This window comes from Hyla sarda, chromosome 5 (assembly GCF_029499605.1).
Source record: "Hyla sarda isolate aHylSar1 chromosome 5, aHylSar1.hap1, whole genome shotgun sequence".
NCBI classification, from domain to species: Eukaryota; Metazoa; Chordata; class Amphibia; order Anura; family Hylidae; genus Hyla; species Hyla sarda.
Window position 1 is genome coordinate 306,028,668 of NC_079193.1, and position 144,179 is coordinate 306,172,846.

At 39.4% G+C, this 144,179-nt stretch overlaps 1 protein-coding gene and 1 long non-coding RNA gene across 13 annotated transcripts; one reads left to right on the forward strand and one right to left on the reverse strand.

Moving 5' to 3' along the window:
• Positions 1 to 4,239: 4,239 nt before the first annotated feature.
• EYA1 (EYA transcriptional coactivator and phosphatase 1) lies at positions 4,240 to 99,737 on the reverse strand. 12 transcript variants are annotated; one of them, XM_056522129.1, is made up of 19 exons: positions 99,161 to 99,737; positions 94,191 to 94,248; positions 92,227 to 92,354; positions 86,559 to 86,624; positions 79,105 to 79,182; positions 73,645 to 73,711; positions 68,878 to 69,023; positions 67,163 to 67,300; positions 61,538 to 61,620; positions 60,869 to 61,055; positions 51,501 to 51,640; positions 51,044 to 51,127; positions 43,281 to 43,370; positions 18,278 to 18,336; positions 14,639 to 14,799; positions 12,493 to 12,607; positions 12,263 to 12,384; positions 9,564 to 9,664; positions 4,240 to 7,928 (listed from the first exon to the last, which is right to left on the reverse strand). In XM_056522129.1, exons 3-19 carry the CDS (start codon positions 92,348 to 92,350, stop codon positions 7,848 to 7,850), a joined length of 1,842 nt encoding a protein of 613 aa, XP_056378104.1. In that variant the 5' UTR covers positions 92,351 to 92,354; positions 94,191 to 94,248; positions 99,161 to 99,737; the 3' UTR covers positions 4,240 to 7,847. The 12 variants fall into 12 exon arrangements, with proteins under 12 accessions (XP_056378104.1, XP_056378105.1, XP_056378110.1 ...); XM_056522130.1 differs by lacking the exon at positions 99,161 to 99,737 and having other exon boundaries at positions 68,878 to 69,020; positions 94,191 to 95,474; XM_056522131.1 differs by lacking the exon at positions 99,161 to 99,737 and having other exon boundaries at positions 4,241 to 7,928; positions 67,163 to 67,285; positions 94,191 to 95,460.
• Positions 97,475 to 117,900, forward strand: LOC130274158 (uncharacterized). Its single transcript, XR_008844268.1, has 4 exons — positions 97,475 to 98,248; positions 98,362 to 98,397; positions 108,231 to 108,290; positions 117,680 to 117,900. It is a non-coding gene; the product is annotated as an uncharacterized LOC130274158 (long non-coding RNA).
• Positions 117,901 to 144,179: the final 26,279 nt, after the last annotated feature.

Below are 144,179 nucleotides of genomic sequence, written 5' to 3' on the forward strand. Positions count from 1 at the left end.
ATGGAGTTACAAATTTTGGGGGGTATTTTCTCCTATTACTCCTTGTGAAAATAAAAAGTTTGGGGTAACACCAGCATTTTAGTGTTAAAAATAACATTTTTCATTTTCACGTCCCACTTTAATGAAAGTTAGTCAATCACCTGTGAAGTGTTAAGGCTCACTGTACCCATTGTTATGTTCCATGAGGGGTGTAGTTTCCAAAATGGTATGCCATGTGTTTTTTTTTTTTTTTTTTTTTTACTGTCCTGGCATCATGGGGGCTTCCTAAATGGAACATGCCCCCCAAAAACCTTGTCAGCAAAATTTGCTCTCCAAAATGCCATTGTCGCTCCTTCCCTTCTGAGCCCTCTAATGCACCCACAGAGCACTTTACATCCACATATGAGGTATTTCCTTACTCGAAAGAAAATTTATTACAAGTTTTGTCTGGCCTTTTTACCTTTTACCCCTTGTAAAATTGAAAAAAAAAATGGGGCTACAATAACATTTTAGTGTAAAAAAAAAAATGGAGATTTTGATTTTTCTCCTCCATTTTGCTGCTATTTCTGTGAAACACCTAAAGGGTTTTTGAATGTCATTTTGAATACTTTGAGGGGTGCAGTTTTCATAATGGGGCCCATTATAGGGGATTTCCAACATAGACACCCTCAAATTCCCTTTTAAACTTAACTGGTCCTTGAAAAATTCAGATTTTGAAATTTTCATGAAAAATTTGAGAACTGCTGCTATACTCTGAAGCCCTCTGATGTCTTCAAAAAGTCAAACATGTCAACTTTATGATGCATTCATCACTTAAACATATTGTGTATGTGAATCAATATGTAATTTATTTGACATGTCCCTTTTCCTTACAAGCAGGGTGCCTCAAAGTTAAAAAAATGCAACATTTTTAAATTTTTCCCGAAATTTTGCAAGTATCGACATAAATTTACCACTAACATATTGTAGAATATGGCCGTAAGAAGCGCTATTGTGTGCGAATTGCCGGCAGTCGCCTCTGAGCACCCCACGCCAAGCTTACCTGCCAGTTGGATGTCGTCCTCCTGAGATGAGCTAAACTTTACAGTACCTGGGCGGTGAGTGCAGGATTGTCTGTGTTGTAGTATTTTGCCTTTTTCTGACATTGGTTTCATTGGTCCTAGCACAACCGCAGGACGAGGTTCCTAGGTCTGAATACCCGCCTATTGTTTCCTTTTCAGTTCCGATTGTTTATGAAGCATTCCTGTCCAGGAGTACTAGTGGTGCCACTCGGACCCTATTTCTTTCTCTATTTATAAAGTAGAATATGTCACGAAAAAACAACCTTGGAATCAAATTTATAAGTAAAAGCATCCCAGAGTTATTAATACATAAAGTGATAGTGGTCAGATTTGCAAAAAATGCTCCCGTCCTTAGCGTTATAATGGGCTCCGTTTCCAAGGGGTTAAAAGGGATGTTTTACCTCTTATTTGATTTATTACTATATATGATTCCTGTGTAAGCATCTTGTTTGGGTGTAGCCTTTTTGTACACGTATACTACTTTAAAAAAAAATACACTATCCCAAAAACCTTCGAAAAAAAAGGAAGCAATTGATGAAGTCCACTGAATCTGAAGTAGTCCACAGCATACATGTGGAATGTGAAGAAAAAAAAAGACAGAAAAATAGGTAAGTACATTTTGGCGCTCTTAAGTTATGGTGGCTGTGTTCACACACAGCTTTTTGTAACATGCCTTTAAATTAAATAAATAAATAAATAAATGAAAAAAACTATAAAAAAAAAAAAGCTGTATGTAAAGCATCAAATACTACATCTAGGCTCCTGTCTGCTGTAAAATTTTTAAGTGTGGCCTCTATTGATCATAATGTCACTAGAGGTGGGGCTTTAGAGGATTGAAGCACAGACAGGAGCCAGGCGGGTAAGTGGACGTCTCTTTGCTGTATACCGTATACAGCAATCTATACAGACAGGGTTAAATAGTAATTTTCAGCAGTAAGGTACTGTGTGCATTGCTGCTCACTGTATGTACAAAAGAACTGGGTGTAGAAATGGCACACTGCAGTACTATCATCACTGCCATGCTTATGATGGTAGGCACTACATGTGGGCATACAAATACACACATTTAACGTCAGTAGCACACTAGGGATTATTTATATATATATATATATATATATATACAGCAACAGGAGAATACAGCAGCACACTGCTAGCACAATGGTATATATAAAACATGAGTATACATGAGTACATAGATAGAACATGAAAAGCTATACAGCTGTAATGCAATAAATGAAAATATGAAATTATGAAATTATGAGGTACTTAGCTTGCAAATTTGGCGGCCAAATAGCTTCGACCGTCCCACCACGGTAAGGTGACCTCATTCTGGGACGGACCCTACACTATGAATATGCCTCTGTGTGAACAGCTCAGCAGGCATTGCAAGATCTGAAACATCCAAGGCACCTTATATACACCTAATAGAGGTGGGTGGAGTGCAAGAGCCAACATGAAGGTAGCCACTCCCCCGTATGTGTAATACAACCAAAGAAAAGCCAGGTCTCTATATAATAGTTTGGAATCAATAGTGCTGGCCAACTTATTCTTTGGTTGTATTACACATACGGGGGAGTGGCTACCTCCATGTTGTCTCTTGCACCCCACCCACCTCTATTAGGTGTATATAAGGTGCCTTGGATGTTTCAGATCTTGCAATGCCTGCTGAGCTGTTCATACAGAGGCATATTCATAGTGTAGGGTCCATCCCAGAATGAGGTCACCTTACCGTGGTGGGAAGGTCCAAGCTATTTGGCTGCCAAATTTGCAAACTAAGTACCTCATAATTTCATATTTTCATTTATTGCATTACAGCTGTATAGCTTTTCATGTTCTATCTATATACTCATGCAAACTCATGTTTTATCTATATATTTGTGCTAGCAGTGTGCTGCTGTATTCTCCTGTTGCTGTATATTTAGCCCAGCAGCCTCCACCTGTAAGCCAGGTCTCTATATAATAGTTTGGAATCAATAGTGCTGGCCAACTTATTCTTTGGTTGTATTACACATACGGGGGAGTGGCTACCACCATGTTGGCTCTTGCACCCCACCCACCTCTATTAGGTGTATATAAGGTGCCTTGGATGTTTCAGATCTTGCAATGCCTGCTGAGCTGTTCATACAGAGGCATATTCATAGTGTAGGGTCCGTCCCAGAATGAGGTCACCTTACCGTGGTGGGATGGTCCAAGCTATTTGGCTGCCAAATTTGCAAGCTAAGTACCTCATAATTTCATAATTTCATATTTTCATTTATTGCATAACAGCTGTATAGCTTTTCATGTTCTATCTATATCCTCATGTATACTCAAGTTTTATCTATATCTTTGTGCTAGCAGTGTGCTGCTGTATTCTCCTGTTGCTGTATATTTAGCCCAGCAGCCTTCACCTGTAAGCCAGGTCTCTATATAATAGTTTGGAATCAATAGTGCTGGCCAACTTATTCTTTGGTTTTATATATATATATATATATATATATATATATATATATATGCAAAGAGGAGGAGAAGCACTGTGTACAAGGATTCCAGATCCATCTGGGTGCTCAGCTTCAGGAGCAGACCAACTCCCAATAAAATATCCAAAGTAAGGTAGACGCGGCACTCCAGGATGAAAATAAACGTGGTATTTATTCACTCATCTGTGTAAAGCAAAGTTTCGGCTTGACAATGAAGCCTTTCTCAAGTATATGCTTATGAAGAAATATAAAATCTCATCCCTTCCCCAATATCGCGCCACACCCCTACCCCTTAATTCCCTGGTTGAACTTGATGGACATATGTCTTTTTTCGACCGTACTATGTAACTATACACACACACAAACACACACACACACACACACATATATATATATATATATATATATATATATATATATATATATAGCTAGATAGATATGCCAATAGTTAATAGCTTTGAATATAAATTATGTCTTTTTACCTCTTGCATAGAGGTTTTTTTATTTTTTTATTTTATTTTTTATTATAATACATTTCTTTGAATCATTTTTACATAGTGAGATGCTCACATTACAATCTCACCAAAATATGATACTTTCTTTATAGCACACATTTTGTTGATGTGGCTTTAAAGGGGTCATCTTCTTTCTTTCAAAAAGAGCCCCACACCTGTCCATAGGTTGTGTGTGGTATTACCACATGGCCCCATTCCCTTCAATGGAACTGAATTGCAATAACAAACTGAGTACAAGAGTAGCACTATTTCTGGAAGAAAGCAGCCACGTTTTTTTATTCCTGCATAACCCATTTAATTAGATAATACGTTTACATTTTAATTAAAAAAAAAAACATAGAAAGAGATTCCCCTCATTCATATTGGCACACATAGAAAACATACATAGAAGAATTCCTCAATTGTAGTCTTCTGATTTTATTTAAAATGATTCACTCTTTTCCAAAGTTTCTATTTTTTTTTTCTTTTTTGCTTTACAGAATCAAAAATAACAAAAGTAATACAATAATAATTACAATAGGTACATGTAAAAATAAAATTAAGCACAATTTAATTATTATTTCACAAATTAAATTTATTAATTTAACACAAAATTGAATGAGAAGAGAAACTGTACATATCTATGGGTACAACATGCTATTTTTTGTACAATACGGCTGAAATATTCACTGTTACTTGAACTGTTAAAAGAATAAAATAAAGAATCCCTGTGTATTTTCCTTAAGAAAAAGATGCAGAGTCCACCAGTTACTAATTCTAGCAGCAGTGTGAGTCCATAGTGTGCCGGGGGCGGGGGGGGGTTGTCATGTCTGTTAAAATTGTAAATTGAGAGGTAAATTAAAGTAGCACTCCAGATTTTTTTTTCTTTGATTAAGTCTACCCAATATGGTATTATTATTAATTAACAAATAACATATACTCCCGATTATCAGGATTAGTTACTGTAACCATGTTATCTGTATTTTCAGTTCAGTGGGCTATCCTTGGGGCGACTTTTCCAGATGTCCTGCTTTTGCATCTCTATGTGGTCACGTGATGTTGGGGTAATGTTAAGAATTAATTTACATCAACTTTGAGATATAGCTTTCGGGGGCCTGTTGAGTTTGATAGTAATAATGTAGTCTACTAGTGACAACATTCAGTCCATTTTCTGAGCATACATGGTTTCTGTGCAGGTATCACACAAAACAGAATGTGTTCAGGGAATTGACCAATCAAAGTCATTAGCAGACAACTTGGTCCATTAAACTCAATTGGCCCACCATGTGTATGCAGCAATATTTGATGGCATACTTTTTCCCAATATGCCAAAGTATATCCAGAATGTACAGCCCCACACTTGCAGGTGAGTCAGAAGTGGGTCTACCCAGTAAATGATTACTATACCTACTAAACAGACTCAAAGCATTTCCAGGGGGTCTCTGCTGGATCATCTTATACAATATAAAGGTTCTGGCTGAAAAGAAAATATACTAATATAGAATTTATCTGATATATTTTGGCACAATATATGTCTATTGATTAAAAAAAGTCAGAGTGCTTCTTTAATTTCAAGAAAATTGTACAAAAAGAAAATTCAACCCATACATTTAGAGTTAATACATTTATACAGCTTTCAGGAGAGCAAAGTCACATGTGCTTGTGTTTTTGTTTAAAGTGTGTAAAGAGTGCTTACTGTAGTCATTTCTAGGCAGCATCTGGGAATAACATGTAGTTGCCCTTCAAGTCTATCAACAAACCATAGACTGCCATGATGTAGTAGTCCATAGTCATAAAACAGTCTGTCAATATGGCAAATCTGAGGAATACTTGTCTGTCCCACAGTTTTTCAGTTCTAGGTATGAATCTTTGTCCCAAATTCTTGTATTTATTGTGAGTAGAGTTTTGCACACAATACTATTCCCAAATATGTAATCCTGGGTACCTCCAAACCAGAGGTGTACTTATGTTGGTTGCTTCCCTCTAAAGTGGATCTGCCACTAATTTTAGGCTGAATAGTGATGGGTACTGTCTTAGCCAGTGATTGTTAGCCATCACTGTTAAACACAAGATAGCTGTCTCATAAGGTTAAGGCTGGTGTTAAGGAGGACTTAGTGCCAAGAAAAAAATGTCCAGAGGTTGGAGATGGGGCTCAATTTGGGAAATCGTGGGGGTCCCAGAGGTCAAACCCCCTAACGAGATTGGACACTTATCCCCTGTCCTGTGTAGTACTCCTTTTTAACATACCTCAAATACTGGTCCCGGTGGCAGGGTAAGTGTTTACATTTTGTGGCAACTTTGATGCCTGAGACTTGCCCCGTGACTATTGTGATCATAAGACAAGTTTGACGGAATTTTCATAGACTTACCACTGAGACCATCATTGGAGGTACGCATTAAAGGGGTTATCCAAATAGAACTACTTTCATTTAAAAAAAACAGCACCACATTTGTCCTCAGGTTGTGTGTGGTACTGCAGCTCGGCTGCAATACCACACACAAACAGAGGACAAGAGTGGTGCTATTTTTAGAAAAAATTTGCTCTGATTTTCCAATCTTGAATAACCCTTGATGTTAAAGGGGTACTCTGCCCAAGACATCTTATCCCCTATTCAAAGGTTAGGGGATAAGATGCCTGATCGCAGGGGGCCCGCCGCTGGGGACCCCAGTGATCTCTGCAGTGCCACCCTGCCATCATCATTACAGAGCAAACTATCCTTTGGATAGGGGATAAGATGTCTGGGACGGAGTATCCATTTAATTTGCTGTATAGTTATGTAACTGATTTGTCTTTTTTATTTTAGATTATTTTTCTGAAACCATATTTGTGCCGGTCTGGAAAAATAAAAAGAATGAGCAATAGTGTCAAAGTTTAGAGAATGGGAAACCATTTTATTTAACTGGCAAAGAAAAAACTTTGTAAGATGTTATTGACACTTGACATCTGTGTTTGGTCTTAACAAATGTTACTATATATATATATATATATATATATATATATATATATATATATATAAAACACCTATCTACATATTTATAACTAACACTTTGATAAGGCACTGCACAAGAGTTTGTACACACGCCGTCCTGCACGTCTGATCTACCAAGGCTTTGCTAGCTCAATAAAATTTACCTAAACAATATGTAAACAAATCCATTATTACAAATTTACACACAAACAAATCTTTCTGTACATGATTGTCGCAGTGATGTACATATTTCTATTTTAAATTACAGTATACATACTTTAGATCAGAGGTAGGCAACCTATCGATTGCTTGATGTGGGCAAAAGCAATCCCAGAAACCTCGTTTGGAATCTGTAGGAAACCCTAGATTGCCTACATCTGCTTTCGACTCTATTGCCCAAAGTCATTTTTTAAATTACAAAGATGGGTCCTTGGTGCCATCTTTGTTCTACTATAGCTCTGTACGTCAAGCTGAAGTGTCCATCCATAAATAAGACATAAAAACTTTCTAGGGCACTATACTAAAGAGACTTTAGCATAGCTGTTTAATGTGCAGTAAAACCTGCCATTCCACAGTCAACTTTCCTTATGTGGAAATCATGAAGCCTATAAAGGAGTTGCAAGGTCTTAGTTTCCATTTTCTTCACAGGTACGAACCCTTTTGTTTTGCCTGTGGAGCTATAATGAAGACCAGTGTTCTTTATGTTAGGTATTTTTCCCTTTTAAGTCCTATTGCTTAAATTATCAGCAGTGTATCAAACAGAAGATAAGCGCTTCCGGTTGAAATTGCATTTCAGCAATGTTGCACAGGGACACCGGAACATCTGTTTCATGTAACCCATCAGCAGGGTTTATTTGTGTTCGGAAACAAAGTGCTGCTTTCCTGCTACAAGTATTCAAGTTCCAATGCGTGGTGCAGTGCCATTAAATCTGAATGGCTTGTTATTCTCCAGAATGGCATCGAATGCTGAAACAAATACAAAAAGAGAGCTGAAATTTTGACATAGGGTATAAATAGATAGAAAGATATCTTTGAGGGTGCGCAGATAGTGCTCCCTTAAATCTTGAATAGAGAATGCATTCAGATGTGCACTTTGAACAACCAACACTTTCAAACTAGGGGCAAGAATATATAATATAATATTTTTTATTTAATTTTTTACTTTATTTGACATGGTTTTCACAGTGGCGTCAGAATCGGGAGGGAAATTCCAGTGTGTGAACAGAGCACTAGAAATACATATTTCTGCTACTAAGCTGAGACTTTGATCAGTTATTCAAAAATATCGGTGAAAATAAATTACTAATCCAGTATATATTAATAGTATTAAACTTGCAGGTATTTTGAACTACCCTGCCTCATCTGTATGAAGTCTCTAGTTAATAATAATAATAATAATAATAACAATGTGCAATGACCGATTAATATATAGCAGACATCTTATATTTCTGTAATAAAGCCCCTCAGGATTCCATTGGGGTTTAGCTGTTTTTGATTACAAATAAATAGCCAAATCCCCAATGAGCACTTTTGGGTTCTCACATATGTCACCTGTCTTCTCTAAAAAGGTTTGTAAGATATAATAAATATAAATTTCAAATCTTTTGAGAAGAGACAAAAGGGCATATTTGAGAGCCAAAAACTGCTTAGGATTGTGACACACACATAATGAAATCCTACCCCCATGTTATAGCCTAGGTTATTCCTAACATATTTATAAATCACTTAATTTACAATAATTGGTAATTTCTCCTGAAAAATCCCTAAAGTGTTGGCCTCTAGGCATATCACTTCCCATTAATCTGCTGTATGCTACCTGTTGTTAGGCTCAGTCAATCTCTAGTAACAGAGAAAACAGGACAGAACATTGAAAGTTGGGGTGGGGCTTGGCTTGTGTTATGTGCAGGTGAGAGAGACAGAGCCAAGACTGTGTACCTGCAATCTGTGAGCCTTTGTACCCTGTCAGAGGATCCACACTATGCTTAAAAGGTATGTGAAGGTTTCCCTTAGATTAAAGGGTCTAGGTCTGGCAGGAGTTCCTTGTATAAATATCAGTGTCAGTACTACTGTATATAAACAGTACTGCCTACTGAATGTAATCTCCTGTTTCTCTCCGTTTAGTCTGCAGACCTATCATCATCAGCTGCAGCCGATCAGTGCTTAGTGTAACCCCTTCCTGGCTGTGCTACTGTAGTTTCTTTGCTTTCTGCCCATATAATACCTTGCAAACCCAATGTATCAGTAACCCTCTCTTACCCTCACATGCCATCAATAGCACTAAATATACTTAAATCTTCCCCTAGCACAGTGCCAGCCTATTCACCGGCACTATGTCATGGCATAGCAGAGAGGACTAGGTGCTTTCCTGTATTTGATCAGACAAGTAAAGAAAAGGATGCACCTGTGTTTCTACTGCTGGCGATCAACCTTTCTATGGTCCTTCCCCCCTTAAATTGTAGAGAATGGGGGAGCTCAATAACAGCAAAAATTACCTTGTTGCCACTCTAAAGGGTTATTGCACTAAAATAATTCTGATTTTTTTAAATATTTTGAACCACAGGTATTTCTTAACGAAAAAGTATCATCATATTAGTTTCTCACCTTTTTGGCTCCTTGCTCTTCCTCTGCACCATCTCCAACTACAACATAGACTACTTTTCTTCCAAACCTCTGAACTATCCTTTCAAAGCAGCTTTCTTTACCTATGCAAAATAAGGTGTTTAGAGTTTTATATAGAGGGAGAGAGATTTATATATACTTTTATGGCTCCAATTTATTATCTAAATAATTAAACCAAAACATATATTATCTATGGGAAATGTTTGGAAATGTCTCAGATATGAACCAGTAATTTCTAAAATAACTTTATAATATATGTTCTGTTTTGACTCCTAACCAGAGGCCATCATCTATGCAATTTTTAGTCCAAATTGTCATGAAGAACAACATATTCATTGTGCCATGGTACCTCCAGCCGTTGCAAAACTACAACTCCCAGCATGCCTAGACAGCCAAAGGTTGTCCGGGTATGCTGGGAGTTGTAGTTTTGCAACAGCTTGTGGTACCCTGTTTGGGAAACACTGTTGTAGTGATTTGAATTCTTGAGGAATAGTGTTTACATCAGAGATTATACAGTAATATACACAGTTTTACATTATATGATCTTTATAATGCTTTAATATCATAATTCCAATACCAAGGAATTTTCAGGACAGATCCACAACATACAATATGTTGAGCATCAAGATCTACAATGTATTTAAGTAAGTAATACATGGTATTTACAGAGCCATTTTTTTATAGATCATGTGGGAGATTTATCATTGAATTTAGAGCTTTTTCTTTTGCTTACTCTGCGCAACCCAAATGTTGAATGTGCGCCTAAGCACTATTTTTTGCGACTTTTGTCGGTACGCATAAAGTAGCAAACAACCTTAGGCTAAGTTCACACTGCTGTTCACATCCGTCCCGTTCAGGGTTTGTTTGGGACTTTTTTTCCTTGCATAGAATGGACCCTGAAATGGGACAAAACATACAACGAAAACTGCCGGATTCCGACGGACCCCATTTACTTGTATGGGGTCCTTCAGGGATTTGGTAGTTTACTAGGGGAAAAAAATGTGAACAGTTTTTTTCCTCTGCTTAACTTGTTGACGGAACTCCAACAACTCCAACGGCAATGTGAACCTAGTCTTACCTAAGCAACTTTCAGTTTTCAATCTGCAGTGTTCACAAATTTATGAAGTGCAAGTGTCGCACATAGGCTTAAAAAAAAGTTGCAAACCTGTTCAAAAAGTCGCAAACCTAAGCCAGGTCAGACTAGGCTTACAAAACTGCCTTTGGAAGCAGGGCCGGTACTACCTATAGGCAAAATAGGCAGCCGCCTAGATCTCCCTCTTGATGGGGTGTTGCTCTGTTCGCCACAAGAAAGTTACAGTAGACAACCACTATCTGAACCATTCACTCAACCATCTCAGCCAGCAGCACCACAATACCGCCCCCTCACATGTGTCACCCCAGTAGTAAGGTAATTACATAAGGAGGGGGGTTTGTTACAGTGTGTCACCCTAGTAGTAAGGAGGGTACATGAGGAGTAGGTTTGTTACAGTGTGTCACCCCAGTAGTATGGTGATTACATAAGGAGGGGGTTTGTTACAGTGTTTCACCCCAGTAGTAAGGACATTACATGAGGAGGAGGTTTGTTACAGTGTGTCACCCCAATAGTAAGGTGATTACATGGGGAGGAGGTTTGTAACAGTATGTCTCCCCTGTAGTAAGGTAGGGCATGTCAAAAGGGCAGGTCAATGGGCGGAGTCAAGGGGGCGGCAAAATTAGCTTTTGCCTAGGGTGGCAAAAATCCTTGCAACAGCCCTGGGCAGAGGGCACTTTTTGTTTTTTTTATATTATAACAATACAGAGACCACCAATCATTCCCCAAAAACATATGGTACAAGAGCATACAGAGTAGCAAATGATATGACAAAGACAAGCATAATAAGGTAAGGTAAGGTAAGTTATTCTTTAGTCAAGAGTTGTACCATTTGTTGGAGTGGAACTGGCTTGTTCTGGGAATGAAGGGTAGAAAAAGTCTCACAAAAAGTCGCAACTGCAGGAAACATACAAAATGGTGTTCTGGAGTGATTTATTGTTTTTTTTGCTTAAGTGCGCCAAATTTATCAACCCCGCTTGATAGTATGATATGATAATATGTTGCACATAAGCAAAAACAAAGCAAAAAAAAATCAAAACTCACTTAGACAACAATGGTAAATCTCTTTTAAAGGGGTATTCCGGGCAAAAACATTTTATCCCCTATACAAAGGATAGGGGATAAGTTGTCTTATCGTGGTGGGCCCACTGCTGAGACCCCCACGATCTCCCTGCAGCACACGCATTCTATGCGGAGACTGCATCTCTAGTTTTGGAAACCTCTGAGTTTCCGGGACTGGAGACGTGACATCACGCCATGCCCCCTCCATTCATGTCTATGGGAGGGGGCGTGATGGCTGTCATGCCCCCTCCCATAGATATGAATGGAGGGGGCGTGGCGGGACGTCACTTCCCCAGTCCCGGAAACTCAAAGGTTTCCGAAACTGGAGATTCAGCACCCGCATAGAATGTGGGTGCTGCAGGGAGATCGCGGGGGTCTCAACAGCGGGCCCCCTGTGATCAGACATTTTATCCCCTATCCTTTGGATAGGGGATAAAATATTTTTGCCCGGAATACCCCTTTAAGCAGTTCTTGACTGTTAAATTACAATGTAAATATATACATAATACTACATTATTACATTACTCACCTATTTTAGTTGCACTATAGATATTTTCAATAGGAAAGACTATGCCTAATCCATACAGCAAGACCTTCGCTAGTGCTGGTATAAGTTGAGTAGTTGTGACTAGTACATTTACACAGTTTGTCCTGTAAGACAACACGTACAATGTATGAGCGACTATGGTCAACAATAGCACATTATTTTGTGTATCAAAGTATATTGCTCAGTTGGTTCTATGTATTTAGAAAAATTACCTGGAGTGAATTAATGTAAGAGCTTTTAGTGCAAGAGTTAACCATGAATCTGTCAAAGCTTCGATCTCGGCTCTTAGCTGTAACCAGGCTTCCCTCTTTGCTGGGCCAAGCAAACCTGTAAAAACACAAAGAATTGGGTTAATGCAACATTACAGTTTTGCTTTGAAAGAATTATTCCGGGTGAGTGAGCGCCACCACACCTTTCTATTTTAGCCTATGACAAAGGCAATGCCAAATAACACAAAAACAGCTTATCCTTTAATTAAAGGTTGTGTCTCATCAGGACAAGCCCTCTCCATATGCAATATTAGGGCATATAGATGAGGAAAAAACAGCTGCTCTGGCTCCGGTGGACTTGAGCCATCCATCTATTATATAAGCAAACATGCAATTATATGTCCACCATGCAAGACTGCAGGGGAAATAAGCAGAAAGCTGGGCATTGGGGTGGGGGAACTCCCAGCATGCTTCTATGTATGTACAGGAATAAATATTATCAGGTGTTCTGTCAGGTCTCATATTCAGGACCAACTGTATATGAGGCAGAAACACTAACACAGGCTACACTGTTGTCTATGAAAGAATTTCTATATGCCAGTAAATTATAAGTAGAATAAAAATGGTAGAAATTTTTTTTTAAATGTCATATAGTTAGAAAGTTTTAAAATAAAAACATTGTTCAATGCACTTTATTAAATAAACATCACAAACGAGTATATTCCAAAGACATATTTAGTATACCTAGAACTGTGCCAAACCAGACGAATACAGAGAATGAATTATTTAATGGAAATTGGTAAATATCATAGATTAAAATGGTACCGTGTTTTTTTTTTTGCATTTAACTCTGAAAAGTTGTTACAAATAAAACATTTACTAAAACTTCAGCTAATCTTGCAAGATAAAAAAAATAATGCTGCTTTAGCCATAAATGTGTGAAGACAAAAACAAAAAACAAAAAATCTGTGCATCTTAAAAAGCAGATAGGAAAAAAAAAATGTATGCCTGGAATGATCATGAGAAACCTTATCTGTATATGGACCTCTCTTAGGCTAAGTTTCTACTCAGTTTTCTTGTGGCCGTAAAAAACATAAGTAAAAAAATGGCAGAAAAAAATGCCACAGCATTTTCCTGTTTGGAGTTTTTTTCTTGCATTTTTCTGCCATTTTTTTGCGTTTGAGTGGAAATTGCATTTTTGGCCCCTTTGACGCTTTTGACATTTTCTAAATTTGTTGGGTACCAAAAGAAAAAAGAAAAAAAAGGATGTAAACATTTTTTTAATGAAATTTGCATTTTTATAACTACATTTTAATAAATTTTTTACAAAGTGTGTGTGCTTGACTTTTTTTTCTCTATTTTTTTTTTTTTTATCTTTTTGGTGGTACTACTACCCCCAGTATGGAACAGACTGTTCCATGATGGGAGTAGTAGTACCTGTACTAATAGACATATCGCCCTGGGTGTCACTCCTGACACCTAATGCAATCGTCCATAATATAGCTGAGATGCGGAGAAGTTCTATACAGTACTCGCATCTCTGCACTATACTCCGGGCCAGCCAGTGATGTGAATAGAAATTCACATCACTCATTCACATTTTCCGCCCAGAGTGGGGATTGGCCGGATGGTGGCAGCCAATCCCCGCTCTCAGCGGGAAATATGAATATGAGTGATGTTCTATTCTTATCACAGGCCGGCCGGAGTATAGTGCAGAGATGCGAGCGCTAAAATAGAGTGAAATAATGCCAAAAGGATTTAAAAAATAAAAAACACCAAACTAAAAAACACAAAGTGGAAAAAGAATTTACAGATTTCTCATCATTTTACAGCTAACATCTGGCAGCAGTGTTTTTTCGGTGAAAAAACACCATGGGGGGGGCGTTTTGGCATTTCTTTGGGGAAAAACGCACACACAAAAAAATAAAAATAAACAAGAAACTTATCCTTAAGCTGCTGACAGGTCCTTTATAAATGACAAGGACAGTGACATACACATTAATGTGCACATGTGCTGAGTTTTTTGGTATAAATGGCAAAAAATGTCACTGGCATTTTTGGTATTGGCGTACAGGAACTACTGATGTTGACAGAGAAGTCATAAATGGCATAAAAATGAATAGGAAAAAAATCCTGTACATGTACTTACCTCCAACATTATTTTTATAGGTACTATAGATTTCTTTTACTCTTCTATAACGAAAAGCCAATTTTCTCATCCAGTCTACACCACCTCGAACCCCTGTTGCAAGGCAGAGGTTTGCACTTGTTGCTGCTGCTGGAAAACCATCTGTCCCAAAGTTATATGTGCTATGCAAGAAGAAAGATAAACATGTTTAAGATAAGGTAGAAATTCCCAGTACAGAATTTTGTACATTAATAAGTCATTTGGTCTCTTTGGAAAATGGGGAAAGCCATTCTAAGTTTAACTCAGAAGCAAAATGCCAATAGGGCTTTCCTACCATATATGCATTGTTATTATTATTATTATTATAAGTAGTTAATATAGATTTTTTTTTTTAGGACTCAAGGCCTCCTCCTGTTGAAATACTTACATTCTTCATTAAAGGGGTACTCTAGCCCTAGACATCTTATCTCCTATTCAAAGGATAGGGGATAAGATGTCTGACCGCGGGGGTCCCGCCGCTGGGGACCCCCGCAATCTCTCCTGCAACAACCCCTTGTCATCAGCCTCATGGAGCGAAAAAGGCTCTGTGTCTGATGACTCATGATACAGGGGCCGGAGTATTGTGATGTCACGGCTCCGCCCCCTCATGACTTCACGCCATACCCCCTGAATGCAAGTCTATGGGAGGGGGTGTGGCAGCCATCATGCCCCCTCCCATAGGCTTGCATTGAGGGGACGGGCTGTGTTGTCATGAGGGGGCGGAGCCGTGACGTCACAATACTCTGGCCCCTGTATCGTGAGTCATCTGACACGGATTGATCTTCGCTCCGTGAGGCTGATGACAAGTGGGTGCTGCAGGAGAGATTGCGAGGGTCCCCAGTGGCGGGATCCCTGCTGTCAGACATCTTATCCCCTATCCTTTGAATAGGGGATAAGATGTTTAGGGCCGGAGTACCCCTTTAAATAACTATTCTGGAGTATTTTTTCTTAGAACCCCATGTTATGCAATTCCTCTTTTATTACCCAAATAAATAAATTAATTGGCAGCTCAGTTTTACCAGATTGGCGGGGGGGGGGGGGTATACAATCTGCGCTGACTAAGCCAGGCTGTGTAGGGACACACCACTTAGGTAACATCTAGTTGTCAATTTATTTGGAAATATTTATGAAAAGGAATTTTACAACACAGATCAATGAGAAATAAAAATATTTTTAAAATAAACATATCAAGAGACCTTACAGGTCCTCTTTAAGACAACTTTGATACATTATACCTATTGACATCATAAGCAAAAGCAACTCTTTCTTTTAGCCCATTTATGAAAAGTAAAATATACAAGAAGTTGTGAAGTTGCCATTATCAACCAATCAGATCATATTTCATTTTTATTTTCTATCCTGTACTTGGAAATGAAGGCTGGACCAAATTATTCAACTTCTTGCTTTTCGGTATGTGGGAGTAGCTTTGGCACACAAAAATGTGCCAAATTGTGGAGAATATTTATCACATAAAATAGGTCAACTAGTTTATGGTGTAAATTCAGACTAGACAATCTTAGGCAATGTTCACATTGTATAAAAAATGTAGCCATATTTTCTTATGTGTATCTTTGTGACCTTTTGTCGGCCATAATAAAAAATAAAAAAAATAAGCAGTTTTCTGGGTAATTATAGAAAAAAAACTCTTTTAAAATGTGCAGGAAAAAAAAATATGTCCCACATTTTTTACCCAGTGTAAACATGGCATACACACAATATTTTGGTCAGCATTCTTAACCAAAACCAGGAGTGGAACCACCACAGAAAATGTTTCCACTGTAGAGAAATACTAACCAAAAAACTGAGCAAAATACTATGTGTGAACCTAGCCTTACGAAGTGCCAGATTTTCAGACAACCTAAGCCACTATTATAAATCTGGTGCATTTGAAGTTTAAAGGGTCTAAGAATTAAGCATATCTTAACACATCATAAAATTTCCTGACACATTTTATTTCACAATTTTTTACACATTTCCATCCATAGTCAATGGGCACTTTTTTGTGAATATATATATATATATATATACAGCACGGGAAAATTAGAGCAGCACGTCCCACAATGATGTGATAGCGGTGCAAGCAGCGAGTGGAGCCCCGGTCAAGGCAATTCAGACATCTAGGAAGGATGCCGCAGCACACGGAAGATTCAAAAGTGTAAACAGTGGTTTATTCCATGATAATACAAATTAGCAACGTTTCTGCTGACAAAGGCTGCATTGGCAGCAGAAACGTTGCTAATTTGTATTATCATGGAATAAACCACTGTTTACACTTTTGAATCTTCCGTGTGCTGCGGCATCCTTCCTATATATATATATATATATATATATATATATATATATATATATATAATTTTTTATTTTAAATTTTTTTTGGCAATTACAAACAAAAACGGGCACAAAAAAAATATGTGGAGAAATTTTATGCAGTATGAACTTAGACGTTTTTTATTTAATCTCCCTACCCCACCTCCAAAAAAATATGCATTATCAATGGCTTTATTTTCCAGTAGAAAATCACTTGCAGCACTTCATTTGGTGAAAAAAACGTGAATAGCTTTTATTCCATCATGCAAACAGGATGCAATGTTTCGGTTGCCCTTGCAACCATTATCAAGCATAATACAACAATGACCAGGTGGGGGTATATATATATATATATATATATATATATATATATATATGCAAGACAATAGGCGCTAAATAATTAATCAATTAACTGGATTAAAGTGCATAATATTGAAATACATACATATTTCACAAATATATTAGAACATAAGCATGTATAATGTGCATCATATGGAAGTCAATGTAAAATCATTGTAAAAAAGACAAGCATTATTACAGTATCAAGTGTACAGTGTTAATTACCATGCAGCTATGTTCAATAATGTGATCACAGAGGGAGGAGACTGGGGACCGGAACAAAGGTAAAAAAAATTACAGTTACAGGTACGGCCGCGCCATAGATCACTGTGGTCGGGCATTCTATGGACGATACCGGAAGTGTGTCAGAGTGTAGTGAGCAGAAGAGCTCCAAAGCATAGCGTGTTGCTATGGTTCCCCATAGCGCAAGCGCACTGGTGAATTATTACCGCATCGACCATTTTAGCAAAGGGCAGTCGCTGTATAAGTATCGCTATGGTCCTATCGAAAAAAGGACCACATGAACATTTCACAGTACAATCATGAAAGCATTCATAGGACATTATTGCTCATAACCTTCTCGTGGGGCCCCTTCATACAAACGAATGCGGGACCGCACTCATAGATGAGTATACCAGTACTCCAGATGTTGGCCACATTAGGGAGAAAACTGGAGGGGACCCCACTGTCATGGGAGGGGGTTCTTTCAAACCCAATGAGCTAGTCCACATTTGAAGCAAAAAATGAAAAAAAAAAACATGCATACCCAGCGCAAATGTCCAAGAATAAATATGTAGCAAAAATGTGACTATTAGAGATATGAATAATCAAAATAAAGCTGAGGATCTCTTCCTTTTTGATGAATCTTGTACAGTATAGAAAGGTTCGGTCCCAGTTTCGTCTCTGTGAAAATTATTTTATTTTCCAACAATAACCACAGCAGGGTCTGCTTTCATTCTATAAACGTACACGTACCTCAAATCTTGTCCATTGTCATCTGATGATACATCATCTATATGAACTTGGTCACATTCCTACAAGAAGACAGAAATCATAAGCTTCTAATGGGTCTGCCACTTAAGACAAATTAGTAGACAATTAATATCTTCATGAAATGTTATTCCACGTCTTAAAGCCGCTGGTGGTTGCCTTGTAAAATGACCATTTTACATTTTAAGTGCCTTCCAAAAAAGCTAGCTGTCATTACTTTTTACTGACCTCCAGCTCCTTCTCAATATTTACTAAGCTGCTAAGAACAATTAGTATGTGCACTTCACAACAGTCTCCTTACTTTTTAAGGTACTTTAAATATTGTACTGTTTAAAGCTGACACAGCCAGTACTTAGCTTAACTCAAACCAGACATCTTCAGTAATGTAACATGCTACAAAAATTAAACCCGATGGAAACCGCCAATGAAATTATGACCTCTGATTGCTGTCGAGCCACACACTAACACAGCCTGGGGCCAATGTTTCTGAACAGTGTACACCAAAAAATCTGTTACTAGTTTTCCATTTATTTGAGACTTGTGAGTTTTATTTATTTTGCCTTGGTTAAATAGAAAAAAAAAATAGAAAAATGTTCAGATTCTGAAAATATGAAATCTGACAGAGTAGATCAGATGGACTTATTATTTTTTTTTAGGTATCTGCTACTTGTGCTGCTTACACAAAAGAGCCTTGTTACTAAACATTTCGGAATACAAGGTAGTACGTGAATTACAATTAGAGCAATTTACTGGAAGAAATTATCATTAATTCGTACTAAGGTTCACAAGCTTCAATAGAAGCTCACAGTCGCCATTGTTAAGGTGTTTATTTACAAATCCTCAGCCAAGTGCTTGTATTACAGGGCTCCTTACAGTGCACCATGAATGTTACTTTGGGGTTTTGCGATCCAATGCTATTGTGGAATGATTGACAATAAAACCGTATGTTGACATTCCACATACAGGAAACCAAGGAATGCCTAGCATCCAGGCATACCAAGAGAGCCAACAATTGCAAATGACACACTCAATTCTCATATATCACAACGGCTTAGAGGAACTAAAAATCAAACATATTAAACAAAGTTTTGTATTAGTTGTCACGCTTGAATATTACTTTTGAATATTATAAATGTGAAAAAAACAAGGAAAGACTTGCTAAATAATACATTAAGTAAAATATTTTTAGAAATTCTAATATGCATGTTACAGCACAACATACAACTCCTTCCCTTCACTACAGTGTCTATGGAATTGAACTTACATACAATAAAAATATACAGGGAACAAAAGGCATCAAAAAAAATTAGGCAGAACATATCCGACAACAGATGCATTTTTTGCGTAACTGGACAGGAATATAAAGATTATTTAGTAAAGGTAAAATAAAAGTTACCAATTACATTCCTCGAAATGCAGCATTGTTAAGAATCTAGTCCAGGAAAAGTCCAAGACAAGCTACTCGAGCCAATGAGAAGAGATGAGGTCAGCTCTGCCAAGACCTGATTCCCTATTCTACAGTTTGTGTAAACCTGCCTAGAGCTCCCCAACTTAAAGGGAATGTGAACAGATAATAAAAAAAGAACATGTTTCAGTATCAGGAAAAAAATATAGGTGATTCATTACGAAAGCTAAAGACACGTTTGGAAAGCATTTTTTTTTTATTTATTCTTGCTTTGTACTGTACTTTCATCATTGAGCAAAAAAAAAAAAATCCCCATAGGTCTTTATTAGAGATGAGCAAATCGAATATGATGAAGCCGAATTATATTACGAATTCCTTAAAAAATTTGATTCAGAATGAATCTGAATATCATTTTAACGCTTCATAGACTCCATTATCTGTAGGCTGGGGAGCTTAAATGGCGGATCCACATGTGAGGACATGGGCAAGGAATCCTGGAAAGGTGGGACAGACGGATGACCCTTAATCACATGGTGGCATGCAGCCTATCAGCAGCCAGTCACAGCCCTATATAATTGGGAGCCATTGCTGCAGCCAGGCGTTTCAGTTGCAGAGAGAGAGAGAGAGCAGTGTGTGTGCCACAGAAAAAAAAGGTTTACAACAGCGATTAATAATCCTAAATCACTGCAGAAAAGCAGTGACAGGGGAGAGGAAGAGAGAGAGAAAGTACACTTTTGGATGTACTACACAGCAACTCTGTACTGGTGCACTGGGGTGTATTACAACTCTAAAGCTAATAGGGTCCAGTTAGGGTGAGCACTAAAAGCCATAGGGGGAGATTCATCAAAACCTTTGCAGAGGAAAAGTTGCTGAGTTGCCTTAGCAACCAATCAGATCACTTCTTAAATTTTGCAGAGGCCTTTTCAAAAATGAAAGAAGAAATGTGATTGGTTGCTATGGGCAACTGATCAGCTTTTTCTGGGCACTGGTTTTGATAAATCTCCCCCATAGTCACCAGATTTTAGTGCCTAATAATACTGGACTGGGCTGTACTACACAGCAACTCGGAACTGATGCACTGGGGTGTACTACAACTCTAAAGCTAATGGGGTCCAGTTAGGGTGAGCACTAAAAGCCATAGTCACCAGCTTTTAGTGCCTAATAATACTGTACTGGGCTGTACTACACAGCGACTCTGTACTGCTGCACTGGGTTGTACTACAACTTTAAAGCTAATAGGGGCCAGTTAGGTGAGCACTAAGCTTTTAGTGCCTAATACAGGTTGTAAGCGTAGTGGATAGTATTGTCCTCCATGGGAGATGGTGTTGCGAGCGTTCAGGCTCCTGAAACAGACACTGTTGAGGAACATGAGGAGGACATCAGTGACGTGCAGACACAACTCGATTATGATGAAGCAGATCGCACTTGGGAGCCGGGCACAGAAGGGGCTTCATCATCATCGGGAGAAGAGGGTTGCAGGTTGCCCGTGAGGTAGCAGCAGAGCCAGCAAGGTGGTAGCATGGTTAGGAGTCAGCATGGTGGCAGAAATGGGAAGTCTGGAGCCAAACATGCCCGGGTTAGACCCCCTGCTTTATTAAGGTAGTGGAACAGGGGTTCCTGGAGTCAGCGGCAGTAGCAGTCAGTCAATGCAGACTGTTGGGGTGAAAATCAGCTACTCAGCAGTTTTTCATCAAGCATCACACATGCAATATGTGTCAGCAGAAGGTGAAGTGTGGCCAGGGTCCCAATGTTGGCACCACGGCCCTGCATCAACATATGCAACGTCACCATAAAGCGGCCTGGGAGAACCGTGGCTCCGATGTGGTGGTCCAGCCTACTGCATCACCCAGTGGCACGCTGCTCCCTGTTTCAGCCATCCAAGGCTCAACCACCTCAGCTGAAGGGAACTGTCTGTCATACCCATCTTCAGTCGGTCCAGATGCTCCTGCTCCTCCTACTTCAAGTCAGTCATTTCGGCAGCAATCCATCAGTGAAGCGATGTCCAAGAGACAGCAGTATGCGCCCACTCATCCAACGGCGCAGAAGCTGAATGTGCTCCTGTCCAAGTTGCTGGTGCTGCGGTCCCTCCCTTTACAAGTGAGAGCGCTGAGAGCTAGGGGCTGGGACAGGCGGTAGCTGGCCTCGCGGCGGACCGCCAGCTTGATTTTGAGAGACAAGTACGAGCTTTTTCACTGCAGCAACTTATACACTGCAGCAATTATACACTAGTGGAGCTGGAATTACCGCAGCTGCTGACACCAGATGTGCCCTCCGATGGGTCCTCAAAAAAGGATTTAATGTTTGCTCATTCCATCTACCAGGCTCTATCATTGTGCCGCTCTGCGGCAGTGATTCTAATAGCGACGCCAGTAATCTGCATGTCATACTGAATAACAGTATTATTTCACTAACACAGCCCACTCCCAATGCATGTCACGAGAAGGCAAAGTGTTCTACACCCCATTGAGGCTCACTGTAGCCCGAAAAATAGCTGTTTTTAACAGCGGTTCGCCTTAAATAAATTTGTATCAAACCAATTTTTTTTAGGAAAATTCAGCTAATCGGCCGAATCGAATTTTTCAAAAATTTGCTCATCTCTAGTCTTTATTATAATGTTGCATACCTTTGTCCTTCAAGCCTCTACAGTGTGTTGTATATGCTGTATTTTCACTCTATATTTGTACATAACCTGTATGATTCTCCCCTGCTAACTGACCTTTGTGAGCTCTCCTCTCTTTCTCCAGACTCTGTGAGCTGTCCTCCAAGGTCTCCCTATTCTACTATTTGAACTGTTATCCCTAACACTTAGAAAGCAGAAGGTCTGACTCTGCCAAGCATATCTAGGCATATCTATAGTAGGAAAGTTTTCATGAAGACTATTTAGAAAGTTGCTCCATTTTGTATTCAGAAATTAATAATAATAAAAAAAAAAAAAAACAATCAGTGCAATGGTGTTCATTGCCTTTAAGGGAACCTGTTAACATGAAAATTCCCCTATCAGCATCATGATATAGATCATGATAACCTGAATAGATTGATATATATTTTTCTGTGAAATGATCCGGCAGAACTTAGAACTTGATTGAAATCTCTGCTCATTTTGGGCTTAGATTTTCAGTGGGTTGTCTTATTTTAGAGACATAGCTGTCAGTCACTGATTAGGACCACCTACTGGACTCCCAAGCCCTGAGCAAGCAGGGGTTTCAATAAATATAATACAAGTTATACTAAATATTCTTCCAAAACATTATATATAAATTTACTCTTCTCCTGCCCTATAACATGATATTGGCAGATCAGACTGCTTATACGATGTAACAGGATGCCTTTTAAGAAACATAGTAATGCTGACAATTCATTGGGGGTTATAGTGGTACAATCACTTTTTACTACTACAGAACAAGCATTAGTCTGTCCTGCTTCAGAATGATGGGATGTGAAAGTATGAACCAAACCAGCAGAGCAGCTCATTTTGGTTTCCGCTGTGGGGCACCCTCTGCTTTATGTACACCACTGTTATAGGAAATTATTCCCTTTTTCTAAGACAGACACCTTATTTATGTAACATTCATGACAACCCCCCTTACTTACATTTTACAAATGTTGAACCCAAAAACAAAAAGAAGTTAAGCATTAGCTTGGAGTTGAAAAACTTTCATTTCTACCTTTCAATCATGACAGCAACACTTAGCTCATGCTTAACACACTGTTATTCTCTTATCCATCAATGCAGAATAAATATTCAATGTGCAGTTGATTGTCCTTCTGTGTACAATAACTATCGTTCTTTAACCTGGGGTTTGACTTCTTTCCAAAAAACTGTTTAGTCCACAATTTAGTGTTTCCTAAAAGTAGCATAAAATGTGTACAAATATTGAATCAAAATGTGTATATAAAATACACTATTAAAATATTGCTTAGTAGATTTTACAAGCAGATATTTTGCATTTCCAAAGCCTTCTGAGTATCAGTTTTTTTTTTTGTAAATTTTTAGATAGGGGGAGGGAGGATGGAGTCGAAGAAAAACTCAAACCAGCTGTTCTGTAACAGAATTAAATGGTGACCCTCAGCCTCACTTTTAAAACATCTATTTTCCAGCCACCCTTCTCTCAGCGAGCAGCAAGACCCAAGGAGGAAAAGACTTTGACCCTCTAACCTTTTACTCCTCTCTTGAGGTCAACTGTTCTAGATAAGGGAGGAAAGGATTATGAGGCCTTGGATGAGAGCTAGGAAAGAAAAATGTAAATAAAATACTGGCAACAGTGTACAAGCGTTTCTAAATGTAGTTCAATTACATATTTTTTGCTAAGAAATGTAGCTCTGAGTCACACCCTGTTTCATATTTATTTTCATAATATGCCTATACAATAGCTGTATAAGTGCATGCTGTGTTCTGTGTGTGGTTACATAAAGTAGAAGAAAATATGGTCAAACAAGTCTATTAATGGCAGCCAGCCAGCCATCATCATAAATTTTTGACCTTGAATGTAGAATATTGCATGTGAAGGAGAGTATGATAACCTCAAACATTTTTTGTAATTTTAAATAGCCAAACAGGGGTTAGAACTCAAAGGTCGAGAACTCCTTTACTAACAATATTCTAGTGGGAGAACAATCATTGTTTGGGTGTTGGTGGTGTGTTTGTGTGCGTGTGGGTGTGGGTGTGGGTGTGTGTGTGTGTGTGGTGGTGGGGGAAATTTATCTGCAAACAACCTCTGACATGTCATAGAGAAATTTTTCACACACTTGTCAGTGGTTGCGATTGAAGAGTCCCCCATCGATCACTAGAATGAAGAGACAAAAGACTCTATGGTACATCAGTTGTGTGAAAGCATAGGTACACTTTAAAGGGGTACTCCGCTGCTCAGCGTTTGGAACAAAATGTTCTGAATGCTTAGACCTGGCGCTGGGAGCTTGTGACATCATAGCCCTGCCTCCTCATGACATCATGACCCGCCTCCTCAATGCAAGGCTATGGGAAGGGTCCTCAATTTGTGTCTCTGTGATCTAGATGGTTCCAAAAAACTTACATTATGCGATCATCCCATGTGACACAGAGCAGGGAGAAATTGCAATTAGCACACACTTTTGCCAATTCATTCTACTGATCAGTTGTGATCTGAACACTGAGACCAGACTGATCAATACTTCTGTTATGTCTCCACAACATATAAAAACATTTTTTTAATTTTTTTTTAAATAAACAAAGTGTCCAGTTAACATTTTATTTGTGTCCTTTGGTTTCCTCTCACAACATCCAAGGAAACATTCATAAGAACATCTCTAAATAAAAAAAAAGTAATAAAGTAACAATTCAGTTGAAATATTTATATTTACGGTATTAAACAAAGACTAATTGTCTTAGGACTAAGTCTCCTTCATGGAAAATGTGGGCATGTGCGCTTTAACTTTCTATTAGGTGGTAAAACAATGAGGAAATATCCACTGGGAAACAGTAAGCACCAGAATGTCTGATTTCAGTAAATATATAACTTGCCATTACATTACAATTAGGTGATGACATTCATTTTATGGGGCTTTCTAGACCTATCATTAACTCTGTGAAGGATTCTGAGATGTTAAGAAAGGTGTTACCAGATATCATTCATCAAGTTTACATGCTCGCATTGTCATTGAAGATAACACTGCACATATTTACCTTGATCTACTGCATGACCTCCTTATCTTTTAGCTGATAATGGGACTATTATGTAAATTTCCTTATTTGCTTCCTATTGTGAAGGAGGCCGCCACTTGTGTTTGCTCACAGCAAGACAGTAAAGAATCTTAAGGAGCTGTGATTGTTGACAACTTGGGATCTTCAATTAATGGTCACAGCTCATTGAGATCTGATTAAATGTTTAGGGAAATGACTGCAGGGGGATAATCTTCACTTAGTGATAGCGTGTCATTGCTGACACAATGTGTACAGATTAGGCTAAATTCACACCATGTCTGTGGCGCATTTTTGGTTTATACACCAGGAAAATTGTCTTCTGCATACAGGCTGCAAAGTCAGTTAGTCTGATCCAGTCAAGAGTTGGTTAGTCACATACTATAGTTATTTTACCAAAGGTCATGTCTATTTCCTGCATATACGGAAAATATCGGCATCAGGTTTTTGACAACTTCTGTCTTTAAAGGTTTGGTAATTGGCACAGCCTTACTAAAAGAAGTACTCCACTGGAATGTTGTATCATTCCATTGTGCCCAGGCTTCATAAAGTGTGACCTGGCTCCCAGAGTGTGCCGTTACTACTCTTCTGTCTTCTGGGCCTGGTCTTGTTCTGCATCTTGGAGCTTGATGCATCACACTGCGATCAGCTTATGGCCAGCCGCAGCGATGTCCCACCTTGGCAGGTGATATGCCGAGCACAGTGTCATGTAAAAGGCTGGGGAAGCAGGATAAAGAGGGCCCGAGCTTGTTACATGACACTGTGCTCAGCCTATCATCGGCCAAGACAGGACATCGCTGCAGCCGGCGATAAGCTGATCGCAATGTGACACGTCGGGCTCCAAGATACAGAAGAAGACCAGAAGACCATAACACAGAAGAGCAATATTGTCAGCGGAAGGTAAGTTAAAGTTTGCTATTTTGCTTTTTGCAGCCTTGCAGCCGGGGCACAATAGATTGATAAAACATTCCAGCAGAATATTTCTATAATCTCCCCTTCTTTTATATTTCTCCACTTTTACGCCAATGGATACTAAAGGATGATGAATACGACAAACTTGGGGTGCTCAATCTCCAATCAGGCATACAATAATTAGCAATGAAGGAAGCAATAGAAACAAGAGGCACGCACCATGCATTGTGCTCAGCTCATCCGCAACTTAGCACAATGCATGGTGAGTGCCTTTCTTCATTGCTTCCTTCATTACAAGTTTTTGACGATTTCAGCTTTGACAAATCTCATAGCTGGGGCTCCTTTTCTAAATAGTTACAGACATACAGTAGTTTTTTTATACATTGATGTCTTTGTTTTATGATGTGTTAAAGGTGGGATTGTAAATGTTGACCCTGAGAGGCACAAATTCCAAAAATGATTGTGTGTTAAGGTGAAAATACAACACCATTTATGATGTAAAAACAAGTTCTACGAGCGGGCTTAGCACTGTTACAGGCATTTAAGTACGATTATTACGACAAAAAAATAACACACTTCCACATTTAGTTAGTATTCCCAGTTTATCGTGAGAAAACTAACACCGTCCTGAAGCTTAATTGTTTCAATGCCTTATTCTGAAGGGTGAAGCAGAAAGAAAATTCCCTCTAGAAGCTGCAATTTGCGTTTTCTTTTTACATCAGCGAGCCCATTGAGACTGGCTGGAACTGAGCCAGCATACAGGAAATGATCAGTGCATTCTCTGTTCTCTTCATATCTGTCATTAGGCAATTACTTCAACTCCTTCCTTGTCCGTGTTGTATAATAAAGATCCCTGGCTGTATCTGTGAGAACCTGCATTACATTAAAATGCTCAGACTTCTGTTTTCAAAATGTTTGTCATATAAAAGTATAATAAGATGTACTGTTGACCCTAACTTCAGAATATTACTATACATATGTGCAATAAATAAGGTTATAGTTAGACTAATTATTAGGCACAGCTCAGGTAATTGTAGTACAGTAGTAGCATTGTTGCCTTATAGTAAAGAGGTCCAGGGATTTTACCTAAGCAGGGGAAACATCTTCCGGGTGTTTGCATTCTCTTGTACTTATGTTGGTTTTCTCTTAAAACCAGTTTCCTCCTTTATCTCATGTTCAGCCATATATTTCTTTCGCCCATACATTTAAACAAAGGGGGGAACTCTATGGGGGACATTTATCAAAGCATTTAGTAGGTTTTTTTTGCTTAAAATTGTCGCAAAAAAGTCTCACGTGCGACTACGCTCTTTTTTCTGCGACTTTTTGCATGTTCAGTGTCCTAAGCAAAAAATAAAAATCTTGCTTACCAAAGCAAAAAGTGATTTATGACTTACAGTGGTCAGAGATTTATCAAGTGCGAAAGTCGTAAAAAAGTCGCATCACATGAAAAAAGCTACTAAATTTACTCCAGCTCAGACATGGAGCAGAAAAAGCCACTACCAAAGCAAGAAAAGAAAAAGTGCTTACGTGAAAGAAATTTATCAACAGGCTGAAAGCAGTTGATAAATAAGTCACACATAAGCAAAAAAATAGTAAGAAAAAAAAATAACTAAAAAAGGAATACATAAGCAAACATTGATAAATGTCCCCCTATGTCGAATAAGTCTAGAGGAAAGAAGGTTTCTACATCCACCTTTAGGGAGATTCTTTACTGTAAGAGAAATAAGACTGTAAAATTATCTGGCAGAGAGTGTGGTAGTGAACTTACTAAACAAGTTCAAAAGAGGCTTAGGTGCGTTTAGTTTAATAATATTTCAAATTAAATTTCCAAGATTCTGGTAAAAGGTCATTGATCCAAGGATTAATTCTGATTGGCAAATCTGGAGTTGGGAAATCATTTTTCTGCTTAAAATGAGAAAACATTTTATTTTATTTTTTTTGCTGTTTTTTTTCTTTGTTTTGTTGTTGTTTTGTTTGTTTTTTCTTTTTTTGGATCATCACTGCTGGACAACAAGCTAAACTAGATGGACATGTGTATTTTTTAAGACTTGCAATATTACTATATATTTGCCATGCAGGGGTAATGTAATACTGCATGCAGCTCTACAAAGGATACACTAAACAGGAAATCCCCTATAAGTCACTCTGGTTGTCTTTATGAGACAACCCCTTTAAAGGGAGCCTGTTATCACTTTCATGCAGTCTAAACCATAATTTATTGGGGTGGTCCCTGGCAGCCTCTTCCAACCCAACAATTTTTGATTGATAAAAATCTAACTGTTGGATCAATGGGAGAAATCTATCAATCAAGGCTGTTGAGGAAAAAGAAAGTAATAAAGAGAAAATAGTTTAAAAATATATATTAAAAAGATCCCCTCATAATAAAAATACAAGTCAATCTGACCCTCACATAGCTCAATAGGCAGAAAAAGTTGTGGGGGTTTAAAATGGCGATGCAAATGAAGTAAAAACGAAGAAAAGATTTTTATTCTGTAAAGTATATAAGTTGTGACACATAACAAAAAGTATATAAATTTGGGATTTTTAAAATCATACAAAATCAGCTGTTACCTTTTCTTACCTAGAAAAGGTAATAATACACCCCGTCACTGGATGTAGCTGCACTGTAATCACTTATGTGGTCTGTAGAGCTGGTATATACTGCTTCATGGGCAGTGTATGAGGAAACATAGTAGTGTTTTGGTTATTTTTTTCAATCAGCATGGAGGTATTAGTCAGAGACTAGATGAAAATGTATGGTCACCACTACATTGTATATGTATATTTAGCAATATCCTTGCTTTTGGTAACAATATGACTATAATTTTGTGGTATACAATCATCATACATAGATTGGTGCTTTTGAAGAGGTAAATTATCTGTAGGGCTGATATTTCTTATACAGTATATCAGGGGACAATGCACTGTTGAGGTGCTATATCTAAGCCCCTACTGTTTTGAAGCCCAGTGTCCTGGTGCTAGTGGGATTTAGGGACAAGACAGACAACAAGACAGACAGGACAAAAATCACAGAAATCAGTATTTAAGATGAAATGTAAAATGCTTTAAAATTGGATAGCTAAACTGGATTATGGTTTTCAGTTCAAGTCAATTAACTCCTTTGATCAGGAATGAGCGTCTTTAGCCCATCGCTGCTTTGCCTACTATTCAGAATGAAGGCATGTGAAGAAGAGGTGTCCTGAGTTCACAGGATTTCAGCACTACAGTTGGCAGAGCCTGTCACACCTTGCCTTCTGTGTACTTTGTGACCCCTTCATTTTCTCTACTTTCCCACCACAATTACTGAGGAAAGAAAGGTACAGATTACCTGTGGATCCAACACAGGATAAAGAGAACAAAGACGTCTTCAGCCAATATTTTGTTTGACAGTCCAAGGAGGAATAGATAGGTTTATATTCTGTTTGAGTCACAAAAAAAGCATTAAAATATACTAATTTATTTTTGTTTTAAAACAACTCCTGTCAAATGTTTATGTAGAAAAACTATTTTGCATTTTTTATTATTAGATTATTATTATTATTATTATTATTAATATTATTAGTAGTAGTATTTTATAATAATTATTATTGTTGTTATTATTATTATCCTTTGACTCTTCAAGTAAATAAACTGCAATCTGAAATATTATTTTGTCCAAGCTATAATGTAAATAAAAATAAATCTGATGAAACCAAAATAATTACACCAAAAGCTGTTCTATAAAGTCATAAACATATTTTTAACTAGTGTTCCATGTGTTTAATGTTAAATACATTTTTTATCTAAATTAAGAATGCACACAAAGCACACTATACAGTTTGTCATGTCCTGAACAAAATACCATTGTAAAGACAAAGATCACTTTACCACTAAATCTTCATAATATTCAATTCAATTCTATGTGTTGATAAAAAATGTTGGAAACAAATAAATATTTCCCATTGCTAACATGGTACTAATAAATTTGGCTAAACACAAAAAGAGACGGAGACTATTATAATATCACAATTTCCATCAAATATATTGAGACAAACTAACATAAGGATGCAACAGACAAAATATAAACACAGTACCAAGTACAGTAACACTAGAGATGAATAAATCTGTGAAGAATTGCCTCAGTTACTTATTACAGGTCTATACTTCAAAATTGTAATACATTTTTGTCTGTAATGGTAAAATTCACATCTATATTTAAACCTCCATTGTAATTTCTTTGCCCATAACCAACAGAAAACTATGTCAGTAAAACCCTTTTTGCAATGTGGTTTTCAGTCATGCTGTTTCTACATTTAAAGCAAGTTGAAAATACTTGTGCCATCTGAACATGCAAAAGCTGTATAAAAAAAAGTGGGGCAATTTGCAGCAAAATACACATAATTGGCTGTGTGGAATTAAACTGATGTTGTTTGGCAGATAAGAATGGATTGTTTGTGTGGTTGTTTACATGTTAAGTTAACCCCTATCCAAGAGGTGAGCAATACTTTCTCAAATTTAACCCCCAAGTACAAGATGATGTGGGAAGTAACTTTCTAATCTCTGAGTGTTCTACTGCTGGGGCTCCAACAATCTCAAGAATGGGTGCCCAAGTCTCCCATTAGACCGGAGTGGCAGGTTGCACATGCAAAGCACTACTCCATTTATTCTATATGGAAGCCACAGGGACAGCTCCCTCCCAGCACCTTCCATAGTAAAAGAAAGGAGTTCCAGCACCTGCACCCACCTCCTCATTCGAACAGAAGACTCAGGCCCCCATTCTTGACAGTGAGTGAGGCCACAGCAGTTAGAACCTGTGATCAGATGGATAGGTCAGATATCCTGTAGATTGAAGGTAACATTTAGGTAGAAATATCCATAATGCAAGTAAAGATCATTTTGATTTTGAGAAGATGATTATTAGACTAGTATTTATGTTTTATCCCCAGACACAACAATACAAAATGCCTAATATCCACTGCTATGTTTAAATTTGGATTCACACAGTGTACAATGAAAACAAACTAATTCAGTAAAATCGGTATTAAAAGCAGCATTTTTTTAAATTTAATAATGTTTTCTACTAAATCTATGCAAACGGTCTGTCAATGTTGGAATTACTGCAGTTTTTTATATAATGTGTTCCTTTTAATTGAACATATTTTCGATTACATTGTGTGAAAACAGCCTAAGGGTTCATGCAGAATATAAATTTAAAATGAGAGAATCAGATCTATTTTTGCTTCCATTCTATAGTAAAATCCTGGATTATTACACTTATTTAAAAACTTTTTATAGGATTGTGTTGCTCCTCCAAAAGAAAACAAGGCAGACACATTTCAAAGGCTCTACACAAGTCTTTTCAAAGAGTAAACCTTCATTTCAACAAGTTGCATTGGATGGTGTAGAGTTTAATTGTTATGTCAGCACCTCGCCTTTGCTCTGCTGTTCTTATCTTATCTCTTCACTTAACCTTCTGCCAAGGGGTCATTAAAATACTTTGCTAGTTCACATAAATCTCTAAAAGAGACTCTGCGTACATGCAAAACCTTTTTTTATATATGCCCTTTCGCTTTGGTGTGTCATGAGAAAGGTTTATCAAAAAGCAAAATGTAAACAAATGCTGAGAGAAATCTTATGAAAGCCACCTGAATACAAAAACAGCCATAGGCAATGGCACAATTTGTAAGACATAAAAAAACACAAAAAAGAAAAATGTCATGGCAAGAAAATTGTAGTAAGAGCTAAAATGAATAATGTGGCTAAGCGAGGCTTGTATGCAAAACATTGGTTCAACCCTAAATTGTATGCTTGAGAACCACATTGATTTCCATATAATGTATACATTTATTTGCTAAATGGGAAAAAGGAATACCGTGTAAATACAACCCTTATCAAAAGCTATGGAATCACAAATGGAGGATGGTCTTCCAGTGTTATCACTTCACAACAATATGACACATATTTGTTTAATAGCTGAAAATTCTGGCTTCATGAATCGTCACTAAAACAAATTGTTTTTTTAAGACCTTATTGAGCTGTGGGATTTTGTTCATTGAATGAAAACATGGCCCCAACAAGAGAGTTGTTCATGTAAATATTGGTGAGGATCATAAAACTCTTTCAAGAGCCCTCAAGGGCAGGGCCCTCTCTTCTGCTATATCAGTCGTCAATTTACTCTGTGTCACGTTCACTGTACCTGTGTTTGTGTCATGTATTTTAAATCTAACACATGTAAAGTGCCATAAAATAAATAAATAATACATCCAATACAGAGTGCGGCAAAGGATGTTGGTTGTTCCCAGTCACCTGTTTTTTTTAAAAGCTGATGAAAGTATAAACATTATTGAAAGGTTATAAAACAAAAATATATGGGAAGACCAATGAATGATCAGTGATACAGAGTAAAACCAAATAGGCAGAAATAGGTACTGGAACTGTAAATGGCAATGAGAGTTACATATGAAGAAGTAAAATTAACACTAACAACTAAACAGTAGAAAACAAGGTTACAGTGGGCTACAGAGAAGTGAATATTGAGTGTAGATAGTTTAAGACAGTGATGCTCAGTGAATCATCAAAGTGCAAATATCAAAGAGATGATACTATATGATATTATTATTATGAATATGATTACACCTGAAGAAAGCAATCACATTTCCCCACTCATTTATATGTGGCATATCAAGTAAATGATTGGAGATCTCAAAAGTCAATGCAAAGGGGTACATATACATGTCAGACCCTTTTCTTATTGATAAAAAAATAAGTGTGCTAATGATCAAGTCATTTTTCACAAGGATAATGCATCTCTCCACAGAACAAAGAGTGTTAAAGCCTTTTTACTAGAATATCAAGAATACATGCATATCAAAGACATGGCCAGCAAAAAGTCTGGATCTCTCGGTATGACCACCAGTAAAAACTAGAATGAATAGCCCTTTGGAAAGCTCTGTGACACTTCAGTCCCTGAAAGTTTGGTCTAAATCTTTTACAGATCCCATTTTCTTTTCTTTAACAGATTTTTTTTTTAAATTTTTTGTCTTTTTTAACCAGAACAAGAATTTAGAGAAAAAGGAATCTTATAGAAAATCTGTACCTATTTATGGAACTATCTGGGACAGGACTGGCACTTGTTCACCACCTTCTTTCCCATTTCTTGTGAGATAGAAGAGTGTTAGTCCAACCTCCCTTAATGGAAGAGTGAGGGTGCCAGCACAGTCTCAATTTATATGGGCTCCACATTAACTATTGGTTATTTCTACATAACTATCGGTCAACCTGTCAATGAAAGTACCCTGATTGTACATCCTTATACAGTACATAGGTAGTACCAACAATGTCAATATATACCTTATTTTGCAATATCTTAATATCGGTTGCATATTAAGTAAGGTATATTTTATCTTTTAAATTATTATGAGCAAAGTTTTTGTAACACATTATCTACTTGGTAATTTGCAGTGTTACAAGAAAGCTGTAACAAAACATCAGTCAAAGGAGGAATGTGTGTGAAGAGCCAACAGAACGTGTGAAATGTGGCCCTGTGCACATGTGGTTTTGTGAGAACACTGATCTTGGTTCCAGTTATTGGGATTCTGGACCAGGTTTATGAGGAAATAAAAGGAACTTAGCTCTAACTTACATTAAGACACATCTGCATTATTGTACTTTGATGTAAAATAGCACCAAGGAGCAGCTTGAGCCATCAACAGCTACACTTCACTTCACTTTTAGTTTGCCAAAACAGCAGGTTTTTGAGACCTCATGCAGGGTTTTCTTGTAATTTATTGCAAATATCAGACTATTCCTGATTTTTACATTCATTACTACTGTCTGCACAGCTCTAAAATACAGACATGGGTATATTTCTTCTAATCCCCAGCCTTTCCTCCAGCAATATACATTATATCGTTGTCAGCCAACAGCTATCTTTCCCAACTGTCCTATAAACATGCAAACTTGGATTGGCAGAGTGCATGTTTATTTCATGCAGAAGAGGAGAGTTTTGAAGTGATATGAATGTTCCCCAAGGAGAAAAGTCAATGCCAAAGGATTCAGCATGTTGTAATCCAACATGACTGATCCATCAATGCCCAGGGCTTTGCTAATGTAGGGCAACTGGGCTGCATTGTTGGCCCAAAAGACACATTGCTGACTAACTTTGCTGAAATTGTCTGTTTTGAACAACTTATGACTAACTATTACCATAGTTTTAGTGCCTGGGGGCAGTTTTAGCATTTTAGAGCTAAGTCAAATGTTTATCTTGTCAAAGAAGTGTTGTAGTACATGTCCAAGGATTTGGACTCCACCATTCATCATCTATAAAGAAGCTTCCATGTGTAGCTCATCTTTGGCTTTTACCTTAGAGATTTAGTCATGAAAATGGTAATGGTCCTGCTGAAGATCTGAATGGGACAACTTGAATGTCTATGGGGAATCTTAGGAGTCCTATGATTTACCTTAACGATCTTCAACAGAATACCTGGTTCCATTTTTATCAGGCAGTACTCTAAATGTGTAGCCTGTGCCTATCATTGATTCTAAAACATGCTTTAAAGTACAACTAAACCTTAAAGGGGTACTCCGGTGGAATTTTTTTTTTTTTTAATCAACTGGTGCCAGAAAGTTAAACAGATTTGTAAATTACTTCTATTAAAAAATGTTAATCATTCCAATACTTATCAGCTGCTGTTATGATCCACAGGAAGTTCTTTTCATTTTGAATTTCCTTTCTTGCTGGCACCTCTGTCCATTTTAGGAACTTTCCATAGCAGGATAGACTTTCTGTGGGAATTTGCTCCTACTCCTAAATGGACAGAGGTGTTAGCAGGGAGTACTGTGATCAGGCAGAATGGAAATTAAAAAAGAAAAGAACTCTCTGTGGATCATAACAGCAGATGATAAGTACTGGAAGGATTAAGATTTTTTTAATAGAAGTAATTTACAAATCTGTTTAACTTTCTGGCACCAGTTGATTAAAAAATGAAAAAAAATAAAAAATAATTCCAATGGAGGACCCCTTTAACTCTAAGTTGTTGACCACATCCTAAATAAAAATAAGTAGGAAATTGTCAAGTAGAGCTCAAGTTTGGACCAACTGTTTAAAAAATGGTCCCGTAATATAATCGTATGAAACATACAAAATATCTGTAACAAACAAGATGTTCACGTGTTCAAGGAAAAGGAAGATAACAGGAAGATTTCCCCATCTGATAGAAATCAGAGGTAAAGCCTGGAACTGCGAAACCAGTAATGTTTCTGTGGTTTTCATCACTAGGTGATTTATTTTCAATACAATTTTTTACATTTGTTGAATGTTAAAGAATTCCTTTCACTGCTGTCATGGTTATGCAAATCATTAACAAGATGGCCTGCTGATGTATTTATTATATCGGTCATAACTGTGGAAAGAAGATACATCGGCAAGACACTTAACCAGTTAATTGGAAAAATGAAGTGTGAGAACTCAGCACTAGGAAATAATGCCACAATGTTAGGAAAAATGATCCATCATATAAATGGAGCAGAACTGAAATCACTTTGTATTGCCTCTTTTTACTGTTGGTGGGTTGTCTAGTAATTCTATTATATAATAAAACTCTATAGATCTTATACAAATACAGCATGTAAGGAGGGTAAACTATAACATTTATTTGCCCCCTTAAAAAATATTATGTTCATATATTTATAAGCAATGCTTATTATTGTATTAGTGTCCATGTAACATATTGTTTTATTCTACATTTTTGCTGTGCCTCATGTGTCCATGCACACTCCAAGCATATTGGGTAAGTGTAGATGAACTACTGCACTTGGCAGTTTGAATAGATAAAATCAGGAGCAAAGTTTTAGAATGACATGCTGAAGAAGAAAGAGCTGCCATTGCTTTGGCACATTATAACTGTTTTAATATATATTAGCTGAGTACCCGGCGTTGCCCGGTTTTTCCTTCCTTATCCTTGTTGGGGAGGAAAATAAACAAAGGAGGAAGCTTTTGACTTCATATACCGTCCTCACATATTGTTGTCATTTCCCGACCTCCTATCCCGTCATCATATCCCGACCTCCTATCCCATCCTCCTATCCCATCCTCCTATCACGTCCTCCTATCCCGTCCTCCTATCCCGTCCTCATATCTCGACTTCCTTTCCCGTCCTCCTTTCCCGTCCTCTTTTCCTGTCCTCCTATCTCGTCCTCCTATCCCATCCTCCTATCCCGTCCTCCTATCCCGTCCATCTATCCCATCCTCCTATCCCGTCCTCCTATCCCGTCCTCCTATCCTGTCCTCTTTTCCTGTCCTCCTTTCCCGTCCTCCTATCCCGTCCTCCTTTCCTGTCCTCCTTTCCCATCCTCCTTTCCCATCCTCATATCTCGACCTACTTTCCTGTCCTCCTTTCCCGTCCTCCTTTTCTGTCCTCCTATCCCGTCCTCCTATCCAGTCCATCTATCCCATCCTCCTATCCCATCATCCTATCCCGACCTCCTATCCCGTCCTCCTATCCCGTCCTCCTATCCCGTCCTCCTATCCTGTCCTCTTTTCCTGTCCTCCTTTCCCGTCCTCCTATCCCGTCCTCCTTTCCTGTCCTCCTTTCCCATCCTCCTTTCCCATCCTCATATCTCGACCTACTTTCCTGTCCTCCTTTCCCGTCCTCCTTTTCTGTCCTCCTATCCCGTCCTCCTATCCAGTCCATCTATCCCATCCTCCTATCCCATCATCCTATCCCGACCTCCTATCCCGTCCTCCTATCCCGTCCTCCTATCCCGTCCTCCTATCACGACCTCCTATCCAGTCCTCCTATTTCGACCTCCTATACCGTCCTCCTATCCCGACCTCCTATCCCTACCTCCTATCTCGTCCTCCTATCCCGTCCTCCTATCCAGTCCTCCTATCCAGTCCTCCTATCCTGTCCTCCTATCCCAACCTCCTAACCCGACCTCCTATCCCGTCCTCCTATCCCGTCCTCCTATCCTCTCCTCCTATCCCGTCCTCCTATCTCGTCCTCCTATCACGACCTCCTATCCCGACCTCCTATCTCGACCTCCTATCTCGACCTCCTATCCCAACCTCCTATCCCGACCTCCTATCTCGACCTTCTATCCCGACCTCCTATCCAGTCCTCCTATCGCGTCCTCCTATCCCGACCTCCTATCCCGGTCCTCCTATCCCGGTCCTCCTATCCCGTCCTCCTATCCCGACCTCCTATCCCGACCTCCTATGTCGACCTCCTATCCCGACCCGTAATATGTGTACCAGTTATTGAAATATATCCAGCCGTACGGAAGTTATGTGGGAACATACATTTCCCATTGATTTGCATGGGACTTTAAACAAAAACCCCGACCCTCACAAATGGGGGTAGTTAAGTGTTAAATTAACTATCCTATATTTTAAGTGGACATATAAGTAACATGTGACCATGTATTATCGAAATATCTCAAGCCGTTTGGAAGTTATGCAGTAACATAAATTTCCCATTGACTTGTATGGGACTTTAAACATAAACCCCACCCCTGGCAAATGGGGGTGAGTAAGGATTAAATCACCTATCCTATGTTTGTTGTTGACATATAAGTAACATGTGGCCAAGTTTCATGTTAATATCTTTAGCCGTTTGGACGTGATGCTGGAACATACACACATACATGCATACATCCATACATACATACACACACACACACACGTTGAGTTTTATATATATATATATATATATATATATATATATATCTTTGCTATTTTTTTTTTTTATTTCAAGGAAAAGAAAAACATCACTGTGGATAATGTGTTGTTGATATTTAAGTGAATGCAGAAACATCTTGGTATCCAAGTGGAACCCATCAGTAAGTACCACAATAATTTCTATTGGATCCACCAATTATCAGAATAACTTAGTTTTTCCTGATTTCAGTAAAATAGAGCAGAGAGTGGTCATACATATTCAGAATATGCTGGTACTTCTAGTGTTTTGCACCAGCTGTAGGAAAGAATACTGTACTGACTATTTTTTGGTAGGAACAGTTGACAAGGAACCAAAATATCTCTGGTGACATTAAAATATCCCTACCATATGTTAGAATAATATGGTAAATATTTTTGATTATGATTATATATGAATATCCAGATAGGTTCAATGGATCAAAGATAAGTTAATACAATGGAAAAGAGGAAAGCAGATTCTTCTACTATCTTAATCCCATAGTAGGGACATTTAAATAAGTATCAGACAGACGATTAGCAGTACTTATGCAGGTACGTGACGTATATTATGTACTGGCTTATTTCTATTTTAAAGCTTTCCTTTTCTGACATATATTCAGGCTATTGATGAGTCAAACTTCCTTTTGTCAAGTACTGTTTCCTTATGTTTTATTTTTTATTGTATCCTCTTGTTATAGCCAGAACAAGAATATCCAAGGAGTCGGTTTGACGCTGCCCCAAAAATTTATTGTTGGCACCTGCTGAGGACAATTTCTATAAATGCTGCCTGACTGTTCAGAGGATCAGCTGTCTCCTTGATGAAACCAGCCAACACTGAAGGAATCCCACATTGATTTGAGCCTAATGTAAATTCTTAAAGTCCTTTTTCTAAAGCATGTTCCCATCTCATATCCTCTAATATAATTGTTTTATATCACCAATTCTTAGCAATGATATAAAATAATCTCCCCACCTGATTCATTCAACAGAATCTTGCATTTATAAATGATGACTATGTACTAGTATACTTTAGGGTGGTGTTATGGTAGCATAGGAATTGTAACAGGGGCCATATTTTATATCTCCTTGCCTTTGCAAAAGTGTCATATAAAGATTTTACTTTGGCAGCATGTTTATTTTTTTTTCTCACAAATAAGTTCTATGCCACATCCATGAGGACTTATATTACTTTTATCTTATACTGATGATTTTAGATCAAGTGGTGGCCTAGACAGTTTTTTATGGAAACTCTGTATGACGCTGTCATGGTATTAGAGAATAGTAATGCGAACATATTTTCAGATCAAATTAGATTTGTACTGAGTTTTACAAAAACATGTTAAATTAAATCTGAATTTCTTGTCATTATTTTTGGGGAGATCTAGATGTATTCCTGTGTAGGGGGCACTTAGTAGTTACTAGAGTGCCACACTGGAAAACTCTTTTCTGGATTTGGCCATAGATAGGGGCAGGAAGTGGGTGAATAATTGTATTATAGACCACAAGTAGAGTAGCAGCTGCCACTTGTCATTTTGACAGGAGCCCCTGTTTCTGTACTGTAAGCAGCATTGTGCTATGCATCGCTGCTTACTGTCCTTACAAGAAGGAATGTGGTGGTGGTGTGTATCACCACTTAACTCCTTACCCTTTTGGGATGAGTGCTACGTGCCTGGCCCAGTGGATATTCAATGAACTGGAACTATTTAGTTTCTATGAAGGCAAACAACAGTATGTAGTTTCCATGCAGCCCTAGCATTGGGAACCACAGAAACTATTTGAGAGCAGGTACTCTTTTCAACGTTATAGGTGTCACTGCTCCTCTACTGTAAAGAATAATTCACTAAGCATCTTTGCTCCATATATGGTCCACCAAGGTTTGCAGAAAAGCTGTGCATCACTACTTAACTTCTCACTTGCCAGCCTTATTTGACATAAACCCTTTGAAACCATTTCATGGGAGGTTCACCCATCTTTATTGGAGAAAAAAATTCTAAAATAAGAATAGCTCAGTTAAAAAGTGTTTAGTGGAACATAGCACAATGTATACAACAGAAAAGCTTTAAAGGTACAATATGGTCTCATAGGTCTCATAGCTTTATATTTCTGTAAAACTCAGAGCGGTTACGAAGTACTAAAATGATGGTGCTTGTGCCATTAGGTCGATTTGGTTTTCAAGGAGCAATTTTGACTTCAGATGGATAATCAATTATCCCATCATCAGAAAGATCACCAAAAACCATGTTTGACAGCCAAAATGCCACAAAAGCATCTATATTCTTATTTTCTATACATCAGTCAGCAAAGATATCATCATCGTAATTCATTGCAGCCTTCCTTAAATCAATCCTGACAGGAGAATTTTTTTTTTTTTAAAGGATTAACTAATTCAAGACAACTCTTCAGCCGAACATTTTTTTCCTTTTTCCATAACTCATCCTGGCAGTCACATTACAGATTTAAGTGGAATAATTGCAAATTAAACAGAAGTTTCAAAAACACACGAATACTGTAATGCCAGACCTAAGGAACGACAGTTTATATTTCCCTAGATAAACATAGAAAAAAATATACCGGTATATAAAAATGGATGTGACATAAAATAATTCCTAATAATTTCAAACCCATAGTAGAAGGTATGCTTTATCCAGAAATGCACGAATAAAGCACATGTAAATTATTTGATTGCTATATAATTTGCCAGTTCATCTGCAAGGAGTTTCTTTTTTCAGATGAAAAGGAATAGAAATATAGGACAGATGTGGAAGAAACCACACTGACAGCCTATCACATACTGGCATTTTTAAATGATTTTGGCTCATCCATTAAATAAGGTGCATTTCTCCTGATTTTGAAGAAGGAAACATCAGGGAATATTTAAAGGCCAATTGCTGCCAATTAACTTTGATCAGGAGAAGATGTATTCAAAACCTTTCAGATTCCGTCTTCTGTCTGAAATAACATACATTTCCAAAATCCAGTGAAACAGCATCTTGATGATTAATGCCTGTTGGCAGCCGTGCCACAAGCTTGCTTAACGCTCCGGCTTTAAATAAATAGCTGTCTATATCCCGGTGAAAATGAATGTGGCTTGTATAATGCACTCCAGCTAAAGCATGGGAGAAAGCAGTTTTCTTAATTAAATGAGCTTGTTGGGGTAATATGCCCATCATTCTGTAGCTACAGGCATGGATAGAATCATTGGATGGGCAGGCCTAGTTATAAAAAGTGTGTATTTCTCTTTTTATAAACTGAATTATGTAAAATGTTATAATATGCCGCATTACAGAAAACAGCTACAGATGCAGTTATAATAAATATGTTTTTTAAAGGGCTTATCTGGAAGGATAAAAAAGCAGTCCTAGCCTCATGAATCCTTTGCCTCTAATATCATCTTGTGTTACAGGGCCAGTGATCCACTAAGGAATAAGGAAAAAATTATTTGTCAGGTGAGCTTCATTTTAGCTTGATAAAAAAAAAGCATAATTCGCCAGTCACACATCTCCCCTAATAAAGGAAGTGCAGCCAATAAATGATGGAAGATAAGGCCTGCTTGAACTATCCAGCAATCGCTCCACACATGATGTTTAAGCCTTGTAAAAGCTCAAATCGGTGCTCATTTATGGTAAGTGTCCAGCCATATGATAGGGACCTAGGACTTTATTTGTCCACAACATACCACTTAATGTCCTAGGGGACTGTTTGTACTAACAACAGCAAACAGATCAACTATTTTTATTTTTTTAACTACAGTGAGCATGTTTACAATGACAAAAAATAGGTAACATTTTGGCAATCATGCTCAATACAGATAGATCCTTTCAGTTGCAGTAGGCGGAAAAGTCAAGCATGGCTGATCACATTTTCAGCAGACAAAAGTCTGCCATCAGCCACTGTGAACAATGGTTCTTGCTTCATTTACAATGATGTGGAGGAAAAGCCAGCCATATAGGTTGGCCATTATCCTATGTGTATTGCCAACTTAAAGAGCTACTGAAAGAATGTTCACCCACCCAAAACCCAATATGCTGGGTTATAGTGTGGATAAACATAATTAAAATAAGGCAGTGAAGAAAGAAAAAAGTCGGCTACTGGATGCATTGATTCTATGAAACCTTGGTGGTGCTCTGACTCGACATGCAGCAATGGTCATATGGCAGTGAAGAAAGAAAAAAGTCGGCGACTCACCGGAGCTGGTGTTCAGGCAATTTCTTCTTTATTAATACTCACATGGGGAGAGAAAAGACGTACATGGGGTGCAGCTGTCCGGCAACTGGACCGTTTCACATGCTTAACATGCTTCGTCTGGAGGCCAGACGAAGCATGTTAAGCATGTGAAACGGTCCCGTTGCCGGACAGCTGCACCCCCTGTACGTCTTTTCTCTCCCCATGAAAGTGAGTGTTAATAAAGAAGAAATTGCCTGAAAACCAGCTCCGGTGAGTCGCCGACTTTTTTCTTTCTTCACTGCCGTATGACCATTGCTGCATGTCGAGTCAGAGCACCACCAAGGTTTCATAGAAGCAATGCATCCAGTTATCCCCTAATCCACTAGAGTCCTACACAGATTTTACAGACTGAACAGTGCCGATCTCACCTGTCTTTCTCTACTAGTTTTGATAATTAAAATAAGGGTTCACTTAGGGGAATTGATAAGGTATTGCCAGAGTTATACATCTTTATTCTTCTAGTTCTCTTGCACATCTCTGCACAATGCAGGTGGGGAGCTGGCTCATCATTCTCCCCTGCCTCCTCTATATTCCCAGCCCTGCCCCCCCTGTAATGAATATGCAAAAGTATTCACTCTTAGCGCCTACACATTGCTCTGAACATAGTGCAGGAAAGCAGAGTACAGACACCGGAGGATCTCACGTCCTAGTGGAATGACCTCTGCAAAGGGCACATAGCATGCCCAGTTAAATTTCCCATTCATGTTGATGGGACAGGTCCTGCCTATTGCCTATATCCATGGGGCTTGCTGTAAAGCATATATCTGACCATTATTAAAGCAGCTCAGAAGAAAAGATGGTGGTCCCCATAATACTAAAAATAAAATAAAAAATACAAATAAAATAAAAAATTACAATCAGAAATTAGAAAACACTTGTATCTGGCTCACTTTGCCACTATGTGCCTTTACATAGCTGTTCTTCATAATACGCAAAGATTTGGACAATTTCATATTGAACCAATATCAACATTTTTGTTTTTAAATCAACTAGATCCACAATTGCTTAAAACAAATCCCACTGCATTTCTAGGAGTGGCAAAAATAAAAGTTAAATCACATAAAATAATAAACAATAACAGCCCAATAAGTTTCCTTACTTCTAAATCATTGAAGAACAAATGTGTATCCGCCAAGTTGAAAATCATTTCTTCCATGCGAAGTCCAAGTGACACAGATGTTGGTGGATCCTTATGGGATAAAAGTAAAAGTCAGCTTGGTTTTAATGACATTATTCTGCAATAATTTATATAGATATGTAGGCCTATGCCAAAGCAGATACATGAAAAATAAAACAAGATTATATGACGGAATATATATGATTTTATTGTGATTTACAAACTGAAAAGCTGCCAAACTTGGAATTACAGACATTTTTTTTTTTTTAAATAGTGTGTGCACTGACGGCCATTCTTCCATAGACTTTATAGAATACATTATTACATTAAATATAAGGACAATTTTATGGCCATATTTCACATTCACTCAGCTTAAGGAAAATGTACATACTATTTTTTGAGCCTCATTTTGCACTTTATTTTCAGCTTTTTATGGTTTTCACAGTATTCTTAAAGGGGTATTCCGCCCCTAGACATCTTATCCCCTATCCAAAGGATAGGGGATAAGATGTCAGATCGCCGCAGTCCCGCTGCTGGGGACCCCCGGGATCCCCGCTGCGGCACCGCGCTCTCATTACAGCACAGAGCGAGTTCACTCTGCACGTAATGATGGGCGGTACAGGGGCCGGAGCATCGTTATGACACGGCTCCGCCCCTCATGATTTCACGGCCCGCCCCTTTCAATACAAGTCTATGGGAGGGGGCCCCTCCCCCTCCCATAGACTTGCATTAAGGGGACGGGCCGTGATGTCACGAGGGGCGGCGCCATGACGTCACGCTGCTCCGTCCCCCGCATCGCCCGTCATTACGCACAGAGCGAACTTGCTCTGTGCTGTAAAGATAGCGCGGTGCTGCAGCGGGGATCCCGGGGGTCCACAGCAGCGGGACCGCGGCGATCTGACATCTTATCCCCTATCCTTTGGAATACCCCTTTAAGCATTTGTTTGTTTATTTGTTCAGTTATTTATGGTTTAAAATAAGACTGGCGTGAACATGACCTAATGCCCTATGCTTACACACAGTTTTTTTAGCCTTAATTCCACCATTTTATTGTGTTGTCTGCTCTGTACAATGCTTTTTTGTGCAACCGGTCCCTGATGAGTTAACTAAATATGATAACCTTTTTAGGGTAACTTTTTGCTGTAACAAATTTGTAGATTAGACTTAAAGCTTATCCCCCATAGGTATATGTAACTATTCCTGTCATGGTTTATTTTAAATGTTTATTATAGTACAGCTTTATGTTTTTTTTATGTGGCCTTTGGGTCCCCTTAGTACCACAGCTTAGGTATAACTTCAAATAAAATAATATTGGATAGGAGTAGCATGTTATGGTAAGAGATGCAACTATTTTTTATACACTGTTTTAACTTTAATGTTTGCTAACCCAATCCACCTACCTATATATAGAAAATATATATATATATATATGTAATAAATAAAGCAACTTAATAAAGTGTATAAAATGATTTATACACAAGCAGCTGAAATTTTTTCTTATCATAGAATATATTTCTATTTAGAAGACTGATACCATCATAATCAAATTGACTTCATAGGTTACAGATATTCATTGATTTAAAAAATATCTGTAAAGAATCACTGATGTTCTGTGAGTCAGGCCACCCACAAAGACTTAAGGCCTTTTATTTGCGATTAACGTATAACACACTTTATGTTCTCTGAAGAAATTACCGTATCAACTGGCTCCTTGCTGAGCTAATAAAATAAAACACAGTGTCCAAAGCTGTGGTTTCTAAATACAATGCAGATGTCGGTCTTGTTTTCATTTGTATAACATTTTCATGATTCTATACATAGAACATATGTATTGATCGTTACATATATTTATTACTTTATGTATTTGGCAGTAGGCTTCCAATTTGTTTAAAATACACAGTTTTTATGATAGGAAAAAGTAGCTCATGTGAATTAGCTTTTTTATGTATTTTAAATTTTACATGCTAAAGATAGCGCCTTATTAAAGAATGCATGCTAAAGTCTTTGTTTTATATGATAGGTTATTTAAGTCTATGAACAGTTTATTTCTATTGTTTCATTTTTAACTGTTGCAATTTTTAGATTTCATTTTTGTCTGTTAACATGAATGTCTATTTTAAAAGGGTGTTCCAGCATTAAACATTTATCATCTATAGGCAATCAATGTTAGCTTGGTGGGGGTCCAATTGCTGAGAATCCCACTAATTGGCAGAATAGGGAACCTCATTCCCCATTCCTCTCTATCACCACTGGTAGGGATGCATTAGGTGGTGGCTGGGCAAGTTTGCCTCCATTTCATACAACTCTCTGGGAGACATGAAAATAACCTCAGCAGGGGTACAGCCATTTGAATCATATGGATAGATGACAAATGTTCGTGCCTATAATACAACTTTAAGAAAGAATTTTAATGCCAATAATTAAATTGTGGGATATGTGTTAGGTACCTATGTAAAGGAGTTGGTTGGAAAAAAATTAAATAAAAAAAAAGATATATATATATAAAAGGACACTGTCAGATCCGAAAATGTTTTATGTGTTGTTACTGATAGGGGACCCCATACCTACTGAGACACTAACCAGTCCTGCAGCAGCATCAGGCTTGTAAATGAGTCATGGACAAACGATGACTCATGGACAAGGCTGCATGAGCAGACCCACCAATCACCTCCAACCACCACAAGGGAGGGACACACCCCCTTCCCTTGAGAGGATTTCTAACACTGTGAGCTAGGGAAAAGAGGTAGTTTTTAAATAGATATAGGTGATAACCCAAAACATAAAAATTAGATGTACATGTTTTTTTTTTGTGTGGAATCTGACAGGTACGCTTTAAGGTATAAGTTAAACATTGTAGATTCCTCAAGTTCTGTAGCGCAGCACATGAAACTCCAATCATCAAAGCATTTTCATTGTAAAAGATTATCAAACAATAAACATTCCATTTTCTCCCATCAATACTACTGGCCTTAGTTGATTCTAATGGTTAGGGATGGATGGGATACTTGTGCAGCAAAAAAGTGTTTGAAATTCTATAGTTAAAAATTATCCAAAATGTATATTTATAGAGCAGCTGACATCCAATACAAAGTACGCAGATTCACCACTTATGAGTTTACAATCAATGTTCTTATTCAATTTTTGAGGGATGTTAAACCTGACATGTAAACTGAAAATAACTGAACTGGTTAAAGATGTAAGTGCAAACTGAAATAATTCTTACATTGTAAAATCTTTAGAATCTAGAATATGAAGTCATTTTTTCACATTGACTTCCAAAGATGACTGTAAACAGGGAGAAAGAAAGAGTCTCGCTGCTTATTAGGAGCCTCAATGTTTGTCCACCTGTCTCTAGATATCAGAACTCCAAGTGAGTTGTCGACATAATTCATCTTCCAAAAGTAGTCTACAAGCAACAGCTGGCTTGATGCATCAGGATGAGAGGTATGAAATGAGAAATGCTCAGATTACATTAAATAATCAGAAGCAGCATGGCAACATATAGGTGAATTGCTTATTCTTAAAGTGTAAAACGGTATATACTTATTCCTTTTATCTCTAAATAAATACAACATCTCTTGATAATGTTAGGGAACCTGTAAAGTTCTAAAGCTGGCCATACACATCAGAAAAATGTTGGAGAAACATATAATATGTGTGGTAGCCTTTTCTGTCTGACCACAGTGCTCTTTGTTGAAAACTCTGTCTGTGTAAGGAACTGTCCAGAGGAGGAGCAAATCCCCATTGCAAACCTCTCATTCTCTGGACAGTTCCTGACATGGACAGAGTTGGCAGCAGAGAGCACTGTGGTCACACAGAAAAGTATAATGAAACTTCCTCTGGAGCATACAGCAGCTGATAAATACTGGAAGGATTAAGATTTTTACATAGAAGTAATTTACACATATGTTTACATTTCCGGCACCAGTTGATGAATTTTTTTTTAATTTTTTTTACCCCTTTAATGGATAGAAAAATCAGCTGCACAAAATATGCAGCAAAAATATGCAGCAGATCATGTACGTGTGAACGTACCCTAAGTGGTTTGGCCCACTAGACCATCATCTAGAACTCCGGTGACCCATGCCAACTCTTATTGGGGACCGACAAGAATTAGGCCAAATCCGGCTATACTCCTAAGATAGCATTAGTCAGAACGCTTGTTTAGCTGGAAGTTATCTTGCCTGACTTCTTCATAAACATACATGCACAGCTTGGCTAAATGTTCATGTTTATTCAATAGGGAAAAGAGAAAGTCATTGCCAGTTGAAGACCTAATTTATGCTGTTTCATGATGGGATCTGTTGGGAATTGGCTGCTTATGGTGACCCCAACACAATGGATTTTTCCTAGTGAGATCAGTTTCAAAACAAAAATTTCCATTTTACTCAGTTTACAGAAGCTTTTGCCAAGAAAACTACATTCAACAAAAAAAAAGTCTTCATTTACTATCGTGATGACTGTACTTTAAAAAATCCAGGCTTACTTTGTCATGACAAGTACACATATAGCTAGTGACTAAACACACTATCTTCCATCTACTCTGGCTATAGAACAGTAGCAATTACCTCTAATGTGAAGATTGCTGATGCATTAGGTAAAATAAGTAGTGTCTAATGAGATAAGAGGAGAATCACCTTCCCACCTCCACCCTCCTTTCACTAAAAGCACACATTATTATTGGTCGGCTAATTGACCTTTTGTGCCATTCATTCCACAGCCTTGGGCTATTGTTCCTAAAGAAAAGGTATAGAGTCATGTCCTGTCTGAAATGTGTAGGCATTGCCTAATACAAATAAGCTTTAGCATCTAAACTACTAGCTTGTAGTTCACACACCCTGGCTTAAAAGGGGTACTCCGGAGGAAAACTTTATTTTTTAAATCAACTGGTGCCAGAAAGTTACACAGATTTGTAAATTACTTCCATTAAAAAATCTTAATCCTTCCAGTACTTATTAGCTGCTGAATATTACAGAGGAAAAACTTTTCTTTTTGGAACACAGTGCTCCCTGCTGACATCACGAGCACAGTGTTCTCTGCTGACACCTCTGTCCATTTTAGGAACTGACCAGAGCAACATATGTTTTCTATGGGGATTTTCTCCTTCTCTGGACAGTTCTTAAAATGGACAGAGATGTCAGCAGAGAGCACTGTGCTCGTGATGTCAGCAGAGAGCTCTGTGTTCCAAAAAGAAAATAATTTCCTCTGTAGTATTCAGCAGCTAATAAGTACTGGAAGGATTAAGATTTTTTAATAGAAGTAATTTACAAATCTGTTTAACTTTCTGGCACCAGATGATTTGATAACATATGTTTCCCTCCGGAGTACCCTTTCAATATCATACATCCTACCCAATTTCTCCATTGACACCTGTAAGAGAAGGCGCTGTATATTTTTCGTATTGATTTTATGTTCACACATAGCATGTATGTTGCAGATTTCACACAAAGAAATCCATAGGTAACATCTTCAGAGTATAATCAGTGAGATAAAATATTCACTATGGGGGAGATTTATCATACAGTGTCTAGAGGAAAAGTTGCTGAGTTGCCCATAGCTGCCAATCAGATCGCTTCTTTCATTTTTTTAGAGGCCTTTAAAAAAATGAAAGAAGTGATCTGATTGGTTGCTATGGGCAACTCAACAACTTTACCTCTAGACAGGTTTTAATAACTCTCCCCCTATATGTTTAAAATTAATATGTGAAATAGTAATCCTTAATTGGATTAAAAAGTGTAATAAAAACTCTGTAATTAAACTAATTAATAAGTCCACAAAAAATTATGACTATGCTTTTATAAAGCACATTTTATTGCACATGTGACTGATACTTGTCAATAAGTGCCTGTAAATGGCACTGGTTAATGGGGCAGTGTCTGCCTGTGTAAAAGAGTCTTTTCTAAGGTGGAAACAGTAAACTTATTGAAAAAAAAAAAGCAGGTGGTGTGATACTACTATTCCTTGAATATATGGTAAGATAAAAAAAACTCTAAAAAAAAGTTTTCCACCAGAGTACCCCTTTAATATGTGATCCCTGTCTTTATTATAGGAAAATTACAGGACCAAAAACCTAAATCAGTTCAAGCTTTTCTCCCACAATAACCATGTAAATGCTAGTTTATAACAAAGAATGCCAATATTGATGAACTACAGTTTACCAAGGTGAACTGACAAGGACTCATTCATTCTCTAATTTATTGAAGGGGTATTCCAGCCAATAACACGTATTCCCTATCTAAGTATCAATAGCAATCATGGCATTTAAACATTAAATCCTGCACATTCCTGGTGACAAGTGACTCCATTGGCCCCCCGCCATGTAATCGGGGGTGCCGATGAGTTGCATGGACAGTCCTAGGCATTACCTTGGCCTCAGCTTCTTTCTTCCCTCGGCAATTGTTAAAGCATTAGCAGTCTTTAGCAATAAAGCGCCAATTACATGGATCAATGTAATGCAATGGCATTACATAGATCTATGTAAGTCATTGACTGATAGTTTACAATAGGCCCCTAATAGGGGGGGTAACAAAGTGTAAAAAAAAAAAATAAAAGTTTTTTTCATAAATATAAAAAATCCCCCCTTATAAAAATGTTAATTACCCCCCCCTTGCCACTTTCCAAATAAAACACTGTAAAAAAAACAAAAAAAACATTTGCTTTGCAAAATAGTTCCAGACACCAAAACAGCTGATTTTTGGTCACATCACATACAAGAAAAACTATCTTAAAAAGTGATCAAAGAGCCAGATCCAATCAAAAGCGGTACAATTTAAACTACTGGTGCAAAGAAAGAACCCTAACACAGCTTGTAGAGGGCAGAACACAGCACTAAACCAATTTTTTTTTCTTATCCAAGTTTTTCAATTTGCCCTAGGAATAATTTTTTTCGCTTCTTAAAAATTGATCTGATAAAATAAAGTGTGCCAATGAAAAGTACAACTCATCCAACAAAAATATAAGTTCGAAAAAAAGTTATGAGTCTTAAAAAATTTGGGCAGAAAGAAAACATAAGCCACAAATCAAAATCTGGAAGGTAGGAAAGGGGTTAAAATATTCAATGATAAAGAAATGAGTTGTGCAGTACCAAAGTTGCAGGAGTATTAAATCACAGATTGGGTAACTTAATACTTATCAATGGGAGCTTCAGTCGCGCCATCAAAGGCCCCATGCAACCTTCAACTTGATGGCCATACACAGAAGAAATAATGCTCATTCAGCTATAACAGGCATGTTCAGCCAAGCATACATTATTTTAATGGAGACATGGGAATAGGTCTTTTCTAGTTCCATTTGGTAGCAGCTTACCTCCCATTTAAACCAACATGCCTGATACCTCTTTCTTCCAACATCTGTCATGTAGAAGAGTTGAATGATACATCTACGTATTTACTCATCAACCAATCCAAACAAAATCGGTGGGTATGGCTGCACATAGGCTTGTAGTTCAACAGCTACAAGTCCAACTTGTGCAGAACTTGCATTACTAATATATTTGTCATACAACAATTGTATGAAAATCTCTTCAGATAGGTGTGGGTACCTATTTTTATGTAATACTCCATGGAAAAAAGTATGCAAATTCACTCTTCTCCAAAAAGGAAGAAACTGTCTCATACTATCCAAGCCAGATATGGGAAATTTCATTAAAGGTAAATATGTACAAACTACTCAATCAACTGCAACTATTTGGGTAGTGCCAGCATGTCAGTAAAAATATACACAACACAATCCTGTTTCTTACTTACCCGTCCATATCTGTTTGCATAGGATCCTGTCAATAATGAATGGAAGACAATGATCGTCTCATCTAAATCCCAAATAAATACTCTCTGAAAAATGAAGAGAGAAAATAATGCAGACATTAAAATATACTCTATATTATTGATGCTGAAAATTGATTGGAATTACTTCTATTTATGTTGCATGTCTTTTTTGACATTAATAAGAAAAATAAGAATAGATTTAAGAACAAGAATGCGTTCACTAAGTACATATTCTGTGTATTCTTGCATGTATAGCTTATTAATGAAACTGCACTAATACAAGTAAATATTAAGTAAAAAATAAATGAATAAAAAATAAACAATTGCAATATCATTAACAATATCATTTTTCTGAGAAACTTTGAATGTGACTAATGCCTAATGGATCCTAGTGGGAAAATAATTCCTTGTATTGGACTCAGATTACTGTATTACATACTTCAAGGTCAGAGTCTGGAGGTGGGGATGGGTTATTGTTTCTTCGTCCTCGTCCACGTGATTTTCCATCTGACGCACGCCGTAATCGATCAGATTCTGAATCTTTAATAGGTGTTGATGGACTATGGATTGTGCTGTATTCTATTAGAAAAGGAATAAGACAATAGTCATTTAGATTACATAAAAAAAAAAATTTCATTCATACAGAAAACCTATCACCTTCTTATCACCTACTTGGAAACTTCATGAAGAAATAGAAGACCTAAATTTCAAAACTTTTCTCAATTATTTTTAATTAGGAGAAGTGAAGCATTTCCTCTCTGATTTAGTTATACAGCATTGGCCATTTTAGAAAGGGAGCCTAGAATCACACTGGAGTTGGCACCAGTGAAAGATCACTATCTTGACAGCTCTTACAGACTTCCTGCTTTTAAGATGGAAGAGTTGATTGTGTTGGGGCGGTGGATGTGCACACAGTTCAAATGTGTGCAGCTATCTAACTTCATGCTGGATGTCATTACATGAGCAGTCATGGATTAAGATGGAGGAGTTCTGTGTATTATAATCTTTAAGAAAAAAGCTTAAAAACTCTAGTAGTAACAGATAAACTTACTCTTCAGTGTGTTCTGTCTCCTGTATGTGTGGGAAAGAGCAATATTAACTTCTTGCAAGCAGCTGTGACCTCCCCCAGCAGATTAACCCTTAGAAGCGGTTATGTCCTAGTCTAACAGTTGAACCCATTACAAGCAGATATGTCCTAGTCTAGTAGATTAACCCTTTGCAAATCAGCTCCACCTCACAGTTGGTACCTCCTAGAGATGAAGAGAAAAGTCTTCATCTACTGTAATTATTGCATTTTTCTCAGAACCAAAAAGTATTTCGATAAGTCCTCTTTAAAACTACTAGCAGACCTGAAGGTTATCATTAGATACCTCCTGTACAGAATTATACAGGAAATTGCTATATATGCAGCAAGTCGATGCTTTACACTCTGTTTAGACCTGGTTTTCCTCATGTTTGGCATAAACTTTGGGCAATGCTCCTCCTGGCATATAAGCCAAACCCTGACCCTGACATAAGCAACTGTTTGCCGTTCAGGTACATAAGCTCCCATAGTAAACAGACTGTGTGCTATACATTTATGATATGCCTGGTTTTAAAAATAATAGTTGAATATGCAGTTTTTATTATAGCAAAAAAAGTGAATTAGCACATATTGCCTAAATGTATGACAAAACAAAACTTATATTATAGGATATGGACACGTTTGGCATATATGAAATTATCATTTTAGCATATATAGAGAATATACACCACCATTGCAGTGTTACTAAAATGGTATACTGATTTAATGGCTGGCAGCTACAATTGACAATAATAACTCTACAACTGACTACTAATCTCTAGTGGTATGCATTCTCCAGGCTTTTTAAAAATCTGTCTGGTCCCTGAAATAGCCTGTCTCCTAAACGTTATGCAACTTTTGTCAGTATTAATAACATGGTATTTTGCAGTGAGGACTGAGAATGCCAGGCTTCCTGTTGTCGTAAGTTGATTGCTCCTGAATATTCATGAGAGGCACAGTAAGCTTCCCCCTCACTGCAAAGTTCAGACGATCACATTACAGGAGTAAAGAGCAGAGTATTGCCAAAACCCTTTACTAATACAAAGAAGGTCTGACACAGGAGAATTATCAGAGAAGTAGAAATTACTGACACAAATGGAAGTGCTTCAACTGCAGGCCATGGGTAACTGAATTACCATATGAATGATACATATCAGAAAAATAGTGCTTTTCGATCAAAGTATGTTTCTCAAGAAACTACTCTTCAAATTAAAAACGACAATGATTATAAAAGGAACACTACACCAGAAAGATGGTAGAATGAACTACAACAGAATGAGAACTCAGTATGTATATATACAACCCATTTTAAAGAAAAAGATCACTGAGGAATATCTCTGTTTACAAAAAAATTGATTAAGTTTTAAGAAAAAAAAGTGTAGGGCTAGGGTCACACTGCATTTATTCTGTGTATCCGTCAGCATGGCAAATGCCGATAGGTTCCTGTGAATATGGCACAGTGTGAACCGTGCCTAATAGGCATTATAATTTCAGACACTGCATTACTATCATATTCAGGAACCTGAACATTTTACTTCCTGTGATGTTGCAGTTAAAAAAAAGTTCTAGGAAGTTTTCCTAAGACTATACTAAAACCACTCGTGAATTTCCAAAATGAGAAATCATGCATACAAATTTAAAATGCTAAAACTGTAGTAACAAATATCAGCAGTCAGTCCTGAGCTCTAGCGAGAACAGTGGAATACCTGAATATGAAAGTAGCCCCAGCTGACTTTACCACTGGAGAACCAACTTTAATGTCCAGCATCAACTTTGATGTAAACCAAGGTCAGAAATAACTACAGTTTTTACTTTATGAAATGGTATAGATCAGAGAGACATAAAAGCCCAACATCCTGTTGTACTCAAAATGACAATAATATTATGCCAATCTGAATATCAGGGGCAGGACATGTATGAACATTCTGATCTGACAACAGATTGAGAATGGGTAGCTTCCTCAAAAATTGCTGCAAAATATAGAATTATAAATAATGTAAACCGTGTGCACAGCTGTATCTTTCACAACTGATGGCACTATCATTTTATTCAAACATGGGATCACAGGATCCCCATTCTCGTGATCAGTGGGCTTCACCCGTGCTCCACCAAACAGAGACTTATCAACTAGTTAGCCCATTGGTAGGTTATAAGTTTTCATTACGGCACAACCATTTTAGGTCATAAAGTCTTAGCTCGTAACATTGCACATATAGCCTATATAATAAAAGACCACAGCAGCAAATAAATCATAAAAAATGTTGTGTGATTGCTGTATGTGATCATGGAGGGGGATTATGTCGTAGTGACGTTGCCTTGACGATGACGCACAGGGACGTTGCGCATGAACGTCCCTGTGCATCATCGTCAAGGCAACGTCACTACGACATAATTCCCCTCCATGATCACACACAGCAATCACACAACATTTTTAATGATTTATTTGCTGCTGTGGTCTTTTATTATATAGGCTACATGTGCAATGTTACGCAACGTCCCTGTGCGTCGTCATCAAGGCAACATCACTACTCCGGGGCCGGGGCTGAAGCACGGAGAAGAGGCCCCCCCGGGTGAAAATGGACAGCCCGCAACAACTAACCATCCCCACCGGACGGTCCCTGCAGCATAGATGGCCTGGACCAGCTCACCCTAACGTCCCGCCGAGGGGAGGTGAGTACAAAACAAAAGGGGGGGGGGGCTGGATGATGACGAAGGCCGCAGTGGTCTTCAACCTGCGGACCTCCAGAGGTTTCAAAACTTCAACACCCAGCATGCCTGGACAGCCAATGGCTGTCCGGGCATGCTGGGAGTTGTAGTTTTGCAACATCTGGAGGTCCGCAGGTTGAAGATCACTGATGAAGGGATTGACAGGGGGTGATGATGAAGGGGGGGGGGATGATGACAGGGTCTGGATGATGACGAAGGCCGCAGTAGTCTTCAACCTGCGGACCTCCAGATGTTGCAAAACTACAACTCCCAGACCATTGATGAAGGGATTGACAGGGGGTGATGATGAAGGGGGGTATGATGACGGGGGTCTGGATGATTACATGGGGGGATGATGTATTTTCCACCCTAGGCTTATAGTCGCGTCAATAACTTTTCCTGGGTTTTTGGGGTAAAATTAGGGGCCTCGGCTTATATTCGGGTTGGCTTATACTCGAGTATATACGGTAGATGCTTCCTGGATCCATCACATTCACATCTGCTTAATTTGTGACCTGCATAAAAATTATGCAAAAAAAAATGTTCTTCAAAATCCGCACACATCATTTGGATGACATCACTAATGGATGTATGCAACCCCTGGATTAGACCAGAGCTGTATATGCCCATCTGATTAGAGAGGAATAAACACGTGTCATATATCTCTCACAGTTATTCCCTTGCAAATCCACCTGTGGCTCAAATGTTATGTAACATAAGCTTCGGGCAGTGTTTTCACTCCATAGTGGCCTCTTCTACTAACATAAGTTTTGCTTTAAGATCTTGCAAAACAGAATGAAAAAAAAAAAAAAACTTTCATCCCACAAGAGTCTCATTCCCAAACTACCTCCATCCTGACTTCTTTTTAAGGAATGTACGTTCTTCACAGCCAACTGGACCACAAGCATTCAATGAGCTGTTCTGTACAAAGACTACTACAAACATTGCTCACAGGAAATGATCCCTATTTAGCTGGTTTGCTCCATATGCAATTTATAAAATTATTTCCTACAATTCTAACTCAAAAATATTATATTAGAACTCCTGCTTTTGGGGAAACTACATGCATGGACCCTTTACGTCTCTGTATTCTCCAGTAAAAGCTTTACCATGCCATGACATGCTACACATTTGAGTCATATGTGGGTTTTTCACTAAATTCATGCCTACATACAGTACTTAGTAAAGATCAATAACAGAACAACTGACATGTGCTAAACATATGACTCCATTAGCCTTATTCTAGTAGTATTTGTTCACAGTAAAGGGGTGTGCATCTTTCCAGTAAAGTTCTGTGTAGGTTCCACTCCTGGTTTTGCTTTAAAATACTGCTGAAAATACTAAGTTAATACTAAGTTAACTAAGACCAGCCGGTCACATGCCCTTTTTATGTAAAAGTTTACGGGTGTCAGGTGAAACGGATGTAGAGGTGCCGGACTTTCTATTATTCTGGTACATCATTGGCCATTTGTGTGGCCACCTTAGATATCGATGCCATCTATTTCCAGTTTCTGGAGTAAATTATAGGAAATATTCTGGGCTGCAGCTGCCCCATCCCCTTTCAAGTGAAGCTTTGCCCAATTTTCTAAAACATGTAGGGCAAAAAGTCTCACATTTTTGATCGAATGAGCTTGTAACAAAATGTTACAAAATATGTAGCAAAAATGGATACATTGTAATTTGGCAAATAATAAACTAAAGAAATTGTAAAAAAAAAAAAAAAAAAAAAAAGGATCTACATTGTACATATGTTTTTGAGCCCTTACTCAAAAGGCATAAATACAACATTAGAGGCTCTACAATGTTTGCACACTTCAAATAGTGCAAATATCACATAAGTAGAAGGAAAATCTAGCAAATATTATTTTCATTTTTAAGGCTTATAACAAATGTTCATTAAAATATGTATAATGACCAATTACAAAAAAGAAACAATCCTATAATCCCTATTTATAATAATCATTTATTAGAAAGAAAACAGATGACATCAGTCAACCACAAAATGACCCAATCATTTGCTCGCTCCATTGGTGGCCTAAGGTAAAACAGAATCTTCTAATCCTGCAGATTTCAATAAGAAAATGTAACATCTCAGGGATCTTATCAACTGGAGCTGCTGTTAGTGCAAAAAAAAAAAAGAAAAAAAGATAATAATAATACACAACATTTTTTTTGGAGCCAGGGATGTCCATCAGCTGCTCATCCCTGTCTGCTCTATTGAAATAATACGAACATTTTGCCACATTGAATTTACATGTAAATGGGGAGATTGGAACTCCCAACAAACAAGTAAACAAGTAGCTAACAGTGCTTCTTAGCAATGGTGTAACATGAGGATGTGTATCCCCAATGTAAAACTGTTAAAGGGCCTACAATGGTTCATTTATGGCACTGGTCTACCACTGAAGGAAAGAGAGACCTTTTTGTCCCCTCAGGCTCCTGAGACTGGGTGCAACTACACCCTCTGCACCCTTAGTTACACCACTGCTCCTATGCAATTTTTTTCCTAGCTTTATTGTATATGGCCTGCCTTGGATTGAGTTTTGCTTTGACCTTCAAGAGATATGCCGTCACTCAATGGCTGGGATATATCAGGCTGCAAGTGAACAGTCAGTTCTTGAAGTTGAAGTGTTGCAAGCAGGAAAATGGGTAAGTGTAAAGTTTTGTGTGACTGTGACAAGGGCCAAATTGTGATGGCTAGATGACTAGGTGAGAACATGTCTAAAATTTGGCAGGCTGTTCCTAGTATACAGTGTACTTGCTAGTACCTACTAAAGGCTGTAGTTGTTGACAGGTCAGAATGAAAATGCTGGCATCCATTTTAATGACCAAAACCATGACCATTAGAATTGGACCATGGTCCAATGGAAAAAGGTGTCTGGTCAGATAAAACATTTTCTTTCACACAAAATGAAAAGCTTGGTGCATGTTGAGAACCTGGATGGCCCAGGATGTATTATGGGAAGAAGGTATGGTGACGTAAGCAGTTGGATACTTATATATTGTTTTCTGCTGTGAAAGCATTTATGTGGATGTTACTTTGCACATGCCACTTACTGGAAAATTGGTGCAGCCAAGTAAAAGGGACAGGTATTCCCTGATGACAGAGGCCTCTTTTAACATAATAATGCACCCAGGTTTACTGTAAGAATTGTTCAGGCATGGTTTGAGATAGATGGCAAAAACAGCAGGGTGTTGAGTAGGCCTCAATATTCACCAGATCTTTTCTACAATAGTCAATGGTCTGTGGGATTTGCCAAAAAAACAAGTTAATTTCATAGAGTCCACATCTTACAACTTATAGGACTTAAAGGCTCTGCTGCTAACATCTCTGAGCCAGATACCACAAAGACCTTAAAGGGGTATTCCGGGAAAAAACATCTTATCCCTTATCGAAAGGATAGGGGATAAGATGTCTGATCGCGGGGGCCCGCCACTGGGACCCCCGCGATCTCCCTGCAGCAGCCCTCATTCTATGTGTAGCTGCACCTGCAGTTTTGGAAACCGCCGGGCTTCCGAGACGGGGACGTGACGTCACACCACGCCCCCTCCATTCATGTCTATGAGAGGGGGCGTTGCGGCCGTTACACCCTTTCCATAGAAATGAATGGAGGGGACGTGGCGTGACGTCACGTCCCCATCTCGGAAGCCCGGCGGTTTCCGAAACTGTAGATACAGCTACACATGCGGGCTGCTGCAGGGAGATCTCGGGGGGTCCCAGCGGCAGGCCCCCCCCGCAATCAGACATCTTATCCCATATCCTTTGGATAGGGGATAAGATGTTTTTGCCTGGACTACCCCTTTAAGGAGGTCTTGTGGATTCAATGCCAAGACAGGCCACAACTTTTTTGGTGACACAAAGGGGCCCAATACAATATGGAGTAGTTGCTTTTAACATTATAATTGATCAATGAAAACGTCAGTGCCGTGTGGTCAACTCTAGTCTATGTATAACAAATGGACATACCCTTTGTTTCTGTGGCCAGGATTACTAATACATTTTGTATCTCTTTTCTAAAGTTCCAATTCTCATGTCAAATTAGAATTTGTTTTAAGGGAATCACTTTAATAAACAACAGACTCAGGCCAAGGCATAATGTCTGATTCTTGAGGGAGATCATATTTTGCACATCTTTAAAAATGAAGGCAGCCCTATCATCACACGAAAGAATGTTGTTTGCTTTGTATGGAACACAACATTGCTAGACTAAAATAAATATCTGAGGTTCACCAATCACTGGAAAAAGTAACTGACCGGCTAGCATTTGATCAAAAATGTTATAAACATAGAAAAGAGCTAGTTTTTGTTTGATCACTACAGCTTTATATTGGAGCGGAAATGTACAGCAGACATCACTATTCACCAAATCAAATATCACTATTATAATTTAGTTTACAAGACTATATCCTGGAGTTGGTATTTTGTACATGAATTTATAGTCTTCACTTTGAGAAGCATGTCGCTGGACCAGCATGCAGTGCTTGCTGAAGACAAAAACTTGTCTGTCCTACACATGTGGCCACTTTTATTAGCAAAGAGACCTCTCAAACACCTACAATCACCTAAAAAGGGCAAACAAAGACTTATTTTCTCCCCCGCTGTGTTTGGAATCACACAGAGTATAATATACTTACCACTAGCTCCTAAGAAAGAGCTAAGCCAGCTTTCAAGGCTCCCTGCTATAAGGCACAGCAGAGTTACAAGTGGCAACCAGCATGGTGTCAGGAACTTAAAACCAGGACCAAGTCAGCTGTTCCTCGTGACTTGGAGCCGGGTGTTAACCTCATTTTACAAGCTCTGTTTCCTGATAAAACAACCAATCTGGGCACCAAAACCCAGCGCACTTGTGTCTTAATAGCAGCTCTGCAGCTGTGCTCACATTTACAAGTAGAATGAACACAGATCCCTGCTGAGTACCAACACATATTACTCATACAGTATACCTGCAAAACAACTTCACAATCTGATGGAACCTTTCCTTTCCACTAAGGACTGGAATCTGAGGCAACATTTTTGTAAGAGGTTAGAAGACTGAGAAGCAGAAACTGCTTATAGCAATGCCAGGATGCAAACCAAAAGGTGACCACTAGTAATATTAATAACAAAACATCTACACACAATATTACACAACAGTCAGCTCATATGACAAAATTACAAAAGAAATGATAAGATGATCCACTATTATTTTAGGTGGCTGGCATATGAGCAGACCCTGCTCATTGGAAGAAGCATTGACTTTCAGACAAGGAAAAAGATGAAGCACACTACTAGGAATGTCATGGACAACTAAAGAAAAAATCATTAAAAGAAAAAGGAAACACTCAAAGGACAATATGGTCTAAAAAAAAAGAAAAAAAAAAGACTTAAGCTTGATAGAGATTCTCATGAGAATTCCGGGAATACCTTTATTATGTCCATGATCCTTTCTAGTTCAGATATTTAAGCTTTTTGATTAATATGTAAATGAGTCTCAAGTGCCCAGTTGGTATTCCCCAGCATGGCAAGAGCCCCGGTTTAGCCAGCCCATCTCCTCTTCTTCATCGGCTCCATACTCGCTGTCAATAAAAGAGGGTAGGCGTAGGTGTATGTAGAAGCAGGTGATCAGAGATGAGTTGGCTAACCTTGGGCTCTTGTCATGCTGGGGAACACTGGGAAATTGAACATCATATGCATTTTAACAAAAAGCATATATGTCAGCACTGGAAAGGGACAAATAAAAAAGCCATGCCCGGAATCGTGATGACTAGCCTTATCTAAGCCATTGGCTTAATTGCATCCCTGTTTTCCTGTAAAACAAGTCTGCTTTAAAACATAGATCCCATCATACAAAGTTTACTTTTTCTTTGATGTTTCCAGTTCCACAGGTAGTCAAACAGATAAAGGAAGGTAGGTAGGAAGATAGATAATTCTTAACTTTTTAAAGTGTCCAAATGTAATAATAACAAACAGTATGTGGACATAGGTAGGCACACAGACAAATAACAAGAATCCTTGATCATAATGAGCACAGCAAAGTGATAAATGGTGGAATAAATACCTGTGGAAGGATCTGTTACTGCCTGACTGGTGACACCAGATGGTGGTTCCTGCAGCTGGTACGTTGCAGTAGTTGAGGGAATAGTGGGACTTGTGTTGCTACTTGTCATGTAGTGTGATGGATATGGAGAACTGTTGTAATACTGTGCATACTGAGTTTGGCCAAAGTTGGGATACGATGGATATTCCTTGAGACACAAGAATAGTGAAACCAAATCAGGGTTTGTTTAACATGTTACTACTTTAGAGAAAATATTTCAAAATATAAGTACAAACATATGTTGATGATACTTCCCACATGGAATTTATTGACCAGCTTGTTGGCACATGGTAACTGATGACATAGTAAGTGTAGAGGATTGTAAGATATTATGTGTGCAGCAAATGTATCTATTTAACCCAGACTGATATACAAACGCAATACAAATGTATGAGGGGTGGCCAGACACATGGTACCTCTCCATCGCATTACAAGAACATTACTGCAGTACATCTGTCAGCAATGGAATTAAGTCTGGATTTATACACAGCATGGAGAAACACTTGGAGGTTGGAAGGACAACATCACGGCATAGGAGTTATTAAGATAGAAAAGGAAGGAAGAAAAGTGAAGAAGGAATATAAGGCTTGTTGTGTACAAGTGAAATATCTCTTCTTCTCCAACATTTACCTGCTGGGAGCTATTAAATCCTGTTGAATTTGTGAGTGAATTGCTTCCTGCATAGATTACTGATGCTGTGGTGAAACTGCTCCCTGAAATGAAAGGAGAAAATGCTTCAAATTACTGAAATGTGTATACACAGACCTCCCAGACTGCGACATCAATGGACTCCATGTGTCGGCTAGATACAACAGGTTTACTCCATTCCTGAAATGCACAAGTAGGGAAGAAACCCTGATTTCTTTCCTAGGAGATCTTTGTCTAATGGGGACTTAATATGTATATGCATTGATCAGCCATAACATTAAAACAATCTGCCTAACATTGTCTGGGCCCTATGATGTCACCAACACTGACTTGTCATGGCATGGACTCCACAAGATCACCAAATGTTTTGTTTAGTATCTGGCACAAAGACATTAGTTGAAGAATCCTTAAAGGGGTACTCCGCCCCTAGAAATCTTATCCCCTATCCAAAGGATAGGAGTTAAGATGTCTGATCGTGGGGGACCCCCCGCGATCTCGGCTGCAGCACTCTAGGCATCCGGTGCATGGAGCAAAATTTGCTCCATTCTGAATGACTGGTGATGTGGAGTGGAGGCTCCTTATGTCACAGTCACGCTCGCTTGTGATGTCACGGCCATGCCCGTCAATGCAATTGTATGGGAGGGGGCGTGATGTCTGTCAAGCCCCCTTCCATAGACTTACATTGAGGGGGTGTGGCCATGATGTCACGAGGAGGGCATGGCCGTGACATCATAAGCCTCCGACGCTGCACCCAACTCTCTAAATGAACACCGGGTGCAGTAGGGAGATTGCAGGGGTCCCCAGCGGCAGGACCCCCGCGATCAGACACCTTATCCCCTATCGTTTGGATAGGGAATAAGATGTCTAGGGGTGGAGTACCCCTTTAAAGCTGGCCATACACATAAGACATGTGTCAACCAAACCTTCACCATTCTAGACACATAAATGCTTGACTGAGCTAGGTGTTCATCTGTGCAGAGGGATCGGGAAAGATTGCTTTAATTCTACAGATTGATGACATTTGTCATGTTTCTCAAGCAATCCTTAAATAATTTGTGCAGCATAGCAGGGCCCTATGTCCTTCTGAAAGAGCACACTACCAATAGGGAAAACTATGCATGAAAAGGTGTACTTAGTCAACAATAATGTTTAGGTAGGTTGTAATTATCAAAGTTATACAAAGATGAATACCAGGATCTATGATTTCCCAGAAGAATATTGCCCAGGTCATTCATTGCCTCCACTTTCTGCTCCCCATAATGTATCCTAGTGTCATCCCTTCCCTGGTAAGCCACTGTGATTTATCCGACCAGGCATTGCTCCATGGTCCATTTCTGCTTGCCACATGCTCAGTGTTGATGCTTCCAGTTCCAGTAGACAAACTGCAATGTACTGTGTGTTCTGACACCCTTCCATCATAACCACCATTAAAGGGGTACTCCACCCTAGACATCTAGGGGACCCCCACGATCTTGGCTGTGGCACCCTAGACATTCAGTGCAGGTAGCAAATTTGGACCGACGTTACGCCCACTCTCATAGACTTGTATTGAGGAGGCATGACCGAGGCGTCATGAGATGGGGCGTAACTGTGACGCTCTAAACAAATGCTGGGTGCATCTTATCCCCTATCCCTATCCTGTCTAGGGGTAGAGTACCCCTTTAACTTTTTCTGCAATTTAAGCTAAAGTAAATCTACTGTGGAGCAAGGTTTGGAAGCCTCATAAATGGTAAGCTTGCCATGCATGCACAATTGTCCTGTAAATAAGGGATACTGTTGCATCTTGGTATAACCTCTTTAAATACAATTATTTCATTATATGACTGTAGAAGATATTTTACTATTACTGTAAATGCAGGCATTTGGACATATCCATGACAGAAAAGGAATGTATAACATTTGGCTCACTCTCCCTTGTAGCATCTCGTGGAAACACTGTGGAAGCCAGTGGCTTTACATTAGAATGCATGGAACGTCAAATGGTCACAAATAGACTGTAGCTGTTTGCAGAGTATCATACGTGCTTGTGACTGGTCAATAATTCACATTGCCTATGCATATAGATAGCTGAAGTATGTTTATATGACTTGGCTGTAATGCCATTCTCTGAATTATGAGATAATATTAAACTCCAATTGATAAAAGTCATCTTAATGTAACATTGCATCAGGTGAGGTGGCCATTAACAGGAAAATACAAATCAAAGTTTATCTCGAAGCTCTGTGTATGACCTGACGGTGAGAATAGTTTGAAAATATTTTTTTTCTTTGTCCCTTGTGGAATTTTATGGATTTTCCAAAGCAACCAATGCAAGCTCAAATTTCATTTTCGTTCATTTAGAGCATCTGGTGCAGCGCCGGAGGGTTGTGATGAACAGCAGCCATGCCCTGCTCGTGATGTCACAACCATGCCCCCCTCAATGCAAGTCTATGGGAGGGGGCGTGACGGCCATCACACCCCCTCCCATGGACTTGCATTGAGGGGGAGTGACTGTGACATCACAAGCCTCCGCCCCGCATTGCCAGTCATCCGGCACAGAGCGAAGTTCGCTCCATGCATCGGCTGTCTGGGATGCCACAGCTGTGATCGTGGGGGTCCCCAGCGGCAGGACCCCCGCGATCAGACATCTTATCCCCTATCCAAAGGTTAGGGGTTAAGATGTCTAGGGATGGAGTACCCTTTTAAGCAAGGTGGTAAACCTAATATTCAAAGTAGGCATAACTTAGCACCTACCTTACATTATATTAGAAACTGGTGTTATAGGCAATTCACAATATATTTATATTGGAATGTTCCACTAATAATATTCTGTGAATGACCTAGATTTCCTGCACACAGATATTTTTTTTTTTAATGCCAAAAAAACTCCTTTTAACCCATTTATGACCACTGCTATTTTCACATGCCCATAAACCATGCTGCACCATTAGTTCTATTATAAGGCAGTTTTACAGCAGTCAGTAAGGAGTAACATTTTAATAAACAAGTATGTTATGTCCAATGTGTCCATATGATATGTCAGGTTTAAAGGGGTACTCCAGCGCTTAGACATCTTATCCCCCGTGATCTTGCACGCTGCACCCCGTTAAAATCAGTCCCTGGAGCGTGTTCGCTCTGGGTCTGATTACTGTCGATCACGGGTCTGGAGCATTGTGACATCACGCTCCGCCCCTTCAATGCAAGCTTATGGGAGGGGGGCGTGACAGCTGTTTCGCGCCCTCCCATAGACTTGCATTGAGGGGGCGGGGTTTGACATCACACAGAAGCGGGGTCGTGATGTCATGATCTTCCGTTCCCGTGGTCGGGAGACAGAACCTCCAGCGCTGCTGGAAGCAGATACAGGTGGGTGCTGCATGCTATATTGCGGGGGTCCCCAGCAGCAGGACCCTGCGATCAGACATCTTATCCCCTATCCTTTGGATAGGGGATAAGATGTCTAGGGGTGGAGTACCCTTTTAATACAGTTTAAAAAAATGGCACCACTCACAGTTTTGGCCTTTTTTGAGTGAAGGCATCACCGTTAACCTTGGGTACATACTCCCTCAACCCTAAGGGAGCTACACATCCTTTTTTCTATTAATACAGTATAGTTCACATTTAGGGAAAAAAACCTTAACTGTAAACTATATGAAACCTGACATGTAATATTACATTGACAACAATAGTGACATTAGACAAGAAACAATTCTGTATATATGAAAATGTGTAATCTTTATATGTAAATATATATCTTTATTTTCTCTCCACTTTTCTCATATGAGAGAGCAAGAACTACAACAACACATCAGTACACAAAAAACTAAGGACTGCGCAAGTGTAATGTTATGGCATTTGTTATGTACACAAAAAGGCATCTGGGCTCTTGACAAAACTTTTGTTACAGTTATAGAAAAATTCCCCACAATACAATGTATTTGGATTCTGGGAAAACCTCTATTTTTTGGGTTTTCTGTTTTCATGGTTACAACATAGGTCTTCGCTGAGACTTTGAACAGAAGTTCATTTGCTTCCTATAATCAGCTCTCTTGCCATGGGCTATGTCTATCATCAGTGTACAATATACAAGGCAGAAGTTAGTGCCGTCCTCTGGGGAAAGCTCTATGAAGGCCAGATGGGCTCTTTAATCCCAGATCTTTTCCCTTTTTACATTTGCTGCTGTTCAGACATCATTTGCACTGTTTTTAAAATGTCTCTCTCGGTTCCTGGCCATTAGACACAAACATAAAGTACTTTCCCGAAAATCTGTTTTCATTATAGACTTTACAGAGAACAGTTGGCCTTTACAATGACTGCCTAAATTGCACTTTTGTGAGAAAACACTATTGCAAAATAGGCTACTTTGTATATAAAATGTGTAAATGTCACATAAACTGATGTGTATATATATATATATATATATATATATATATATATATATTATACATATTTATATGTTCATATATATACCTATATATATATATATATATATATATATATATTATTTTCATTTTATATTTAAAGGAAGAAAAATTTACATATATATATATATATATATATATATATATATATATATATGTGTGTATATATATATTTAAAGGAAGAAAAATGTTATATATATATATATATATATATATATATATATAGATAATATCTATATAGATAATGTATATATATATATATATATATATATATATATATATATATATATATATATATACACAGGTATTCTCCTGCACTGCTTCTGGTGTAGAACACAGATTCAAAAATGCCATTATCACTCTGCAGGCTTTCTGGGTAAGGAATACGCAAAGAAGCTCATCATACCACCTTCTCAGGTAGTATGCCCTAAGATCAGCTCTGTCTCCAGTTATGAAGTAACTGATCTTAGGGCATACTACCTGAGAAGGTGGTGTGATGAGCTGCTTTGCATATATATATATATATATATATATATATATATATATATATTAGCTAGATATCATTATTCATTACTGTATTAATTCCTAACTACACCGCAATAGGAACTACATGGTAAAAAAAAAAAAAAAAAATACAATTTCTAATTGATTGAGTTGGATTCTTAATTAATTGTACATTAATTATTTATGGTAATGAAAACAAACATATTTATAGAAGAAGCTGAATACCACATTGACATTTTTACTACATTCACTGTATGAAGGTGTTGCTCTGAGAAAATACTTTTTGGGAGAACATGAATGGCATGGTATTTAGCCAGCTGAAGGGCACCTTTACAAATGGCATCAATTGTTTGCATTTCAACCATCTGTAAAGCAGATCAAGCAGAGTGGCCTCACTTAAGGGACTTTGTATCAGATGGTCAGTCCAGCAGCACTGTGGTTACTCAGCCAACAGTTCAAAGGTGCAGAGACCTCACCAGATTCTGACATGCCCAGGATCAATATGCATTAAGACTGGGAGACAGAAGTGTTATTTGGAGAACATCAAACACTTACAATGTGGTACAGAGTCCTTAGGCCAAATATTCTAAAAACAGTGCTGGCATGATATGGAAAAGCATTGCAAGAAACAATATTGTTTTTATTTAAGTCAATATGCTATATATATACAGTTAAACAATAGTATAAATTAAGAAAATTCCTCTACCTTGCATTTGGTAACTATATGGAGCTTGGCCTGGCTGAGGAGCACTGAAACTTGAACCATAGCTTTGAAATCCTGTCTGTCCTGGGGATTGAGATTGCGGTAATCCTCCTTCCGTCTTGATGCCTGCCCACAATGCACCTAAATCAGTTAGTAACATCAGATTTGTGTCCAAATCCAGTTAAAGAAATATTAATTTGCATTAATATGTTTAGGGTAAGGTCACACGTGCCGTATTTTGCTGCGTATTTGCTGCTGCATATTTTCCTACCCATTGAATTCAATGGGTAGCAATATCAGCCGCATATTTTGCTACCCATTGACTTCAATGGGTAGGGAAATATGCAGTAGCAAATACGCAGGAAAACACAGCACATTTGACCCTACCTTAAAAAAAAAAAAAAAAAAAAAAAAGAACAACAGGATGCGCCCCGAAGTGTGATATCTCGGGATACAATGGTAACGCAACATATGAACATGCGCTTAATAGAAGTGGTTGTACTCTGTCCAAGTACAACCATGGATATAGATGTAGTATAATAGGGTCTCTGCAGCCACTCCACCTTGTGCAAAAGGTCGCTTGCGACTAAGATAAAATCAACAGTTTTTCTTTATTCCCACAATGCAACACGTTTCACGGAAGTTCTGCTTCATCAGGCTGCCTGATGAAGCGGAACTTCCGTGAAATGCGTTGCATTGTGGGAATAAAGAAAAACTGTCGATTTTATCTTGGTCTCAAGCGCCTGTTTGACTCTACTTGGTTTGGAGGAGTTTTCACGTTACATCAACCTTAAAAAAGACTGCAATGGAGTGCAATAAACAACATATCAAAGAACATCAGGAGAATGCATAGCTAAGGATGAGTACCATGTAAAATATCTATAGTTGACAAACACTGTTCTATTTCAGCAGACACCTACATGCTGGGAAGGGAGGTCCTGATACTTATACCTCAATTCTTAGCATAGGTGAAGGACTATGAGAAGTCAAAACCTACACCCTGCAACTCTGCTTAGATCTAACTAAAAGTATGAAAAAAGCACAAGCATGGGCCATCTCTATGGTTTGTCCTTGAGTTACACTGTTTATGTCATGAAAGCTCAATCTAAGGGAAGACAGAGGAAAAGTCACAAAGCAGAGGCAGGTCCATCGGATGCATAGTGTCAATACCAGAAATATGCTATTTAAATGACACGTGAGACAAGTAATATACATTGCAAAATGTCCAGACTCTATTCAGCCTGTTTTGAATACAACATCTCAAGCTATCATACATTTAGCTGAGGACCAGGTGTTACTGATAAGTGCTGAAACCCAGAGCAATTCTTGTAAAGTATTCTGGGAAATGTTACTACAACAGCTGTAAAGCTACAGATGACCTACTCACAGTATATTTTCCTGACGTTATCTATATATCCTGTTTGATGCTGCTGATATTTCGAGCAAACGTGAAAAATATAGTTTTTCAAAGTCCAACCTATTAATGTTTGCAAGATATATATATATATATATATATATATATATATATATATATATATATATGATATGCAACTAATATACATTAGTTTACATTGCCTATCATAAAATATACTTTTCTGGATGTGGAAAAATATATCTGTGCATATTACAGTTTGTTGAAAGAACCTTCATATGTCCATCAAGAAGAAAAGTTAGGTAGAATGGAAAGAGTGCAATTTAATGAATGACAGACTGCCTACCGTAAGGAGGAATTCCATAGGGCTGTCCTGGCTGGGGGTATGTAGCATATGCTGTGGCTTGCTGCATTCCTGTGGGGAATGGAGTCTGCCCATATGCAGCCATCGTTTGTGAGGAAGGGGTGGGCAGGATATGTGGGTAAGCTCTGCTATTAAAAATACAGAAACAAGAAGAAAAATACTTTACTAAAAATAATGGCTTGTCAACATCTTCATCAACATTACTTCTCTGTTGAATTAAAAAGTAAGAAAATAAGTATACTGAGCTTAAATATTTAATATGGAGTCCAGGAAATGAGTAGAGTAGTGAATAAAAAGAAATAACAAAAAGGCATACTGAGTCCAGGAAATGAGTGGAATAATAAGGCAAAGAGCATTTCACATGCTTTGTCATAGAAAAAGATGCATAAAGTATAGGTAACAATTGTAAAAGCTACTTTTGTATTACAAAATACACTGCACAAAAAAATAAAGGGAACACTTAAACAACACAATGTAACGCCAAGTCAATCACACTTCTGTGAAATCACACTTTCCACTCAAGAAGCAACACTGATTGACAATCAATTTCACATGCTGTTGTGCAAATGGAACAGACAACCACTGGAAATTATAGGCAATTAGCAAGATACTCCAAATAAAGGAGTGGTTCTGCAGGTGGTGACCACAGACCACTTCTCAGTTCCTTTGCTTCCTGGCTGATGTTTTGCTCACTTTTGAATGCTGGCGGTATTTTCACTTTAGTGGTAGCATGAGACAGAGTATACAACCCACACAAGTGGCTCAGTTAGTGCAGCTCATCTAGGATGGCACATCAATGCAAGCTGTGGCAAGAAGGTTTGCTGTGTCCATCAGTGTAGTGTCCAGAGTATGGAAGCGCTACCAGGAGACAGGCAAGTACATCAGGAGATGTAGCGGAGTCCGTAGGAGGGCAAAAACCCTGCAGCAGGACCGCTACCTCCACCTTTGTGCAAGGAGCAGGAGGAGCACTGCCAGAGCCCTGCAAAATGACATCTAGCAGGCCACAAATGTGCATTTGTCCACTCAAACGGTCAGAAACAGCCTCCATGAGGGTGCTATGAGGGTCCGACGTCCACAGGGGGTTGTGCCTACAGCCCAACATCGTAAAGGATGTTTGGCATTTGCCAGAGAACACCAAGATTGGCAAATTCGCCACTAGCACCCTGTGCTCTTCACAGATAAAAGCAGGTTCACACTGAGCACATGTGACAGACGTGAGTCTGGAGACGCCGTGGAGAACGTTCTGTTGCAACATCCTCCAGCATGACCGGTTTGGCAATGGGTCAGTAATGGTGTGCGGTGGCATTTCTTTGGGGGGCCGCACAGCGCTCCATGTGCTTGCCAGAGGTAGCCTGACTGCCATTAGGTACCGAGATGAGATCCTCAGACCTCTTGTGAGACCATATGCTGGTGCTGTTGGCCCTGGGTTCCTCCTAATGCAAGACAATGCTAGACCTCATGTGGCTGGAGTGTGTCATCAGTTCCTGCAAGAGGAAGGCATTGATGCTATGGACTGACCCACCCGTTCTCCAGACCTGAATCCGATTGGGCACATCTGGGACATCACGTCTCGCTCCATCCACCAACGCCACGCTGAACCACAGACTGTCCAGGAGTTGGCGGATGCTTTAGTCCAGATCTGGGAGGACATCCCTCAGGAGACTATCCACCATCTCATCAGGAGCATGCCCAGGCCTAGTAGGGAGGTCATACAGGCACGTGGAGGCCACACACACTACTGAGCCTCATTTTGACTTGTTTAAAGGACATTACATCAAAGTTGGATCATCCTGTAGTGTGGTTTTCCACTTTGATTTTGAGTGTGACTCCATATCCAGACCTCCATGGGTTTATAAATTTGATTTCCATTGATAATTTTTGTGTGATTTAGTTGTCAGCACATTCAGCTATGTAGAGACAAAAGTATGTCATGTGATTAGTTCATTCATTCATTCAGATCTAGGATGTGTTATCTTAGCGTTCCCTTTATTTTTTTTAGCAGTGTAGTATAAACAGGAACAATTGAGGTACATTTGCTTACAATGGTGGACTCACAGTTAAAGGGGATGTTCACACTATGGAAATGCAAGGTGGAATCAGCAAAGAATGTCTTCAAGGAATTCTACTCAGATTTTGACATGCAGCACAATCCCATCCCATTTACTTCAATGCTGTGTGTAAACAGTAGAATTCCTGCTGTGGAATTTCCAAGGCAGATCTGAATTCTGCCAGAAAGATGCACATGTTTCTGGTAAAATCTGTCAGAGAAGTCCCTTTTGGCAATGGGACAGCACTTGGACATAAGCACTGACATTTACCATGGAGCAGGAAGATTCACTGGGGAATCCACTGGAGAATTCAGTGAGGAAATATTTTTAAAATGTCCTCAATGTGAACATACTGTTACGGGGTATTCTGGCAATCCATTGTTTTTTATTTTTTTTTATTTTTTTTTTGGGGGGGGGGGGGGGGCAGGGGCTTAGGGTGCTTTAATGATAAAAATAACTATACTTGCCTTTCCTGATCCCCCATCACTGCTGTTAGGATGGCTACTGGTCCCTGCTCTCCACTTATTCTTGCTTCCTGTGATGTGTTTCCTCTGCACAAACTGCCCACTTAGCTAATCATTGAAAGAAGTGGGTAACTTTTCTGGTCAGTATTTTCCTCAGTGAGCAGTTTCTGCAGGGACAACAATGTCACAGGCAGCAGCAAAAAGAACCAGAAATGGTGCCAGTAGTCATCTGAATGACAACACGGAGGGTTTGTAGCAGGTGAGTATGGTTTTCATTTATTTTAGAGCTGGGTCAAGTAGCCATCTGATTGGTACTGATGCAGTATTGAGGCTGGTTAATGTGGTTGCTTTTTTATATTTAACCCCTTAAGGACGCAGGACGTAAATGTACGTCCTGGTGAGGTGGTACTTAACGCACCAGGACGTACATTTACGTCCTGTGCATAACCGCGGGCATCGGAGCGATGCCCGTGTCATGCGCGGCTGATCCCGGCTGCTGATCGCAGCCAGGGACCCGCCGGCAATGGCCGACGCCCGCGATCTCGCGGGCGTCCGCCATTAACCCCTCAGGTGCCGGGATCAATACAGATCCCGGCATCTGCGGGAGTTCGCGATTTAAATGAACGATCGGATCGCCCGCAGCGCTGCTGCAGGGATCCGATCATTCAGAATGCCGGACGGAGGTCCCCTCTCCTTCCTCCGTCCGGCTCCCGGCGTCTCCTGCTCTGGTCTGTGATCGAGCAGACCAGAGCAGGAGATGACCGATAATACTGATCTGTTCTATGTCCTATACATAGAACAGATCAGTATTAGCAATCATGGTATTGCTATGAATAGTCCCCTATGGGGACTATTCAAGTGTAAAAAAAAATGTAAAAAAATGTAAAAGTAAAAGTAAAAAAAAAGTGAAAAATCCCCTCCCCCAATAAAAAAGTAAAACGTCCGTTTTTTCCTATTTTACCCCCAAAAAGCGTAAAAAACATTTTTTATAGACATATTTGGTATTGCCGCGTGCGTAAATGTCCGAACTATTAAAATAAAATCTTAATGATCCCGTACGGTGAACGGCGTGAACGAAAAAAAAAAAAGTCAAAAATTCCTACTTTTTTAATACATTTTATTTAAAAAAAATTATAAAAAATGTATTAAAAGTTTTTTAAATGCAAATGTGGTATCAAAAAAAAGTACAGATCATGGCGCAAAAAATGAGCCCCCATACCGCCACTTATACGGAAAAATAAAAAAGTTAGAGGTCATCAAAATAAAGGGATTATAAACGTACTAATTTGGTTAAAAAGTTTGTGATTTTTTTAAGCGCAACAATAATATAAAAGTATATAATAATGGATATCATTTTAATCGTACTGACCCTCACAATAAAGAACACATGTCATTTTTACCATAAATTGTACGGCGTGAAAACAAAACCTTCCAAAATTAGCAAAATTGCGTTTTTCGTTTTAATTTCCCCACAAAAATAGTGTTTTTTGGTTGCGCCATACATTATATGATATGATGAGTGATTTCATTACAAAGGACAACTGGTCGCGCAAAAAACAAGCCCTCATACTAGTCTGTGGATGAAAATATAAAAGAGTTATGATTTTTAGAAGGCGAGGAGGAAAAAATGAAAACGTAAAAATGTAATTGTCTGAGTCCTTAAGGCCAAAATGGGCTGAGTCCTTAAGGGGTTAAAATGCTTCAAACCAGATATACCAGAATGCCAGATATGCCAGAATGCCAGATATGCCAGAATGCCAGATATGCCAGAATGCCCCTATTGTTGTGTAAACTATGAGAGCACTCATAGGATTCAATGCCCATATTCATGCAGGCATCAACATAGGAAGTAGAACCTTGTCCTTCTAAACATTGGAGGTGTCTCCTGACTTACACACCTTACCAATGTGACCCCCATCTTAATTTGTGACATGTCACAACCTCAGAAAAAGAGGCAAGACAGAAAGAAAAATATGGATAAAAGGAAATTCAGTGTTTGAGTTGGAAAGGAAAATATAGGAAGAGTTTAAGAAAGTTCAAGAAACAGTGGGAGACAGGACAAAGGACATAAGAGCAAGCAAAGGTGGAAACCTAATGCCGATGCTGTCTCTTAGAGCACAACAGTGCAATATGCTAGAATCCCTCTGCAATGAACTGGCAGGAATACACAAAAAAACATGCAATGACAGCTTTATGGATGCCATCTGTTGATTTCATTAGAAAGAATTAAATCTTACTTGGATGGGTAGATTTGAGGGGAAAACTGGTGCGTATGTCTGGGGCTAAATCCACTGCTTCCAATTACTACAGATAGAAAAGGAAACAAAGGAGAAAAAATAACTAAATATCAATTTAAAAGTAATAGAATAGTAAACATGTAAATATCACAAAATTTTAATATGCCTTGTCAGAAACCAGAAATATTTTTGTAATATTTGGATTGGTCGCTATGTGGTCAAGTAGCCTTTTGATGACACAGAACACAGTTGTTTCATGGGAATACCGGCATAGAACATGTTCTAACACCAGATCTGTAACTGAAACAGCTGATAACACAGGCAGAAGATATATATATATATATATATATATATATATATATATATATATATATATATATATATATACATATATATTGACATAGATGAATAGATGATTCTTTTTTTATGGCCATCTAGATCTATACATGAAAAACTAGCTCCAGATCTATAGATATGTAGATACCAGAGGCCACATTTAGTTACCAGTTCCATCTTGATAAGCAAAGAAACCTAAATTTTAGTGTTAAAGTGATGTATACATGTCCATTTGACAAGTTCCCTCTTAATACTCCTAGAGAGCTGAAAAGCTGTAAGTGCTCCAAGGCTTATAACCATGCTCACCAAATCCCTTGTACTTGGGAATGCCATTCACATGAAGAATATACAAGGTAATATAAGGTATCTCTAAGCTCTACACAGGCTTCAAGCTGATGCCTCCCTATGAGTATTAGGTGGGATTCGTTGGGAGGGGGGATAATTTTAGTAAGCAGTATGCTATTATGGCAATGTTTTTCTTTTTGCATTGTTCAAAATAGGAAAGAAATGCAGACAATTGGCATAATGAATAAGTGCACTGGTCAAAATGTAGCAATAATTGTACATGTAACCAAATGCTAGGTAAATAATTAATGTACAAACTTTGTAAAGTTATTTTGACTTTATACTAAGGTGTCTAGAAGCAGTCTAATGCCTAGTGATGAAATATTAATGCATTATTAATTATACATAGGTAGAAAAAAATATTAGACTGTTAGAACACAAAAATCACCGATACATTTTGCACCATAGAAAATAGTTTACACCTGTAGTAAGACGTTTGCTGAGATGAAAGATTGACTATGAATGACTTGTTCTTTATGTAAATCTTAAAGGAGTTGTCTGATAGAGGAAACTGATTTTCAACTTTTTAACCCCTTAAGGACTCAGGGTTTTTCAGTTTTTGCACTTTCGTTTTTTCCTCCTTACCTTTTAAAAATCATAACCCTTTCAATTTTCCACCTAAAAATCCATATTATGGCTTATTTTTTGCGTCGCCAATTCTACTTTGCAGTGACATTAGTCATTTTACCCAAAAATGCATGGCGAAACGGAAAAAAAATCGTTGTGCGACAAAATCGAAAAAAAAATGCCATTTTGTAACTTTTGGGGGCTTCCGTTTCTACACAGTGCATATTTCGGTAAAAATTACACCTTATCATTATTCTGTAGGTCCATACGGTTAAAATGATACCCCACTTATATAGGTTTGATTTTGTCTCACTTCTGGAAAAAATCATAACTACATGCAGGAAAATTTATACGTTTAAAAATGTCATCTTCTGACCCCTATAACTTTTTTATTTTTCCACGTACAGGGCGGTATGAGGACTCATTTTTTGCGCTGATCTGATGTTTTATCGGTATGATTTTGTTTTGATCGGACTTTTTGATCACTTTTTATTCATTTTTTTAATGGTATAAAAAGTGACCAAAATACGCTTTTTTGGACTTTGGAATTTTTTTGCGCGTACGCCATTGACCGTGCGGTTTAATTAATGATATATTTTTATAGTTTGGACATTTATGCCCCCGGCGATACCACATGTTTATTTATTTATTTATTTTTACACTGTTTTATTTTTTTTATGGGAAAAGGGGGGTGATTCAAACTTTTATTAGGGAAGGGATTAAATGACCTTTATTAAAACTTTTTTTAAACTTTTTTTTGCAGTGTTATAGGTCCCATAGGGACCTATAACACTGCACACACTGATCTCCTATGCTGATCACTGGCGTGTATTAACACGCCTATGATCAGCATTATCGGCGCTTGACTGCTCCTGCCTGGATCTCAGGCACGGAGCAGTCATTTGTCGATCGGACACCGAGGAGGCAGGTAAGGGCCCTCCCGGTGTCCGATCAGCTGTTCGAGACGCCGCGATTTCACCACGGCGGTCCCGAACAGCCCGACTGAGCAGCCGGGTCACTTTCAGTTTCACTTTAGAAGCAGTTTCACTAAAGGGTTAAAATCGCACATCGCCGCAATCGGCGATGTGTGGTATTAGCCGCGGGTCCCGGCCGTTGATGAGCGCCGGGACCGACGCGATACGTCCTGCGTCGTTAAGGGGTTAAAGGGATATTCAAGTACATTTTTTTTACATTTTTCTTTTAAAATTAGGCTGCTAAAAACGCAAAAAAGGAACCATACTCACCTGCCCCGATCCCCTGCTTCTGCAAGTCTGATGGCTCCTGCTCCCAGCTGCTTCTTCCTTGCTCCTTTGGCATATTGTCACAGCAGGAACTGCCAGTTCAGCTGACCACTAACCACAATGGTGACTCTACTCAGTCATGACTGTGTGATCAGGCAGCTCCTGTGGGGACAACTTGTCACAGGAAGTAGCAGTAAGTGGGGAAGACTGGGAGCCATCAGAATACCCCTTTAAATCTACAAGAAGGGGTCATCATTTGCTTATTAGCTGCTTTCTTGATGATCAAGCCTATTTATGCATTGCCACGACAGCCCATTGTAATGCTTTATTTTCCCTATGGTGCTGATGAAGAGAAATGTATTTCTTGGTTTATGTTCCCTAACAGATTACAAGTAATCTCTTATAAAAAGGGATAATGCCTTTACCGTACCTAATATTCAAAGTTGCTCTCCTCCAGAAAGAAGATAACTTGTCACCTACTGACAAGGCATTACTTCACAGAAAAAGCGAAATCAATACCCTGCTAACAATATCGGTTCACAGAAGGGGTGAGGACATATAAAACATAACGTTTAATAGTGCTAATAAAATAACAGAAACCCCACTGACATACGAACAACAAGGAAATGGATCAAGGCCCAGAGGCCACAACTAGCGATGATAGTTGGAGTCAAAAGGTACAGTGGCCTGAGTATGGATAACAAGTGGGGTGACCGGGAAAAGGTGGAGACCAGGTGGGGTGGGACACGGACCCTAGTGTGCCCTACCAGGGGAGATGTTGTGCCCACTAGCCCTGCTCGCTCAGGGAGCTGTCGGGGCACTCGTCCTTGGAAGGACGACCCCTGCCCCGGTCTATCCCTTGGTCAGCCCCTAAACTAGAACAAGTGTAAAGCCCGCCCAACGCGTTTCCCCCAAGTTAATGGGTTCATCAGGGGCTCCAGGGCAAACAAAAAAAGTTAATACTGCGTTACCGAATGTAAACAATAATACATAAGGTGCAAATGCAAAAAGTGCAAGCAAAAAATCAAATAATAGGCCAGCAACGTGCAACAAAAATAATGATGAAGTGCACTAATTATAACCAACACTTGAACAGAGTCCACAAAAACAAACACAGTTCCCTTAGAGCAAAACCAAGGAGAAAGTGAAATAGGTGTGCTGGTTACCCAGAGCAGAGCCCTGCTACTGGGTTTGACTCACGTGACCACAATGGCGGTCGGCGAGATGTCGGGAACTGCAGTGGCAGAGTACGCGGTTATGGCGTCTGTATCCCGTCGGTCTGACTGACAAGGCAGCATCTCTGCTAGACTCTTTAACAACATTGAAAAATGGCTGTGGATTATATATCAGCAAGTTATTTTCCTCCTAGGGAAGAGCTACTTTGCATTTTTATCCCCCGGTGGAACACTTGTGGCCCATAAGACTTCACATGCCAGTTTGGCAATCTCTTCAAGAAGACACATTACACCCATAATCACACTTTCCTAATCCATACAAATTTTAAAATATTTTATATACTAATATAAATTCCAACGAAAGCTGTTTTATATACATGAACACTAAGTCACTTAAAGAAGCTATGCGAAAATAGCCTTTAAATTCCATACCTACAATTACTTTAGAAGGTGCAAAAAGCTTCAGAGTTTAAACAAGCAACACTCTTCAAAAATATTATTAAAGCATTATATCCAAAAGGAGAACTACAAAGATAAACAACTGATGAAACAATTCAGTAGCTTCAATCCTTCATCAGGCCCATTAGTGAACTACAACAATGGTATTACCAACTTCAAAATGGAGGCACAAACACATCAGCTAAATAAATTAAGCTACATAGCAGACCTTGGTATAGTACTAGTGGAACATGCTGGAGGAGATTTACTAAGAAAAATGTACACATTTTGAACAAAAATAGTGGCTAACATGCTGAAGTTTAAAAAAAAAAAAACTTTGCCCACAAGTTGTACAGCAAATCACCCAACTCATTAGGCAACTGAATCAGGTCATAATTGAGTCATGCTGGTAATCTTCAGGAATGTGTTAACTGCCTACTAAAGGTATAAGAAATATATACATTGGCCAAGATATAACAATCTGCAAAAAACCAAAACTGTCTGTTTTTAACCATAGCAGCCCATCTCAGGTCAGTTTTTATTATACCAGACTTTTATTAAAGGGGTATTCCGGGCAAAAATATCTTATCCCCTATCAAAAGGATAGGGGATAAGATGTCTGATAGTGGGGGGCCCGTCGGGCTTCCGAGACGGGGAAGTGATGTCACGCCACGCCCCCTCCATTCATTTCTATGGGAGGGGCCACAACGCCTCCTCCCATAGACATAAATGGAGGGGGAGTGGCGTGACGACACATCCCCGTCTCGGAAGCCCGGAGGTTTCCGAAACTTCAGACGCAGCTATGCATAGAATGCGGGCTGCTGCAGGGAGATCGCAGGGGGTCCTTTTGATAGGGGATACAATGTTTTTGCCTGGAATACTCCTTTAAGCTATTAAAGCTGAGCTGTAATTCGTTTTAATGTGCAAAACCAGATAGTTTTGGTTATAGGCAGAGTGATAAATCCGGACCGTTGTGTTTTCATGGGGTATTGCAACATACCATAAAGTATTTGTGAACTGCAGTACTTATCTATAGACTGTGTAGGCTGTTCGGGTAATCTATTTCACTTTCACACTTTTCTCAGAACTTTATCAGTTCCTCAAATTTTTCGTAATGTTCTTTTTTTTTTTTTTTTATTATTTGAAATTTACAAAGTTAGGTCACTATGAACCATTTGGTCTTTTTTGCCCCTGGAGAATGTGCAATAATTTATACTCTATAATTCAGCTGGACAGAACTGTATTACTTGTGAACTGACAGGTCTGTAAAGCAAATAAATTGCATATCATTTTGTCACTGTATGCTACGCAATAACTTAAGGAGACACATCGTCACCTTGTCATAACGCCTCACTTACCTGACCCTGAGTAGTTGTCTAAAGATACGTCTGCAGTCGTTGCAGTGATGTCACTGCCGCTCATTGGCTCTGTTTTAACTAGAAATATAACAGCAATTATTACACCACGTGAGTACTGAATTATGGTCAGAAAATAATACTATGCATAGAACTCTGTTAATAAAATCTGATAATCCAGTCCCTGAAGTGTTACCACAGTTACACCTATTCAACCATCTAAAATCTCCAGTGTATGGCCAACTATGGCCATACACTGGAGATTTTAGATGGTTGAATAGGTTAACAAGCATGGTGGACAAATAGCAATATATGAGAACTTTCTCATACCAAAGAAAAGATATACATCCTGTCAATAGTAGCCAGGAAAGAAAAAAGTTGAACATTCCTACCCATGTTGTCGGGACCAGCCAATAGTCTAATGTGTATGTGGACCTCCCAACTCTCCCCCAACAGAGGATGTTGGGGAGGAAAAGGATTGGACATGAATTCAACTGCAAGATCTTTTGGTTTTGGAAAGATAAGTTACCACTAGAGGAGCCTGGCAGTAGCTTATCCATCCTTTCTCCATTCAGAACACATGAATGCTTGGTTGAGTCAAACCTTCATGTCTATGGGAACCATAAAGGACATATCTGCCATTTGTCATTGATTTATCATTTTAACTTTTCCTTCTTTCCCAGAACAACGACATTTACAGACCAACCAAGTACTATAAGTAATTTGGTACATGCCTATCTGAAATCTCTCATGTATGAACCGCATGTATTCTGTGTATGTGAAAAAAGTGGTAATAGTCATACCTACAGTTTTAAGGATCAGGATCAGAGTTTAAGCTTAGAATTGCTTAGACTCTTAAAAACATTAGAAACTTTAAAAAGAACCTGTCACCAAATAAACTGTTCTAAACTAACTCAGGCTATGTTCCCTAACTACTACTAACACCCCTCCAGCCCTTTAAAAAAATTTCAGAGCTTTAAAAAGCTGTGTATAGTACCTTTCTCCTTGCTCAGTGCAATTTCCCAGCAGGCATGACATCACTGAAGCCTGCTGGGGGAGCATTTCCGCTTTCACATGGTTGCAGCATTGTGATGAATAGAATACCTCAGGCTCTGTGCATGTTTCAGTCTGTGCAGATTTCAGTGAGGATTTCCTTCAGCTTTCAGTTTGTGCAGCTTTCTGTGAGAATCTGTAGAGCTTTCACTTTCTGTGCAGCTGACAATCAAACTCAGTACAGAGAAACATTTCCTGAGTTTGGACTCCTGCCAGGCCGGGAGGAGACCAAACTCACTGTATCAATTGTGTCAGGGAACAGAACATAGCCACCTAGTGGCCGTTTTTATGTTACATGGGAAAGTGTCTGCTAATTTGGTTTTATTTGGTGACAGGTACTCATGTGTGCCCTCAATAAACTTTGTTTATATAGTCAAGAGGCAACATACACAAGAAAATAAGGTTAGTCTGAAAGAAAAGAAAAAGAAGGAACTTCTGTTTGACAGCTAAATATATAGAAATTCTGCATGTTTTTTGAAGGTGACGCTTGTTGAGTTATACTTTCTTTGACAGAATAAAGCTTTAGGGCAGGGCTGAGGGAAGTATAGTTATGACTATACATGGTTATGGTTATAAATTTATGCAGGGTAATTCCACCTAAATTTGCACTTTTTAAGAGACAATCTTCACCAATGAGTGAGCATGACTACTGATATTATACATTTGTTGACAAATCCAGGCTATTTTGATGTGATTAGTTGACAATTCATTGTCTATAGTGGGGCAGCCAAAGTTGTCTGGATCTGCCAACATAGATCTAATTTATATAGCAACCATTGCTGTCCATTGTTGTCCCTTTACTGTAGACTTATCACTCATTACATTGTGCTGTAAACAGTACAATATCCATTGGAGAGCACTTCTTCGATTCATTAAATGGTCAGCCATTGTTTTGAACGGTCAACATGTAACTCTTCTGCCACATAAGACGACACTAGTGTTAGGCTGGGCTCACATCAAGTTTTTCAAGTACGGTTCCCGTATGTATTTTTTATTATTGAAAACGTATGGAACTGTATTGAAAACCATAGTCATAGACAAATAATGGAAAACCGTATGCACCCGGATGCATCAGGTTGCGGACGGTTTGATTGCAATACGTTTTTTTCCCGTACTCAAAACCGTGGTTGACCACGATTTTGTCTCTGGTTTAAAAACCGTACTGCAACCACATATGTTTTTTTTTTACATGGATGTCAATGGAAAACGCATACGCATATGGTTTTTACTTTGCTCATGCGCATTTGCATCCTAAAGTTAACATTTTTAAAAATTAATTTATTTAAAATAAAATTTTCAAAAATGTATGTTTTTTTTAAAATAAAAAGCGAACGGAACCGTATGCAATTTTAAAAACAGTATATGGTTTAAAAACGCATACGGTTTACTTTTTCCCATACTGTTCCGTCCGTTTTTTTTTGCCATACGGTTGTCTTTAGAAAAACTGATTGAAAACAGTATGGCAAAAACGTGATGTGAACCCAGCCTTATATGGTACATGGTAGGTAAGGGTCACTTTTAAAAGTTTTGCATTAGGAACTTCACATTAAACCTCTGCATGTTATACTCCATTTTCCCTGCATGAAAAATATGTGGCCAGACATGGCTTCTCCAATAAAAGCCAATTGCCTGGCCATTTAAAAAACTTAAATACGATGGACTGTGAATTTTTGCAGTTGCAATATGTTAAATAGAAGCTGAGGATACTAAATCAAGTATATTGCAAAATGCAAGATCCATTTTCTAGAGAGGTTTTTTTTTTTTTGGTCTCCAGACAGAAATATAAAGGTAGAACCATATATGGGCTAAATTCTGCTTACAACAGCTATATACAGCTGCGGCCAGCTAGGTGGAGCAGCAGAAAAAAAAATCATGCAAAACTAATTTTAAAGTCGCTTTTTTTTCTCAAGAAAATTGCTTATAATAGGCAAAAAAAAAATACAGTAAAACAATTATAGACAACCTTTTTAGCTCAATGTTCTGCAAAATATTGATACTGAATGGTAGATGTTTCTGTAAATGTTAGACTACAAACAGAAAAGGCTATTTTTCATCAGTCTTCCCAGTCTGACAGTAATATGTACAGTACAGCCCTAGTCATTAGTTTGTTGCCAGTGAGACGTGCTATCTCTATGATCTAAAGTGATTTACTTTTTTAAGCTAGGGGTGGATTCAAACAAAGTAAACCAGCACAATTTGCAGCCTCATTGTCTGTATAAACATAGGACTTACAAGTGTTTTAAGCATAGATATATCTATAAGATGAGGGTTGCCAACAAGAAAACAATGTTCTTTTTAAGGCTGCTTTCACACTATAAAGTTCTTCCATTTTAAAGAGCCGTTATAATGTTGCATTATGAAAACCCTTAAAAATGGCCGTTACAAAATCCCATTAAAGTCTATGGGATTTTTACATTATCCGTTTTAACCTGTCATAGCCCATTATTAATAACAAACTTTATTTGTGACGGGAGAAAAAATGGTGCATGCACTATTTTTCCCTAGTCACAAAATAATATCTGTTATTAATAACGGGCTATAAGGAGTTAAAACGGATAGTGTAAAAATTCCATAGACTTTAATGGGATTTTGTAATGGCCGCATGGGATTATGTAATGGCCGTTTAACGGCCATTTTTAAGGGTTTTCATAAGAGAACATTATAACGGCTCTTTAAAATGGAAGAACTTTATAGTATGAAAGCAGCCTAAAATGCAGAGGGGTTGTCTGACAATTTTTTTTTTATATACACAGGCTGTCCTCTTAATCAATAAAAAAAATTACTGTGCTTACCCCACTTTCTCCACTGCAGTCACCGTAATGACAGCAGATGTCTGCCACGATGCACTTGCTGGTGCTGTGTTTAATATGTCACATAGCCAATAATTGTCTGAGGCAAGACACCACTGCGGCCAGTGATTAGCTAAGCACAATGGGGAAGATTTATCCAAACTTTTGTAGAGGAAAAGTTGACCAGTTGCCCATAGAAACCAATCAGAATGCTCCTTTCATTTTTGAAAGGGCCTCTCAAAAATTAAAGGAGCAATCTGATTGATTGCTATGGGCAATTGGTCAACTTTTCCTCTGGTCGGGTTTTGATAAATCTCTCCCAATGTGTCAAGCTGACCCCAGCACCAAAAAGTAAAGTTCAGCGAGGACCGGATGCTGGGGTCAATGTTAGACATAGCTGCTCAGCCAATCACTGTGACCGTAGTGGTGTCCCATCTCATTGACAGTGTGACCTTTTAACCACGGCATCAGGAAGGGAAACATAGCGGACACCGGGCACCGCGATAACAGGCTGTTGTTTTTGTTTATACAAGTTTTAATTTTCCTTCCAGCTCCTGCCTGTCTACCAAGAGGTGATCAGAAATGTCAGACACAGTGGGGAAGTTACACAATTTGTGTAAGTCTCATTGGCTATAACAATACTTACACAAATACTTAATAGAAGTCACTAGGAGTTGCGCAAATTTAGCATCATCTCTGCTTTGGCTGTTTCTGACCACTGGCCAGGCTACAAATAGGTAGGAGTTGGCAAGAAAACTGAAATGAAAAGATGGGACAACCCTTTTAAGCATCCAGGCTGGGCAGATTTGTAGACAAAAAACACTCTTTGCCTGGCAACCCCTTAAAAGTATAACCATCATTTTTATTCTTTCCCATAAAATGTATTTAAATAGCGATAAGAAACTTTGAAAAATGCTTCTTTCTTCACTTGTCTTTTTCTTCCTCCCTGTCTCCTGCACTGATCCCTCATTCTTACTTTACTGATCTTATACCTTTCCAATGTTGACCGGCTCACTACTGTTGTATAATGTCCACCTGCTGTTTCTATGTGTGATCAAGACAGGTGAGCATTTTTTTTTTTATGGGTGGGGGGGGGTTATCTTGAATACCCTATTTAGACATTACTGTTCTTTTGATTCCCTCTTAGAATGTCCACCTTTTATATCAGAGCTGATGGTCACACATGCTTTATCCAACCACCCAGATACTTGATGTACAATGTTTTTCTTACTAATATGGAGGCCAGCCAATAAAAATCAGTTCATTAGAAGCAGCTTCTTCTAATTCCCTCTAGACACATTAGCTCAGAGAGGTCATCAAATATGCATCATAATAAAACATAATAAATATGTTTTACCATCTAAAAGAAAAATGGTAATAATGGTAGTCCTATTGAATCATGGGACAATCTCTTTAACTTTATGTCTGTACGAAGGATTTAAAATTCTTTACCTCTATAAACACATCTGAGAAATAAAGTTTAGAACTTAAAGAAATAAAGAAATGTACAATTACTTTTAGACCCTATGTGGATACTCATACTTAATACACTGAACTAAGCTGAAGCTATAATTTTTAAATATATTTGAACTGAATATAATAAAAAATAGTGTTTCAAACTAAATTGCTAAAGCCCCTAAATAGTTTGATGGATAAGGGTGAACCTGAATATTTTGATGGCATTTGGCCATTGTCCATTAGGTAGAAATCTGATCAGCTTACAGTCTCTAGCAATGGAAACACTCTGGTGAAAATACCAATTCATGGATATTATTATTTTAAATAGGAAGACTTTCACTTAAAAGTTCACTATAGGTTTTAAATAATTTGATATATGTGCATTGCTTTTACCGTGTTTACTTTGTGACTGTTATGCATGTATTTCTGCCATATATTTTTTGAAGGTTCACTGTGGATCCATATTGCCTATTTCATTATATGAGCTTGCAGAGTGGATTAAGCTGATTGATTTATTCATATCAGTAATAAAAATAAATGAATAAAATTATGTATTTAAAGGCTTTGGATACATATGCATTTTTTGGTTGATTTGTTTAATAAATGGAGAACCTTTTAAATAGTCTTTATTACGGTAATTTTAACCTTTTTTTCTGCTACTCACATAAGAAAGAAAGAAAAGATCAGTCTGTTAGGTAGACATTTTGCTTTCTCAGTGTTAGAGATAGCAGCATGGAGGGAGAATGAGTTACACACCAATTTAAGAGTAAACAGGAGGAGAGAAACCTTGGAGGAAAACTTACACAGACAAGAAAAAATTAGAGCAGATACAAGACAATTATATAGGTGGCACACAAGTACAAGGTGAGAACCATATAGGCTGTGTACAAGTATAGAGAGAAAATAGAGCCCATTCAGCAAACTCTATAGAAGCCAAGTACACAATTGTTTTTAATAAAGATTTAGCAAGAAAATGTTGTACTTGTAAGATTGGTTGCCAGAATAATGGCTATGGAGAGCCATTGTAGCTTATCAAACAAATATCTGATGTCTATGACTACTTTAAAACTACTATTGTACAATAGAAAGTTACATAGTATAGCTGAAGAAAGAAAATTCCCATCAAGTTTTACCATCCAACCTTCAGCGATCCATTCAACATCATCATTCAACCAACAGCTATCACTCTTAGCTGTCTCAAACATATGTGTGCTAAGTCAATGAGAAGGGAATAAGATGCTACCAGACTGCTCTTACAAAAATTATGTCTCATAATAACAATAGGTTGCTATAACCTGGTCCAAGTACTGATAAATAAGAGTATATGTATCAGATCACAACTTAGCTTGCACATTGGTTATGATTTAGCTATCCAACTCTCAAGCTCCAAGGCAGAACTATATGACATCTGCAATTTGTAGTATTTCTGTCCTCTCATTTTCTGAAGGCTGTATTGGCCCATGAGGCACCATGACCCAGATAAAACTATATAATCCTCATTCTTTATATCTATGCCCCTGATCAGGTACAGCAATTGTATCACAGATGGGGTTATACTACATAAGTAAGGAATGATGATACGTACCTTAATGTCTATAACACTTCTATCCACACACTGCAATGGATATCTTTACTACTTACAAGCTTATTTTTCAATATTTATTTGGCTCTGACAAATTCTGTCTACATGGACATAGTATAGCCCAAGCACATGTGTCAAATTTGATGCAAAATTCTGCAGATTGGATGACAAGCCATATACCATACATATGAAAGAGGTTTCTGAAACTTGTAGATTTTAGTATGTCCACAACACAAATAAGTCACATGTCACTTATTGCGGCTGGAAATGCCAAGGATCAGCTCCACTGAATGACAATGGGGCCAATCCTCTTGTGAATCTGCTGCAGATCCACTGCACACCCACAACGCATCTTTGGCGCAAAGCAAGAATATTCATTAGATCTAATTCTAATGTTTGAGCAGAGTCTTACTATACAAAAAAGGATTTATAACATATATATGCAAACACAATTATAACTGAATGCTGAAATTCTGTATCACACATAGACATATATTTCAATGGTGCCTCTAATAAGAAGCAATATACAAAGCATGCTTATAAATATTATATTTGTTCATAAAATGTACACAAACCTGCAGTGGTCTGCATACTAGCACATAGCAACCAGTCTGCAGTGTTCAGAAGAGTCATGCTGTCCCCTGAAGGCAAAAGGCAAACAAAAGAACCCGTTGGGCATCATTTCAAGCATATCGTCCTTTAATAATACTTTTTCTGTGTAAATAATTCATTATTTGGACTTGGTGGGAGCTGGCTGCTCTACTGTTTTCTCTAGAATTGTACTTTAGCCCAGATGGACTGTTTGAGAACATTTCTCTATAAAGGACGTAAGATATGAAAAATGGAAAACAAGCCAAAGCTTTGTCATTCTCATGTAAGCAAATAAATAAAAAAAAGTGCCATGCAAAAAAAAAATAAAAAAAATAAAATGCTTCCGATCTTTACAACATTATTTGTGTGAAACATTAAATACTTAACATATTTACCTATGTAAGTTGTGGATTTTGTTTGTGGATGCATTTAAACAAGAATAATAACAAGTTTCAAAGCTTTGTTTTAAGGGGTTGCTTTAGTAAAATATATTTTTATTTAATTTGAAAGTTACATCATTTGGAAATCAATTGCCTAATCTGCTGCCGGTTGATCTAAATGATGCATATACATATATTAACCGATACATTTTTGGCATCATTTTGAGTCATATGAATTAACAAGAACCATTTAAGGACCAATCATGAATGAACCCTTTTATTACAAAATACGAGACCAAGGATGTTAACTAAAAAGTGAATGTGAACTTATTTGGTAAATGTGATAAAATACTTTAGTTCTTAATTTGAGTTTTTTTGTGATACAGAATGTAAATGGTTAAAAAAAATAAGTAAAATAATAAAAATTCAACTTTGACTGAACTGAGCTTTGTTTTAATCTCCATTTGAAACAATGAAGAACAGTGAAATTCTGGCAAAGGCTCCCCACACTAACAGCGCAGAACATTGCTAAGATATCATCTGAAGAATTTTTATATGAAAGTTTCACAAGAAATCTCAAAGTAAGAATGGAGGATTTTTAGTACGGAGATAATGGAACTTTTGCAGCAGATTTATATCTATTTACATCACATCTTTTAAGTGGCATAAATCGTGCAAAATGAGACTCCTTCTCCATTTTTTGGATCATGTTGAGAAATCACGGTGACCTTGTACTTATCATGGACTGGTTTTATGGGGTGAGATAATCTTTGGAAAAAAAATGTATTTTATTTGCTGTACTTTATGTTATGGTATGATGTAACCAGTAGTCGGTAAAACATTAGGGACAAATTACTTTAAACTTCATAAATGATAGGAGTGATGATAAAATAAAGCTAAATAGGCCTTTTAAATATAAAAAAAAATCAGATAATGTAGTGAATACAGTGAAAGAAACCAAGTAATAGAAATATAAAAATATCACAAAGTTGGATACATATGTGTGTGTTTGTATAAGTATGTGTGTGTATAAATAAATAATATATATATATATATATATACGCATATATATATATATATATATATATATATATATACGGTATATGCATAAATAAATAGAAATATGCATATTTATTCACATATATATATATATATATATATATATATATATAGATAGATATATAGATATATGCATAAATAAATATGCATAATATATATATATATATATATATATGCATATATAAATATATGCATTCATTTATATATATATATATATATATATATATATATATATTAGATGCAATACTATTTTTAAGAGTTTGTTCACATATAAGAATTATTCCAGCTGTTGAATGATTGTATAAGTAGTAACATTAAGGTGATAAAAAAAAAAAAAAAAAAAAGAAACAGTATACAGGAAAGAATTTGTACGTGAAGGCATATTTCCAAGACCATTGACCAGTAAGGCCCTAATCTTGACCCATTAGTTTTAAAAAGACAACAAAACCTCAGCTACCATATAGTGAACAGTCTTCTACTAAGAGAATGTTGGATGGAACTCTTTCAGAAGAATAGTCGAAAAGAAAGGTCGAACAAAGCAGTTTACAGATTTAGTTATTTTAGTTAAATTGAGACATAAGCCAGGACCAAAATCACATGTATATCCTTTCAGACTAGAAGTAGGGGCAGTACTGTAGTCAGCACCTGTCTTTACAGGTCTAGGGTTCTTATCTGACCTAGGTGACATCTACATGGAGTGCCTAAGTGCATTTCTCCCCTCTGTGCTTCCCTGGCTTTCCTCCAGGTCAATGGTTTCCAAACTGTGTCCCTCCAGCTGTTGCAAAACTACAACTCCCTGCATGACCGGACAGCCAACGGCTGTCCGGGCATGTTTGGAGTTGTAGTTTTGCAACATCTAAAGGTCCACAGTTTGGAGACCACTTCTCTAGGTCCTCTAGTTTACATCCACATTCTAAAAACATAGTGGCATGCAGGGAATTGTAGTTTTGCAACAGCTGAAGTTCCACAGTTTTTAGACCACTGCTCTAGGTCCTCTAGTTTACATCCACATCCTAAAAACATAGTAGTGAGTGAACTGATTTCCTATGAAATGAAATGGGCCTAGGTTGTAAAGGAAATAAGAATAGGATTGATGTGATATATTTATAATTATTATTAATAATAATAATAACACCTGTCTGTGTACAGCACTGAGGAGTATGTTGCCGATATAATAGCAACCCCAACTCAAAAATGAATAGATGAATGAAAAGGTTCCATTGAAAACGTTGCAGATATTTTTATTGGTATATAAGAAATGTGTGCTCGTAATGTTATATCTGATATAAGGTGATGAAATAATACTGACAATACTATTAATACTGTCATATCTTTAGTTGATAGTCACTACTTTTAATCAATATATGTGTAAAATGACCTTGTACAGATAAGTATCCTTCATATGGTTTTTATTTGGGTTTTATGTATTTGATTATTTAATTCTGTAGACAGAACACCCTTGGACAATAAACAAGATGTGTCTATGTAATATATCCATTTTAGCTTTTTAAGAATAAGAATTCTTTTACTTATATAGCGCCAACGTATTCCGCAGCACTATACAGAGATTGCCATCATTCACATCGGTCCCTGTCCCCAAATTCCAAATTAACCTATCAGAATGTTTTGCAGTTTAAAAAGGAAATCGGAATACCCAGAGAAAACCCAACAGACATGGAGAGAGCAGACAAACTCCTTGGAGATGTTGCCTTTGGGGAGATTTGAACCCAGGTCTCCAGCGGTGTAAAGCAACAGTGCTAACCACTAACATAATAAATGATGAAAAAATAATAGTGAGTTGTTAAAGTTTCTGTTCCCTTATGTTTTTACTGGAATTGTCTAATGGAATCTCAAACAGAGGAAATTCAGATGTTAGGTGGTTTCAGTTCAACTCCATCAACAGGTTAAAGATGGCGGCATGTCGTCTGAAAATGGGATCCATTCTACAAATATCTGTTGACTTAGGGAGATCTTGAGGGATCGCAATGTCACCAGATCAAGCAATTGTGACAGCAGGATTTTATTACAGAATTGCTACATGAGTAGTTCCTTATATTTTCGGGATAGTGACCCTATAGTAAAAATCCTCACCTTGGTAAAACAAAGATAAAATAGAAAAGCAGGGAATGTGGAAACTTATGCAGATCAAAGTGAATGCTCTATATACATGTATAAAAACAAGTCCTTAAAATGAGCGGGGCTTGAACAAAGTATTTTAGTTCCCATGTAAAATCTACAGTATAGGCCTCAGTCCAGACCCAGATAGACCAAAATGTCACAATCAAAGTAAACCACCGACAGTGATAACACTTGCATCCAAATCTTTTTATGAGTAACAACATGACTGTAAAGTATTGTGGGCTTCTTCCATCAGTAAACATGTGACCAAACAGCATCAGTGACACATAAGGTCAAATCTGAAAAACATCTGTTCTCAGGGTCATCATCATAGTTGACCATTTGGCTCATGAAAAAGTTGCGGTGATAATGAGAATACAATGTTTGGGAGTCATCATTGTATCTTTTTAGACTACTCAAACATTTCTAACCTTGCAACGAATCCAAAAATTCTCAATGACCTCAATGATCAGGACTAAAAAACAACCTGTTCCTTATTATATTTTATGTAACTAATATATTCTTCTGCTACTTTCCAAAAGCTAGATTGCGGAAGCTATTCCTAGGAAAAAAATCCCATTGTCTATACCTTGTGTGGTCAACTAAACTTTTGGAATATTTTTTTGTTGCATACTCTTCCACGAGCTTTGAAAAGAACAAGTATTCAATCTTAGCAGAGGTGTAGCTTGTAGCTTCTGGGCCCCGATGCTAAATCTGCAACAGGGCCCCATATGCCAATTATTGAAATGGTCTCTTATGGAGCAGATGAGATTTGGGGCCCCCTTAGGCACCAGGGCCCCATTGTGACTGCTACCTCTGCTACCTCTATAGCTACGCCCCTGGATCTTAGTGCAAAATGAGTCAAGAAGAACCTTATAAAGTAATATATTTACCATTTATGGCAAGAAAAAGAAGGGAGAAAAAATAGGACTATGATGCCTATCCAACAACCAATAAGCATCTGGGTGTGGGCAACATGTGGCAGACCAATAGAAAATGTTCCAAACATATGGTCTACAAAGAGAGCTGCTCACATATTCAGCCTAATAGAAGGCCCACACAGCATTTAGCACTTATATAAAGGTCTGGACAACATTCAGTATCGGTATAAAAGATCTTCTGCCTCTCTGGTATTAAGCTTTGTAGAAGCTTTGAAATATATGTGTATGCAGTGTTAGATGTAGATATCTATTAACTACTGATAGGCCATCTGCTCCTTATATAACAGCACTAAATTAGATAACTTACGTATAAGTCACGTCACAGATGAAATAGGGACGTTTAGACATACAGGATGACTTTCTAGGTTGTCACCGACTACATGAGGACCTTGGTATCAAATATCATTACAACCCCTTTTGTTGTAGACATCTAGTCTAACCATCCATGGTTGTGTCCATCAAGGAACGAACCTGAATCAATTACATCCTATCTATTTATTTCATAGTCCCCACTATTCAAGATTAGAACGTATTCACAAGGCCGCCACATAATAACTTACGCTAAGTTAGTCTATTCAAAGAAATGTTCCATGGGGGGGGGGATTCATCAAAACTTGCGGAGGAAAAGTCGACCAGTTGCCCATAGCAACCAATCAAATCGCTACTTTCATTTCTGAAAAGGCCTCTGAATAATGAAAAAAAAAATTATCTGATTGGTTGCTATGGGCAACTGGTTGACTTTTCCTCAGCACAGGTTTTGATAACTCTCCCTCCACGTCTCTACAGAACGACTGCCTATAATGTCCTGCCATGATATGTTGGAGGGAGAGTAGTGTTTCACAACCAGTGTGCCTCAAGCTGTTGCAAAACTACAACTGCCAGTATGTCCGGACAGCCAACGGCTGTCCGGGCATACTGGCAGTTGTAGTTTTGCAACAGCTGGAGGCGCACTGGTTGGGAAACACTGCTTAAGAGATGATACTTGATACATTTTCTATTAGTAAATAATAAATATTTAAATTACTTAAATTTATTCACAATATAAAAGACAAGTACAAACAAAGATTTATATATATAAATCACAAAAAAATAGTTTTTTAATACTGCTAAATAAATCATATCAGTCATATGCAGCATAGTCAGAGGCCACTTACCTTCTGTGCCATTTGGTGTCATGGAATTGTTGTTTATATGTGAGTTATCGAGGCTTGTCCCACTGGGAGAATCACTACTGCCACTAAGTCGACTATGAGGACTAGCTAGATCCTGCATTTCCATAGACCTGAAATGAAGCCAATTTCAGCCATGAATACAATGGACAGCTATCATAGCTAATCTCTCAACCCCCCCCCCCCCACTCCCCCACCCCTCCTGCTGCACCACAGAAACAATCTATTAGTGCATTGCTGTACCATATGTTCAAGGCTCCATAGCATAAGAAACACAGCCTGTTGCCTGTGCTTTAACAATGACCAGCAAGGATTTTGCTATTGTGAAGTAGGAGATTTTAAAGCAGATGGTGAAATCTAAAACATAACGGCGCAATTTGAACCGTAATTATTCTTAATAGTCATCGACGTCACCATTTGATTTGCTTTATTCATTTTTAATATTGATGTTGATCGATAATGTGATAACAATCAAATTAAAAACAAATAATCAAGAAATGTATCATTGTTGTTTTTGCTGCCGTTGTAGTTGTAATTATATTTTATTCCATTTGGCTACAATGGAATGCTTTTTAATGTTAAAGTGCGGTCATAAACTCTTTACAAGTATTTTATTTGTGTTGTATCTAATTGCTATAATAATATAGCTGTTTTATTCTATCATTGTATGCTATGACCATCCCCTTTCATAATATTAATCGAAATCATCAGCTGCTGCTCTAAAAGAATAGATTTGCAGCCTGTGACCAATGTGACCGTGCACATTCAATGTGGTATTGTATTAACCCTCCTCCTGCCTTCTACTATAGATAATTATCTGCATTATCAGCCTATTAGTGCAAACAGCCTACTGTCATTGAATAAGCCCTCAGCACTCACAGGCTGCCATGATTTATCATCCAATTGTGTTTTAAAGGGTCTACAAACACTTGAAGCAATTTATGTAGCCTGCAGTCCTGTGACAGCAAATGGGGTATTCATGATGCACGTGTTTACCCTGGCAAACTAGTTAATTGTTCCTCTGTTTCCGCTGAAACAAATGCAGCCTTAAAAATATTATTATCTCTGCTCAGTTGTTTGCTTTGTGGATTATATAAAGCATGCCCAATTGAAAAGGGATAAGACCGACATACAGTGAGTCCATACAAACTATTTTACTACAGGGCTGCAGCTCAGCTGTCACTAGGAGGCTGCGTCACAATAAGTTCCAACACAAAGCGTTTTAGACTTTCTGTACACATTCGCAATAGAACAAATGGGGGGAAGAATTAGAAATAATAGTTCTATTTCTAAAGTTAAAGACAGAATGGACATGCCTATATCCTTTTTTATTATTATTATTATTATTATTAATAATAATAATAATTATTATTATTGTTATTATTATTATTATTATTATATCATTTAAAAGCACAGGTGTAATACAAATAGAACAACAGATCATTGTGAATTTTTGGACAGGTTATTATGACTTAATATATTTAGAGAATATATTTTTAAGACCTGTTAGGGCCAAACTATTCTTGTAAGATTCATAATTATTCACATATACCGTGGTTTAATATAAAGTACAGTGTATACATAAAACTACTTCATTATGATTTGGATTATTCAAAACATTTTTTTTTAAAACATAGACATTTGGGTTAAAGGTAAGATTGGTGAAGGTAAACAATTAATTAATACCATAATAAGTCATAGACAACTTCAAATTAAATGTAGAAATCATCTAATTAGCTAATATCAATGTATCTGTCTATCTATCTACAAACAAATACATTCATATCCATGAATGTAAATATGTATATAACAATATCATGATCAGAAAAGCAAATTTTATAAATATTGTAGATTATTTTTATTAAATCAAACAGTGATGTTGTATGGTAAAATTGGACAAAATTTTTTATAGTAAAGTTTGAAAGGGAAAAAACGGAAATTGTTCTTACCTATAATAAGGAGAATCCGCAACATCTGACCTGATAGAAAAGTTGTATTCTTTTATACCTAGAAGTCACAACATACAAGTGGTGTTACTATAATATCCAACTCCAGCATGAATTGGTAGTCGCAGTTGAGCTCCTCTAGGCTGATACTAGACAGAAGCTACACATATAGGAAGACACTGTGGCAGCAGAGTCATTTTGTCTTCATGTTAGAAGTCTGAAGTGTGGATTCTCCCTGCTGCTCCCCTCCTCTTTCTCCCCGTCAGGGGGAAGGCGGCCAAATGGCAGGGATAGTGATTCATCATTGGTCTATGACAGCTGCAAAATGGATTACCCCTCCCCCAATCAACATGCAAAGCAGTTTTTCTAAGGTAGCTAAGACAAGGTACATGGATAAGGTAGCCATTAACAATAATCAAGCTGAACAGAAGTAGACGAAGCATTAAACCAAGAGAAGCATCCTTGAAGTATCTCTCATCTCTTGTGATCATTGTAATCTATACCCCCCCTCAGAACACTTTAACTCTTGACAGTAAAATTTTATCATCTACCTTTCTTCTTACAAGTCATTTACAAATGTGCAGGTCAATTTCCAGTTTTTCCAAAGGGAAATGAAGGAATGAATTCTCTAATTTGTGACCCCCACCCTAATTGGGCAAACCTGGAAACCGCGCGTGATGGTAAACACCAAAAATGCAATGTAAACAGCTTGAGAGTTGCATGTTGTTTAATCAGTCCTTGCCTTAGAAAACCCATACACTGTGTTTTCTTTTAAAGACAGGATGACTCAAATTCTGTTTATTTGTAGAAGTGAATTTGCAATTTGTACGTGAATAATAGGGCGGTGAGGTTTCCTTTCTCTCTTTTGTGCACAATATTGTGGATCTTATGCCTATTGGCTTTAACTTGGATGGAGACTCAGAACTCAGTTTTTTGTGAGAAGGTTTGGGAGATCAGTAGCTTGTTGATGATATGCATCACTGCAGGCAGTGTATACAGCAAACAGGTGATAAGGACCAAGGTGTAGAAAGACTTCTGGCATAGGAAGCACAAACAAACTTTTCATAGGCAACAGGAACACATTATCTTTAGTCCTGTACCCAGAAACCTTGATGTGTGCCTCCATTCATTCTCCACTGACGGCTCTTTGATGCTTTCAGCACAAAAGATAGAGATGAGGTATTTTAAGTGCAATATGGTCTGGCAAGAAAATTTCACTTTTTTACAAATGCATGTTATTTCCAAAATATTGATGTTATTGCACAGTTGCCAGTGTAAAAATACATTTCTCCTACTCCATGTAATTATCTGTATCTGTGTATTATGATGAATCTTACAATATATTTCTGATATAGTAAATTAGCATGCAAATGTTTTCTGGCCTCTGAAATGGACTCTTATAGATGTATAAATGTAGAGGTAGACAGACTGTTCATTGTTATTTAGAAAGGGGGGTTATGCTTGATAGTTTTAATCATTATGCATGGAATAATTGGGGTGTATAGCATTGGATAGATACATAGGATATGACACATAGATAGATATAGGTAGATAATGAGATAGGTAGATAGATAGATAATGAGATAGATAGATAGATAGATAGATAGAGGGCGAGACAAATTAAGTAACTAGGCCTGCAAATATAGTTTAGCCCTATATACATAGAATATATGTAGATAGATGAATTAAGGGATAGATGCATGGTTGGATAGATAGATAAATATGAGATAGATGTATAGATAGATAGATATGAGATAGATATATAGATAGATAGATATGAGATAGATATATAGATAGATAGATATGAGATAGATATATAGATAGATAGATATGAGATAGATATATAGATAGATAGTGCTTGCGAGATAGATGAGTTAGGCCTACACAAACACATACACACACACACACACACACACATATATATATATATATATATATATATATATATATATATATATATATAATATATATAATTATAATATATTATGTAAATATAATAAAATCCACACTATTTATTTATGGACAAAATGTGATTAAAAATAGAGCTCTAAATAAAATATGGCCATATTTTTACAAATATACATATTTTTTGAGCATGCCCAAAATGTGTGTTTAGATAGATATGACATAAGACAAGTAGATGAACTAGGTATATATATATATATATATATATATATATATATATATATATATATATATTAGCAGACTGAAAGAAAAAAAGAAAGACAGATAGATAAATAGATTTAGGTTTAAGTATATTAGTACATATGGATGGTTGGTTGGTAGAAAATATAGATATAGAGATAACTAGATAGATAGATAGATAGATAGCAGCATACTACAACAAAGCAGTACTCCAAAAGACCAAAAGAAATAAGTGCCCTGGTGAATGCTGTATTATGTCCTGGTTAGGGGCCCATGTCAGCTATGAAGAATTGTTCTTCAATACCTTGTAGATAGATAGATAGATAAATAGATAAAGTGTGCACTGCTTTCAATAGTACATATAAATGTAAAAAAACAAAACAAAAAAAAAGAGCACTGTATCAAACATGCGGACACAAATTCACAAATACGAAAACACCTCTAGCCATTCCTGTATATATATATATATATATATATATATATATATATGTGTGTTATATTTATAAGAGAAAACATAAAGCTATCTGAGTGCATTTAAATGAGTATCTAAACCATGTGTTCTGTGTTACCAGATTAAGCAGAAATGACTCCTTAATCAAAATAACTTTAAGACAACTAATCCTCACTTAGGCTGGTCAGCTGAATCCACATAGTGGCCCAGAGAAAATAAATGGACTCTTAAGAATGTAAAGGCAGACAACAATTAGACACAGATGTGAGCAAAATTAGTTACAGTTTACAAAATGCAACACTTCACATGCACCCCCCCCCCCCCTCTTCTTCATTCGCTCTCTGTTTGTGGTGAAAAAAAATTATGATGTTGAAGAGGTGGGCAAAAAATCTAGACAGGAAAAATTCATCTCTGGGTAGTGCTGACATGTATTTTTTTTACCACTTTATGTGTTATTCTAAAGTGATCCCATACTTATTGCTTGATCAGTGATGGACACATGGACCGTTTCCATTGTATAAAAAAATGTGTCCAACCTAAAAATTAACGACATAAAAAAACTAAACAAAACAAAAAAAAACATCATATAAAAAGGCTATCAGGGCACAAAAGCAACCTCTGCTCCTAAAGGAGCAGAGGTTGCTTTTGTGCCCTGATAGCCTTTTTATATGATGTTTTTTGGGGGGCTGCATTTTGTGCTCACGGCAGCCAGCAGCTTTTGACACCAAGATCAGGGACAGAATCCTGTGATGTAAATTTAGGAGCAGCAAATTCGAGGACTGATTAGTTAATGAGGCTGTTAAGTCGCCTGTTTTTACTAATTAAACGCATAATTCTTAACAGATGGAAATTTCTCCGACTGGGTGACAGAATGATTTTTGTTAACCTCTGTAAGGCTGGGAAGAATTAAAGGGGTGTTCCAAGGCCTTGCGGGAACGGAAGGGTTAAACTTCGCCTGGTATCCCACCAATCCATCCAATAGCCACATTAAATCTGTTAATACCATGCACTTCAACCTCCCAAAAATTATTTCCAGAAGGCAGACTTGCTCCACGAGATCATCAAACAAGGCTTTAGGTTCACATTTTCTCACATTTTCCCTACCACAGAGCTCAGGATGCGGAGGAGAATTCATGACTTTTACAGTGTTTATTATACTTTGTAAAATTACGAAATCAAAAGCGCCTGACAGCAAAACGCCGGATCGGGCCAAAAAAGTTAATAATGTTCTGTGAAACGTAAACTGTAAATGGGGGCAGGATTTAAAAATTTCAAAGCAAAAAAAGCAGAACATACACAAATTATGGGTTTTGAAGATTTGTAGTTTTGCTTACTTGAAACATTTTTTTTCTTTTTTCTTTATCAAATGACTATAATTTGAAATAATTTTATTTTTTTCCGAAAGCAAAGAGATTTTCAAAATGGAAGCAGCAGGCTTATCCAAATAAACGTGGCTGACGTAAAAGTAAGTGATTTTTGTCGAGTTGTATTTTTAGCCTCTCCAAAGAAAACAGTAATTTTCTCCACTTTTTAGCAGGTTTATTTAATAATCCTATCACCAAAAATCTGCTTACCTAGATTTTCATCAAGAACGGTATTCATGAAGGTATCTAGGTAAGTTTAGCATTGCAATCTTTTTTTTTAATTATTATTATTGAAATTGAATATTTTTTTATTTAATGAAATTTGTAATACATTTACCCTATCTCTTCATTCAGCTATATATTGTGTTTTATGTACATAAATATTTTAAATATTTTTTATAAGTATTTATTCTTAGAACTATAATTAAATAATTATAATAAACATAATAGTTATTTAAAGTGATTAAATATTCAGCCTGGAGAACATAAATCTTTATTGTCTTGATAATATGAGATAAAATTGACCAGGGTAGGCCTGTTTCATTCATTCTGTACATTTAGAAGTAAAACATTTGCAATTTTTATTAAAACCATAAATGCGGTACATTAAAATACTAGTCATTATTATTATTATTATTATCATTATTATTATTATTATATTATAGTAGAAGTAGTAGTAGCAGTAGTAGTGGTATTATTATTATTAGCATTAGCAGTAGTAGTAGCAGTAGTAGTGGTATCTATTATTATAAGTATTATTAATTATTATTATTATTGTTAATATTGTAATTCTTTTAAAAAACTTAATACAAATATGAATGTTCCGAAACAATGCTGCATTTTTTTTTCTGCAACAATCTATATCGCCTGCATTCATTAGGAAATAGGAATGAATGTAAAACAAATTCTAAATAAATAACCAAGTAATTCATCATTCGTTTTGCTTCTACATATAATTCGGCTAAGGTTTGCAATTGACCAAAAAAGCTGGAACTAGTGTAATCTATACTCACAGTAGTTTGGGAAGTCATTCAGGGTTGTCTTCAGCTTTCCTCCCACACAATTCCCTATAAAAGGAGATTCCAGGATAAAATAGAGCAGAGCTTTATTTCATACTGTCTTGGAGTGAACATCAGCACTCAAAGTCCTTTTTTTCCGGAAAGGGAACCAGAAGAAAATAGTAAAAAATCCTGATGAAAGTCCAAGGCAGTGAAGCTAGACTGCTGCGAGAGGGAGAGGGAATGGAGCTTCCACATGGGGGTTAGACGCAGGGGCTGGCAGTCTGCTTGTTGCACTGCAGCACTGAGCCTTTGGCCATCACACTGTATACGCTCAAGTCAGTTTCTTCCTCTGTAAATAAGATAAAATCTCAGATCCTTAGACAAAGAATCCTCTTCCCTCCTATTTGTTTGGTTTCTCTAGTAGATCTGCCCATGTAGCCGGAGGGCTTTTTTTTTTCTTTCTTCCTACTTTTTGAAGGCAAAACCACACCAATTCCCTTGTTCAGATCTTAGCGGTTGAAATGTAACAATTGGACAGAGTGATGGTGTGCTGGAGCCTTCTGAGTCAACCTTGGAGCTTCAGAAAATTGTATTATGTAAATGAATCCTTGGTATACAGCTGTGTGTGTGTGTAAAAAAAAAGAAGAAAGAAAAAAACGCCTAGGCAAGGCCGTCTGTCAACATGTTCTGAACTTCTTCTGTGGCTTCCACTTGATATTCTAAGGTTGCATTAAGAAACGACACTTCATCGCATGAAAACTCAAAACTCTATTTAACTGCACACAGTGTGGGTTGAACTGGTTAAAACACAAAGTAAACCTGATAAGATAGTTAGGTAGGTTGGTAGGTAGGGAGATAGGTAGGTGGGTAGATAGACAGATAGATATTAGATAGATTGATATGAGAGAGAGATAGATGATAGATAGATAGATAGATAGATAGATAGATAGATATGAAATAGATAGATAGATGATAGATAGATAGATAAAAAGATAGATAGATAGATATGAGGTAGATAGATAGATATGAGATATGTAGATATATATGAGGTAGATATATAGATATATAGAGATGATAAATATATAGATAAATAGATATGCAATAGATCGATCGATAGATATGAGGTAGATAGAGATAGATAGATAAATATGAGATAGATCGATAGATAGATAGTCATATGTCATTGTGATCAGGTCTTTGCCTGTAATTGCAATATATTAGGCAACCAATAAAACACCCCATTATTACCATTATTTAAGTAAATACCACAGTTGGAGCCCCCTCCTCCTACATGAACACTGTGTACATGGCCATGGCTGATTGTTCACTAAAACAATTGAACTGAGCTGTGCAATGTGTTGGCAGGTTATAAATACATTACAATGATAAAATTTGCAGGAAAAAATGAAGTGAGAATGTATGACAGATGTAACGGTGAAATATGACTCTAGACTTGGCTGTCTGGTTGCGTTTTTTTTTTTTTTTTTCTTTCTTGACCCAAAACAGAAAATACTATTCTGAACAAGACATAATATATATGTTTATATACAATATATATATATATATATATATATATATATATATGTATATATATATGTGTGTGTGTATGTGTGTGTGTGTGTGTGTGTGTGTGTAAAAACATTGTAACTGGAATGGATTATTCGCACTTGACATACTGCTATCTGGCTTTGATAATGTGGATTTTATGGAAATGGTAATATGGATGGCAGCTTTTCACAAAAAATAGTACAAGTAGTTAAAAAGCATATGTTCAGTTAAAGGATATATACAGCAGCACAACACAGCATCACAGAATATAGACTTTAAGTTAATTGTTGTAACTGCCCCCGTATCTATTCATTGTAGAAAATAATTGTTCCCTTACATTGTTTGCTAATTTTTGTTGATGCCTGCGAAGAAGGGCAATATGTAAATAGGAATGGGGGTTGGCACCAAACTTTGCTGGGGCCTCCTTCTAACATTCCTGCAGACCCTATGACAGCATTTCCCAACCAGGGTGCCCCTAGTTGTTGCAAAACTACAACTCTCAGCATGCTCGGGTAACCGGGGTGCTTCTAGCTGTTGCAAAACTACAACTCCCAGCACACTCAGGCAATCAGGGTGCCTCCAGCTGTTGCAAAACTACAACTCCCAGCACACTCAGGCAATCAGGGTGCCTTCAGCTGTTGCAAAACTACAACTCCCAGCACAGTTGGGCAGCCATGGTTTTTCCAGCTGGTGCATAACTACAACTCCCACCATGCTCGGGCAGCCAGTGTGCCAAAGGCTGTCCGTGCATGCTGTAAGATGTAGTTTTGACACAGCTGGAGGGGAATACTGTTGGGGAATACTGCTCTATGCTATCTATGTTCTTAGCATGAATATATTTAAAAATTTTACTAAACTGCCTCTAATTAAAACAGATAAAAATTTGCAGACTTTAGGTGCTAAATAGGAACAAGCTTAATCTAGGCAACGTGATTCATGATTTGTCCTACCTTAGATTCACCGTTGAGTCTTTCAAGTAGTGAAAGGGTTATGTAATTCTCCAAAGCTTGGCTGCTTTTTCCACTCTACCCCCATAGGAGGCTCCAAGTATATACTGATATGTTTTAGTTTAGCCACCTCCAGAGAGAATAGAAACCAGCAAGGGAGGTGAAAAGTCACTACTCATTCTAAGCTCCGAGAAGACAGAATGCAGTGTAAGCGGAGAGCCAAAGAAAACGTGTGTTTAAGTTTCATGTTCACAATGATAGTTATCATTAAAGTGTTTGTCAAACAAAAATCTGTTTAGATCTAAATGCTAGAGATGAGCGAATCGAAGCTGATGAACCCGAATTTGTTACAAATTTAAGGAAATATTCGATTCGCAATGAATGCAAATATCGCCGCAATTTTATAGCGCGAATCGCTTCATTAAACGCCATTTACTGCGGTGCAGGCTCCAGGGCATCTAAAATGGCGGATCCACATGTCAGTACCTGGGGCAAGGAACACTGGGAGGGCGGGAAGGGAAGGCAAGGCAGGAAGTCAAGTAGGTGGGATGACCCTGAATCACATGCAGGATGCAGCCTATCCGCAGCCAGTCACCCCTGTGATGTCACAGCCCTATATAATTGGCAGCCATAATTCCGGCTACTCACTTAATTACAATACACTGCAGAAGGATCATAAGACGGACATCGCAGTGTGTGTGTGTGTTACAGCAGAGAAAAGCGCAGTCCAACAGTGTTTAACATCCTCCTAGTCACATCACATTCTCGTGGACGGAGAGCATTATTTTTGTCACTGAAAAGGATTTTTACTGCAGCTGCAAGCATTAACCTCCCAGTTACTTTCTTCGGCATAGTATTACAGAGAGGGGCAGATAGCTGCCTCAACTTCATAAACCTTAGCAGAGGAGGCCGGAATAATTTTTCAGTGCAATTCTGTGTCTTTGTTCCACAAAAAAAATCATCTGCTGGTTATACTAGTCTGTAGACCCAGCAGTCCATTCCTAATAGTCACTGACAGAGTGCAATTTTGTGTTTAGCTTTTTTTGGCTGCAGCACTGTTGTGTACTGCTAGTGTTTTACAAAAATATGTTTTTTTAAGGTACTGTAGCACATTTTTCTGCCCTCATAAGTGCATACCGCGTACGTACATCTAAGTAGTGAACTATTTTGTACCTGTTAATCTGTAAAGGGCCTACATACTGTGAAATGATAGACAAAAGTAATCACCGGCTGGTGTTTTACAAAAATACAGAGTTTTTAGGCATACTGTAGCGCATTTTTCTGCCCTCATAAGTGCATACCGCATATGTACATCTAAGTAGTATACTATTTTGTACCTGTTAATCTGTCAAGGGCCTATATACTGTGAAAGGACAGACAAAAGTAATCACCGGCTGGTGTTTTACAAAAATACAGAGTTTTTGTGATGACTGGTTCTGCCAGAACCCATAGGGTTAATGATTTCTAGCCATATTGTTTGTTTTGGTTGCTGGGATACACCTCTGTGCTCTTGGGTGTGGTTAAGCTTGCTCAGTCAATTAGAGTCCTCCTGGTTGCAGCTCAGGCATATATAAGGAGGCCCTTTTCAGTCATTCTCTGCTTGTGATAGTTCTAAGTAACTGACCTAGCTATCTCTGTGCTCATTCTGTTTATTCTGGTTTTGTGACTTTTGGCTTGGCTTTTTGTAACATAGTAACATAGTTCATAAGGTTGAAAAAAGGCCAGTGTCCATCAAGTTCAACCTATAACCCTAATGAGTCCCTACTGTGTTGATCCAGAGGAAGGCAAAAAAAAACATCATACTAGAAGCAAAAATTCCTTCGAGACTCCAAATATGGCAGTCAGAATAAATCCCTGGATCAACGTTCTGTCCCTATAAATCTAGTATACATAACCAGCGATGTTATTATTCTCCAAAAATGCCTCCAGTCCCTTTTTATAGATACAGTCCTGGGTGTAAACTTGACTTCCCTTTGATACTCTGTTACTGTACTTCGTGCTCCCCAGGTTTAGACTTGGCCCTCTGACTACGTATTTTGTGTGTCCGTGTTTAGGTTTGTTTTCTGTTAGTCGTGTACCTCCAGCCTTTCCTGCCCTTTTGTCAGTTTTGTAGTTTATTGTTTTGACTTTTTTTCTGTCCCTATAAATCTAGTATACATAACAATCAATGTTATTATTCTCCAAAAATGCATCCAGCCCCTTTTTGAACTCTTTTACAGAGTTCACCATGACCACCTCCTCTGGCAGAGAGTTCCAGAGTCTCACTGCTCTTACAGTAAAGAACCCCCGTCTGTGCTGGTGTAGAAACATTCTTTCCTCAAGATGTAGAGGATGCCCCCTTGCTATAGATACAGTCCTGGGTATGAATAGATCATGAGAGAGATCTCTGTACTGTCCCCTGATATATTTATACATAGTTATTAGGTTGCCCCTACGTCTTCTTTTTTTCTAAACTAAATAACCCTAATTCTGATAATCTTACTGGGTACTGTAGTCCTCCCATTCCCCACATTACCTTGGTTGCCCGTCTTTGAACCTACTCCAGCTCCACTATATCTTTCTTGTACACTGGTGCCCAGTACTGTACACAGTATTCCATGTGTGGCCTGACTAGTGATTTGTACAGTGGTAGAATTATTTCCTTGTCATGGTCATCTATGCCCCTATAGATGCACCCCATGATTTTATTTGCCTTGGCAGCAGCTGCCCGACACTGGTCTCTACAGCTAAATTTACTATTAACTAAGACTCCCAAGTCCTTTTCCATGTCAGTCGTCCCAAGTGTTCTCCCATTTAATACATAATCCCAGACCAGATTTTTCTTCCCCAGGTGCATTACCTTACATATTAAATAGAACAGTACCCAAGACTGACCTCTGTGGTACCCCACTAGTAACAGTCACCCAATCAGAATAAGTACCATTCATAACCACCCTCTGTTTCCTATCACTGAGACAGTTACTTACCCACTTACACACATTCTCCCCCAGCCCAATCCCTCTCATTTTATGCACCAACCTTTTATGTGGCACCATATCAAATGCTTTGGAAAAATCCAGATATACGACATCCAGTATGGTGGCAGACGTGGAAATTCTGGAGCCAAACGTGCTTAGCGACAGCCTATCTTCCCGGGAGGTAGTGGAACAGGAGACAGCAGCAGTAGCAGTCAATTAGTGCAGACTGTTGGTGGGAAAATCAGCTACTTGGCGGTGTGGAGGTTCACATAGCCACATGCAATATATGTCGGCAGAAGGTGAAGCGTGTCCAGGGTCCCAATGTTGGCACATCGGCCCTGGGTCAACATATGCTTCGCCACCATAAAGTGGCCTTGGAGAACCGTGGCTCCGATATAGTGGTCCAGCCTGCTGCATCACTCAGTGGCACGCTGCTCCCTCTTTCAGAAAGCCAAGGCTCCACCACCTCAGCCGGAGGGAGCTGTGTGTCTTACCCTCCTTCTGTCACTCCAGATGCTCCTGCTCCTCCTACTTTTAGTCAGCCATTCCGCCAACAATCCATCGGCAAAGCCATGTTCAAGAGACAATAGTATGCGCCTACTCATCCAATGGCACAGAAGCTGAATGGGCTCCTGCTTAAATTGCTGGTGCTGCAGTTCCTCCCTTTTCAAGTGGTGGACTTTGCACCTTTCAGAGAACTGATGGCTTGTGCCGAGCTGAGGTCGAGAGTATCAAGCTGTTATTTCTTTGCAAAGTCAGTACCAGCCCTGCACAATTTTGTGGAAGAGAAGGTGGTCCAGTCCTTGAGTCTGTCGGTGTGTACCAAAGTGCACAACAGCGCCGACGTCTGGAGCTGTAACTACGGTTAGGGACAATACATGTCCTTTATGGCTCACTGGGTGAATGTGGTTCCTGCACAGCCACAACACCAACTTGGACAGGTCACGCTGCTTCCTCCTCCACGCTCTCAGGCCGTTGGTCCTGTGACAGTGTGCTACTCTGCCTCCTCATCCTCCACCGTGTGCACAGCCTCCACTGCCCAGACAAGTCTCAGTGGCCCTTCAGCATACCATGTGTGCAGGGCACGGCGGTGTCACTCTTTTGTTCACACGGTTTGCCTTGGCGATGAGTCACACAGGGGAGGAACTGCTAAAAGTCATTCATAAAGAAATCAGAGCATGGTTTCATGAAAACTGGAAATGGGAACCATGGTGACTGACAACGGGAAGAACATCTTGTATGCGCTGCAACCGGGAAGGCTGAGTCATGCGCCCTGCATGGTTCACGTGTTCAATCTGGTTGTGAAGCAGTTCCTGGAGTGTTCCCCCCATTTGCAAGACATCCTAACAATGGGAAGGAAACTTTGCATGCACTTCAGCCACTCATACACCGAAAAGCACACCCTCCTTGAGCTGCAGCATCAGAACGGTATCCCCCAACATAGTCTGATTTGTGAAGTTTCCACGCGTTGGAATTATTGATTAATTATTAGTGATGTGTGTGTGTGTTTAAGATACGTGTACATAGTTTTTTGTCATGCGCAAGTTTGACTTGTTTTGCTTCTAAGCGCTAAGCAATTATTAACCTTGTACTTCTCCCCAAATATCAAAATGTCATTTTGACATTACTTTATCTCTATGAAAACTGTTCAATCTTGATTGTCACGCTGCACTGGTGGGGGAGAGGCTGAGTTCTGTCTGGTCAGCTAATATTGAGAAAAGAACCAAGCAGATGTAAAATAAGTAATTTTATATATATATATATATATATATATATATATATATATATATATATGTATATATATATATATATATATATATATATATATATATATATGGAGTATATAAGAAAGAAAGGAATAGCACTACTTGCGATTACTACAGAACTGATAGGGTTAAACTTCAAACAAACAGCTCACATGGAGGCGGGTCCGAAAAGGCCGTCAGCTATGGGGGTGCTGGGAAGATCCGAACATAGGGAAAATCAATGTGCATAGAAGATAGATTCAAAGATAAAATACCCACACTCACCATTAGGTTGGCGACAGCCAGCTCCTAGGAATAAATGATGGGTAGATCAAAGGAACGGGGACCATGCTGTAACGGGCGCTCAGAGGTAGCCTCACACCTGTGCGCCCGTTACAGCATGGTCCCCGTTCCGTTGGTCTAACCATCATTTATTCCAAGGAGCTGGCTGTCGCTAACCTAATGGTGAGTGCGGGTATTTTATCTTTGAATCTATCTTCTATTCACATATATATATACAGTATATTAAATCCATTACACATGTAATGGTTAACCCCTTAAGGACCGTATTTTTTTCCATTTTTGCATTTTCGTTTTTTGCTCCTTGCCTTTAAAAAATCATAACTCTTTCAATTTTGCACCTAAAAACCCATATGATGGCTTATTTTTTGCACCACCAATTCTACTTTGTAATGACGGCAGTCATTTTGCCCAAAAATCTACGGTGAAACGGAAAACAAAAAAACATTGTGAGACAAAATTGAAAAAAAAAAACACAGTTTTGTAAATTTTGGGGGCTTCCGTTTCTACGTAGTACATTTTTCGGTAAAAATGACACCTGACATTTATTCTGTAGGTCCATACGGTTAAAATGATACCCTATTTATATAGGTTGGATTTTATCGTACTTCTGGAAAAAATCCTAACTTCATGCAGGAAAATTAATACGTTTAAAATTGTCATTTCTGACCCCTATAACTTTTTTATTTTTCTGCGTATGGGGCGGTATAGAGCTAATTTTTTGCGCCGTGATCTGAAGTTTTTAACGGTACCATTTATGCATTGATATGACTTATTGATCGCTTTTTATTCATTTTTTCCTTATATAAAAAGTGACCAAAAATGCACTATTTTGGACTTTGGAATTTTTTTGCACGCACGCCATTGACCGTGCGGTTTAATTAATGATATATTTTTATAACTCGGACATTTCCGCACGCGGCGATACCATATATGTTTCTTTTTATTTTTATTTACACAGTTTTTTTTTTTTTAAGGGAAAAAGGGGTTGATTCAAACTTTTAATAGGGAAGGGGTTAAATGATATTTTTTCCCTTTTTTTGCAGTGTTATAGCTCCCATAGGGACCTATAACACTGCACACACTGATCTTTCACATTGATCACTGGTTTCTCATAAGAAACCAGTGATCGATGATTCTCCCGCTTGACTGCTCATGCCTGGATCTCAGGCACTGAGCAGTCATTTGGCGATCGAACAGCGAGGAGGCAGGTAGGGACCCTCCTGCTCTCCTGTAAGCTGTTCGGGAAGCCGCAATTTCGCCGCGGCTATCCCGAACAGCCAACTGAGCTAACCGGCACACTTTCACTTTCACTTTAGACGTGGCATTCAACATTGAACGCCGCGTCTAAAGGGTTAACTGCGATCAATGCCGCGCGCTATTAGCCACGGGTCCCGGCATTGTTAGAGGCCGGGCCCGACCCGCTATGATGCGGGGCCACGCCATGGTCCCGCGTTATAGATTGGGAGCGGACACATGACGTTCCAGTACGCCATGTGTCCTTAAGGGGTCAAAAGAGCATTTACTCAAATAATAATAATAATAGTTCTCCTTCTTCTTTTTCTTCTTCTTCTTCTTCTTCCAGAGAGAACAACCCCTGTTTAAATAATGGTAAAGCTGATCTGGTTCTGATAAAATCCAGCAGGTATGCTATGTCAGGGGGAACTCTGGGATTTTTGCTGCCTATGTTCACTGTGTAAACTACAAAACAGACAAAACAGAAAACAGAAGCAGTTATAAACCAATTTTGTGGTTGTGTACATAAACATTCTTATAAAAGGTGTTGAAATTACCAGATGTGTGCCTTAGACTGTGTTGGTTTGATCATAGAAGGGGGAATACTTGGTAAAGAGGAAATAAAATAAAATGAAGAGTAACCTGAAAAAATGGCTGGGTGAGTGTGGACAGCTAGAGCAAAGTAAGAAAAGAGGAGGGTTTAAATAGGTAGTTCCCTCCCACAAATACAGTTTGTGGGAGCTGGGTACTAGAGATGAGCGAACTTACAGTAAATTCGATTCGTCACGAACTTCTCAGCTAGACTCAGCTAGGAATGTATCCACCTTTTCCAGCCCACCGGAGCACCTGAAGGCTGAACTAATTTACGAAGGATAAGTCATCAACTGCCGAGCCGAGAAGTTCGTGACAAATCGAATTTACTGTAAGTTCGCTCATCTCTACTGGGTACCCAAACTTTTCCTACGAGAATGCAGAAGCTTTGAAGCAGTGACACCAAAATTGTTGCAGACTTAAAGCCTGTGACATCCACCATAAAATGATTAAATGTAGGGAACTCATAAAAAAACATACCATAACATATAAAAATGTGCAAATAGAATTCCTTAACAATAGGAATGATAGGGCAATGAGGGAAACATTTCTGTCATATGCTAGGCGCTGAGGTTAGCACTTACATTTGGAGAATTCCCTGGCATATACTCTGAATGTCAACAAAAATTGAGGTGTGAATAGAGCCATTACTGACCATGTTGGAGAAATAATTTGTGGCCATGCCATTGTGGTGGCCACAGGGAGTTAAACAGATTGGGGTACGTGACTTGGAGTGGTTAGATGTATCACTTTGTGATGCCAGGGCACCGTTAACCTACAGGTCTCAGGATGTGACAGCTTCTCCTGGGTAAAGAACGGGATAATAAATACACCGATGCAAGATTACAGATAACTGTCTGAAGGTAGCAGAACTCAAACAATACAGACTTTGGTTTCAGAGGGATGGGCAGAGTGGAACCCTTGGAGCCTGTCACCTTGCTTGGAGTTGTAGGTGCCATTGAATGCAGCTTTAAATAAAGTAGCAGCACACACTGACTTGAAAGACTAAACTTCACCAACTGAAGTAGAGATTTTCCTCAAGAGATTTGCTTACCACCAGGGTCTTTTCCTGAGATTTGGTGTGGCTGTGGAATTAAGTAGACTTCTCCCAAGGCTTCTGCTCAGCTTGCTAGCTGGAACACACTCACCTTCTCCTTACTGCAGCTCCTCACCTACTCTGACTAGACACTAACTGACACTAATATCCCCCCCCCTACACTACATTAAGGTCTAGGTTTGGGTGTCTCCCATTGGGTGTCAGGGTCACCTGGTCCCTCTGCCACAATCTCATAACTTAACACATAACATGACACAGCAGTAAATTACATTAAAACAGGTCAGACAATGGAGCAGAGGGCCCAACATATTGACAGCAGGCATGCTCGAGGCAATCTTAAACCCCAGGACATTCTTTGGTGCTGGGACACCACATCATTATCCGGCTATCTGCTATCTTCTCTTACCCACTTAGTCCTGCCCATTCAGTTTTGTAGAATGGACATGTTTCTTCTCTAGGTATAGGAAAACTCTGCCACTGTTTATCAAACAAAACTAATACTATTGGTTAAGGTTAAATTTCAATCAGTCTTATCGCTGTTCCCTATGCTAAGAATCATTAAGGCCATTCACGTTTTCCCCTTAGAAATGGGGGCCCTATCTAAAATCAGAATTAGAAATTGCCACAGTACTTTCCTATATGTTGTAATTCTTGTAAATTACTTTGTAAATGTAAAAAAATGTATTACTTAAGTATTAGACAAAAATGTTAACTAGTTCCCTGCAAAATATTCAAACAAACAAACCTGTCAAAGGTCACCAATCCTATCACTATTTTAACCTTCATGAATGGGAGCCTATGAATACAGCTGTAAACCCTTCCAAGCATGTATGCAAACCTAATTAGAAAACATGATGTGAACATAGCCTAACATGAATGTCCATACTAGACACTGATCTTAAATTGAGTCAATTGGAATGGAATCAGACTGTACTGTTTCAGTCAAATCCTTCATATTTTTGTATTCCCTGACTGTTTGTTTCTAGCATGGTGGCTCAGTGGTTAGCACTGTTGCTGTGCAGTCCTGGGGTCCTAGGATCGAATTGCACAAAGGATATATTCTGATTATCACTGTTGTCTTTCAGCACTGGGGTTCTAGATTCAAGTCTCACTTAGGATAACATTAGCAAGGAGTTTGTATGTTCTCCCTGTGTTTCTGTGGGTCTCCTCCCACACTCCCAAAACATACTGACAGGTACATGTGTAGGATGCATGTGTCAAACAGTATAAGTTTGTCAACGCTGGGACATGGCCTATACAACTCTCTTCTCTAGACACTGCTATTCTAAACATGTATTCTTACTTTATATCTGTGTTTGATTATTAATGACTGGATGACTGAGGGCTACTCCAGGAAAAATCTTATATATATATATATATATATATATATATATATATATATATATATATGTTAACTGGTTCCAGAAAGTTAAACAGATTTGTAAATTACTTCTATTAAAAAATCTTAATCCTTCCAGGAGTTAACATCTGCTGAAGTTTACTTGCTCTTTTCTTTCTAGCCAAACAGTGCACTCTGCTGACACCTCTGCTTGTCTCAGGAACTGTCCGAAGCATTAGAGGTTTGCTATGAGGATTTGCTCCTACTCTGTACAGTTCCTAAGACAAGCAGAGGTGACAGCAGAGAGAACTGTTGTCAGACAGAAAAGAAAAACTTAACTTCAGCAGCTAGATAACTACTGGAAGGATGAAGATTAAGTAATTTACACATCTGTTTAACTTTCTGGAGCCAGTTGAGATATATATATATATATATATATATATATATATATATATATATATATATACAGGGTGGGCCATTTATATGGATACACCATAATAAAAGTGGAATGGTTGGTGATATTAACTTCCTGTTTGTGGCACATTGGTATATGTGAGAGGGGAAACTTTTGGGTGGTGACCATGGCGGCCATTTTGAAGTCGGCCATTTTGAATCCAACTTTAGTTTCTTTAATATGAAGAGGGTCATGTGACACATCAAACTTATTGGGAATTTCACAAGAAAAACAATGATGTGCTTGGTTTTAACGTAACTTTATTCTTTCATGAGTTCTTTACAAGTTTCTGACCACTTGTAAAATGTGTTCAATGTGCTGCCCATTGTGTTGGATTGTTAATGCAACCCTCTTCTCCCACTCTTCACACACTGATAGCAACACCGCAGGAGAAATGCTAGCACAGGCTTCCAGTATCTGTAGTTTCAGGTGCTGCACATCTCGCATCTTCACAGCATAGACAATTGCCTTCAGATGACCCCAAAGATAAAAGTCTAAGGGGGTCAGATCGGGAGACCTTGGGGACCATTCAACTGGCCCATGATGACCAATCCACTTTCCAGGAAACTGTTCATCTAGGAATGCTCGGACCTGACACCCATAATGTGGTGGTGCATCATCTTGCTGGAAAAACTCAGGGAACGTGCCAGCTTCAGTGCATAAAGAGGGAAACACATCAAAGTGGATTAGTCGTCGTGGGCCAGTTGATTGGCCCCCAAAGGTCTACTGATCTGACCCCCTTAGACTTTTATCTTTGGGGTCATCTGAAGGCAATTGTATATACTGTGAAAAGATGAGATGTGCAGCACCTGAAACTACGGATTCTGGAAGCCTGTGCTAGCATTTCTCCTGTGGTGTTGCTATCAGTGTGTCAAGAGTGGGAGAAGAAGGTTGCATTGACAATCCAACACAATGGGCAGCACATTGAACACATTTTATAAGTGGTCAGAAACTTGTAAATAACTCATGAAAGAATAAAGTTACGTTAATACCAAGCACATCATTGTTTTTCTTGTGAAATTTCCAATAAGTTTGATGTTTCACATGACCCTCTTCCTATTGAAAAAACAAAAATTGGATTCAAAATGGCCGACTTCAAAATGGCCGCCATGGTCACCACCCATCTTGAAAAGTTTCCCCCCTCACATATATTAATGTGCTACAAACAGGAAGTTAATATCACTAACCATTCCCGTTTTATTAAGGTGTATCCATATAAATGGCCCACCCTGTATATAGATATATATATATAGATATGTATATATATATATATATATATAAAGTTTTTTCCTGGAATACCCCTTTCACCACTTAGGGACCCAGGACGTACAGGTGTGCCCTGACGCCGTGGTACTTAAAGACCAAGGGTGTACCTATACGCCTGTGGGAATTTCGGTCCCTGTCGCTCCCCGGGTGGGGACTGGACCGGGATGCCTGCTGAAATCATTCAGCAGGCATCCCGTGACAATGGCCAGGGGAGTCCTGAGACGCCCCTATGTCGGCGATCGCCACACATCGCCAGTGAATGCACACTGGCCATTTGCAGCGATTCCAGGCATACGGATCACGTGTGACCCAATGACCTGGAGTTAGATGGTGATCGGCGGTGTAGTATACACTGCCAATCACCTCCTGTAACTGGAGGGAGGTGGCCATTTTGTCTCCCCTCCAAGATCGTTGCTATTGGTCGGATGATCGTCCTACCAATAGCAGCAGGCAGAGGAGGGGTTAATGTCCCCTTCTCACAGCTCTGCATGCCCACCGAGTTCAGTTAGTGGGCAGAGCTGAGAGAAAGAGCCTGGGACCCCCCCCCCCCCCTGCCGAAATCTGTGCCCCTCAGGGCTGAAGAAGTGCATTAAGTGGAGGATGATTTTTTGTGCAAAGACAGGTAGAAGGTTAAAACAAAATATAAAAGTAAAAAAAAGTAAAAAATATATTTGACCCCTAACAGGTCCTCAAGGGCCTGCTGCAGATTTTGTAGCGTGACCAGGGCTCTATCAGGGTTTCAGGGTGCTGCATTCCCCCCTTTGTTTTTTTGGGTCGTAGCATTTTTTTAATAACGGTGTGTGATTTCTAATCACACACCATTATATAATGTTCACACCAAACACATACAATACACACTGCGGGACTTCCTAGATGGCACTCTGCTCAGACCATATGCTGAAGTGGTCCCGGAACATCTCTGTACACAGTTTAGACACATGCAACACCTTCAACTCGGGCACTTCGTAAGAACCATGAGTCTGAGTCTTGCTAGACCGCTCCTGCCTTTTGAACAGATGTGTGCCTCGGCCTCCCCGGCCGTCAGGATGGTTTCTCAGATCTATGGGCTCCTCGTAAATAGGGCCGCTCAGAGTCCACCTCCATTTGTGGTGGCCTGGGAGTCGGAGTTACAGACTATTTTCGCTGGTACTGAGTCCCTGCAGCCCTGCATAGAATGTACCCGATGGTGCCGGACCAGTGCTGGAGATGTGAGGGGTCCCGTGGTACCATATCCCACGTGTGGTGGTCGTGTCCTTCCCTTCCTAGCTTCTGGACTGTTGTACTATCCCGCATTGCCTCTATCTCTGATGTGTCCTATCCAAACAACCCCAATGTACCTCTTTTGTCTATCCTACCGACATCTGGAAGAACCCCTTCTAGGATCCTAGCTCACTTCCTCCTTATGGCAGCAAGGACTGTAATTCCCCGACGCTGGAAGGATTCTCCCCCCCCCCCCCCCCCAACCATCTCGGAATGGTATAAAGAAGTCCTCTTTCTTTGCCATATGGAGGAATTGATGGTTGACTCATCGGGTCGCCAGGAGAGATACGTAACAATATGGCATTCATGGTTGGCCTTCCTGGAGTCTCCATTTTATAGGACGGATTAAACTCTTAAATGGTGTGGGGGACCTCTTCTCTGGCCTTGTAGGTTGCTGAGCCTCCGGATATCGAATAGATGAGTGGGGGTTCGTGGATGGTGTTTGATCTGATGGCGATAGAAGGAGAGCGGGTTCTGTGTTGTTTGTGCTTGTATTTGTATTTATCCCCCTGTTAACCCCCTCTCCTCCCTACTTATTCCTCCTTAGCATCCTTCTTTGCTTTCTCCAGTTCCCATTACCTTTTACTACTACACTCTTCTCTCCCAATTCCCTCCTCGCCTCGTCTCCCCTCTTCTCCCCTCTTTATCCTCATTATCTCCTCCTCCTCTTTTGGCCTCTTTCCCTCCCTCCAGAACATTCCTCTCGCCATTGGCTGTTATAGCGGGAGACATATTATCTAACATTTAATCACTAATGGGTATAGATCATGTCAAGTTTAGATGTGTTTGACGCAAATGTTATCTTGTTATATCCCTGCTGTGCACAGAGCATGCTCTACCTTCTTTTTATGCTTTGCCAAGATGTATTGTCATCTGCATATCTAGAATGTTTTTTCTTGATTTTGTTTAATAAAAACGTTGTTTTTTAATGCTAAAAAAAGTTGTTATATTTCTGCTTTAAAACATTTAAGCTAGCAAAATTATTGTACTCTACACAAATAAAGTTCCTAACTATCACACTTTGCAACCATGACCTCTTTGTTCTTCAGAAGTCTACAAAAAATTCAGTTGCACTTTGTATCATTTCAAAGGAAGCATAGCATCGTAGCATCATAGACTACATGGTTTTCATGGCCAACAAGTCACTTCCCAGGGACAAATTAGTTGTGTGAACCAAGCTCCTAATGCTAAGGAGAATGTTGTGATCACTTCTGCTTTTTTGCAACAAGGTCACAGGTCATCTCTCCCATAAAGTCTTAGTTTTTGAAAGCATTTGTTTTCTTGCTTTAACATATGGCAACATGTCAATATAATCTTAACCGTTTCAGGGTCATGATAATATATGTTCTTACAGTTAACTGGCAGCAAAAATGTGACGTTAAGTGCAATCAACAAGAGGATGGCTATTTAATCTAATATATACTTTTAACATACAGTCATGGCCGTAAATGTTGGCACCCCTGAAATTTTTCAAGAAAATTAAGTATTTCTAACAGAAAAGGATTGTAGTAACACGTTTTGCTAAACACATGTTTATTCCCTTTGTGTGTATTGCAATTAAACCAAAAAAGGAGGGGAAAAAAAGCAAATTGAATATAATGTCACACCAAATTCCAAAAATGGGCAGAACAAAATTATTGGTACCCTTAACTTAATATTTGGTTGCACACCCTATGGAAAAAATAACTGAAATCAGTTGCTTCCTATAACCATCAATAAGCTTCTTACACCTATCAGCCAGAATGTTTGATCACTCTTCCTTTGCAAACTGCTCCAGGTCTCTCTTATTGGAAGGCACCTTTTCTCAACAGCAATTTTAAGATCTCTCCACAGGTGTTCAATGGGATTTAGATCTGGACTCATTGCTGGCCACTTCAGAACTCTCCAGTGCTTTGTTGCCATCCATTTCTAGGTGCTTGTTGATGTATGTTTGGGTTGTTCTGTTGAAAGAACCAAGATCTCGGACCCAAACCCAGCTTTCTGACACTGGGCTGTACAGTGTGACCCAAAATCCATTGGTAATCCTCAGATTTAATGATGCCTTGTACAAATTCAAGGCACCCAGTGCCAGAGGCAGAAAAGTAACCCCAAAGCATCATTGAACCTTCGCCATATTTCACTGTAGGTACTGTGTTATTTACTTTGTAGGCCTCATCCCATTTTTGATAAACAGTAGAAAGCTCTATCTTGGTCTCATCTGTCCACAAGACATTTTCCCAGAAGGATTTTGGCTTACTCAAGTTCATTTTGGCAAAATGTTGTCTTGCTTTTTATGTCTCTGTGTCAGCAGTGGGGTCCTCCTGGGTCTCCTGCCATAGCATTTAATTTAATTTAAATGTTGACGGATAGTTGGCGCTGACACAGATGCTCCCTGAGCCTGCAAGACAGCTTGAATATCTTTGGAACTGGTTTGGGGCTGCTTATCCACCATCCGAACTATCCTGCATTGAAACCTTTCATCAATATTTCTCTTCTGTCCACGCCCAGGAAGATAAGCTACAGTGCCATGGGTTGCAAAATTCTTGATAATGTTGCGCACTGTGGACAAAGGTAAATCTAGATCTCTGGAGATGGACTTGTAACCTTGATATTGTTGATATTTATCTACAATTTTGGTTCTCAAGTACTCAGACTTTCTGTTGTCCATGCTTAGTGTGGCACACACACAGACACACAATGCAAAGACTAAGTGAACTTCTCTACTTTTTATCTGCTTTCTGGTGTGGTTTTTATATTGCCCACACCTGTTACTTGCCCCAGGTGAGTTTAAAGGAGCATCACATGCTTGAAACAATCTTATTTATCCACATTTTTGAAAGGGTGCCAATAATTTAGTTCAGCCCATTTTTGGAGTTTGGTGTGACATGTCCAATTTGCTTTTTTTTACCTCCCTTTTTTGGTTTAGTTCCAATACACACAAAGGAAATAAACATGTGTATAGCAAAACATGTGTTACTGCAATCCTTTTCTGTGAGAAATACTTCATTTTCTTGAAAAATGTCAGGGGGGGGGGGGGGGGGGGGCAACATTTACTGCCATGACTGTATATGTACAATGTTTAATGATTTATGAACAATTACAGTTGTATCCTTCTCCTTTCCTACAGAAGAGGCAAGGATCAATACATCTAACAGATCACATATTTTTAAGAAATTAACTTGTATCTAAGTAATAAAAATTGTTTCTACATGGGCAGAGAGACACCAGATTTAAAGAAATAAATAAAACATTTAAATGTTACAGTCTGCTTATTACCAAATTTTAAACCTTCAAAAAAGACTTTTATGCTTGGCTAATAATGACTCCTAAACTATTAAAGGGGTACTCTGGTGGGAAACCAAATTTTTTTTCTAAATCAACTGGTGCCAGAAAATTAAACTGATTTTTAAATTACTTCTATTTAAAATCTTAATCTTTCCAGTACTTATAAGCTGTTGTATGCTCCACAGGAAGTTATATTTCTTTATGGAATTCTTTTCAGTCTTTCTGACCACAGTGCTCTCTGCTGACACCTATGTCTATGCCAGGAACTGTCCAGAGTAGGAGCAAATCCCCATAGCAAACCTATCTTGCTCTGGACAGTCTATAAGTCTATGAACTGGACTAACATAACTTAAATTGCCAGTGCCTAGTTATTTTATTCCAGCTTGACACTTTGTTCCCCCAGGGACCTCAGCTTGGATTATTCTGTTAATAAGTTAAGTTAATTAGATAATTGTCCTATCACAATTACCTTATGCGTGCTATTAGCTGCTCCATATAAGGGTAATATTAGGTGCTTTATTTTGTTTTATTATACATTTATAATGTGTGTATTCATTTTGTTTGTAGGGAACTAATGAACACTCAATAAAAATTGGATCATAGTGAAGCACTTAGGAGGATACGCCTTGATTGTCATGAACTTTATGGATAGTGTTTTTCTTTTTTTTTTCTTTTTTTACAAGACACCCCCTATGAACATTAGAAGAGAAGCATCCCAATGAGTTACTATGTATGTTCCTGTTGTATATATTATTTTGTGCTCTTGTGACGACAGTGGGTGGATTGGATTCTGTAATGATGAATAAATAGACACACTTCATATATAATGGTCCTGATGATTTTCTTTGGTAATTTTGTGGTGTAATGTGATTCTTTTTATCTGATCCAAATGAAAACTAGATGCACCTGGTACCCTAATGAGGAGTTTTTGGGGCATGGAGGAGTGTTTTTTTTTTTTTTAGCTCCACTAACCTACGGGTTTATTGTGGTTCCTACTTGGGGGTTAAAAAATGTCATTTCTTTTAGTGGAGAGTTGGACTTGGAAGCCAACTAGGAAGGTGTTGCTTATCTTTTTACTAAGTACAGATCCTTTTTACCATTCAATTCTTTACTGATGTGTTTATTTGGTCAACACTTTTTCACATGGTGTGCTGTTCTACTGAAGTGTTTTATGTTTTGAATTCCCATCATTAGATAACTACTTGACTGGAGTCTTCACTCACATGTTAAAAACACATAGGCCCTAAGAGTGTTGGGTTTTTATTAGTTGGGTTTTTATTAGTGTTATTGTTTCAGACTTGCATGATTCCACACCATTTACTGTGGGAATTCACAGGTGTTTTGACCAGCTTTTTCTTGACAAGATTTTCTAGTCATTTATTCACAGGATTTTGTGTGAATTTAAAACTTTATAGGTTGTGTTGTGAGCGTACGCTACTTTTTTGATCAACTATGCCAATTTTCTGGCCAAAACCACCCCTTTTTAGGTTTGTCTGATTTGTAGGTTTATTTTGGCACATTGCATTAAAATTCTGGCGCATACAGATTTTGTAGTTAAATAGTGTGTTAAAAAATAAAATTGCATTTCCTCCTGGCATTTTCAAAGCAGTACTTTCCTGGTTCTTCTGTTGGCTTATGTATGCCCAACCTCCACCACAACCTTTTGTTATAAGCTGCAGTGGTCCCATGCAAAAATGTCTCAACAATAGAGGCTTGGTGTATGGAGACTGATCTCTGGTCAGTCTTATAAAAAGGGCCTTACGGGATTTATTTATATTTTAAATGTAAGACAGGGGAAGCAAAGTTAGTCTTGTTACTAATATACTTCACTTGCCTATTTTTGGTGGCTGGTATCAAATTTCTGTCTTTGCTTTCCCTGGCAGTACATTTTTGCAGCCTTAAAAAGGAATGTTGTCTTGGACCTTTTCCAGCTTGTTGTGCGGCCCCAGACAATACATCACAAGCCAGGTGCTAAAAGGGGGCTTGGCTACTTCATCTGTTGTGTGTGACTCCAGCCCACTGATGAAGTTACTGGTGCATATGTGTGTGCATTTGTCATTATTCAGATTCACAGCTTGTGTGCCAGGTGATGTTAGACAAGTCAGGTGATCAAAGGGAGCATGACTGTGCTGCAATAGGTAGGGTGACCCATGTGTGGGAGGGAAATAAGCCATTTCCCACCTTAAAACAAAGGATTCTAGGGATGTAGTTTGAAGGAGGCTGCAATAATAAATAAGCCAGCAGTGTTATGAGGGAAACAGGACATGGCCATTTACCACCAACACAAGCACAGATCCTTGGTGAGCATGTCCATTACTGTGTGACATGTAATTTCTAAAGTCATCTTTTAACTTTTCGCAATTTTTTGTACCTAGATTGTGTTACTTAATGCAGTAGTTTGTTATGCACTTTGACTGGAGAAATATGATACAAATCCATGATCATTCTGCAATTTAAATGAACATAAAAAGTTGCATAGCTGGTAAATTTACATGTAGAAAATTTCTGCAGATTTTTTAAAAATTGTATCCACTTTACTGCTAAGATACAGTAAATCCATAAGATGAGAACTTATTTTTATTAGCAGATCTGTACAGTACTTGGGCTTTTAGTTATATACATCTTTACCAATTACTGTCCTGTTCTTTTTACTCTTTTGTCGTGTATGCTTGAACTCTTTTCAAAAGAAATTTGGCAAGAAATGCATAAACATTTTTTAAATACTTAAGGACTCAGGGCGTACCTGTATGCCCTGAGTCCACTCCCTTTCTATAGCGGGTCGGGCCCAGCCTCTAACAATGGCCAGGACCCATGGCTAATAGCGTGCAGCACTGATCGGGGTGCTGCGTGCTATTAACCCTTTAGATGTGGTGTTCAAAGTTGATCGCCACATCTAAAGTGAAAGTAAACTACTCCCGGCTACCTCAGTCGGCTGTTCGGGACCGATGCGGTGAAATTGCGGCGTCTTGAACAGCTGGAACACACAAGGAGGGCCTCTGCCTTCCTCCTGTATGCTAGATGGCCGAACGACTGCTCAGTGCCTGAGATCCAGACATGAGCAGTCAAGCGGCAGAATCATTGATCAATGTTATCCTATGGGATAACAATGATCAATGTACAAGATCAGTGTGGGCAGTGTCATAGCCCCATATGGGGGCTATAACATTGTAAAAAAAAAAGTGAAAAAAAAGTTAATAAAGATGATTTAACCCCTTCCCTAATAAAAGTTTGAATCACCCCCCTTTTCCCATTTAAAAAAAAAAAACGTGTAAATAAAAATAAAGGTATGTTACCGCATGTGGAAATGTCCAAATTATGAAAATATATCGATAATTAAACTGCACGGTCAATGGCGTGCGCAAAAAAAATTCCAAAGTCCAAAATAGCGTATTTTTGGTTACTTTTTACATCATGAAAAAATTTATAAAAAGCGATCAAAAATTCCTATCAATACAAAAATCATACTGCTAAAAACTTGCGATCATGGCACAAAAAATGTGCCCTCATACTGCCCCATACGCAGAAAAGTAAAAAGGTTATAGCGGTCAGAAGATGACAATTTTAAACGTATATGTAGTAATGATTTTTTTCCACAAGTACAACAAAATCAAACCTATATAAGTAGGGTATCATTTTAATTGTAGGGACCTACAGAATAAAGAAAAGGTGTCATTTTTACTGAAAAATTCACTGTGTAGAAACAGAAGTCCCCAAAAGTTGCGAAATGGCTTTTTTTTCTTCAATTTTATTGCACAATGATTTTTTCCTGTTTCGCCGTAGATTTTTGGACAAAATCACTGATGTCATTACAAAGTAGAATTGGTGGCACAAAAAATAAGCAATTATATGGATTTTTAGGTGCAAAGTTGAAAGAATTATGATTTTTTAAAGGTGAGGAGAAAAAAATGAAAGTGCAAAAACAGGAAAACCCTGTTAAGGGGTTAAATAATAAAAATAAATATTTATTTTTAAATTTGTTAATTGGGAGATACAAATGACTTATTTATATCCAACTATACTGTAAGCTACTTTGTGAATTGTCCGTAAACTAAATAATCAGGTAAAAGAGTCTAATAAAATAATTTGTATCATAATTTGCAACAAATGTAGCAAGTTCTGTGGGCGTATAAACAGGGTAGGGGTCTTATGTCCTTCTGGAAATGGATACCATAGTAATATTGTGTTTTGTATACTTGAAACTAAAGCCCAGCATTGCCTTGAGCGTTAGGTAGTTAAAACAACCTAAAAGGGTGGGGTATAGATGAGACAATACTGAGCCAAGACAATAATTATTCTTTGTGTTTATACTACAGTATAATATATGTAGCAAGGTTCAGAGTGTAGGGTTTCATGGTAAATACCATAAGTCTCAAGTTGTAACCTTATTAAAAATAGTTTTCTAAGGTCAAAATATAGGATATTGCATTAGGCTGGTCTTCATTCTAGGAGAGCTAACCACAGCACATCTAAGAATATTTTTCCATGGTTGCAGGGTAATAGATATGAATAAAACCCTAAGTTTTGGTCAACTAACAAAGGAGTACACTATAGGATTATTAAAATGACAGAAATGATCAGGAAAAAAAAGTTTTATCTCTGTTTCTACATCTATGAGAATATCTACAGTACAGAGAGCCCCATAAGAATTCACCAGAATCATCAATAGCATGTTGTGCAGAAAGTGAGGACACTAGTATAAACCTAACATCAGGGCCCAATGGCTTTAAAGGGGTACTCCGGCCATGAGACATCTTATCCCTTATCCAAAGGATGGGAGATAAGATGTCTCACTGCGGGGGTCCCGCCGCTGGGAACCCCGGCTATCTTGTATTTGCCACCCACCTGTTGAGCTGCACAGCACGGTGCCAGCTCACAAACAGCCGGGTGGCGACCAGGGTGCCGGAGTATTGTGATGTCACGACTCCGCCCCCTTGTGGCATCACCCTCTGCCCCCGCTATGCTAGTCTATGGGAGGGGGCATGACGGCTGTCACGCCCCCTCCCATAGACTTGCATAGTGGGGGATCACGTCACACGGGGCGGAGTCATGATGTCACGATACTCTGGCCCCGTGGTCAACACCCGGCTGTTTGTGAGCTGGCACCGCTCAAACAGGTGGGTGGTGAATACAAGATTGCGGGGGTCCCCAGCGGCGGGACCCCCGTGGTGAGACATCTTATCTCCTATCCTTTGGATAGGGGATAAGATGTCTCAGGGCCGGAGTACCCCTTTAAAGGACATCATTGTATAAAGTTGACTGGTCTAATTTAAAGGGTGCCCGTCAGCTTCTTTTCACTTCATCGATGTTTATTGATAGATTTCTGCTCCTGTTGGGTTACAATGCAATACTGGTAAACATGTTGGCCAAAAATACAGGCCCTAGAATGGACCCTAACGTAAAATCTTTACTAAGTGTGGTGCAATTTCAGCACAAGTAGACACCTGGCGAGAATTTATTAATATTGTGGGGTTTACATTTCTCATATTATTTTGTTCCCCACTATGTAAAACTCTTCACATTTATTAATGTGTCTCACATTAGCCAGAATTTTGGTGGATCTTAAATTGTGGCACATTGCAACCAAATTTCTCACATACCAGGTGCATCTCTACCTCACAACTAAAACTCTGGGATAAAGGAATATTGGAGGCATGTTTCCCTCAGTGTGAAGACTCCAGGAAGACACTAGAGGCCATATTAATATTTTCCTCAATAGGATGAACCTAGAAGCTACTTTCTCCATTAACCAAGATGAGCACCATCTTTAAAGGGGTACTCTGGTGAAAATCTGTTTTTCTTTTTAAATCAACTTGTGCAAGAAAGTTAAACAGATTTGTAAGTTACTTCTATTAAAAAATCTTAATCCTTCCAGTACTTATCAGCTGCTGTATACTACAGAGGAAGTTATTTTCTTTTTCAATTTCTTTTCTGTCTGACCACAGTGCTCTCTGCTGACACCTCTGTCTGTGTCAGGATCTGTCCAGAGCAGGAGCAAATCCCCATAGCAAACCTCTCCTGCTCTGGACAGTTCCTGACATGGAAAGAGGTGTCAGCAGAGAGCACTGTGGTCAGACTGAAAGGGAATTCAAAAAGAAAATAATTTCCTGTGGAGCATACAGCAGCTGATAAGTACTGGAAGGATTACATTTTTTTTAATAGAAGTAATTTACAAATCTGTTTAATTTTCTGACACCAGTTGGTTTAAAAAATTGTTTTCTACCGGAGTACCCCTCAAGTGCACAACCCCAGCAACAGAGGCAACCATGATGACTGAGGTGAATCCATTTTAAAATTCACCTTGTTTTAAAGAAGAGAGAGGAAGTGGCTTACCAGCTCAGTAAGAGATGGAAAAAAAAGAGAGGATTTTTACACAGAAAAAAAAAGCAAACTATCATTTATTTAGGTAGTTTTCTAATTTCTTATTATTAGGACATCTGCTGCTAGGACCCAGTGGACATTAGACCCAGTGGACATTGCTGCTCCCATGTTCACTCTTTCGGCGGAATGCTGCGTGCAATACATTTCTGTTGGTCAATCCAAAGTTTCCGTGGTGGAACATGAGATACATGAGTCCCAAACTGATGGCAATAAAAGTGCACAAAACATTAAAATATATGGTAGGTGCAAATTGAAAACCAAGATCTTCATGTCCCCTCATGCGCTTGTGACTTTTCAAGTGTTTTTTGATCACACAATGGCTGGACATGTTGTGGTCCCTCATAAAGCATATGACCTGTAGCAGCCCTGTGTGTTGAGTATTCTCAATCTGGAGCTTTACCTGTTTAAAGGGGTACTCCGGTGGAAAGCAATTCTTTTCATGTCAACTGGTGCCAGAAAATTAAGCAGATTTGTAAATTACTTCTATTAAAAAACATTAATCCTTCCAGTACTTATCAGCTGCTTTATACTACAGACGACGTTGAGTTGTTCTTTTTTGTCTTACCACAGTGCTTTCTGCTGCCACCTCTGTCCATGTCAGGAACTGTCCAGAGCAGGATAGGTTTGCTATGGGGACTTGCTCCTGCTCTGGACAGTTCCTGACACCTGACAGAGGTGTCAGCAGTGAGCACTGTGGTCAGACAGAAAATAACTACTCAACTTCCTCTGCAGTATACAGCAGCTGATAAGTACTGGAAGGATTAAGATTTTTTTATAGTAATTAAAAAATCTGTTCAACTTTCTGATATGAAAAAAATGTTTTTCATATAATCTGCAGCCTCAGCTAATTTCTGTGTCATTGGCCACACCAAGGCAGCAGTGTGAAAAATCCACAGAAACCTTAGTACTGTACATGCAGTTTTGTTACACACATGGTTATGTTTTTCTGTTTTATAAAAAAAAAAAAAAACTGTTCAGGTAAATGTCTCAAGGAGGCATGATTGTATAGAGAAGCTCACTAGTGGTACCACAAATAATACCAAGAATGTGTTTTTGTATATGCTGTGGTCTTTTCCATTGAAATCGGAATTATTAAAACAAACAGGGCAAAACCAATTCTGGCCCAAGAACATACAGTACTCACCCATCTCCTATCACAACCCAAATCACATGTAAGTATTTTATACAGTTTGTACCTATTTTTCGTCATATATGACGTTCCAGCATATAAGACACATCTAATTTTATAGGATAAAAATCTAGAAAATAAAGATTCTGAACCAAATACAATGTAAAGTATAGGACAGTGATCTTCAACCTGCGGACCTTGAGATGTTGCAAAACTACAACTCCCAGCATGCCCAGACAGCAAACGGCTGTCCGGGCATGCTGGGAGTTGTAGTTTAGCAACATCTGGAGGTCCGCTGGTTGAAGACCACTGGTATTGGAGGTTATACTCACGTGTCCCCGCCGCTCCAGACCCGTCACCGCTGGCCAGGGACGTGCACAGACATTTTGAAGGGCAGGGGCTCAAGTAAAAAAAGAGGGCACTTTTCATAATTTAAAAAACGTCTGCCAGACTTAATGGGCAGATGTACTGCGGCCCAGGGACACATCAGTGGACTCCCGCCGGGCCTCCTCGACATTCCTATGCCCATAAAAGTTGGTGTTTTTGTAAAATCGAGTCAAGAACAGTTTCTATGAAGGTCTGCCATGTGTATATACACTTTGGCTGTGCTGTCAGTGTTATTTACAGAAAACATGTGACAGCTGCCCTATAATATACTGTATTATAGAGGAGATTTATACAAAACCTGTGCAGAGAAAGAGCGGTGCAGTCGCCCATAGCAACCAATCAGATCGCTGCTTTCATTTTGCAGAAGGCTTTTCCTCTGCAAAGGTTTTAATAAATCTCCCCCTATATGCCCCGGTCTGACCTCTATTTCACAGAACCCATCACCAATCACCCATCACCCATCCCCAATAACCCAGCACCAATCACCCAGAACCCATCACCAATCACCCACCTTATGCAGGAATCTCCACACAGCTCTGGTTCTTATACAGAAGAAATGGGCACCACACAAATATATGCTTACAGTCTACAATATGCTAGAGTTGGCAAAAAAAGAATTATAAATATACAAAGACGGCCAGGCATAGCACAGCATACAGGATGGAGGCAGGGAAGCTCCGCCTCCATTCCGCACAAGACTGACTTTGCATACTAGCAATGTGGGGCAATACCTAGAAAATGGAAAGACCAATTTTTGTATACATGCACTGTAACCTAGTGTATTGGGTTTAGTGCGAGTAAACTGCCTGTCAGTTTCCCTTTAATTATATACCATACCCCCCTTAATTCCCTATATACTCTGGCACCATTCATCAATTAATTCCCTATATACTGTGCCACCATTAATGATCTATATACTGTGCCACCATTCATCTATTAATTCCCTATATACTGTGCCACCATTCATCTATTAATTCCCTATATACTGTGCCACTATTATTTAACTATACCATGCCACCATTCATCTATTAATTCCCTATATACTGTGCCACCATTCATCTATTAATTCCCTATATACTGTGTCACCATTCATCTATTAATTCCCTATTTACTGTGCCACCATTAATGAACTATATACTGTGCCACCATTCATCTATTAATTCCCTATATACTGTGCCACCATTAATGAACTATATACTGTGCCACCATTCATCTATTAATTCCCTATATACTGTGCCACCATTAATGAACTATATACTGTGCCACTATTATTTAACTATACTGTGCTACCACTAAGGGTGCGTTCACACGTGCGTATTTTCTGCTGCAGATCTGCTGCAGATTTGCTTTAGCAGATTTCTCTTCCCATTGTCAATGGAAAGCAAAATCTGCAGCAGCAAAATCTGCAGCAAAAATAGGCACATGTGAATGCACCCTAAGGACCTATACACAGTGCCAGCATACATAAAAATATGTTCCAATAGAAATAAAATATATTCTGTGCTTCCATAAATTCCCTATATACTGTGCTTACATTCATCCAATAATTCCCTAATAATGTGCTTCATACAATAAATACAAGCACATAACATAAAGGCACATACAGTACATAGGTAATATACACACACTGACATACAATCACTCACATATATACATACACACACACTGACATACAATCACTTACATATATTTACAGTTACTTACAGTAAGGGCAGCATAGACTGAAGTTTGTGGCCGGGACATGCTGTGGGCGGGGCTTCTCTCTGCCTCCTATGCTTCTGTCTCCTCCGTGTGGAGAGAAGCATAGAAATGGCTGATATTGACAGGGTAAGAGGCGCCCCCTTGCTGCAGGGAGGGCACAGCACCCTCCATTAAACCACATACAAATCTCCCCAGCAATGGATCCTTTTTACTTCACCTGTCATCCTGAGTCTGCAGCTCCTTTTGTGAGGGCATTAGAGGGGCAGGTGAGGAAAAGGGCAGGGGCTGGCCACCACTGCCCTAGATGTCCCCGGGGTGTCCCCATCACTCTGGAACGTCTCTGCTGCCCGGTATCCTCGCTCTCCGTCACCGCCATGACGACGCTACGCACGCCGCTCCTATTGGATGACGGGACGTGATGACGACGAAGGAGAGTGCTGGCCATGCAGTGGATCCCAAAACGGAACAGACACCGAGGAGGCAGGTAAGGTCCCTCCCTTTGTCCTGTAAGATGTTCGGGACGCGCGATTTCACCACGGCGGTCCCGAACAGCCCGACTGAACAGCCGAGTTAGTGTTATTTTCGCTTCAGACGCGGCAGTCAGCTTTGAGCGCCGCTTCTGAAGGGTTAATACAAGGCATCACCGCGATCGGTGATGTCCTGTATTAGCCGCGGGTCCCGGCGTTGATGGCCGCAGGGACAGCCGTGATAAGTGTGTATTCGCCTTCTAAGAAAGTGCATCTTATACGGTGAAAAATACGGTATTTACTTTGTTTAGTAATGATCCGTATAGCAGGGACTGTCGGAATTTTCCAGTAATATGGCTCAAGTCACAAGAACAACCTTCAGCCTTCTGAGGGAAACTTTTAAAGGCACTTAGTGACTAGTAAAATAAGAAATGAAAACTGGCAGAAATATTTATTGACTCTTAACACTAGCTCTGAAATTATGTGTCATTAAAAATGGTCATTTTATGTGTTCTGCGGCATTAAAGACTAGTAAATCTGACCTTGATCTCAATATGGCTAAGATTCTGCAACAAATTGTTTTAGAATTATAGATATCTCGGCTCCTGGTAATGCGTAGGGTTTAGGAGGATGTTTCTGGGGTTCATGCATTAAAAATAGTAGAACAGTCCTCCTCCGCTTTTTAGTAAACCTGTAAAACCTAAAGACATACAGACTCCATGCACATGTTACTATTGGTCGGATTAGAACCCAGGAAACAAGGCTAACCATTGAGCCACCATGTTGTGCTATACAGGTCAATAAAATACAGTCTCACTAAAAACTTTAGCATAAATTCAGCTCACAGAACCTTTCAACTTTGCCAGGCTCTACTCTTGCAAGCCTGGCACAGGAGCTAAAATAGACAGAGGGGATGATGAACACATGGTATTTTGGCACCTTAATGGAGAAATATATTAAAAACTCTGCAGTAAGCATCAAGATCACAAGTCCAGGTTAGCCAATCATTGCTTGTATTATATAACATACAGCTCCCATGCCTGTCAGGAGAATCGTAGGGGTGGGTTTAACCCTTTAAGGACCCAGCCCATTTTCACCTTAAGGACCCAGCCATTTTTTTCACATCTGGCCACTGTCACTTTAAAGGGAACCAATCATCAGATTTTACCCTATATAATGCTTGGCAAAGTGTTATATAGGGTAAAATTGTTGTCCTCACCATCCCCGGGGGACGCTCCTGCCCCCAGGGCTGGTGAAGATATGAAGTTATAAACTAGTCACCGCCGCCGCCATAAGTAGTCACCTGGGCGGGGAGCTCTTCTCACCTACTCCCATTTTTCGGCCGGGAGCGACGGCCCCTCCGCTTGATTGATGGGCCGCGTCATTGTTCCGCTCACTGAACAGACGGAGCAGAGCGATGACGCTGCCCATCAATCCAGCGGAGGGGGCGTCGCTCCCGGCCGAAGAACGGGAGTAGGTGAGAAGAGCTCCCCGCCCAGGTGACTACTTACGGCGGCGGTGACTAGTTTATAACTTCATATCTTCACCATCCCTGGGGGCAGGAGCATCCCCCGGGAATGGTAAAAATATAGATTTTACCCTATATAACACTTTGCCAAGCGTTATATAGGGTAAAATCTGATGATTGGTTCCCTTTAAGCATTAATAACTCTGGGATGCTTTAACTTTTCATTCTGATTCCGAGAGTGTTTTGTCCTGACATATTCTACTTTAGGTTAGTGGTAAAATTTCGTTGATCCTTGCATCATTTCTCTGAGAAAAATTCAAAAAATTGGATGAAAAAAATAAAAATTAAGCATTTTTTTTTACTTTCAAGCTCTCTGTTTAAAAGGAAAATGGATGTCCCAAATAAATTATATATTGATTCACATATTCAATATATCTACTTTAGGTTTGCATCATAAAGTTGACATGTTTTTACTTTTGGAAGACATCAGAGGCCTTCAAAGTTCAGCAGCAATTTTCCAATTTTTCACATTTTCAAAATCGAAATTTTTCAGGGACCAGTTCAGGTTTGAAGTGGACTTGAAGGGCCTTCATATTAGAAATACTCCATGAATGATCCCATTATAAAAACTGCACCCCTCAAAATATTCAAAAGGACATTCAAAAAGTTTGTTAACCCTTTAGGTGTTTCACAGGAATAGCAGTAAATTGAAAGAAAAAAATTCAAAATCTTCATGTTTTTTTACACTTGCATGATCTTGTAGACCCAGTTTTTGAATTTTTACAAGGGATAAAAGGGAAATCTTCCTAAAATTTGTAACCTAATTTCTCTCGAGTAAGGAAAGACCTCATATGTGTATGTCAAGTGCTCTATGGGTGCACTAGAGGGCACAAAAGGGAAGTAGCAACAGTGGGATTTTGGAGAGTGATTTTTTCTGAAATGGTTTTTGGGGGGCATGTCACATTTAAGAAGCCCCTATGGTGTCAGAACAGCAAAAAAAAACAACACATGGCATACTATTTTGGAAACTACACCCCTCAAGGAATGTAACAAGGGGTACAGTGTGCCTTAACACCCCACAGGTGTTTGACATAATTCCCCCCAAAATGTTTAACCCCATCTCTTCTGAGTATGGAAATACCCCATGTGCGGACTTAAAGTGCTCTGCTGGTGCACTACAATGCTCAAAAAAGGAGTCACATTTGCCCTTTGGAAAGCAAATATGGCTGAAATGGTTTTTGGGGGGCATGTCACATTTAGGAAGCCCCTATGGTGCCAGACCAGCAAACAAAAACATGTGGCATACTATTTTGGAAACTACACCCCTCAAGGAACGTAACATGGGGTACAGTGAGCCTTAACACCCCACAGGTGTTTGACGACTTTTCGTTAAAGTTGGATGTGCAAATTATAATTTTTGTTCACTAAAATGCTGGTTTTCCCCCAAATTTTTAATTTTTACAAGGGGTAATGCCCCCCAAAATTTGTAACCCAATTTCTTCTGAATATGTAACTACCCCATATGTTGACCTCAAGTGCACTGCGGGTGAACTACAATGCTCAGAAGAGAAGAAGTCACATTTGGCTTTTGGAAAGCAAATTTTGCTGAAATGTTTTTTGGAGGGCATGTCACATTTAGGAAGCCCCTTTGGTGCCAGAACAGCAAAAAACAAACAAACATGGCAAACTATTTGGGAAACTACACCCGACAGGTGTTTGACAAATTTCCCCTAAAGTTGGACGTGAAAATGAAAAATTAAATTTTTTTCACTAAATCTGGTGTTACCTCAAATTTTTCATTTTCACAAGGGTAATAGGAGAAATAGCCTCCCAAAATTTGTAACCCCATTTCTTCTGAGTATGGAAATACCCCATATGTGGATGTAAGGTGTTCTGCGGGGCGAACTACAATGCTCAGAAGAGAAGGAGCGCCATTGAGCTTTAGGAGAGAGAATTTGATTGGAATAGAAGTCGGGGGCCAAAGCCCCCCGTGGTGCCAGAACAGTGCCCCCCCCCACATGTGAGCCCATTTTGGAAACTACACCCCTTACAGAATTCAATAAGGGGTGCCGTAAGTATTTACACCCCACTGGTGTTTGACAGATCTTTGGAAACAGTAAGCTGTGCAAATGAAAAATGTAATTTTTTATTTTCACGGACAATTGTTCCAAACATCTGTCAGACACCTGTGGGGCACAAATGCTCACTGCACCCCTTATTACATTCTGTGAGGGGTTTAGTTTCCAAAATGGGGTAACATGTGGAGGGGGCACTGTGGGGGCTTTGTAAACACACGTGGCCATCAATTTCGGACACATTTTCTCTCCAAAATCCCAATGGCGCTCTGTTACGCCGAGCGCTCCGGGTCCCCGCTCCTCCCCGGTGCGTTCACAGTGTTCTCCTATTTGCAGCGCCCCGGTCAGACCTGCCGACCGGGTGCGCTGCGATAATGTTCCCAGCCGGGATGCGATTCGCGATGCGGGACGCGCCCGCTCGCAATGCGCATCCCGATTCGCTTACCAGACCCGTTCCCCGTCTGTGCTGTCCCGGCGCGCGCGGCCCCGCTCCCTAGGGCGCGCGCGCGCCGGGTCTTTGCGATTTAAAGGGCCGGTGCGCCACTGATTGGCGCATGAGGTTTTAATCAGTACCGTCACCTGTGCACTTCCCTACTTATACCTCACTTCCCCTGCACTCCCTTGCCGGATCTTGTTGCCATTGTGCCAGTGAAAGTGTTTCCTTGTGTGTTCCTAGCCTGTGTTCCAGACCTCCTGCCGTTGCCCCTGACTACGATCCTTGCTGCCTTCCCTGACCTTCTGCTACGTCCGACCTTGCTCTTGTCTACTCCCTTGTACCGCGCTTATCTCAGCAGTCAGAGAGGTTGAGCCGTTGCCGGTGGATACGACCTGGTTGCTACCGCCGCTGCAAGACCATCCCGCTTTGTGGCGGGCTCTGGTGAATACCAGTAGCAACATAGAACCGGTCCACCGACATGGTCCACAATCCCTCTCTGGCACAGAGGATCCACCTCCAGCCAGCCGAATCGTGACACGCTCCTTCTCTTCTGAGCATTGTAGTTTGCTTGCAGAGCACTTTACATCTACATATGGGTTACAAATTTGGGGGGCTTTTTTCCTATTCTCCCTTGTGAAAATGAAAAATTTAGGGAAACTCCAGTATTTTAGTGACATTTTTTTTTCACATCCAAATTTAACCAAAATTCGTCAAAAACAGGTGGGGTGTTAAGGCTCACTATACCCCTTCTTACATTCTATGATGGGTGTAGTTTCCAAAATGGGGTCATATGTGGGTATTTATTGTTTTGCTTTTATGTCAGAATCGCTGTAAAATCATCCACCCCTGTGCAAATCACCAATTTAAGCCTCAAATGTACATAGTGCGCTCTCACTCCTGAGCCTTGTTTTGCAACCACAGATCAATTTACACACACATATGGGGTATTTCCGTACTCAGGAGAAATTGCGTTACAAATTTTGGGGGTCTTTTTTTCCTTTTACCGCTTGTGAAAATTAAAAATATGGGGCAACACCAGCATGTTAGTGCAAAACATTTAATTTATTTACACTAACATGCTGGTGCAGACCCCAACTTTACCTTTTCATAAGAGGTAAAAGGAGAAAGAGCCCCTCAAAATTTGTAACGCAATTTCTCCCGAGTACAGAAATACCCCATGTGTGGCCTCAAACTATTTCCTTGAAATATGACAGGGCACCAAAGCAAGAGAGCGCCATGCGCATTTGAGGCCTATTTTGGGGATTTGTATCCACCAACAAAATACCCTATGGCAGTGTTTCCCAAACAGGGTGTCTCCAGCTGTTGTAAAACTCCCAGCATTGGGGGGGGGGTGAGGGTACTGTGTAGGGGAATATGTATATATAGTGTTTTACTTTTTATTTTGTGTAGTGTAATAGTGTTCTTAAGGTACATTCACACTGGCGGGTTTACAGTGAGTTTCTCGCTGGGAATTTGAGCTGCGGTGAAAAATTTGCTGCATCTCAAACTTACAGCAGAAGACTTCAAACTTTGCTGTTGCAAAACTACTACTCCCAGCATGTACTGACAGACCTTACTTGCTGGGAGTTATAGTTATGCAACAGCCAGAGGCACACTGGTTGTGCAACACTGAGAGTTTGTTACTTAACTCAGTGTTTTACAACCAGTGTGCCTCCAGCTGTTGCAAAACTAGAACTCCCAGCATGAACAGTCTCTAATGTGTAGGGGCACCAAATTTATTAAAAGGTAAAAGAGCTTTGATAAATTTTGTGCAGGTCCACATTTTCTGAAATTTCTGTCTACACATACACCAAAAAGCTACACCATGTCTGGGCTGGTGTAGTTTTAGAGATTTTACAGTGGCTTTGCACCTTTTTTTGCTCCTTTTTACAAAAAGGTGCAATGATAAATCCCTTCAATATCATGTCTATTGCCAAAATCAGTGGATTGTAACTCAAAATCAGTGTATTGCAACTCAAAATCAGCAGAAATGTGTGAACAAAAAGGGGCAAAAAAAGGCGCAAAAAACCCTTCTTGCGCCTTTTTTGCCCCTTTTTTTAGACACAAAAAACAGTCTAAAGACAATGATAAATGTGGGCCATTGTATCTGTGAATCAATATATAATTTATTTGATATGTCTATTTTCCTTCCAAGTAGAAAGCTTAAAAGTTAGAAAAATCCAAAATTTTCAAATTTTTCATGAAAATTTGGATGTTTTCACCAAGAAATGATGCAAGTTTCGGCAAAAATTTACCACTATGTTAAAGTAAAATATGTCACGAAAAAACAGTCTCGGAAACAAATTTATAAGTAAAAGCATCCCAGAGTTATTAATGCTCAAAGTGGTACTCCCGTGGAAAACTTTTTTTTTTTTTTTATCAACTGCTGCTAATTTTTTTTTATCAACTGCTATTAAAAAATGTTAATCCTTCCAGTACTTTTTAGGGGCTATATACTAAAGAGGAAATGCTTTACTTTTTACATTTCTCTGATGTCCACAGTGCTCTCTGCTGACCTCTGCTGTCCATTTTAGGAACTGTCCTGAGGACAGTTCCTAAAATGGACAGCGGAGGTCAGCAGAGAGCACTGTGGTCATGACATCAGAGACATCTAAAAAGTAAAGCATTTCCTCTGTAGTATATAGCCCCTAAAAACTACTGGAAGGATTAAGATTTTTTTTAATAGAAGCAGTTTAAAAATCTGTTTAATTTTCTGGCACCGGTTGATTTAAAAAAAAGTTTTCCACGGGAGTACCCCTTTAACCCCTTAACGACGCAGGACGTATATTTACGTCCTGCGCCTGCTCTCGCGATATGAAGCGGGATCGCGCCGCGATCCTGCATCATATCGCTTCGGTCCCGGCGCTAATCAACGGCCGGGACCCGCGGCTAATACCACACTTCGCCGATCGCGGCGATGTGCGGTATTAACCCTTTAGAAGCGGCGGTCAAAGCTGACTGCCGCTTCTAAAGTGAAACTGAAAGTATCCCGGCTGCTCAGTCGGGCTGTTCGGGACCGCCGCTGATCGGACACCGGGAGGGCCCTTACCTGCCTCCTCGGTGTCCGATCGACGAATGACTGCTCCGTGCCTGAGATCCAGGCAGGAGCAGTCAAGCGCCGATAACACTGATCACAGGCGTGTTAATACACACCAGTGATCAGCATAGGAGATCAGTGTGTGCAGTGATAACACTGCAAAAAAAATGTAAAAAAAAGTGTTAATAAAGGTCATTTAACCCCTTCCCTAATAAAAGTTTGAATCACCCCCCTTTTCCCATAAAAAAAATAAAACAGTGTAAAAAAATAAATAAATAAACATATGTGGTATCGCCGCGTGCGTAAATGTCCGAACTATAAAATTATATCATTAATTAAACCGCACGGTCAATGGCGTACGCACAAAAAAAATCCAAAGTCCAAAAAAGCGTATTTTGGTCACTTTTTATACCATTAAAAAAATGAATGAAAAGTGATCAAAAAGTCAGATCGAAACAAAAATCATACCGACTTCAGATCTTCAGATCACGGCGCAAAAAATGAGTCCTCATACCGCCCTGTACGTGGAAAAATAAAAAAGTTATAGGGGTCAGAAGATGACATTTTTAAACGTATACATTTTCCTGCATGTAGTTATGATATTTTCCAGAAGTGCGACAAAATCAAACCTATATAAGTAGGGAATCATTTTAACCGTATGGACCTACAAAATAATGATAAGGTGTAATTTTTACCGAATTATGCACTGAGTAGAAACGGAAGCCCCCAAAAGTTACAAAATGGCGTTTTTTATTTTTTAATTTGTCGCACAATGATTTTTTTTCCGTTTCACCGTGCATTTTTGGGTAAAATGACTAATGTCACTGCAAAGTAGAATTGGCGACGCAAAAAATAAGCCATAATATGGATTTTTAGGTGGAAAATTGAAATGGTTATGATTTTTAAAAGGTAAGGAGGAAAAAACGAAAGTGCAAAAACGGAAAAACCCTGAGTCCTTAAGGGGTTAAAATGACAGTGGCCAGATGTGCAAAAAACACTCTGTTTATTAAGGTGAAAATGGGCTTGGTCCTTAACGGGTTAAATATGTAAGGCTGAATAGGGATTGGAGAGGGAGTGGAATCAGAGGTGGGCAGGAACCCTTAAAGAGACAGACTTCGTGCGGCACCTACTAGGTGCACCAGAGACAGATGCAGGATGAGTTACATTCTGGAGACAGCAAGGAGGAATGGGAGCTGTGTGAGCTGTTCGGCCAAGGTAGGCAGAAGTAAATGGTACACAATGGCGGTCTGTTTGATTCGCCTGATTCGCCGAATTTTCCTAAAAAAATTGGTTCAGTCCAAATTTATTCGCAAAGAATCGCTTTTAAAAATGGCTTTTTTTATGGCCTACAGAGAGGCTCAATAGGGGCGTACAACTCTTTGCCTTGTCCTAACACACATAGGGAGTGTGCTGTGTTAGTGAAATAATACTGTTATTCAATATGCAGATTACAGGCATCGTTATTAAAATCACTGCTGCAGAGCGTCTGGATGTGGCAGATTTTTTATGTCATTTTTATTTAATTGGAATTTATTTTAATTTTTTGATTACCCATTCTGCTGAGCATCGAGCTGGTGGTCCTCCGCCAGGCGAGATACCACATGTTCCAGCCCCTGCCTCTCAGCACCAACTTGACTGTGAAAAGTGTGAAAGTTTCATTTAATCTGTTATGGTTTATTGTTATCGCTCCAAGCTGTTTCATTTGATTCTTTTGATAATTCCACAGGTAATATAATGTCGATGGCCATAGGGCCTCGGTCTTGAAAAGATTACATACATTTTTTTAAATTTAAGATTTATATTAGATTCCCAAGTTTAATGTCCTGGTGATTACTTAAAACTAATACTGTATGACCACAAAACCCAATCTAACATAGAGTCACATGGCTGCACAATGACAAAGCCTGGAGCTGGGGGCAGAATGAGAACATACAGTGGCTGAATGACAAAGTGTGGATGTTGCGGCAGCATGAGGAGACCATATAGTGGCTGAATGGCACAGCCTGGAATTGGCAGCAAAATGAGGGGAACATATAGTGGCTGAATGACACAGCGTGAAGGTGGCGGCAGCAGGAAGAGACCATATAGTTGCTGCATTGCTCAGCCTTCTTTGTCACAGCGCAGACAAGATGTTCTTCCCATTGTCAGTCATCATGGTTCCCATTTCTAGTTTTAGTGGAATAAGCCATGCTCCGATTTCTTTATGAATGACTTTTAGCAATTCCTCCACTGTGTGACTCCATTCGCCAAGGCAAACCATGTGAAGAACAGCGTGACACCGCCATGCCCTGCACACATGGAATGCTGAAGGGGCACTAAGACTTGTCTGAGCAGTGGAGGCTGAGGACACGGTGGAGGATGAGGAGGCGGAGTCGCACACTGTTCAAGGACCAAAGGCCTGAGAGCGTGGAGGAGGATGCGGCGTGACCTGTCCAAGTTGGTGTTGTGGCTGTGCAGGAACCACATTCACCCAGTGTGCCATAGAGAACATGTATTGTCCCTGACCGTAGTTACAGCTCCAGACATCGGAGCTCAAGACCACTCCAGACCAAGAGGCACAAGGTCTGGACAACCTTCTCTTCCACAAAATTGTGCAGGGCTGGTACTGCCTTCTTCGCAAAGAAATGAAGGCTTGGCACTCTCCACCTCGGCTTGGCACAAGCCATCAGTTCTCTGAAAGGTGCACAGTCCTCCCCTTGAAAAGGGAGGCACTGCAGCACCAGCAACTTGGACAGGAGCACATTCAGCTTCTGCACCGTTGGATGAGTGGGCACATACTGTTGTCTTTTGGACATGGCTTCGCCAATGGATTGCTGGCGGAATGACTTACTCAAAGTAGGAAGATCAGGAGCATCTGGAGCAACAGAAGGAGGGTATGACACACAGCTCCCTTTGGCTGAGGTAGTGGAGTCTTGGCTGGCTGAAAGAGGGAGCGGTGTGCCACTGGGTGATGCCCCAGACGGGACCACCACACCGGAGCCACAGGTCTCCCAGTTATAGTGGCTCAGCATATGTTGACGCAGGGTCCTGGTGCCAACATTGGGACCCTGGCCACGCTTCTCCTTCTGCCGACACATCTTGCATGTGGCTATGTTAACTTCCTCCAGATGCTTGATGAAAAGCTGCCACACTGTCAAGTAGCTGATTTTCCCACCAACAGTCCTCACTTATTGACTGCTACTGCCGCCGTGTCCAGGAACCCCTGTTCCACAACCTTCCGGCAAGGTAGGCTGCCGCAAAGCAGGTGGTCTCTCCGGGTATGTTTGGGTCCAGAATTTCCACTTCTGCCACCATGCTGACTGCCAACCATGCTACCACCTTGCTGGCTCACCTGCTGCCTCGCAGGCAACCTGTAACCCTCTTCTCCTGATGATGATGAAGCCCCTTCTGCAACCGGCTCCCAATTGCGATCGGCTTCTTCATCATCAACAAGTGTCTGCACATCACTGATGTCCTCCTCAGGTTCCTCAACAGTGTCTGCTTCCGGACCCTGAACGCTGGCAACACCACCTCCCACGTCACTCTCCTCATCACTACTTGCCCGCCTACTGGAGGAAGCGGCAGATGTCTCCTCCACCTCTTGGCTGGGCAGTTGCTGCTGACTGTCCTCTATTAGATCATCCTCAGTAAATAATGGAGCTGAATCCACAGCGTAAGATTCTTCTATAGGGGAGGGAACAGCATAGGACAGAGGCAATGGGAGGACAGGGACTGCTCCTGGGCCATGCCAACAGATGGTTGTGTCTGAGGAACCCACCGACTGTTGACTTTGGGTATCAGATGTCACTTGTGATGAAGTAGATGACCGTGTTAACCAATTGATGACGGTAGATGGGTTGCTGGTCGAGACACGATCGCTAGCTGATACCGGGAGATTGGGCCTCTCGCTGCGACTCCTGCCGCCACTCGCCCCTAGTCTGCTGCGACCTCTGTCTGCACCTGATGAATTTAGGCCTCTGCTACTACTCTGTGCATGTCCTGGCACTTCTCTGCCTGACATACTTAGTGCACATATGAGGGAAGTACAATACCCTTCACTACTCTTAAAACAGTATTTGTCTAGAACAGCAGCAGGTGTGTACATTTGGCTGTCCTTTTACAGTAAATAGGCCCTTAAGACTTTATCAGGAACAAAATGGTACAACACTTAGATGTATGTATGTGGTATGCACATGTGAGGGCAGAAAAATGCGCTACGGTACACTTAAAAAAGTATGTGTACAACACCAACCGGTGAGTACTTTTGGCTATCCTTTCACAGTATCTAGGCCCTTGAGACTTTATCAGTAGAGATGTTGCGAATTGTTCGGCGACGAACAGTTCCCGGCGAATTTAGCATGTTTGCGTTCGCATCGCCGGGCGAACATATGTGAAGTTTGATCCACCCCCTATACTTTAACATTACGGTGAACTTTGACCCTGTGAGTCAGAGTCAGCAGACACATTACAGCCAATCAGCAGCAGTCCCTCCCTTCCAGACCCTTCTACCTCTTGCACGGACGCCATTTTAAAATCATTCAGCATGCTGCAGGCTTAGGAAGTGAAGGGTCAGAGAAGCTGCTCCTGCTGTATAGGGAAAGCGATAGATAGGTTGCTCCTAGGTGGTGTATTCAGGGTCCAGTTTACTTCTAAAGCACTAGTGCAACATCTGCTTTAAGGACAGCACCTCAAAAAGCCCTTTTTAGGGCTGAAAGATATCAGTCCTGGTTGGGAGGGAACCGCTGGTTAAAAGAGGTACTCCAGAATCAAACTTAAGTTCCTTTCAGCAACTAACTACTACAGTATTCAAAGGGCTCAAAGATATCAGTCCGTGTCTCTTGCAACAGCTGGAGGCACCCTGGTTGGAAGGAAACCGCTGGTTAAAAGGTGTACTCCAGTATAAAACTTAAGCTCCTTCAAGCAACTAACTACTACAGTATTCAAAGGGCTGAAATATATCAGTCCGTGTGTTTTGCAACAGCTGGAGGCACCCTGGTTGGGGACCACTGCATAAAAGGGGAACTCCGCTGGCAAGCTTTTTTTCTTTAAAGCAACTAGCTACTACAGTATTCAAAGGGCTGAAATATATCAGTCCGTGTGTTTTGCAACAGCTGGAGGCACCCTGGTTGGGGACCACTGCATAAAAGGGGAACTCCGCTGGCAAGCTTTTTTTCTTTAAAGCAACTAGCTACTACAGTATTCAAAGGGCTGAAGTATATCAGTCCGTGTGTTTTGCATCAGCTGGAGGCACCCTGGTTGGGGACCACTGCTTAAAAGGGGAACTCCGCTGGCAAGCTTTTTTGCTCATTGTCACACTAGTGCAAATCACATTAGGTGTGACAGTTGCGCAAATTTAAAAAAAAATACCTTTTTTGGCTGTTAAATAAAATCAGTCGTCACTGTCAGTTCACGTCACAGTTGCCATTTTTTTTGCCTGCAGGGCAAATTGTGTCACCCTAGTGCAAATCACATTAGGTGTGACAGTTGTACAAATAAAAATAAAAAAATACCTTTTTTGGCTGTTAAATAAAATCAGTCGTCACTGTCAGTTCACGTCAAAGTTGACAGTTTTTTTGCCTGCAGGGCAAATTGTGTCACCCTAGGGCAAATCACATTTGGTGTGACACTTGTGCAAATTTAACCAAAAAAATTACAGACAGAGGAAGGCCACCCCGCAGGGGCCGTCGTGGTGCTAGGATTTCCTTTGGCCCTAGAATGGCCAGTGTTCAGAGGCCACGTACCCTGAACCCCCAAAGTTCTGAGGACTTACTTGACTGGCTATCACAAGACACCCAATCTACTACAGCTTCCGCTCGGAACCTTGACGCACCGTCCTTCTCCTCCTCTAGCTTAGCTTCGGGCACCTTTCACTCTACCACTTACCCGCCTGCCGCCACCACCAACATTAGCACCGCAGCAGCTTTAATTGATCCGTCAGAGGAGTTATTTACACATCAGTTTGAAGACATGAGTGATGCGCAACCATTATTGGTCAACAGGGATATGTCTCAGTCAGGCAGCATTACACACATGGACGTACGGTGTGATGATGATGTTGTACCCGCTGTTGCTTCCTTTCTTGAGGTGTCAGATAGCGGTGAAGGTGTTGATGATGACTATGTGTCCGTGGATGCCACGTGGGTACCCGCTAGAAGAGAAGAAGAGGGGGAAAGTTCAGATGGGGAGACAGAGAGGAGGAGGAGATGAGTTGGAAGCAGGGGGAGGTCGTTGCAAGGAGCTAGTGGCACAGTCAGACAGCATGCATCGGCACCAAGGGTCAGTAAGACGGGACACCAATCAACGCATGCTGTTGCCACCACCAGAATGCCGTCATCACAGAGCTCAGCAGTGTGGCATTTTTTTGTGTGTCTGCCTCTGACAACAGCGAGGCCATTTGCAACATGGGCAGCACACAAAGTCAAAGCCGCCAGACTCCTCCTGGTCCAGCATCTTCAGCCAGGTCAACCACTGCTGCCCCCTCTCAACCATCCGCCTCTCCAACTCTCGCCTTGAGCAGTTCCTGCTCGTCTACCCACAGTCAGATGTCTGTCAAGGAGATGTTTGAGCGCAAGAAGACAATGTCTCAAAGTCACCCCCTAGCCCGGCGTCTGACAGCTGGCTTGTCGGAACTGCTAGCCCGCCAGCTTTTACCATACAAGCTGGTGGAGTCTGAGGCTTTTAAAAAATTCGTAGCCATTGGAACACCGCAGTGGACAAAATTTTTTTGCACAAAAGGCAATCCCCACCCTTTACTCCATTGTGCAAAAGGAAATTATGGCATGTCTGGCACACAGTGTAGGGGCAAGGGTCCATCTGACCACTGATACCTGGTCTGCAAAGCATGGTCAGGGCAGGTTTATCACCTACACTGCACATTGGGTAAACCTGGTGACGGCTGCCAAGCATGGAATGCGTGGCTCTGCAGAGGAGTTGTTGACACCGCCACGACTTGCAGGCAGGCCTGCTGCCACCTTCTCTACTCCTCCTACTCCATCCTCCTCCGAGCCCTCTTCCACTGCTGCGTCTTGCTCCACATCACCGGCACCCCCCCCCCCCCAGTTCCCCAGGTGCTATTCCACATCCCGGATACGGCAGTGTCACGCCATCTTGGGGTTGACTTGCCTCAAAGCGGAGAGTCACACCGCACCAGCGCTCCTGTCGGCCCTGAACGCACAGGTGGACCAGTGGCTGACTCCGCACCAACTGGAGGTCGGCAAGGTGGTTTGTGACAACGGAACAAATTTGTTGGCGGCATTGAGGTTGGGCAAGTTGACACATGTGCCGTGCATGGCACATGTGTGTAATCTGATTGTACAACGCTTTGTGCTCAACTAGCCAGGCTTACAGGATGTCCTGAAGCAGTCCAGGAAGGTGTATGGCCATTTCAGCCGTTCCTACACTGCCATGGCGCACTTGTCAGATATCCAGCGGCAAAACAACATGCCAGTGAGGCGCTTGATTTGCGACAGCCCGACACGTTGGAATTCAACACTCCTAATGTTCGACTGCCTGTTACAACAAGAAAAAGCTGTCAACGAATATTTGTATGACCGGGGTGCTGGGACATCATCTGCGGAGCTGGGAATTTTTTAGCCACATTACTGGAGGCTCATGTGCAATGCCTGTAGGCTCATGCGTCCTTTTGAGGAGGTGACAAACCTGGTCAGTCGCACTGAAGGCACCATCAGTGACATGATACCGTTTTTTTTTCTTTCTGGAGCATGCCCTGCGAAGAGTGCTGGATCAGGCAGTAGATGAGCGGGAAGAGGAAGAGCTTGCATGACTTGCGGCAATGCTGGAAGAGGATTGTGAGGAAGAGGAGTCAGAGGAGGATTGTGGCTTTGAAGAGGAGGAGGAAGACCAACCACAGCAGGCATCCCAGGGTGCTCCTTGTCACCTATCTGGTTTCCGTGGTGTTGTACGTGGCTGGGGGGAAGAAGATTATACCTTCCCTGACATCACTGAGGATGAGGAACGGGACATTAGTAGCTCGGCATCCGTCCTCGTGCAAATGGGGTCTTTCATGCTGTCGTGCCTGTTGAGGGACCCTTGTATAAAAAGGATGAAGGAGAACGACCTGTACTGGGTGTCCACGCTACCTGTATTGGGTGCCCACGGCATAAACATAAAGTGCCTGACATGTTACCGCATTACAGCAAGGCGGAAAGGATTCAGCAGGTCCAAAATAAATTAAGAAGTATGCTGTACACAGCGTATAAGGGTCATGTCACAGCACAACAGGGATCTAACAGGGAAAGAGGTGAAAGTAATCCTCCTCCTCCTCCCACGAACATGCCGGCAAGGACAGGAAGCTGTACAGACATGCTGTTGATGGAGGACATGCGGAGCTTTTTAAGTCCTACGCATTGCCATAGCTCCACAGGGTCCACCATCAGAAAACGACTTGACCGACAGGTAGCAGACTACCTGGCCTTAACCGCAGATATCGACACTCTGAGGAGCAATGAACCTGAGCCTGAGCTATCACAATTTGCGCTCAATCTCCTGGCCTGTCCCGCTTCAAGTGTCCTGTCAGAAAGGACCTTCAGTGCAGCAGGAGGTATTGTCACTGAGAAGAGGAGTCGCCTTGGTCAAAAAAGTCTGGATTACTTCACCTGTCTTAAGATGAATGAGGGATGGATCCCGAAGGGACTGACACTGGGCGATACATTTGACTGAACAAGGCCTGATCAGATGAGCTGCCTTGGGCTAAAAAGGGTCCACACGCTGCTGTATTTGAACACTGAATGCCGGATGACTTGCGTGACTTATCCGCCACCAACTAGGGTTCAAGCCGCAATGTTTTAGGGCACTTTCTGCCTCGCGAAACAAACAGAAATTTTCCAGCCAGGTGTACAAGCCTAATTTTTCGGGACTCTGCTGCTGCACTTGTTATGGTGCTGCAATTTTTATGGCCGCTGCTACAGCTGCGGCTGCGACAATACCCAATTTTTCATCCATGTGTACATGCCTAATTTTTCTGGCCTCTGCTGCTGCACTTGTTATGGTGCTGCAATTTTTATGGCCGCTGCTACAGAAGCAGCTGCAACAATACCAAATTTTTCATCCATGTGTACATGCCTAATTTTTCTGGCCTCTGCTGCTGCACTTGTTATGGTGCTGCAATTTTTCTGGCCGCTGCTACAGAAGCGGCTGCAACAATACCACATTTTTCAGGCATGTGTACATGCCTAATTTTTCTGGTACTCTCTGCTGACATCTCTGTCCATTTTAGCAACCGTGGATATTAGATGTTCAAATCCCACTATGTGCTGCCTCAAGGGGGGCTCTAACTATGTGCTGCCTAATATGGGGGAATCTTATGTGCTGCCTAAAGGGGAGCTCTAACTATGTGCTGCCTAACATGGGGGAATCTATGTGCTGCCTAAAGGGGGGATCTAACTATGTGCTGGCTAAAGGGGGGCTCTAACTATGTGCTGCATAATATGGGGGAATCTATGTGCTGTCTAAATGGGGGAATCTAACTATGTGATGCCTAAAGGGAGGCTCTATGTGCTGCCTAAAGGGGGCTAAAGCACGTTATTCCAAACCATTTAGGAATAATAGGTGATTTATGCCCTTTATGGATTAAAATCAGACTCTGCATCAACTATGTAATTTTCCATGGGAGTTTTGCCATGGATCCCCCTCCGGCACGCCATAGTCCAGGTGTTAGTCCCCTTGAAACAACTTTTAAATCACTATTGTGGCCAGAAAGAGTCCCTGTGGGTTTTAAAATTCGCCTGCCCATTGAAGTCAATGGCGGTTCCCCCGGTTCGCAAACTTTTGTGCAAGCTCGCGTTTGCGGTTCGCGAACCGAAAATTTTATGTTCGCGACATCACTATTTATCAGTAACAAAATGGTACAACACTTAGATGTGTATGTATGTGGTATGCACTTATGAGGGAAGAAAAATGCGCTACAGTACGCTTAAAAATGATTTTGTGCACAACACCAGCAGTAGACATCAGTGCTGCAGCACACAGTTGCTGTGTACTACAGCCAAAAT

Bases quoted from the DNA above. Each gene is read 5' to 3' on its own strand.
- EYA1 (XM_056522129.1), bottom strand. From the start codon at position 92,350: ATGGAAATGCAGGATCTAGCTAGTCCTCATAGTCGACTTAGTGGCAGT. The intron at 51,641-60,868 runs GTATTTATTCCA...CTTTTCTAATAG, and splicing joins AGTAACAGATCCTTCCACAG to AATACAGCACAATCCATAGT. The intron at 7,929-9,563 runs GTGAGAAACTAA...TATTTGTTTCAG, and splicing joins AAGAGCAAGGAGCCAAAAAG to CATTCGATGCCATTCTGGAG.